At 41.8% G+C, this 144179-nt stretch overlaps 1 pseudogene; it reads right to left on the bottom strand.

The window, feature by feature from the left end:
* Positions 1–31529: 31529 nt before the first annotated feature.
* On the bottom strand, positions 31530–32017 carry LOC145350187 (large ribosomal subunit protein uL24 pseudogene; annotated as a pseudogene).
* Between the last annotated feature and the right edge of the window lie 112162 nt (positions 32018–144179).

Genomic DNA, 144179 nt, shown 5'->3' with positions numbered 1-144179 from the left:
TGCATAAAAGCACATTTCCCATGTAGGTGCAGTAGTTGGCATTCTCTTTGGGATACAGCATGATTTGGTGAATGAATATAGACCATGCAGAACGGGAAGAGGAGCTAGGAAGGGTCACTCAGTGGGAGACCATTGGTTGGATTTTCTGGTCGCTTGCACCCCAAGAGAGTGGCATGGTGGCACAGTTGTTAGCAGTGCTGCCTCATAGCACCAGAGACCTGGGTTCAATTCTGACCTTGAGTCACTGTGTGGAATTTGCACGTTCTCTCCGTGACTACATGGGTTTCCGCTCCGGTTTTCCCCAGTGTCCAAAGATGTACGGGTTAAGTTGATTGGCCATCCCGTTGTATCAGGTGGATTAGCCAGGAAATAAATGGGGCTACAGGAATAGTACCTGTGTGGGATTATTGTCTGTGAAGGTTTGTTGGTCAGAATGGCCTTCTACATTGTCGGGATTCTAAGATTCTATGAAGAATCCCCTCCAAGGTCAACGGACCTTTAAATGTCCATAAAATTTTCTGTCCCATCTGCAATAATTCCCTGGGCAGGATGGGAAAAATCTGCCCCATATCTATTCAGGATGTCAAGGAGCCACAACAAAAAAAAAGCATAGTTGAAAAAGAATTAACTTAAAAAGAAGGAAATACGTAAGGGCTGTGTAATTTTATTAATAAAGGTAGGAGCTTTAGATTTTTTAAAAATACTGATTTTAGTCTGAAGAATGATAACCTCCCTTGTAACACTTGGGAAACTCAGCTCCCATTGCTTCCTGCCCCCAAGGTAAGGTTCAACCCCCTGTACAGGACACTGACTGGGAATGAACAGAGACTTGCTCAAAGGCCTTGCAGCATAAGACAGTTGCAGATGTGTGAAAATCTAGATACTGTTCCTCGCCTACACCCTTTATTGTATATATGCATATGGTTACAAGTAATTAATAAAGGCTTGCTGTTAACATACAGAAGACTACAAAGACTTATTTAACAGACACCGGCGACATGGTGGCACAGTGGTTAGCACTGCTGCCTCGCAGCACCAGGGATCCGGTTTGATTCCTGGCTTGGGTCACTGTCTATATGGAGTTTGCACTTTGCCCCCATGTCTGCGTGGGTTTTCTCTGGGTGCTCCGGTTTCCTCGCAGAGTCCAAAGATTTGCAGGTTAGGCGAATTGGCCATACTAAATTCACCCTCATGTACCCAAGCAGGTGCAGGTGTGTGGTGACTAGAGGATTTTCATTGTAACTTCATTGAAGTGTTAATGTGGCTAATAAATATACTTTACTTTTACTTTTTTCCATAACCAACACTACCCAACATGTGCCAAACTAAGGAAAATAGGAATCAGATAAATTCTTGCTCCATTTCACTTTCTCATATTGCCTCTCTCTTTGCATGCTTCATATGGAAGCCAAGGCAATGAATATCAGCAATTTGACAATGGTAGATAGCACAATTGAGTTTGACTCTGACCTTACTTTGATTTTAAATTCTCATTCATGTTCTCCAATTCCTTTATGGTCTCACCCATCCCTATTTCTGTAACCTCCTCCAACTTTGCAATCCCTTTAAAGCTCTCCAGTCTTTATGGCCTCTTGAATTTCTATGATTTTGTTCCACTGTACCAATGTTAACTGTGCTTTCAGTGTTAAGGCTGTAAAACCTGAAATTGCGACTCCTCCTTACCATCTCTCCCTCTTCTTTCAAGTTACTCCTTAAAACTTATCTCTCACCTGTCCTACAATCTCTTCGAATGGCTTCCTGTCAATTTTTTTCTTGATAATGCTGCTGAGAAGCGCGTAAGGATGTTTTACCATGTAAAATGCACTGCACAGATTTAAATTAACTGAGAGACAACTTACGTAAGAGGTACATAATGGTGACTTTTGTGTGACTTCACTTCTAATAGAATATCTTACGTGGATTACCAAAATGGCCATAAAATATAAGTGTGCTGTTCTCCAATCGATTCTCTGTTGAACAAAATGCTGGAAGCAGTGTCCTGCAGCATTTAGCCAAGAAAAACACAGATGCAAACTGGTTGTGTATCTCCAGCATTTTATATGAAGACATGCATCAGTGCTTTGAAAGGAAGTCTGATCTCTTGTGTGACAGAAAACATATTGGAAGCTAAAGCAGGACTGAAGCCAGGGGATCATTTAACACAACAGCACTCATATTATGTATACATGCCAAATTTATTGAATTTATTGGTTGGAAGTAGTTTTTGCTGTACAGATATTATGTGTGTACACACAATATGATTGATCCTAAGTCAAAGAGTATAGACCTTTTCAATAGTCCACACAATTTGTTCGTAGTAATCTCATAGTTCCTCTATACTAACATTTAAATTCTCAGCTATGACCTCCAAGTCCTCAGAAATCCACAGATTAAATAAAGAAATGACATGACAGTTGTGAAATGCTGTTTTTGGACCTTCAGCAATTTAACATCAGCACACTGTGCTGACAATCATGTGGATAAGCAGATAAATCTTCTCATCATAATAAAATTAAGTTGGATTTTCTCCAGCCACGTCCTTGTTTGCTCAGCCCATGATGCAATGCTGATTCACAGAGGTTGCGTGTGCACTCGTATGATGGATAACCAAAGCCTGTTTATTTCACTGAAATGTATGGATCGCCCGTAGTTTGGTTATAACTACGAGTCACAACGTAGACTAAACTGAGCCATAAGATTTCTGACTGTCTCACTGTGTCGTTGGAAGCCATGCATTTCAAAGGACATCAATAGTTACATGAAAACATGTTAAAGTTGCTTGAATTAGTGTGCTGAGCTTCACAATCCTGAGCACAACTTGTGTGCACATACAGTGGAGAAAAGTGAGAGGCAGAGTAAGTCTCCCTGGCCACTCATGGCAGCACAGCTCTTGTTCAGTGTTTGCTGTTCTCACATGGTAAGCTGGCAAAGAGGAATCACAAGCTGCCTGTGGAATGGGTAGCCCTTATCATGAACAGCTTCCATCTGATTTGTCATGTTGGCTCAAATATTGCAATAACAGTTGACTGCTGGTGCAGGATAGAAGCATCATGGCTGCTGCCAGGAAAGCAAGAATTCACCAATATAATGTTGTTCATTGGTTGCAGACTGACTGTATGATGAGGGAATGGTATTATTCGCAGCTTCAGTACACCTTCCATTTTTACCACTCGCAGGCCCCAATGTGTATAGTTGATTGCTCTTTGCACAATTGAGAACGCCACTACCCTGACAACGACAGATGCCTAATCCTCCTACCTCTGTCTCTGATTAGAGAGAAAGTTAATGAAGCATCCTGCTGCTTGTGTATGGGGTCTCCTTGCCATCCCTGATGCAGCAATGCATGATGATATATGCAATAGTGATATATTGTCAAAATTGCTAACTCCAGCCTGGAAGGATCAGCAGTGTTGGAAATTGAGAGCCCAGTGAGCATGACAACTATTGGCAGCTACATCCTTGGCCTGATCTGTAGCTGCAGGTCTTCTTAGAGGAAGTGGAAGTATCCAATCACTACCTGTCTGGTGATATCGCAGCCTCAGACACTGCTCCTGACTGAGGTGTGAGTGTTTTCATCTAACTATTAATATGCTTTGAAATGCATGGCTTCCAACTGCACAGTGAGACAGTCAGAAATCTTATGGCTCAGTTTAGTCCACATTGTGACTCCTAGTTATAACCAATCTACGGGCGATTCATACATTTAGGTGAAATGAACAGGCTTTGGTTATCCATCATGCACATGCACCCGCAACCTCTGTGAATCAGCATTGCATCACGGGCTGAGTAAACAAGGACGTGGCTGGAGAAAATCCAACTTAATTTTATTATGATGAGAAGATTTAGCTGCTTATCCACATGATTGTCGTCACAGTGTGCTGATGTTAAATTGCTAAAGGTCCAAAAACAGCATTTCACAACTGTCATGTCATTCCTTTATTTAATCTTTTGGTTTGATTTGATTTATTATTGTCACATGTATTAACATACAGTATTGTTTCTTGTGCATTATACAGACAAAGCATACCGTTCAAAGAGAAGGAAACGAGAGAGTGTGGAATGTAGTGTTACAGTCATAGCTAGGGTGTAGAGAAAGATCAGCTTGATGCAAGGGTAAGTCCATTTACAAATCAGACAGCAGCAGGGAAGAAGCTGTTCTTGAATTGGTTGGTACGTGATCTCAGACTTTTGTATCTTTTTCCCGATGGAAGATGATGGAAGAGAGAATGTCCATGGTGCATGGGGTCCTTAATTATGCTGGCTGCTTTGTCAAGGCAGTGGGAATTGTAGACAGATTCAGTGATGGGAGGCTGGTTTGTGTGATGGATTGGGCTACGTTCACGACTTTTGTAGTTCCTTGTGGTGTTGTGCAGAGCAGGAGCCATACCAAGCTGTGATACAACCAGAAAGAATGCTTTCTATGGCGCATCTGCAAAAGTTGGTGAGAGTCATAGCTGACATGCCAAATTTCCTTAATCTTCTCAAATCGGTCAAGACGCTCAAATCGGCCTCGCAGGTGGAGGATGTGGTCAAGAAGGCGTATGGTGTACTGGCCTTCATTATTCGAGCGATTGAGTTTAGGAGTCAGGAGGTAATGCTGCAACTTTATAAGACCCTTGTCAGACCCTACTTGGAGTACTGTGCGCAGTTCTGGTCGCCTCACTACAGGAAGGATGTGGAGGCCACTGAGAGGGTACAGAGGAAATTTACAAGGATGTTGCCAGGATTGGGAGGCATGCCTTATGAAGATAGGTTGAGGGAGCTAGGTCTCTCCCTGGAGAGTCGAAGGTTGAGAGGTGACCTGATAGAGGTTTATAAAATGTTGAGAGGAATAGATAGGGTGGATTCTCGGAGGCTATTTCCCAGGACTGAAATGGTCGCTACGAGAGGACACAGATTTAAGGTGCTGGGAAGCAAGTACAGAGGAGACGTTAGGGGTATTTTTTTCACTCAGAGGGTGATGAGTGAGTGGAATTGGCTGCCGTCAGTGGTGGTAGAGGCAAACTCACTGGGATCTTTTAAAAGACTTCTGAATGAGTATATGGGATTTAATGGGATTGGGAGTTACAGATAGTTCTATGGATTGGTAGGTATGGATGTGATTGGGGCAACTTGTGGGCCAAAGGGCCTGTTTGTGCTGTAGTGTTCTATGTTCTATGTTCTGAGAAAGTAGAGGCATTGGTGGGCTTCTTAGCTATAGCATTGGGATGGGGGAACCAAGACAGGTTGTGGTGACCTGGACATCTTAAAAATTGAATATTTTGACCCTTTCTAGTTCGTCCCTGTTGATATACTCAGGGCCGTGTTCTCCTTTATGCTCCCTGAAGTCAATGACAATCTCCTTCATTTTGCTGACATTGAGGGACAGATTATTGTTGCTGCACCAGATTCTCTATCTCATTCCTGTACTCTGTCTCATCATTGGACCTGAAACAATGCACAACAGCGGTGTCGTCTGCAAACTTGAAAATCGAATTGGAGGGGAATTTGGCCACACAGTCATAGGTGTACATGGAGTGTAGTAGGGGGCTGAGAACAAAGCTTTATGGGGCACTAGTGTTGAGGATGATTGTGGAAGAGGTGTTGTTGCCTATCCTTACTGATTGTGGACTGTGAGTTAGGCAGAAGGAGGTGTTGAGGCCTGGGCCACAGAGTTTGGAGGTGAGTTTTGTGGGAATAATGGTGTTGAAAGCTGAGCTGCAGTCAAGAAATAGGAGTCTGACATAGATGTCCTTGTTATCTAGGTGTTCTAGGGTTGAGTTCAGGGCCAAGGAGATGGTGTCTGCTATGGATCTGTTGTGGTGGTAGGCAAACTATAGTGGATCCAGATAGTCCAGAAAGCTGGAATTGATTAATGCCATGACTAACCTTTTGAAGCACTTCAATGATGATGGATATCAGAGCCACCAGCCGATAATCATTAAGGCATGCTGCTTGGTTTTTCTTAGGTACCAGGATAAAGGTCATCTTCTTGAAGCAGTTGGGACCTCAGATTATTGTAAAGAGAGGTTGAAGATGTCTGTGAATATCTCCGCCAGCAGATCCACGCAGGATCTGAGTGCTCGTCTGGATACCCCATCCGGGCCAGTCGCTTTCTGTGGATTGCCCTTCAAGAAAGCTACTCTGACATCTGCACTGGTGACCCCAGATATAGATTCATCCAGGAGTTCCAAAGTGGAGGGCATGCCCTCGCTGACCTCTTGCTCAAAACGGGTGTAGAATGCACTGAACCCATCAGGAAGGAGTGCGTTTGTGCCAGCAATTTTACATGCCTTCTTCTTGTAGCCTGTTGTGCCTTGCAAACCTTACCGTAGTCGGATGGGGTCAGTGTGGCTAGCCTAGGACTCTAACTTGGTCCAGTACTGTCTTTTAGCATCTTTGATGGATCTCCTTAGATCGTATCTGGCTCTCTTGTATCGGTCAGGGTCACCTGACTTGAATGCCTCAGACCTGGACTTCAGCAAGCAGTGGATCTCCTTATTCATTCACGTTTTCCGGTTGGGAAACATATGGATTTGTTTCTTTGGCACATGGTCTTCTACACAGTTAGTAAAGAAGTCAGTTACTGTAATGGCATACTTGTTCAGGCTTCTTGCAGAGTTTTTAAATACTGATCAGTCCAATGACTTCAAGCAGCCCCGGTAGGAGTTTATCCAATTCTTAAGACCAACATTGCGCAACTTTCTTTGATGGATTCTCCCACTTCAGTTTTTGCGTGTGAGCTGGGAGCAGGAACACAGCCTTGTGGTCTGATTTGCCACAGTGTGGGTGGATGATAGAGCGGTAGGCATGTTTGATATTTGTGTAGCTGTGGTCTAGGACATTTGGGCCTCTGGTGGAATAGAGAACATGTTGATGGTAACTTGGTAGTATGGCCTTGAGCTTGGCCTGATTGAAGTCCCCAGCCACAATAAACAAGGCCTCAGGATGTTTCAACTCAAGGCTATTTGTAGTGGTGTACATTTTGTCCAGCGCGATCTTCACATCCACATGGGGTGGGATATAAACTGTCAACAGGATAACGGAGGAGAACTCCCATGGAAGGTTGTCAGATAGGAGGCAGAGAGTGGGGGTTAATGGGTGCTATTCGGATTGGCAGTTGGTGACTAGTGGAGTGCCCCAGGGGTCGGTGCTGGGGCCTCAGCTACTTACCATTTATATAGATGATCTGGAGGAGGGAACCGAGTGTATGGTGTCGAAATTTGCTGATGACACCAAGATTGGTGGAACGGCAAATTGCGCGGAGGGTGTGGAGAGTCTGCAGAAGGATCTAGATAGGCTGGGCGAATGGGCCAGGAAATGGCAAATGGAATTTAATGTTGGCAAGTGCGAGGTGGTCCACTTTGGTAGGAATAATGGTAGGAAGGACTATGACTTACGTGGCGAAAAACTGCAGCAGGCGACGGTGCAGAGGGACCTCGGGGTCCTTGTGCATGAGTCGCAAAACCCCAGCCTGCAGGTGCAGCAGGTGGTCAGGAAGGCGAATGGGATGCTGGCCTTCATAGCGAGGGGGATTGAATATAAAAGTAGGGAGGTCTTGCTGCGGCTGTATAGGGCATTGGTGAGGCCGCAGCTGGAGTACTGTGTGCAGTTTTGGTCGCCGTACTTACGCAAGGATATTTTGGCCTTGGAGGGAGTGCAGAGGAGGTTTACTCGGCTGAAACCAGAGTTGAGGGGGTTGAGCTATGAGAAGAGGCTGAATAAACTAGGCTTGTACTCGTTAGAGTTTAGAAGAATGAGGGGAGATCTCATTGAGACATATAAGATGATGAATGGGATGGATAGAATAGAGGTGGAGAGACTCTTCCCGCTCAGAAAGGACAGTAGGACTAGGGGGCACAGCCTCAAGATAAAAGGGGGGCGGTTTAGAATGGAGTTGAGGAGGAACTTCTTCACTCAAAGGGCAGTGAATCTCTGGAATTCTCTGCCCGTTGAGGTGGTGGAGGCTGCCTCGCTAAATATTTTTAAGACGCGGGTTGATGGGTTTTTGATAAGAGAGGGGATTAAGGGTTATGGGGAGAGGGCAGGAATGTGGAACTGAGCCATGACAGATCAGCCATGATCTTATTGAATGGCGGGGCAGGCTCGAAGGGCTAGATGGCCTACTCCTGCTCCTATTTCTTATGTTCTTATGTTCTTTATGTTCTAAAGGGGTAACTTTTTAGCATCAGGTATTCTAGGCCTGGGGAGCAGAAAGTTGCCAGTGTTGCTATGTCTAGGCACCAAGAGGTGTTGATTAGGAATCAGGTCCCACCTCCCCTAGCCTTGCCTGAAGCCGCTGTATGGTCCATTCGATGGATTGAGAAGCTCTCTGGTTGTAGGGCACTGTTTGGTGAAGTAGGAGTGAGCCACGTCTCTGTGAAACAGAGCACGCAGCAGTCCCTCAGTTCTCTTTGGAAAGTGAGCCTGGCTCGAAGTTTGTCTAGCTTGTTTTCCAGAGATTGGACATTTGCAAGGAGTAAGCTGGGGAGGAGGGCCTTGGGACCACATTGTTTCACTCTCACCTGCAGGCTTGCACGTTTTCCACACTTCTAAGGACTTGGAGGTCATATTTGAAAAGTGAGGGCCCTCTATTGAGTGATCTCCTCTTATCTCTGCACACAGCTTCCCCCGTTACCTGCTACAAAACCTTGTTGTGCTGCAACTCCAAATGGACTGTAACTATCATTTAGAGGACGTAAATCCACTGAATGACTTGAAAACTCCAAGACTACTTCCTCTTGAATCTCACAACTATAGTGGCACAGTGGTTAGCATTGTTGCCTCACAGTGCCAGGGACCTGGTTCAATTCCAGCCTCGGGTCACTGTGTGGAGTTTGCACATCCTCCCCATGTCTGCGTGGGGTTTCCTCCGGGTGCTCTGGTTTCCTCCCCCACTCCAAAGATGTGCGAGTTAGGTTGATTGACATGCTAAATTGATCCTGGTGTCAGAGGAATTAGCAGGGAAATATGAGGAGTTATGGGAATAGAGACTGGGTGGAATTGTGTTCAGTGTAGACTTGATGGCCCAATGGCCTCCTTCTGCACTGCAGGGATTCTGTGATTCTCCCGATAACACAATCAATGACACTGCATACAATTCTTCACTAACTCTGCAGCAGCAAAGGAAAGTGGACAAACAGGTTGCTCTCAGCTTTTCCTTTCCAGTAGCAAGTGTATCCCCCTGCTTGTTCCCTCAACTGCCCCTCCCCAGGAATGTGGATCTCACTGAGGGTAGCAATGTCATTTGGAGACTTGATAATTCACATGATACGACTCTAGTTCTTTCAGAATGGGTCACTCCGTCAGATTATTCTCAAGTGCTCAACATTTCAACTTGTAAAATTTGAAGTTTTCTATCTTCGACCACTAAATTGGTGATCCTGCAGGATCTGGTTCCCCAGCCAGGAGGAAGTGGGAGAGCCTGTTTCTAGGCCATATTTTCTGTCCCCCCTCTCCATGTTGTGAGCAAAAGGGTATTCTGAAGAGCTCTGTTCAATCACAGATGCTGCTGCCCCTACAAAATGTTCAATGGCTTTCATGCATCTGTCAACTGATCGCAGGTACTTGACGTGGGACTCTCAGGTTCCCAATTCTGTTTGCATTACCAGATCTCCCTAATCACTGGTAAATGGACCCTGGTAGAATGCCGCATGTGACTGTTTGATGTGGAGACCTTGGGCTACCATCACTACCCACAATTTTGACGGGTCGGTAACCATTATTTTGGGAACATATCAAGACATGATGACCAGGACTATCTTTCCTCTGCAACATTCTTCACAGCTAGTGAAACACACAGTTTTCCTTCATGCCATTAAGAACCCTTTGGACCAGAGTTTGCCTGGTATCTCCCCTGGACCTTGCCACCATGGGAGTGCTATAGCTGGAGAAGGGAACTCCCAATAGTGCACCCAATGAAGTACATAAGATTCTTCTCCTCATCAAGGTGGTGATCCACAAAGAAATACAGCATGTATAACAGGCAGCTGATAAAATACTCTCAGTACACACACACACACAAACACTCACTAAGATTTAATTTTACTTCAAGTCAAAGGTAAAATATTGCAGATGCTGGACATGTGAAACAAAAACAGAACAATCAGCAGGTTAACATTTCAAGCTGCTGATCTTCCATCATAACTGTAGTCTGTTTCTCTTTCCACAAATGTTACCAGACCTGCTGAATGTTTCTAGCTGTTCCTGTTTTGATTTTATAAATGTTACCTCCACAGTTTTTCCAGTTTTTATTCATAAGTCTGACCTTTTACCACTAGGAATCAATATTGAAATCAATATTAATCAGCTATTTGCACTATATCCAACAGCTGACTGCCTTCCTTGTGAGAGGAAGTACTGATCAAACTGTTCACTTCACAATGTCCTGTTGTCTGTGTTGATTGCTGCTTGACTGCACTTTGTGAGGATGGACAGGGTATGTGTGTGGGCAAAAGATTAAGATCAAAGGGAAGTATTATAACTAGCAAGGTGGGGGGAACCAGGTTTTAGTTGAGAGTTCTGGCTTGGATTTCCTAAGCTGTGTGGAATTCACCAGGTATAACAAGGAGTGTGTACTGTGTATTCTCAGTGAAACTGGCAAGCTGGGAATCCTTTAAACAGTGAAGCTGAAGAGCTTTAGCCATGCCTAGGTGTGAGTATGCTGCTCTCTCTACTTCATCTGAGTGTTTTCACTGGAATTCAGTTCACCTGTCTTGTATTTCACTCACTTTGATCTGTTCTTCCTTGCTATCAGCCTTCACCATGCTATGAGAGTAGCAATTTCAGTTCTATCTTCAGCCTCTGATGAAGGGGGCTAGACTGGGACTTTTTTCTCTGGGGTGTAGGAAGCTGAGGGGCAATCTTATAGAAGTCTGTAAAATAATCAGGAGCATAGATCAGCTAGATAGTCAGTATCTTTTCCCAAGGATAGGGGAGTCTAAAACTGGAGGGCATAGGTTTAGGGTGAGAGGAGAGAGATACAAAAGGGTCCAGAGGGGCAATTTTTTCTCACAAATGGTTGCAAGTGCCTGTAACAAGCTGCCAGAGGTAGTAGGAGAGGCGGATACAATTTTGTCTTTTAAAAAGCATTTAGACAGTTACATGGGTAAGATGGGTATAGAGAGATATGAACAATTGGAACGAGCTTAGAGGTTAAAAAAAAGGGTGGCATGGATGAGTTGGGCTGAAGGACCTGATTCCAAGCTGTAAACTTCAATGACTCTATGAGGCAAAAGAGGAGCAATGGCACCAGCAGATGCAGCAGGATGAATACAAGCATAAGTAGTAGTTTTCTTATCTGGCAACTGCAGTTTCTGCCAAAGTCCCAACCTATTTTCAGCAAAATGTTCTGGGCACAATTCGGTCTTAACACTCACCTACATATCTGCCAGAACCTATCAATTGTCCCAGACGATGAACAGGGTCGTCTTCACCTCAAAGAATGGATAAGATTAGGCTTCATGTTTTTAGTCATTGCCTGGTAATTGATGAACGGTTTACGGAGTTACAAATATTTATTTGTGATTCTGGAACTCGAGCAATAACCCAAGTTTGTGGTATTTGTTCTGTGTGGCATTCTGATTGTGGCACGTGTTCTGCATGTTATTGTTTGATGGAAAATTGCGGTAATATTAAATCACACATACACTGCAAAGAGTAATTAGAGAAAAGATAATAACATAGCCTATAGTTTGAATTTGTGGAAACCTGGGACTAAGTGTCATAAACATAGTTGTTCTATTTATGTCATCCAAGAATTTGCTTCTTATTACAATGCCTTTGATCAAAGACTTAACTGTGCAAATTTTCTTAAATGAAGGTCTTCACGCAAAAACTGAAATTAGCCAATTACCGATGGTATATCTGTTATTAACTATGTGCTATATTGCATTGATGATCAGTCTAAGTTACAATGGATCTCAAGGATCTCACTTTATCTTGCCCAATCAGTATAAAAATACATTATTCATGATTAACAGGCATCTTGAATTGATTATTAAAGAACCACTTTTTCATCCAAATAGATTTACTACTACAGTACCATAAATTACAGCATTTGTGGACTATAACTCACAGAAATCTTTTTCAAATGCGAAGCAAAATGCCAGAGTTAAATATATCCTGCACTTTTAGAAACTGGTGGAAATAAAAACATCTGTACACTTTGATAGTGATCAGATACTTATTGATTAAATATTTATTTTATTCACTGTAATAATATCTTCCTTGAATAATAGTCTTGGCTGAATTAATTTTAACTTCTGCATTCTAGTAACTTTTTAATGAACAGTCGATTAGATCTTGATTGTTGCTGAAGTTTTTCATCATGTACTCATCAGGACAAACACAAGAATGCTAAATTCCAAAAAGTCATGACAATTTACACTACAGAAAAAAAGGATGCTGACTGATTGGTGAGTCAACTCTAGCTGAGGTGTAGCCATGGACAGAGCAACAGCAAACTATGGGCTCCCCCTTATTTTTGATTACCTGCAAGTATGTGGAGTCTTTCGTTTCCCATTGATTTTTCCATGGCAACATTACTTCTTCCATGGCTACTGTACACAAATAATGGCATGGGCTGCTGCCCCCATTCTTCATTCATTTCCATTCCATCAACTCGTATTACTATAAACTCTTGAAGCTACCATGGGTAAGGGGAATAGTAGGCCGTTTGAAAGTACTGTCAAATCATTTTAATAGGAAAGGACTTTATGGCAGCCTCCATAACTGCAGAGGGCCACAGACTCAGCCATGTCTTTCACCTGTTATTTTCACACCTGTCCTTTTAATAGCATTGCCACTTACACCATCTGAACATTCCGCAAACATACCCAACTTGAATGTAGATGTTTAGAGAGAAGAAGTTTGATTATTTCTGCTCCTTAAGCATTCAGATCTCTAACTTTAAGGAGACAGTGTATGTGTGTATTGAGGTGGGTCCCGGAGCTGCACTTCTGAAACAAGATGGTTCTAACCAATCAGGAACTGAGTAATGTAAGCAGGGGCAGTATATATGAAACAGTATACCATAAGTAACTGGAAATGAGGGTACTTTTTATTTCAGGGTTTACAAAGGTATGATAGATTTTACGTACTGGCCAAGACTGTCTGCCATGGGGAAAATAGGGCAAAAATGAAGTGAAAAAAAGACCAGTGCGGAAACATGGATTCAAGTTTGCGAGCAAGTAACAAAGTGACAAGATTACAACCCACCCCCCACTACCATTTGATATCTGGTGAAGTAGATCTTTTGCTGTAAAATTTTATTGCAGGGGTTTTGACGTTCTATGACCCCTCGCAGGAGATCATTGCACCCTTGCCGCACAAGAGAATGGAATCAGGATCAACAGCCTATGAATTACATAGGTGCCATCTACAATGCTCGACACTCCTGGGAACCTTACCACCTAGCAAATATTCTGTGACCTGCCAAGCTGATGCTTCCTTTGCACAAGAAAGGTGATGTGCGCTTTTTCCCTTGTTTAAAAGAAACACTCACTCCACTGATGGATATGTGAGCAATCACTGATTATTTGGCAAATAGCATTGGTGGTAGTCTTGGAGTATCTGATAACATTAACCTTTAATGCAGCCATGATCTTCAGGCTAATGGGAGAGATATTCATGTGGTGCAAGTTATCTGTGGTGGCTTTCTTTAGAAAGCAGATTTCTTAGCCATGTGCAGGAAGCACTGTGTGTGATAAATAGGTATGCACACAAGTGTTTAGAGCCCGGGTGTCCCTGAAGAGGGGGCCTGAGGTGTCTGCCAATGCACTTAAGGCCTTCATGACTGGTGGGTGCCACACAGGCTGGAGTTCAACATCAGCTCCAGTGCATACACTGTCTCCTTAAAGTTAGAAATCTGAATGCTTCAGATTATTATTTAATTTGATTTGATAAATTTCTGGCGAACTTTTTTCTTTGTTACAGTGCTCCTTTAAGGGTGGTTCTTTAGGTTTCCTTAGTTAATTAATTATTTAGTTTTATTGGTTATGCTGAAAAGAATATGACGTGTGACATGCCCCGTGAAGGCAGGCTGTTAATTAGAGTGTTAATTAGAATATTAATGGATTAGTTTATTTGTTTCACTGTTGTACTCAAGAAGTATAATGTATGTCATACAATCTTGGCGGCTCACCACCACTTTCTCAAAGACAATTTTGAATGGGCAAACAAGTGCTGGCCTCGTGAACAACAACCACACCCTAAGAAACAAAACAAAATCACAGCTGCCTTTCTTGTCCCCTCAAGATGTGACCATTCCCCTCCAAATCCAAAAGAGACATTGAACTTTCAGGAGTGCGCAGGGGGAGAATTCTGCATCAGCAGGCAACGGGATCTGGAGCCGCATTTTGATTTGACTTATTATTGTCACATGTATTAGTCTACAGTGAAAAGTATTGTTTCTTGCACGCTATACAGACAAAGCGTACCAAAAACAGAGTAGGAAAGGAGAGAGTGCAGAATGTAGTGTTATAGTTAGGGTGCAGAGAAAGATCAACTTAATAATGGTGCATTGTTAGAGAGTTTTAAAGAGTTAGAATACAGTTTCAGAAGCACAGAATGACAGTAAGAGATGAAATTAGAGGTTGTGCTGGGCACAGCTCGCAAGAAATCGCTCCGGTGCCACCTTGGCTGATGCAGAAAATTAACTGTGGTCAACAGGACTGCCAAACTTATTAAGGATGGTGGTCCACCCCAAGAGTTACCGGCACAGTCATGGGGCTGACAGCTCTGGAGGACTACTGTGCCCTTGTAGACCTGCTAAGTGTGGTGTGGAGACATCGAAACCAATCAGGTAGACCAAGTAAGATAGATGCTGAGGACAGATAGTGCCATGAGGCAGTCATTACTTCCCTGGGGCCCCCGTGGGACAAAGTGTGTCCAAAAAGAGATTCCTTCAGCCAAGAGCCCACTAAGAAGCCAAGTAAATTCACTGGACCATCTCCCGACATAGCAACAGGCCCGCTAGCAAATGGTAATTTACTAGCAGAGGGGAAGAGGCCCCTAATTGGCAACTTAAGTGGATCAGTTGGATTCCAATTATGCAAGTCATCTGCCACCTTTCTTATCAGTGGAAAATTTCTGTGGCACCGGGAAGATGATGGACACTCGTGCCACTCATTGTCTTCCAGTGCCATTTTGCCTGCCTCAGGCCTCTCAGCCTGTTGACAAAGGCTTGGTAAAATTAGGTCCAAGTTAACAGCTGCAAGATTTCAGGAAAAGGAGCTCGAAATAATTGTTTTGCGCAGTGCACTCAGTTTTGTAGCCTCTTTCTTCGCCCAGCAATGCTCCTCCACACTAATTACATACACTTCACAGAACTGAGGGTGAATGAGTGTAATGAAAGCAACAGTATTGCTTCCAGAACTATGAGAAACAAAGATAATGACGGATAAACACACCAAGAAAACTTGATGTGTTACCGATTCTTTTGAGAGCATGTTCTTTTTGGCATTGATGCCATATTCCGATGAATTAAATACATAACTGAAAAATACAGAAGAGGCCTGAAGCAGAGAAAATGCAGCACAAACGTAATGTTACCAAGCCGTCAGGTGACTGGTCTGTTCAGAGAACTGTCTTTCAGATTTGTTCAATAGATTATGTGAATGTGATGAAATTACCCAGTTAACTTTCCTTTGCCCTGCTCTTCTCAAATCTGATTCTCATCAGAAATTGCAATAAATATTCACCTCTGTAACCATGCTTTCTGTATTCCGGTTATGAAGTGGCACTCACTATTCTCAAAAGAAAAATCAACAGCTAGATTATCCTGCCCTCCACAGTGCCAGAAGGAGAAACTGTTGGATTGGAAAGTCAACTGCGGGCAGAAGGCAAATGAAAATAATAGCAGGGGAGGGGGAAGAGGAGAAAAAGAGATGGACACTTTTGCTCTATCACATGTTGTTTGTTATCTTTAGCAATGTAATCATTAGAAATCAGTCAACAATAAATTATCAAACCAAATGTTATACCAGACATTATGAGCTGGACTTCTTCTCTTGCTTCCACGTCAGACTTTGAAGGGCAAAACACATAGACGCAGAGGTCTACAGCACAGAAAAAGGCCCTTCAGCCCATCTCATCTGCACAGTTCAAAGACAAACCAATCAACTGTTCTAATCCCATTTTTGAGCACTTGCTCCATAGCCTTGTATGCCTGAGCATCGCAAGTGCGCATCTAAGTACTACTCAAGTGTCATGACAGTCTCTGCCTCCATCATCCTTTCAGGCAGAGAGTTTCAGACTCCCATCACCCTCTAGTTGAAAAACATTTTCCTCACACCTCCTCTAAACCACCTGCCTCTTACCTTAAATTTATGTCCCCCAGCTAATGATCCCTCCACCAAGGGGAATGTTTCTTCCTGTCTATCTGTGCCCCTCATAATTTTATACATCTCAATCATACTCCCCTCAGTCTCCTCTGCTCCAAGGAAAACAACTCCAGTTCGTCCAAACTCTCATCATATTTAAACCCCTCTAGCCCAGGCAATATCCTGGCAAATCTCCTCTGCATCCTTTCCAGTGCCATCAAGTACTTCCTATAATGTGGATTCCAGACTTGCACACTACAACTGTAGCCTAACTACCATTTTATATAGTTCCAGCATAACCTCCCTGCTCTTAAACTCTCTGCTTTGACTAATAAAGGGAAGTATACCAAATGCCTTCTTAATTGCTTTATCCAGCTGTCCAGTTATCTCTAGGGACCAGTGCACATGCACACCAAGGTCCTTCTGATGCTCGGTGCTTCCCAGGGTCCTGCCATTCACCGTGTATTCCCTTGTCTTTCTTGTCCTGCCCAAGTGCATCACCTCACACTTATCCAGATTGAATTCCATTTGTCACTGATCAGCCCATCTGACCAGCCTCCCTATATCCTCCTGCAGTCTAAGGCTTTGCTCCTCATGATTTACCACACAACAAATTTTCGTATCATCTGCAAATTTACTGATCAACCCTCCTGTATTCAAGTCTGTATCATTTATATTAACCACAAACACAAGGGCCTCCAACAGTGATTGCTGTGGGACCCCACTGGTTACAGTCTTCCAGATGGAAAATCACCCCTCCACCATCACTCTTTGCTTCCTGCCATTCAGCCAATTCTGCATTCAATATGCCAAATTTCCTTGGATCCCATGGGCTTAACCTTTATTATCAGTCTCCCATGTGGGACCTTTTCAGAAGCCATGCTGAAGTCAAAGAAGACTACATCAAATGCATTGTCTTCACCTCCCCACCTGGTTACCTCTTCGAAAAATTCAATCAAGTTGCTTAGACTTTACTTCCCCTTAAGAAAACCATGCTGACTGGTGCTGATTACTGCCTGCATCTCCAAATGCAGATTTCTTCTCTTTCTCAGAAGTGCTTCCAATAGTTTCCCCACCACTGAGGTTGGACTGATTGCTATAGTTTCCAGGTTTATCCCTTCTTCCCTTCATGAGGCTGGTTGGCCATTTGGAGTGGAGAGGAAACCCCTCTCAGTGAATCACTGGGACATGATCCCTCCAGCTCCAATGGACCCCCGGCTTCAACAGGAAAGTTCCTCACAGGATCCTATCGTACAAAAGGAGGATATTTGGCCCATTGAGTCTGCACCAACCATCCCACACAGGCCCCACCCTCACAACCCTATGCATTCACCCTAGCTAGTCCCCCTGTCACCAAGGGGCAATTTAGCATGGCCAATCCATCTAACGCACACATCTTTGGAGTGTGGAACAAAACCAGAGCACCCCATGTAGTCACGGGGAGAATGTGCAAACTCCACACAGACAATGACCCAAGCTGGGAATCAAACTCGGGTCCCTGGTGCTGTGAGGCAGCAGTGCTAACTATTGTGCCACTGTGCCATCTGCTATTGAATTGGCATCTCGTATGCAGTAAAATGCTGGTGATGCTGCAAAATGGTCCCTAATTGGAGCTTCAAACAATGGAATTGGTGATAGACAGCTGATCTAATTCACAGCTTGCTTTGGGAAGCCTTTCCAGTGGTAGGAGTATATTAGCAGCCATCCTAACAGAGCCCTTATTTTCCCCCTAGTGCCAGCCACCCAACCAACCCCACCCCCCACCTTCCTCCCCCCAAAGAAGTCTATCAGCAGGGAGTTGGAAAATTTCCACCCAATGCATCTGAAAGTTCTCAGCATCTCCCAGAGTGATGTACCCGAAGTGGAAATGATGCTTACTCTAGCAAAAAGTCTTAAATTAAAGTTTTAGAGAAGTACAGCTGTCCTAGAGTGGTGTCCAACTGGATCGTCACATTATAGCAAAGCAAAAAGAATGAGAAGGTTTCTGTCAAACCTGTGGGGCTAACAGCAGCCTTCTGTGGTTTATGTTTAGTAAATGTAGAAATGAGGAATGTCTGGAATCTCTTAACTCTACACTGCTAATGATTCACTTAATAGCTGATACGGCGACCTTCACGTGGCACTGATGAATCACACCTTCCCGCCTGGACCAAACTTTATATAAACAGATCAATTAGAACAACCCCTGCATGAGATTATCACTATGGCTTTTATATTGTTAAGGGATTAGTACTTTTTAGACTCTTGCCAAATGCATCCATACGCATAGCTGTTAGCATGTTCGATAGTTTGTTATTGTAGTATAAATGGTATTTCATTCATGCTCATATCACAGAATCAGATTACTTTAGTTGACTTTAAGATTAGAGGCTTACTTGCAGATCTCTGTTTATAGCCGCTGTTAGTAGCTGGCGATTGGAGGCTGAAGTAGGAGTAAACACTCTGTAATCATCAAGCTAATATTGGGCCTCTTATTCAGTCACTCCTCACCTACTGATGTCAAGATAAGAAATGCTAACATTGTTATAATTCATTCTTAAAGCAGGCAACATGATGGAAGATGGAAAGGCATGTGATAAATGAAACATAAAAATGTTTGCAAAGAGCAGAGGAGTTGCCACTCTGCTAATCAGCGTGTCAGTCACACCGTGACTCACCCAGTGATAGCAGGCGCTAGTGATTTGTTACAACAAGTGATTTGTTATCACTGAGAAACTGCCATTTTCACTGCCACTGGGACTTGATATATAAAATTGCAATGCTGAGGCAGGAAATGTAGAAGTTCTTACAGGATTTGTTTTAGGATGTCGTGCAACCCAAGTCACTTGCCTTTAATTGACAAAACTTTAGGCAGTCTCCTTTATGAACATAGCATCCTCCTATCAGAGTTTCCTGTGTGTGTGAAACCCAGAATTAAACCATTATTACTTAACGCTACACTCTAGTGATGCAATGCACATGTACATATAAAAATACAGAAAGCATAGCTTCAATTGTGTTATTCTCAAAGCAAGCTAAAAAGAATTCCTCCTTTAGAATGTCCAAAATTTGTATTTTAATCCTGAAAGGAATAAAGATGAAAGACTGCAAATGCTTATATCTCTGGACAATAAAGGTGTTGTTAAATATTGAACACAACATCAAGATACATACCTACTTTAGGTGTAATTATACTAGAAATACAGGTCTCAAACTGGCAAATGTGATTTACACTGTCAGTAACATGCTGTTAAAGTCATAGTGTCAGAGAGCAATGGAAACAAACCCTTCGGCCCAACCAGTCCATGCCAACCATGGTGCCCTCCCAGATAGTCCCAGTTGCTTATATTTGGTCCATATCCCTCTAATCCTTTCCTATCCAAATGCATTTGTTCAAATGCTTTTTAAACGTTGCTACTGAACCTGCCTCAACCACTTTCTCTGGCAGCTCATTCCATGTACTGGCATTCCACATTACTGTTGTCGCATAGAAACAGAGTTTACAAGAATAGATTTCCACTCAATGGCACCTATATTGTGAAAACACCACCATTAAAAATATCAAAATTCAACTTTAAAGAACAGAATCAATGTACAGCCCCAGAGTTTTAAAAAAATGGCTTCCTGTTTGTCTATTATGGCAGGTTCTATGTGCTAGGTGTGTGTGTGCATGTGTCTGTGTATTTACATTTCCACCTCACTGTTAGGCACTTAACCATCATAAAAATAATATGAAATTAAATCTAAGAGATTCCTTAATAGTTTAGCCACTTACTGGAATTTTTTAAAGTTGCTTTGCGCTGGATGAAATTATACTGCAACTGGTATAAAGCTGAAACAGTATGAGACTCCAGTCTGGTTTTAACCCAATTTGATGTATCAGATTGGAGCCAGTGAAGTAAGCCACAGGTGATAGGTGAAGCTCAGATATCTTTTTTTTAACTTCTGAACATTATTAACATTGACTGGGTTCAATATCCTCTTAAACTGAACAGAGAGGATAGGGACACAAGTAACAGAGACCTGTGCTAAGGACCATTGAGAATAGTCACTGGCAATTAGGTAAAGAGATTGGTGGGATGGGGAGGGATCTTAGTCAGAGGGTGTGTGTGTGTGTGTGTGTGTGTGTGTGTGTGGGGTTGGGGGGGGGGGGAGGGTGGGGTGGAGGGGGCAGGGGGGGAGGGCCTGTGGACCCAGGATTTTTACCAACTGGACAAAAGTAATTCTTAACATTAACTCTAAATTTTTTTTCTGATATACAAGTTCTCCCTAATACTTAAATTACATATAACAAAAAAGTTTGGTGTTAAAAATACAATACTTGCAATTTTGTTTTTGTTTGAGGTAGTGACCATATCCAACTTTCATGTTGGGAATTAAGGTAGGGGTGTCTGAAGTTACAGGAATGTTTCTGTACATTGGAAAAAATTCACATTTCCTAGTATTTAATTTTATACAAAGCATGTTACAGCATTCCACTTATAAACTTCCACATGCTGCAAAGGAAAGAATTGGGTCTGCGATAGCACAGAGGTTGTTACATCCATCCCCCCTCCCCAACCCCCACAACCCTGTGTTTCATTCTTTCTCGTTTCTCTGATGCTTTTGATCTTTGGTGACTCTTTTTGCAGTTCTAATCCTCCCCAAACCCCTGTTGATAGCAATTCTATTGTGTTTTTGGACGTAATTACCCGTTGTTAGACTTTAAATCACGACTTGGCAAATAAAAAACAATTTAGGAGGTTATATTATTTTGAAAGTCCTATTTGCTTAGTGAAGGAGTTAAGAATAAAGGGAAAGGTAAATGTTCTAGCACTGATTAAGAGGTTATTGATGCTTAGGTTTTCATGATTCTCAAAGGATATTTTGCTTCAAAGGGCTAAATGGCAGCAAGTTTGTCCACAATCCAATAAAGGTTCAATATTGCAATGCAAGTCAGTGACCATCTTTAAACATGGTCTTACTATCCTGCTTTTGTGAATTGCACTTAGGATCTTGTAAAGATGTGTCCTGACCTCAGAGTTATTCTAGGGTGTAATATGTGCATAAATTCGTGCAATACTCTGCAGACGAATGTGTGATAATAATTGTTAATCAGCAGGAAAATGTAAATTGAGTTAGTTTTAATGAAGATACTGAATCTCAACTACTGCAACATGGTTTATACTAGAATAATGGAGTTAAAACTAGCACCCAAATCTAAAATTGAAGGTTTGCTAACAAGTTATTGTCGGAAATTTGATGTGTGGGAACTATACTTTCAAGGAAAGTGTTCTGGCATAAAGTGCAGCAACACTGCAAAATTAGTTCCTGGTCCCGAAATCTCAGTGACGTAGCAGTGCAAATATTGAAGGTGTGTTACATTGTCAAACATACCATCTTTCAGATGAGACATGGACATAAAAGATTTCAGGGCACTATTTCGAAGCAGCACCTAGTTTCTTGACCAATAATCATTCCTCAATCAACATCACAAAAGCAGATTATTTTGTCATACAAAACAACACAAGGGCTGGGAGTTAAGCAGAGAATTTCAAAGGTTCACAACAAAGTACAAAGAGTAGTACAGCACAGGAACAGTTCTCTGGCCCTCCAAGTCTGTGCCAATCACGTTTACCTATCTAAATCAACTGTTTATATCCCTCTATTCCCTGTTTGCTCATATGCCTATCAAGATAAGTCTTAAATGTGGTTAATGTGTCTGCCTCAACCACCTCACTTGGCAGTGAATTCCAGGCCCCCCACCTGCCTCTGTGTAAAAAAACTTCCCCCTCACATCTCCACTGAACCTTTCCCCCCTTATCTTGAACTTGTGCCCCCTTGTAATTGTCATTTCTGCCCTGGGAAAAAGCTTCCAACTGTTCACCCCTCATAATTTTATAGACTTCTATCAGGTTGGCCCCTCAGCCTCTGTATTTCTAGGAAGAACAATCCCAGTTTATTCAATGTCTCCTCATAGCTAATACCCTCCATACCAGGCAACATCCTAGTAAATCTTTTCTGCACTCTCTCTACAGCCTCCACATCCTTCTGGCAGTGTGGTGACCAGAATTGGACCCAGTATTTCAAAGGTGGCCTAACTAATTTTCTATACAACTGTAGCATATTTGACCAATTTTATACTCAAAGCCCTGTCTGATGAAGGCAAGCATGCCACATGCTTTCTTAACCACCTTTTCCACCTGTGCTGCCACTTTTAAGGATCTGAGGACCTGTATTCCCAGATTTCTCTGTGTGTCTACGCTCCTGCTTGTTCTACCATTTATTTTATAGCTCCCACTGAATTGAATCTACTGGATTAAATTCCATCTGCCATGTCTCCGCTCTAATTTCCAGTCTATCTATATGTTGCTGTACAACATTTTGAATAAATTAGTTTTCCCTGATCTCAGTCCTAAATGAGCAACCCCTTATTTTGAAACTGTACCTCACTGTAAACTGCTTTATAATGGCTTGCGATTGTTAAAAAGAATATATAAATACAAGTCATTCTTTACCCTGTTGAGGGGAGATAAATCCAGAGTTGGGTGATGAGGTGTAGTCAAAGAGGAGAATCCATCCCAAAACATTATAGGAAAAAGATTGGCTTCTCACTCAAGCTGAACAATATTGTGTCAAAACCTGGCATCCTATTCAAACGGCACATCAAGAGCATTATCTACATCCAAACCTGCTTCAGCCCCTCCATCACTAAAACCATTATCCACTGCCTTGTTCCCCCTCAAGCTCAATAGGCTGAACTTTTCTAGGTCTGAAATGGATCATGGGAAGGGTAGGATATCACTGAACTACTCCCATTCTCCCAAGAACAGTCAAACATTGTTATTACTCTTGTATTGTGAGCTAGAAAATGAGCAGTATTCTCCAGCCTCTCCTGCAGCTAGTGCAGGGGGTTATAAAAGTCTCCCCACCAGATTTTGGTTTTTTTAAACTCTCAGATGCCCAACATTGTAGGGAATGCGAAGGAACCCAAAAGTGAGGCACGGTGGCACAGTGGTTAGCACTGTTGCCTCACAGCTTCAGGGACCTGGGCTCAATTCTGACCTAGGCTCAGTGTGTGTGGAGTTTGCACATTCTCTCCGTGCCTGCGTAGGTTTCCTCCAAGTGCTTCGGTTTTCTCTCACACTCCAAAGATGTGTGGGTTAAGTTGTTGGCCATACTAAATTGACCCTAGTGTCACAGTATTAGCAGGGTAAATATGTGAGGCTACAAGAATAGGACCTGGGTGGGATTGTGGTCGGTGCAGACGCGATGGGCTGAATGGCCTTCTTCTGAACTGCTTCAAAAATGCTCTCTGAAGCTCCCCCTGAAGTGCAACAGTATTGCAGTGAACAGAATTTGGTTGAGTGCCAAATTCTCCAGTCTCAGTGGCAGCGGTTGCAGTGAGTGAACAGCTGCAGAATTCCAGCCAATATTTCAGCTTTGGCACCAGTGGGACTCCTGGAAATAAAGCTCAATGCCCCTACAATCAAGAATACACCATTACTGTTGAATAATTAGTTAAACAGTTTTATGACCTGAGATGGTAACATGTAACCCTTACTTGAGTAATGGCAGTTGTGATCAAGCACATGTCATCATGTGCTTTCTCCAGGTTTTATAGAAGGCAGACGGAGTACAATTTTCACAATGACATACAACAATTTACCATCACTCCTTGTTGCACAGGCAACTCTGCAACATTACTTACTCCTAGTGAGCTAGCTCTGTATTTTCTGGTTACAAGCAGCTGAGATTCTTTCCAGCTTGCTCTTATCCATGACAGAGAAAGTTCTCAGCAGCCTGAAGTCTCTGCCTGTCCTTTAGGTATTTTATAATTGAAATAACCCACAATGCATTTTTCATAAACATTGATTGAAAAGAAAGGAAGTTTATTTTATTAATGGTCCAAGTGTTCCAAGAGGCTCCTTGATCATACAGTCTTAGCTAACTGACCTCTGGCAGTATTAGTTTCTACCTCTGTTTAAATAACAGAGGAATTTGATATGAATGTCTATAAATTGTTTCATCTCAACATCACTTACAATGCCTTTATTCACAGTTTAACTTAAAGAGGATAAAGAAATTGAAAGGGCAAAAATCTTTTAGTGGATCACAGCAAAGACTTCCTTTTTTATCGCGCAAAAATTATATCCTCACCAATTATTGCTTCAATGTTTTCCTGAAAGGATCTATTTCATTGAGGCTCTTGTAACCCAGCTAAGCCATTGCAGTGACAAGATGTAAAATTTACATTCCCACTACTGGTGTAGTTCCCAAGAATAGCTCAAGAGTGGCTCAATGGCTACTAAAGTTGGAGCTTGTGAGATTTCAGATTTGCTCCATACCTTCCCTAAATTTTGCAAGGCACCAGAGTGCTCTAGAAGGGGGAGACCAGGGGTAGAATTTTATGCAAGTGGTATTTGCGTTCCCCAATAATTAGCTCAAGCTAGTTCTTTGTTACCTCATAGTTAATGATTATCACCAAGTTGCACTCATGCTGACAAATCACTATCTGCATGAGTAATTAATAGGAAGTCTATCATTTTCAATTTGATAGCAAGTCAATGTAAAATAATAGTTTTTTTTAAATTATAAACTCTGAATATAACTATCTACCTTATTCTGTTCTTTAGCTAAATTGTTGAGTGGAGTCTTTAGATTCTAATCCTAAAATGGTCAGCAAGAAATTTGTCTCCTTCACACATTATCTTCTTCAGTGCCACTTAGCACCCGAACACGACTAGATCATGAATGGCAGGTGCATGAATTGTAGCTGTTAAAGCTTAGCCTACAGTCTGTGCACTTAACAAGGTTTATGAAGCATCTGCTAAAGGAATCAGAAAAACTGTTTATCTAAGTACAGTGAACAGTTCTAAGGTTATAGTGCATCAGGGTAAGAAGTTCACAGATATAATACCAGACATATTTTCAAAAGAAGACAAAGGTGATTGTAGATTTGTTTTCAATATATGATGCATATGCATCACAATCTGCAAATGCTATTATTTTCAAACAAGTAATAATAATATTGTGGATCATGCCTCCTGCTCTTCCTGGAACAGATTATGAGGAATGCATTAGTTTTCAGATCTTGTTCATTTTACATCTTGCATCTTGAGTACTCACGATCACAGAGCCTAATTCCAACCTTCAAAGGAATATATATATTCCTTTTATGTTTGCTGTGATCCTCAGGATTAAAACCATTGTTTTAAAATAAGATTAATTTGTCACATTCTGAATAAAAGAGCAAATGTTGACTTTTAGAGATATAACTAAAATACTTTTCTGATTTATTTCTGCATACTTCCCATGTTTAGCCACAATTTAAACAGATTTTGTGTTTCTGCCTGATATAATTCTAATCTAAAATACTGTTGCTCTTTTATCTTCTTGTGTGGTTTGCAGTTTAGCATTCTCAACTCATTGATGTCAGATTATAAAATTAATATGGGCATCAATGGAAAAGTAATTGAAAAAACTCATAGACTAAGATTGCCCTCTGAGATCCTGCTGCCCTGCACTGTAACTTCCACAGGTTTGCTGTGGAAACTCTATTTTACACATGCAGCCAGCTTTCTGCTGCACTTTCAATGAGATAATGATAATGGAGCAGGGGCAATTTTGAGGCAACTCCCACAATAGGAGTAATTTTGACTGTGGAGAACACTGTAAAATGGACAATATCAAATCAATGGCCCATTTTACATTTCAACCAAATTTTATTCCTAATGGAAATTAAAAGAGATCCATCACAGAAAGCTGAATCAAGATCATCCATTTTACACATCGCCCAAACTCAGATTTAGCCCCAATCAATTATAGATTGTAATAATAAATTTCTAATTTCTCAGCAGTTCTTTCATACTCGGGTTGCCCTCACTTTCTTCCATTCTGAGAAAAGTTGGTGGTACTAGGAAGTTATTAATAATCTATAATGTTACAAAGAACAAAGAACAAAATCAGCCCGGGAAACAGGCCCTTCAGCCCAACGAGCCCGCGCCGCCATCTCAACACCACCAGTCCCCCTCTCCACCCACGAGCCCTGTCTAACGTTTTATGGCCATCCAGATTGAGGGAAATTGATTTAGGGACAATTTATTCCTGCCAATCAGCCTAACAGCACATCTTTGGGGTGTGGGAGGAAACCGGAGCACCCGGAGAAAACCCACGCAAGCACGGGGAGAATGCGCAAACTCCCACAGACACCAGCCGAAATCCAATTGTCTGCACAGCAATCAGCGATAGTCACTGAGCTGTCGTCTTGCCCAGTATCTTGTCCAATTTAGGCACACACTAACGACATGAAGCACTAGGCCAATCTCGAACAACCAAGAGCAGCCCCAGTACGATCCATCGCATGTATGCCCCTCGTTGGACACGAGGTGGACCGACTTAAAACCTGTGAATGAAAAGAGGAAAAAACATTATTATCATACTATACCCATTTACATTACCAGGGACGCCCCAATGCTAATGACCCTTATTTAAAACAATCTCCTCTATCCACCCATCTCCAACCCAGTCATGTGCCTGTCTAAGTTACTCTTAAATGACTCTAGCGTGTTTGCCTCCACCACCTTACTTGGCAGAGCATTCCGTATCCCCACTACCCTCTGTGTGAAAAACCTCCCTCTAATATCTGTGTTGTACCTCTCCCTAAGTCCATGGCCCCTTGTCCTACGTATCTCTATCATAGGAAATAGCTTACCTCTGTTTATCTATACCCTTCATAATCTTATATACCTCTATTAGATCCCCCCCTCAGTCGGCGTCTTTCAAGGGAAAAGAGCCCCAATTTCTTCAATCTTTCCTCATACCCCAGCCCTTCCAAAACAGGCAACATCCTGGTAAACCTCCTCTGCACTCTCTCCAGAGTCTCCACGTCCTTCCGGTAGTAAGGCAACCAGAACTGGACGCAGTACTCCAAATGCGGCCTAACCAACGTTCTGTATAACTGCAACATTAGACTCCAGCTCTTATATTCTATACCCCTTCCTATAAAGGCTAACATACCATAGGCTTTCTTCACCACACTCTCCACTTTCCACTTATACTTAATATAGTTAATAGGATAAAATAATATGACAAATAATCAAGACTTATAATGTAGAATCACATTCAACATGGCATTACACTTAAATTCCCTGCAGTTTTTTCTAACAGTGTTCCTCTCAGTTTTACCTTTTACTACATATTATGCATTTATAATAAAATGATTTGTTTTTAAAATAAAGCAATGTATGATAGTCACGTAAAAATGCCAAGTATCATTACAACACAAATGAAAGAGATAAATGTCATGCTCTTGCAATATGGACTTATGGAGTGTATATTCTGAATGGACATTTTACTTTAAAGTAAAATGGAGTTTAGATGTCAGATGGCCTTTTCTTTCCATCCAATACACATAGAACCACAAGACCCTCTGAATACTCCTTGCAGAACTTTTGACTTCAGAGTTGAAATCTAGAGAATGGGTATGAAAAAATCCCCTATTTGGTCATGATGGGACAATGGTTGAAATTCAGATCCTGTCACTTGACAAAGGCCTAGATAACAGAAAGCATGGGTGGAATTTTCCCAAAACATTTCTAAGTGTCATAACGGTGAGAATAGCAGAGTGATCCACATTGGCCTCTCAGGTGTGCTCTGCACCACAATGCTCCCATGTTGAGTCACTTTTTTGGAGAGTTGTGAGCTATACACCAGTACCAGGTAAGGGTTGGACAAGACCAAACACACTGGTGAGTCTGGCTTCAGAGTGCCCAGGCACCATTTTGCAAGGTCACCCCAATTTCACTGCACAGGGAGACACCCCTCCCTCTCCCCACGGACAACGGGGACATCCTCATCAGCTGTACATTTCCCCATCCTGTCCCCTACACATTTCACCAGCACTGGGGTCTTCCCGATGAGTCTCCCTGCCTGACCCTGACATACACCCTCCCTCAATCATGATCACCTTCATAATCCACCTTTATATGACCCAGCCCCCATCAGACTCCCCCCATACAACCCACTTGTTATGTCCCCCACTCAGGCTGCACCCCCATCGGCAATGCTCCTGGCACACTGGTGGTGCCCAATTGACACACTGACAGTGCCAAACCGGCACTGCTGGTGTGTCTGGTGGATACTGCTGGGGTGGGCATTGCCAGTATGCCAGGTGGGCACTGCCCGATGGGCACTGTCCCAGCCATGCCCCCAACCACCCAGGACTTCAATGGCCTTTGAGACCCACCGGCATGACCATCATGCTAGGTCTCCACTCATGGGCATTAAGTACTGATTCGCGCCCATATGACCTCTAGAGTGGTGGGAACATTACGGGAGGGGGGAGGATTGCCCGCTGAACGAGCTATGCATATTTAAATGTAATTTTGAATATGTCCATTTCCCTTGTGCCGTTTTGGGGCACGATCCAATTTGTGCCATTAGAAAGGGGCTAGGAGAATCACAAACTGTTTGGCGCCGGGCGTAAAACTGATTTGTATGCTTGCGCGTTATTCTTTGGGATCAGCACAATCTGCACCAGACATGGTGAGGTCGGAACATTGCCCCACGTATGTGAGGGTCAATCTGGTCGCATGACAGAAACTAGGGGTGGGATTTTCCAGCTGCGCTTGCCCAAGGTTGGAAAATCCCACCCGAGGTCAACAGACTTTTGCATGGTCCATGTTCTATCCGCTCTGATTCCCATGATAGGCAGGAAAATTCCAACCTAGGTTTCTGATAAGGTTATTTAATAACGCACAATTTTGGAGCAGTAAAAGGGAAACAAGCAGATCAGATAAGGAACAAGACTCTGTCTGGGAAACATCAGCAGGTAGAGACATCGGGCTCTACTCCACCTCCCTATTTGAGCAACTGGGACAGAAACTCTCTACAGAGTTTCATTTGCACTCCAATTGAAGTCAAGCAAGATAAATCTATCACTGCAAGCAGTAAGCCATGATGAATCTGTCTGCTGAAACCTCCAGACTCTTCTTCAATGGACCTGAAGGATGACAGGCCTTTTTGAGGCTTCACCACAAGGAAAAGCAAGTTTGACATGAAGTTGCAAACTTTTATGACCTAAATGCTTACTACTTTTCCTGTTTCCCGGGCTGTTTGTGTTCTTTGTTCTTTGTTCATGTGTCTTTCTGTATGATTGCGCGAGAGGGTATGGTCATGTTTATCTTGGGAGTTGAATAATAAACATCTTTTTGGCAGAACAATGTGTCAAATGTCTGTTCTTGACACTTATAGCATTCAGGGAGTCAAATCACTTCTAAAACACATTTGTCTTCAGTCATTTGTGAGGTGGGAAAAGGGGGGATCATCCTTATCATCTTTCCCCTGTTAGTAACCGATTAGAGGCTCAGTTCTAAGATTTGACCCACTTAATTAAACAAGTCAGTTGGGAATGGGAGGTAAATAGATTGCTGAAATTGTTGAAGAAATAAACTGGCAGGTTCTCTTGTATTTTTACTATCGCAACAATGTAAGATGTAAGTGTGTTCAACACCAAAGCATTAGCAGAATAGGAAGCCGCATTAAATTCATTAAATTTTGAGGAATTGAAGGCTGCGGCTAACCAGGTCAGCATAACTTTTGAGGCAGGAGCAACAAAACCCAAGATCCTTAATATTCTAACGAGTCAATTTTATACTGATCTAGAAGCAGAAGTAAGAGGTACAGAACCAGAGATTGGTAAAGCTGCATCAGCCAGAATTCAAACGTTTAGAAATTTCTCTGTTCAAGGTCCACTGGAAACAGTCCAGCTAATAGTTCAGACAGATGGTCCAGATGTCTGGCTGGTCTAAACCGTTTTTTTGAGAGGAATTTAAATGATTAGAGGGAGGTGTTCGGTAGATCTTCCCTTATTGAGACTCAAGGGCTGACACCTTGTTCTCGGGCAGAAGCAGAAGAAGCACTCAAAAGCTATTGCTTGAAAAATGGGGTTTTGAGGAAGAGGAGACCTCCTCGATGACTTGCAGAGTTGGAGTGGACAGTGCTCCATGAAGTTGGAGTTCCTCCCAGTTATCAAAAGGACATATTGAGACTTGCCCATGAAAAGCAGAAGCAACAAAACCCAAGATCCGGCACAGTGGTTAGCACTGCTGCCTCGCAGCACCAGGGACTCAGGTTCGATTCCAACCTTGGGCCAGTATCTGTATGGAGTTTGCGCATTCTCCCCAGGTCTGCATGGGTTTTTCTCTGGGTGCTTCGATTTCCTCCAACAGTCCAAAGATGTGCGGGTTAGGTTGATTGGCCATGCTAAATTGCCCTTCAGTGTCGGGGGACTAGCTAGGGTAAATGCATGGGATTATGGGGATAGGGCTGGGTGGGATTGTGGCTGGTGCAGACTCAATGGGCTAAATGGCCTCGTTCTGTACTGTCAGGATTCTATGTCCTAATGGTTAGGCAAGTAGGTATTCAAAAGTCCCAGGTCCGGGTAAGCCGACATTTTATTGGCCTCACTTCCAAAAAGATGCAATTGAATTTTGAGGGACCTGCCAGACCTGTTGAGTTGTCAGGAAACCACACTCTGTAATCAAGCCTGCTATTACTAATATTTATACCTGCTTCTGAAGAACCCTTTCTGGAGTTCTGGTAAATTGTATGAAACACTTACTGGGATGGGTGTTCAAAACCTTGTAAACATCATCCACAAAGTCAACTGATTCCCAGATGTCATATCCCAATGGAAAATCACAGTAAAAGCTGGTTAAAGAGCTGATCCAGTTTTGCACCCATTACTGACTAGTTAAAGAAATCCAATTGGATCAAGGACCAAATTTTATTTCCTATGTATTCCACAATAGTTCAAATTCTTGACATATCACTCACAATCATAGCGGGCTCTGGAACAGTATCATTGAACCCTAAAAACCATGATCAGAGCCTATTCGTCTGAGTGCCCCCATGATTGGGAAAAGGGGTTAGTTTTTCTGTTGATCATGAATAGAGTCTCACCCAATGAATCAATGGACTCCAGTCCATTTGAACTTGTCTATGGGCATGAAGTAAGAGTTCAACTGATCAAAGAAGTTTCTAGATCAAAGAGAGGAAATTCATTATTAAACTATGTGTCTGCCTTCAGCAAACAACTCTCCTTGAGTAGTTGTAGCACTGTTACACAGTTGGAGAACATAGTGTCATAGAGGTTTTTTTTTTAATGTCGATTTCTCACATTTATTTTAGAGGTTTGAAAGATATAATCCATAACTGTACAAGAAAGTAAGAACTGAAAAATAAAGTTCTGGTAAAAAATAAACCAGGTTGCAATTTTTGAATCTTTATTGAAAGTAGTATAAAGTTCCAATATTCAATTACTCCTGCATTTTTTCAACAGATTCTTCCTTATATTTGCCCTTATCTTTGCCAACTTGGCGAGATTTGGCCTTGCGTTCCAGGATCTTCTTGCGATCCTTGTCCAGCTTTAGCCTAGTAATCACCACCTTGCTGGGGTGAATGCCAACATGAACTGTAGTGCCAATGGGTTTTTCACGTTGCACACACTCAATATAGATTACATATTTCTTTCTGTACACTTGTACAACTTTACCGATCTGCTGACCCTTGTAATGTCCTCTGACAACCTGAATCTCATCATCCTTGCGTATGGGCATTGAGCGAACATTGTACTTCTGCCTCAGCTCCTTAGAGAGTGGAGAGGACATAATTTTCCTGCGGATGTGGGATGGAGCATTGAAGTGCCTCTTGCGGTTCTTCCTCCGTGAAGATGTTACATAAGAACATAAGAACATAAGAAATAGGAGCAGGAGTAGGCCATCTAGCCCTTCGAGCCTGCCCCGCCATTCAATAAGATCATGGCTGATCTGTCGTGGCTCAGTTCCACTTTCCCGCCCTCTCCCCATAACCCTTAATCCCCTCTCCTATCAAAAACCCATCAACCCGCGTCTTAAAAATATTTAGCGAGGCAGCCTCCACCACTTCAACAGGCAGACAATTCCAGAGATTCACCACCCTTTGAGTGAAGAAGTTCCTCCTCAACTCCGTTCTAAACCGCTCCCCTTTTATCTTGAGGCTGTGCCCCCTAGTCCTACTGTCTTTTTTGAGCGGGAAGAGTTTTTCCACCTCTATCCTATCCATCCCATTCATCATCTTATACGTCTCAATGAGATCTCCCCTCATTCTTCTAAACTCTAACGAGTACAAGCCCAGTTTATTCAGCCTCTCCTCATAGCTCAACCCCCTCAACTCCGGTATCAGCCTAGTAAACCTCCTCTGCACTCCCTCCAAGGCCAAAATATCTTTGCGCAGGTGTGGCACCCAAAACTGCACACAGTACTCCAGCTGCGGCCTCACCAATGCCCTATACAGCTGCAGCAAGACCTCCCTACTTTTATATTCAATCCCCCTCGCTATGAAGGCCAGCATCCCATTCGCCTTCCTGACCACCTGCTGCACCTGCAAGCTGGGTTTTTGCGACTCATGCACAAGGACCCCGAGGTCCCTCTGCACCGTCGCCTGCTGCAGTTTTTCGCCCCGTAAGTAATAGTCCTTCCTACCATTCTTCCTACCAAAGTGGACCACCTCACACTTGCCAACATTAAATTCCATTTGCCATTTCCTGGCCCATTCGCCCAGCCTATCTAGATCCTTCTGCAGACTCTCCACACCCTCCGCACAATTTGCCGTTCCCCCAATCTTGGTGTCATCAGCAAATTTCGACACTCTACACTCGGTTCCCTCCTCCAGATCATCTATATAAATGGTAAAAAGCTGAGGCCCCAGCACCGACCCCTGGGGCACTCCACTAGTCACCATCCGCCAATCCGAATAGCACCCGTTGACCCCCACTCTCTGCCTCCTATTTGACAACCAATCCTCTATCCACGCTAACACCCTACCCCCAACTCCATGTCCCTCGACCTTCTGCAATAACCTCTTGTGAGGCACTTTGTCAAACGCCTTCTGAAAATCTAGAAAGACCACATCCACCGGCTCTCCTCTATCCACCGCCCTAGACACATCCTCATAGAACTCCAGTAAATTTGTCAGACACGACTTCCCTTTAATGAAACCGTGCTGCGTCTGCTCTATCAAGCAATTCCCTTCAAGATGCCTCGCTATTTCCTCCTTAATGACAGATTCTAACATTTTACTGGCCTCCTTCTACAGCTTCAATGGCCACCACCGAAAAAAGCTAGTGTCATAGAGGTTTACAGCATGGAAACAGGCCCTTCAGCCCAACTTGTCCATGCGACTTTTTTTTTGTAACCACTCAGCTAGTTCCAATTGCGTGTGTTTTACCCATATCCCTCTGTACCTATCTTACCCATATAACTGTCTAAATGCTTTTTATAAGACAAAATTGTACTCACCTCTACTACTACCTCTGGCAGCTTGTTCCAGACACTCACCGATCTCTGTGTGAAAACATTGCTCCTCTGGACACTTTTGTATCTCCCCCCTCTCACCTTAAACATATGCCTTCTAGTTTTAGACTCCCCTACTATGTACAGATGGCTGAGCTTGTAGCTCCCTCTGAACAAATTGAGGCTGAAGCACATGATGCATTGCATCATATCCTCTCCAGTGAAGAATGCAGAAAACTTAAGGACACACACTTAAAGGAGAGCCACCATGGCCCCCTTATAAAGAAAGGTCACATCCTCCACAATGTTGGTTGTGTTCTTCAGATCAGCACTGAAGTATGGATTTGTCACACAGCATGAGGTCTATCATACCTCCTTTCACCTAACTTCTACGCTGCCAAATAGATCTAAGGCCAGGCACAGCAACGTTCCAGCCTACGAGTTCTGCTCCCTGAGCCACACCTTCACTGATGCAAAGGGGCCATGTTGAGGACAAACAATGTTGCTGCAATGTGGAAATTAGCAGCAGGGTCTGACTTCCAGCTTCATTTGTTTTTCTATTTTCCATCTTCCATCCAACTGATGAAGGGAAAACAGCAAAAGGGGCCAGAGCGTTTTTGAAAGATGCACATTAATAAATCTAAAAAGTTGTTCCCTTTTTAAGGGATGAGCAGATAATACTAGTCTAACAAGTGACACCCATCCCATGAATGAATAAATTAAAAAAACATTTTGCCTATACTGCTTGATGTATTCCCTTTTTAGATTTTCTTTGGCATGATATGTGAAATATTCTATTAGCATTAGACCATCAGTTGGAGCTTTAGTTGAAGAAAAACTGATTTCATTGATTTTTTTTCAGCACTTGAGTAGTAAGGACAGATAATTATCCACTCTGCACCCCAAAGTGCCACTAATATAACCTTAATGGTTGATTAAAGGGTAATTCCATCTTTTTGTTCGCTCCAGGGACCTGAATAATAAATTAAGATGTTGGTTTAGGCTCCCAGTGCAATAGCTGCTGTCTAATTTATATTGGAAGAAGGGAGGATAAATTTTCTTTATGAGCTTGTTAAAAATTTGTTTGAGCATGTGCTTTGATGTTGTAAAGTTAGTTTTACGCTTGAAATTTTGGCTTTCAGCAAGCGATTTTGTCCTTGATTTGCTTTTAATCTTGAGCAAAAGTTTTATCTTATCATCTGTTAAAGAAATTAAACATTGTTACCTGTTGGTGAAGTGTGATCACATATAAAATCTGTTGAATTCTCCTGACCCAATTTTACTGGCACACTTGTCCCGGAATTGGGATGGACAAGGTTTGCAGAACAGAATTCTCTATTGGCCTCGGGCGGGATTCTATGAGCCTCACCCGAGCGAGGTCGTAAAATACTGGCCAATGTCCACAAAATTATCAATACTTTAGAACTTTATTGTTGGTGCACTCAATTCAGAAAGGTATTACAAAGCATTTGCTTCTTGCAGTAACCTTATAATTTTCATACTTACATATTTCCAAAGCCAAGTTTGTACTATTTTAATCAAAGTACAAGAAAGTGATTAGACAGTGCAGCAACCAGCTGCCATTACTGGAGGGGATTTTACAGCCTCCCTCGAGCAAGACCAGAAATTCTTGCCCGAGACCAACGTAGAATGCTGTTGTCAGACCCTCGTTCACTCTGATTCCATGATGGAAGAGGTGGTAGAGTTCTGGCGATAATGTCACTTAAAAGGAGCAACCTCAACATGATTGTGTGTTATTATTGCCAGACAGGCTATAATGTAAAATTCTGCACTTTCTCAATATTATGAAGGAACATTAAATTAAAAATTGGAAAGCGTACAGTCAATCTTGTATATTAATTGAAATGAATATTTTTGTCTTTTTAACTCAATAAGGTGATTAACTAGAATCATTCCCCAGTTAAAAAAACGCATGCAGCAGGATTATTGCAAGAAGCAAATCTTTCCTATCACCTATTTGAAATCAGTACACAGAAAAAGGCTAAAGTTCTAGGGAGGTAATTTTGTAGTCATTCACACTGGGCTGGAGTTGTTAGATTTCAAATGTGATAGCATTTTATGTTTCCACTATGAATAGGTCAACTGAATTTATGTAATAGCTTATATTATCTCATTTTGGAAAAGCCTGAAGATGAAATTGAGATAAAGATGCAAATCCATTTGATATTTATTAGCAAAATTCAATGAAAATCCAGAAGACAAAATTCTAATCTCCTCAACAATTATCCAGATTTCCAAGAGTTTGAAGAAGCTAAGCTGCTTTTCAAGCTCTCAACAGAATGAAAGAGGAAAAGTTTTTTTTTAATAAGGAGTACAATAAATTATCTTATCAGGACTACATTCTAGACCATCCCATTGTGTTCTGACAGTCTTCCATTCCTCCCTATGGTTCCTTTTTTACTTCCCCCTGCCCTCCCCCCACCCCTCCAACAGCAGATACTAAATTGCACACGATGCCTTCTAACTTTAAAATAAAGAGAGTTAGAAGAGGAGCAGGCTTTTTATTACATTACTCATGTGGAGGGCTCAACTGGGTTTAAAGCATATCCAAGCATGTCGTGCTCATGCAAGTTATCATTTTCCTTGGCAGCATTTTAAGCTCTTAAATCAGATTGGATGATGTGCCTAGAATCACAACAAAGTAGACTTGCATGTCGACTGAAAAGTGAGTATTTTTGTGGTGTTGAATGTACCTTTAACAAGTATGCTACAATCAATTCTAAATTTGCAGTTTTCAGCCAGCATGTATTTTCCACGTCATTGAATCAAGTTAAAAGTTTTTGCAGTGATTGTTTGAAAGGATTAAGCTGTATCTGTGTGACTAGTTTATTTGCCAGTTCTGATGTGCTTATCATTTGCTGTTGTGCCTATCAGTCAGTAGCTGCGAGGTACAAATCTCTAGTTCTTAAGATGGTGTATGAAGCAGATTTTACAGCTCTTGTCCTGATTAGTGCAGTTAGCCTATAAAGACCAGAGATGTTTACAGGGGATGTTTTAAGGGAAGTAGGGGTTAATTCCCCAGGTCTCTCTTTCTTTCCCAAGGGTCTAGCCTGGCAGCCTGCTTTGCACACACAGGAGGTCTGACAGGTAGCTGGATTTGTGTAAGCAGTTTGCATGAGAGCCAACAAGAAAACTGAACGTTGTGGATTAGTTTTGGATTATCCTGTCAAAGTGAAGCCTGATGGACAAACTGCAGGAGAAATAATGCAATCTGTTAAGGGAGACTACTGCCGCGTATCCCGCAACAGAAAGCTGTCATTTTGCAGAAAATTGACAAGTAAAGTCATTAATAATTTATGAGCATTTTTATTCATTAAACTTTCACTTTTGTTCTTTCGAACAATAAAATACCTCTGTGCTTTGTACCCCTTCACTGAGAGTTTGTGCTCTTGATGATTGCATCGGTAGATTTGAAAAGGATGGACAAATTTAAAATTGAAATATTAGACTTCAGCTAGAAAAACAGCGAGCATTTTATTATGATGGAAGCAAATTACTGTGGATAGTGGAATCTGAAACAAAAACCAAAGATGCTGGAATCTGAAACAAATGCTGTCAGACCTGCTGAGATCCTCCAGCATTTTCTGTTCTTGAAGCATTAATTTCATTTGTCACTAGGATGGCAAAATGATATGCTGTTAAAACAAATAATTAAGCAATCAACAATTAGGGAATAATTGCATCCAATGTCTAAAAATAGAACAAACTTGTTTTTTGTTTAACATGGTAGTATTTAAAATAAGATTTTCGACTCGAAATTTCATGTTGCAAAAATAGACCTGATTGCACATTGTTCAGCCACTCATTTAATACAGTGCATCAAAGTTAGCACTGCTTCCTCATAGCAGCAGGGACCCAAGTTCGATTCGCAGCTAGGGTCACTGTCTGTGCAGATCCTGCACATTCTCCCCGTGTCTGTGTGGGTTTCTGCCGGGTGCTCCGGTTTCCCCCCACAGTTTGAAAGATATGTTGTTTAGGTGCAATGGCCATGCTAAATTCTCTCTCTGTGTACCCAAACAGGTGCCAGAGTGTGGTGACTAGGAGATTTTCAGAGTAGCTTCATTGTACTGTTAATGTAAGCCTACTTGTGACACTATTAAATAAGCCTACTTATGACATTAATAAATAAGCTTACTTGTGACACTGATAAATAAACTTTAACTTTACATAACTACTGCCTTTAGCTTCAAACAAAATTTAATTGCTTGAATTTAATTAATTATATTTTATAACATTCACAGGCAGTCCTGTATAAAATATATTTTCATTGAGTTAGGACCAGCTCTAAAATAATCAGAAGAATTTTCAGGTCCTTGGCTGTGGCACTCAAAACAATTTAATAATTCAAAAAATAGAACTATTCAAATGAAATTTAAATGAGAAGTTTCGCAAGTTCCATGTTAAATGTTCATTGTTGCAACTTTACCATCTTGAGTTAAATAACACCAGTACTTACTTTTGTACGAAGCTGTTTGGCAAAAGGTGAAAGGATACCAGAATGATATGCAGACCAAGAGCTCGATCCAGCAGTGGGAAGGTGAAAGGGAGATGAAGCATTTGGAGTGTCCATCACATCCTTTGTGTTTCTCCAGTCAGTAGGGAACTACAAGTTGCTTTGCTGAGGTGGGGGTGGGGGATGGAAGGTGCTGGGAGTGGTGGGGGTGGGGGGGGGGGTGCATGCGGGCAGAGAGAGAGTGTCTGCTTTCCATGTGTAGGATTCCATTCAGAGTGTTCAGAGTGTGAACAGCAGCCCCTCAAACCATCCGCTTTATCACTGGTGCATTGAGTAGCAGCATTAACAGAAGGAGGACCCTATGGACCTCCAGGCTTGAGACAGCCAGATTATGGTTGCCAAGGTCACCCCAGGCCATGGGGCAGGAAGGTCAGAAGAAGCACCTCACAGGAGCATACAAGAAATTTAAGAAGGCCACATAATTTCACTTGGCATTCACAGGTGAATGGCGTGTATAGATACTAAACCTCACAATGTCTGTGTCCTTCAACAAAGGGCTCACATGTTGACTTAAATTTTAGCACCTTGTTTGTTGCCCTTTGGGCCTGTATCTACATTCTTTCTCCCTCAAAGAGCAAGAGGCAATGGACTAAGCCGAGTGCCATAAATGCTTCATTCTTGTCACTGCGCACTTGGGCAGTCTCAGATGTTATATAAAAAAAAGGTGACAGCAGGGCTGAAAAGAAGTAAAGCTTTATTGGGATGGGTCCAAAAGGGGTCATAAGAGACACTTGTGTGACAGTACCTCCCCAGCCTCCATTGTGTGTATATGCTATTATAACCTTGCCTCCAGTCCTCCATCATGCATTGCTTGAGCAGCAGCCTCCTTCACAACATCATTGTTTGAGGATGCTTTACAATCCACAATATCCTTACTGTTCATCGCCTACGCCTTCTACAATGTCAGATTGTGCAGTGTCATAGCAGACCACCATGACACTCAAGACCCTCGATGGAAAATACTGAGGACCCCACTGGATCAAACAAGGCACCTGAATAACGTTGATTGATTCACCAGGGTCCTTAAGTATGTAGAATAGCTTTAGCAGAGCTATGGTCAGCTCTGTGTTTGCTGGGCATGACGTGGCAGTTATTGTATTTCTCCCCTGCTTTGTCTGTGGGTTCCTCAATAACATGAGCAGCCAAGTCCTCAGTGGATATCTTTTGTCTCCCAGTATCCATTCCTGAGAGCCTGCAGGGGACCAGAGAAGCTGTGACACCTGGGACTATGGAAGTATGTATGTTTAATGGCTTCTTCTCAGGAACCATGCAAACAACAGTAGTTACAAAGCTGTTGAACATCGAGTCAGTGAAAGCCCTTCCTGTCAATGAAAGCTGCTGACTGGTCAATGAGAGTTTTGATAGCCACATCATGCAGTTGATGTCACCTTGCACCTCAGATAATCCAAAAATGGCCCATACCAATGCCCTGTCAGCCTAAATCAGTCATGTAGCCCACATAGTCACCTGCCCTCTTAGACATGACATTGGTCACCTCCTTGATGTACTGGATGGCCACAGTGTCCTACATGTGTCTCCATTGAGTACCTGGACGAACCAGGAGGCATAGACATTGAGAGCAATGGTGATCTTCAGTGTCACTGACATTAGATGTCCACCAACTCCCATGGGTCTCAGCTTTTGTTCCAGAATGTGCAGAGAACAGGGACTACCTGCCTGGAGATATGATTTCTTTGCTGACAAAACCATTAGGACATATGGGGATATTTCAGCCTCAGATTGTAGACCCTCTCTCAGGGATAGCCTCATTTGTGCTTGCAGGCAACTGTTGACATGTTCCTCAGCGCCTTTCTCAGACATGCACATCCTGAATGATCCTGAGATTGATGATGTGACTCAGCTGGGCCTCCCTCTATCTGAAATGCTTCTGATCCTCAACAGGAACCCCAAACCCTGAGTGAATGAGGCCCATGACAAGTCTCTCTTTTAGTCCCAAGATTTTCTATCAAGATGCCCACCTCTTCATTTCTGTAAGTAGTTCCCTTTGCAGCAAGTGCTACCATCCCGATGGCAGCCTCACAGCACATTCCCTTCCCTTTTCCCAATTTCTGTAGTCATTTGGTAATATGCTCTGTGGAACACCCTGCCTGGTGCAGCATGCTGACTCTCATGATGATTATGATGTGGAGATGCCGGCGTTGGACTGGGGTAAACACAGTAAGAAGTCTGACAACACCAAGTTTAAGTCCAACCGATTCATCTCCATCCACCTGACAGAGGGAAACCTCGAAAGCTTGTGAGTTTACTATCAAATAAATTGGTTGGACTTAAACCTGGTGTTGTCAGACTTCTTATTGTGTTCTCATGATGATTGTCAGAGAAAGCCAACACTGAGCTCCCACTTGCTTGCTGCCTCCTTTAACCAGGTGAGGCTCTGAAGCCCCCCAATTCCTGCCCATCATTCAAATCAGCAATATAACATAAATGTGCATAATCATTCTCCTTGTTGGCTGCCATTGGTAAAAATGCAGAAACGAAGTGAAGACGTCAGATTTACGGATAAAAATGTTCTGTTTATAGCTCCTCCCCTCTCTCCACTTCTAAGGACATTCAAAGCAGCCCTGTAAAATTCAGCCCAGTATTTCAGGTAGCCTGAACTGAAACTGCAAGGTCACACTTTGGCTGTCAATTTTGAATCTGTACTTGAATCCAAATGTTAAATCAGACAGGGCCAAAGTAGGATCCAACCAGGCTGAAGGGTAATTAACAGATTTTTTTTTTAAAACCCACCTTATTGATTTAAATATGATTGCTAGTTTGGGGAATTACAGTGTCTGGAAGGTGCACTGTGATTTTACATCACTTCATTATGTTGATATTTTATAATGCAATTATGTTTTCGATATAAATTATATAATAGTTTTGAATATTTGCAAAACATTTCAAAAAGCTTTCCATGCTTCTTTTCTGAGCAAATAAATCTCTTCCAGATTAGAATTATCTTCACCAATATATCAGCTATGAGCCACACGCGTCTCATTTGAAATTGAGTTCAGTAAATAAAAATAAAATGGATAATAGACACTGTTGTTGGATGTGTGAGATCTTTACTCATATATGCACAGTTAATGCATGTATACTTTGACCTTTCTGTGCAATTGTTGGTGAAATAACAAGATGAAAAGCAGAGTACGCTAGTGTTTTCTGATCATTGTGAGTGCTTTATTTCATTGGTGAATGAATGGTGGTAGATATTTGTTAAGTAAATATGTATATGTGAATTAAGATTACCTGCATTGTGTGAATATATCCAAGGCGTTTCCATTAAAAGGAATGGATGCGGCTAAAATAGTGTTGCCATAGCTACACCTGCGGCTGGTCAGCAATTTGGATTGGACAACACAAAACTGGGACATTGGCATTTTGAACAATCTCTGTAATGGGTTTTTTGATTGTTAAATGAGTTTAACATCAACACTATTCTTTTCTCATACCGGTTTTCAGTTTTATAAAATTACATGTTGTTTGCCCAACTGAAATGAAAAGAAGCAAACCACGTCCCCTACTGTCTATTGTACGTGTATGTTTGTGATTAATTCATATTTGAAATTTGACTGCATATTTGTTTATTTTTGATTGAAAGTTTCTGGTGCATATTCTTAAAGTATATTCTGCAAGAATAATCATAAGTGATTTAATCAGAATAGTGATTTAATCAGAATATGTCACTGAAATCCATATTGTTACAAACAGGAGGGGGGGGAGTTAATTTAAACAGCTTGAATTTCTTCTTTCATGACCCATCCGTAAACAGAAAGGTGATTTTGATATCCTACTTTTAAATATGGTGGCATGTTTCCCCAGCTTTTAAATTTGGGGCTTCCAATTCTCTATGAATAACTTGCACAGTAAAATCAAGGTAAGATGCAATTAAGGGGTTGGCTTTGTCACAGCCTGCGACTTCTCGAATAAAATATAATCATTAAAAGGAACCAACTACAACAACCATCAAGCCAGAAGTATAAGCACAGCAACTGAAATAAAAACAGGGCACACAAATTGGCCAAAAAACAAGGTGTGCTTTAAACACCTCAGTCCAAGACATACAAACACACAGCGACAATCTTGTTACTAGTCTAGCGTTTTATTTTCATCTAAAGTTCAACAGTTAACCTTGTTAACTTCCCAAATTCCTAACATGGTCCATCATCTATGGGCAACATGATTTTAAATAAGTAAAAATAACATTAAAAACTATAAAGAATCATTTACTCATTTAATTGCTGTGCAGTAGTCAGTTTCTTAGTAAATTTAAAGAGTATTTAAAAACCTTAAAGAGGAGATCTTGGGGCATAATGCTGACAACCCTAACTCTGAGTCAGAAGCTCTCAGGTTCAAATTCCACTTCCAAACTTGATGGCCATGGAAGATGTATGCATACCATGGCTAAACGGTTGTTTATCAGCCTGTAAATCCTTCCAATACACCTCATGGCAGGTAAGAGTGGGAGGGTTTCCTGTTCAGTAATACTGCAAGAGGCAAGTATAAACCACCACAGCACGTTGTAGTCATGGACCAATCCAATGGAAATCCCTGGATATCAGTGCCGTCTTAGGGCATGATAGCTGAATGAGTGGAATGAAAAGCCAATGAAATGTGCTTTGCACTTAAAAAAAGTTAACAATTAAGATCTGCTTCGAAGGCCTGCAGATAGTGATTAATTTGATCAGGGGCGTGGCAAGGTTCATGGATGGAGCCAATTTCTATTGTGATTTTTTTTAACTAAATTAGAAGATTATGAGAAGAAATTCTTCAATTCTGCAGTGTTTCACCTGATTGTGGTCCAGGCCAATACATTTTTAAGGAAATTAAAACTAATCCAATAGATATAGTTTATTATTAACTTAAAAGCCACGGTGTCTACTTTTAATACAGAGCAGATTAGAGGAACAGAACATCTACCCACAACTGCTTTTATAGGCTTAAATGATTTCTGTGTGTATTTTCCCCATTCATTAAACACCTTATAAATAAACTAGAAACCATTTAAAGTTAAGTTTATTTATTAGTCACAAGTAGGTTTACATTAACGCTGCAATTAAGTTACTGTGAAATTCCCCTAGTCACCACGGTCCGGTGCCTGTTTGGGTCAATGCAAAAACTAGCATGTCTTTCAGAATGTGGGAGGAACCTGGAGCACCCGGAGGAAACCCATATTGCAGCAGGCCCAAATAATTTAAGGTGACCTTGGAATTTTGGTAAAGTTGATTAATAAAGTTTTAAAGGCCAGTAATAGTAAGTTTATTTTCTCTTATAGATAAAAGATAGTAGATTATTTTGTCACACTGGGGGATGAGCACTTGAGAACTTGCTGATTACATGCAGTACAATCTCTCCGGTGCAGTTTCATGAGTTTGCTCATTTTTAAATGTGAACACTTAGCTTTACACAGCCACTAAAAATGAAAAAGAAGCAGAATTTGTAAATGTGACAGGATTCCTCAAAAGCTCACTAGATAAGTACACTGGAATGTAATACTGAGCCAGAAAGCACTCAGATGCTCAAAGAACAATATTTGCATTGTTCCCATCAAAATGTGCTATGGTTGCTTTCATTGTTCTTGGCTCTTAACGTAAAATAATCCAGTTGAGTTTCTTGCTCCTGATTGCAATCTAGTTATCATTGCTGGAACATGGACTTCTGTGGTGACTCAGATACAGTAGTGATCAGCTAGCTTGCTGACTCTATCCTAGGTGAGTAACAGCATTTGCATTTATAGAATGCTAATAATGTAGAAAAAGATTCCAAGATATTTAGAACAATAGAGACAAAGATGGATGTTGAGTTAAAAAAGACATGAAGACAGTTGACCAAAAGTCGGATATCCAGTGCCAGTAAGATCACGAGGCTGAGAAATCAGGCGCAAAACTCTCTAGCAACCTTACCGGCTTGCTCCACTCATTGATCAGTGGGACAAGATGTTAGGATCGTCCCTTCAGTTCTTTAACATCTCTCAACTATTCACACAGATTGCCAGGTTTTGGAATTTTTAGTGAGGTTGTTCAGCATCTACACGAGCTCCAGCCTCCTTTTCTGCCAAACAACAAAAGTGAACTCTTCCTGAGAGTAATTTTTTTCTTCTCCTCAGAATGAATTCTCTGTCTCTTACTGCTTCCTTTTTGGTCTATATCTGTGCATTGATCACCTTAACCCTCCAGCTCCTCTGATTGTGATTCTCCTTTGTATCTGCAACTCTCTTTTGTATCTACCAGCAACACAGCTTCTTTCTTAATCTTCTTTGTGTTGGCACTGCTTCCAGTTAAGGGTCACTAGTTTTTACATGGACCATTATTTCTTATTATCCAAGGAAATTGCAATTGATCCCTTTATAACTGATTCAAACTCTGAAAAATCCTTTTTAAACATTCTTAAAAACTACAGATTGCACAGAATCTTGAAAGAAATTACAACTGTTCTTTATCAGACTACCTCCAGATCACTTGTCATCACATTAGTCTAATCTTAATTCTGAGGTCTAAGGTATATTGTAGTATACACAAAGATGTACAGCTTGTTCTTAGTAGCAACTGTCACTTGACTATTGGATTCTCACCATTAGTGCTTAGGTATGTAGTGAAGAATTCCTCACTGATGTTTTTTATTAGCTGGAGCAAAAGTCAAATGGGTGAGCTAATCAGCACTAATTAATCATAACACTAGATTAACTTGAGAAAGGTGTTGAACTGGATTGGGATTAAAAGATTACCCCTAACATTTTGACTGATACCTCACAATCAACACAGCTCATAATAGACGCACACAACTGTGTCACTGATTTAGTGATATCGTCATCGCCTGTTAGTTTTCCTGAGATTGTTATTTAGGCCCACTGCGGTTCATTTTCTTGTTCATTCTCTAGCTTCACAATTCTCTTTCTCCCCAAATAAAACTAATTGCATCAGATGTGACAGTATTATTTTATGATTCTGTGTCACACTTCCCCAAAAGACCCGCTGGTTAGGTGCATTGGCCATGCTAAATCTCCCTCAGTGTACCCGAACAGGCACTGAAGTATGGCGACTAAGGCATTTTCACAGTAGCTTCATTGCAGTGTTAATGTAGATCATAGATCATAGAACGCTACAGTGCAGCAAGAGACCCTTTCAGCCCATCAAGTCTGCACCGAACACAATCCCACCCAGGCCCTACCCCCATATCCCTACATATTTTACCCATTAATCCCTCTAACCTATGCATCTCAGGACACTAAGGGGCAATTTTAGCATGGCCAATCAACCTAACCCACACATCTTTGGACTGTGGGAGGAAACCGGAGGAAACCCACACAGACACGAGGAGAATGTGTAAACCCCACACAGACAGTGACCCGAGCCAAGAATTGAACCCAGGGCCCTGGAGCTGTGAAGCAGCAGTGCTAACCACTGTGCTACCATGCCACCCACTTGTAAGCCTACTTGTGATACTAATAAACAAACTTAAAAAGAACTTCAAATATTTGAATAGGTTTGAATAAGTATTCTGCCCAATGCTGTCAGAAAAGTAGTAATGTTTATTTTAATAGAGTATTTGCTTGAAATAAAACTAAAGGTGGTAAGTGCATTGAAGAATAATTAGAAATGTCATGGGGTGGGAGGGGTGGCTCTTCATAAAACTGCAGTTGTATCTGTAGAGATTATGGTCCTAATCTTCTGAGGAGCAACCATCATCATCGGATTGCTGCTTCACTCAAATTTTTCCCCACCTTAATGGAATTCTACCTTTTTTCCTGCAGTCGTCAGATCCCAGCTTTCCCAGAAACACAGAGTGCAGCACTCCTTTGGGAGTTCCATCCCAGTACTACAGAATTCAGGGGAAGATAGGATATGCCCCCCTTTTCCAGCACCAGTTGTTATTATGGTGAGTTTTAAGGTCCTGTATGAATGCTAGTAAATGGATGACTGAGAGGATGGGTAAAGTGACAGAGTGGGTGGGTGGGTGAGGTTATCAGATAGGGTGAGATTGAGATGAGAAGTGAGTGAGTTGGGTAGATGGGTGAATAGGGAGGTGGGTACATGGGTAAGTTAGTGGAAAGGGTAGTCGTAGACTGAGGAGAATATTGTGTGGTTAGTGATGTAGTCGTGTTGGATTGGAGGTAATCAGGGTGTGGGGGTCGACAGGGTAGTCGGGTGATCGAGAAGGGATGTTGGGGGGGTCAAGGGGGAGTCGGAGCTCAGGGATAATTGGAGTTCGGGGGGTAGTTAGGTGATTGGAGACATAGCTGGGTGGTCAACCCAGAGACGGGGTCACTGAATGATTGGTGGGTCAATTGTGTTGGGCTAGGTTTAATTTGACTAAATCTGGATAACTATCCAGGTAAGTTCTGCTCAGAGTTGAAGAGTTTTCAGAGAGTCCCAAGGAACAGGTGATTTGCCCATTGGAAGTTGAAATTTGTCAGGATGTCTGCAGAGTCCCAACATGCATCTTGGATCATGTATACAGTCTCCAATGAACCTGAAACCAGAAGATTTGGGCTTATGTTTATTCTGAAAATTAATGATCATTCTAAATCAGCGCTACCACCTCTTTCCATCGATTTTTCCATCCAATTCTTACCCCATTGGTTTAAGTCAAGTGTTAAATGAATAGCAAGAAATGTAAACCTAACTGTATTAACCTTAATTGGTCTCAGTCCCTATCCCAAATATAAATATTCCTTGAGCATGAGCATTGCTGACAAAGCTAATACTTATTGCCTGTTCTTCACTGTTCCAAGAAGATGGCGTTGGGCCTGCTTCCTGAAGTGTCTGTATTGGTTTGATACAACTAATTGGCTTACTAGGCCACTTCAGAGGCTAGTTAAGAGCTACTCACTTTGCTGTGAAACTGAAATGTCTTTTAGGCTGGACAAGGATGGAATGTTTCCTTCCCCCAAAGGAAATTAGTTGTTTTATTTTGCAACAATCTGGCAATTTCATGTTACCAGCTTTGTACTTCCAGATTTTTCTTTTAAATTGAATTTGATTTCTCAGTCTGCTGCGTGACAGAGAATGAAAACGATCAGCATTCAACTATGAAAACTCCAGGGGTTAAAGTGGCTGTAAAGAACAATAGCTCAAACACAGATTTTGAAATCAATGGAAATGAAAATTGGGCTGTTGGTATCATGAGTAGCCACCCTGAATTGTCAGTATTAAACGTGCATATTGGGTTGAAATTCTAGCCCTGAAAAGCGACTATCATTTTTGTTTTTTGGTCAGCATAGGCTCTTGTGACTCAACTTTAACCCATTTAAAACTTACCCACAGGAACAAGTGTTAACAATGGGCCCTTGCTTTCAGTTGTTGCAGGAACCAACTTCACACCAGAACTAAACACCAGAAATGAAACTTTCAGCCCTTCCAGAGCAGCTAGTAAGATGTTGATGTATAACATTTAACATTCATTTCCTATATCTTTTCTTACTTTTGACTAGTTAAAAAACTCGTGTAGATTAAAGCCAAGAATGTCTGGAAAATTGTTTGGAGTGATACTTGTCACCAGTATGAGTGATGTAGCACACAGACCAATCTCATGCTAATAATGGAGACTGATGCTCATCATAAAATGTATTGATTAGGAATAAAAGAAAGTATTGGGTCCTATGATGAGGATACTATTGGTTTCTTCTGAATGGATGAACTAGGTTAGGAAATCCCCTTCTTTACGCTTCATACTGTGATTATATCGTTATCTGTTGTAACAAGTGACACTTTACAGATATAAGCTAGGGTACTGCAGTGATGTTATAGCAGATTATAATGCCAGAATATTATAAGAGAAAGCTTTACACTGAGACAATGTTAGCTTAATTTCTCACCTCATCTGAATCTTGAATTCAGTTGTTCCTACTGGCTAAGTATTGCTACTATTTGAACAGATGGGCTAAGTGGAGGCCATTTTAAAGGAGGAAATGTGGTTAGTTATTACAACAGTGAGGAAAAAGGCAAGAAAAGTGAACACCAGTCAGCAGGAATAACCACCAGAATGACCTTGGAGTATTTATTCTCAAACAGGATAAAGACCATTGCTAGAAGTGCTGATTATGCCAAGATGGGAAAACATAAGGATAAATTAATTCTGACAAAGTAACACTAGAAATATTTTCAATGACCGATAACAGAATTGGCTGATGATTACTGATGAACTAGAAATGATGGTAAGTGCTTGGAATCAAGAATTGGTGCACATGAAAAGCCCACAGCTGATTATCAGCAGTGACCTGAGTTTCCAGTCATCTGCTTTTCAGTTTCAGACCAGTCCAACAAATTTACGGTTCACCAACTTACAATCTCTGGACCCTCCCATTCACTCAGAGACTAGGTTCTTAAGATAATTGATCAGTTGCAGAAAATCAGAAAAAGACAGAACATACTTTTTGTATCTTCACATTTTGGATAAAGGTCCAACCAAATAGAGATGCTGCAATTTATTTTCCACTTGATTCTTTCTTGTTCCTGAAAGTGCCATTCTACTACGTACACCATCAGCTCTCCAGCGCTTAACAAGAGTAAACCAACAGACAGTGAGTCCCTATCAGCTTTTCAACTCTAGAGAGCATTACAACTAAGCCTAATCTAGCCATTGCCTAATGCCCACAAAACCTGTTTCCATGAAGGGCTATTCGATGATAATTACATGTGGAATCCCTTGTTGATTTTTCTTTTCCTAATCCGGATATGCTGAGGCAATTTGCAGCACCCTGTTTAGTAGTACCTAACAGTCAGTAGCTCAATGCAGACTGAGAATCAAAACTTCAGAACTACCACACTTTTACAAGAATCTGAAATAGTTATGTTTGTGAGGTTGCGTGAAGCTCTTTTTTATATATATGTAGCTAAGGATCATGCTAGGAATTTTTCAAGGAATATATTCCCATTGAGGAAACAAACTGTACACTCTGTAAAATGGTCCACAGAATGTCCATGCTGGTGCTATTTGTTACTTTAATTTGTTTTGACAAATGCAAACAATTTTCTCCCTGGTAAACAAGCCTTGAAAAGGCCAGTCCTTAGCTGTCAAATCAGAGAGCTTGCTAAGTAAAGGCAAGCTGACAGCCCATTTGTGTCCTGTCACTGCTGCTTGACATCCAGGACAAGGTTTTACTGATTGTTTTCTGAAATTTGCATTCTGTCACTTGAGAAGGAGTGTGCAAAATTTTGTTTTTACTTTTATTTTATGATGTTCCATTGAATCAAAGCAGTTTAAAATGATGCGTACAATGCATTAGCATGTTGAAAGCTAAGGCAGGAATTTTCCAGTTTGCTACAGGGACTGGCGAGCCATTGAAATCTCTGTTCGCATCAGCGGGACCGGAAGATCCCATTGGTGTGTAGGGCAGGAAATTTCCGACCAATAAGCCAAACAGATTCCAGTGGGGGTCCTGGCATTATTTCAATATAGTCAGATAAGTTGCTTATATTATGTGGTACCTTGTATTGTAGTTACACAGAGGAAGAGATTCTGTAATTTATTCTAGAATATGCAAGTACGGTATTTGTTATTTTTATTTTCATGGGTTTGCAATGCAACAGAAATCTCTGCTTTATCCAGATTTCCTAGTGTCCTGGGTAAGAAAATCTACCAGTGACTATTTTCATAATCTGCTAACCATCCATCTCTTTGAGGGAATCCTTCAATAATCCTGAACTACAACTCCCGTTTTTGAAACACCTAGAGCATCTACTGTACAGTTTTCTTTTCAATGCAGCAGGCAGTATGTTGCTTCTTGGGCAATGACCGTCATATATTGGCTTGGGAAGGAATCATATGCTCAATGCATTAACTTTCCAACATGTCCCATTTTGTTATTCATCTCCAGCTCTTACAATATCAAGCTGAACAACCTTTCTGCATGTCTTTAGCAGCATAAAACACTGAAGTTCCAACTTCTCAACGTGCACTAAATGGTATTGTGAGCTGCACTGCACTAAAGTGCCAGTTGTGTTTCTTTTTATATAAAGTGGAATATTAATTATGCTTTCCTTTTCTCTAATGGAAGAAATTTCAGGGCTTATCTTATGAAATAATACCACCGGCTTGGAATTTCAGTGGATGGGAACAGAAATGAGAAAATGATGGGAATTGTGTCCAGAATTTACCTGAAGCGCACTCTCAGTCAGTGAGACCTCACACCACCACCCCCCACCCAACTTTTCCCCACTCCTCCTCCCAACTAGCACTTCCCAACTCCACTTTCCTCTGTTTCTCCTCCCCACTTCCCTTCCACCCACCTTGTCCATTCATGCCCTCCGTCCTGGTTGCCCATCCCCTCTCCCTCACTGCGTCATGCCATTCCAGCCCTGGTGAGGCTCCAAATTTAGTTTATAGCCCAGACTCCATCACTGATCTCCTTCTCCAGGAATGATTGCAGTTCCAGCAATGAGCAACACTCTGAATGATGCTGATTGGACCTGAGAGTTGCCAGCTCTATGATTAGCCAAAGAGCTGGGGCTTGCTGCCCATATTTGGCCAAGAAAGCAGAGGTGTGCTGGCCTCTGACTTTTACCTTGACCCCCATCTCCCCCCATAAAATGCAGCCCAGTGGGTAACATTGAAGCTGAAGGCACTGTGAGCTAAAGAGAGAAAAAGTCAGCCAAGATTTTCTCCTAATTGGTTTTCACTGGAACTGCTAAAGTGTATGCCAGGAACCATATACAAATGAAAATCTAACTCTAAAAATGCAGAGTACTGTATATTTCACAATAATACATCTAATGGTTTCATTGGTGAAGAATGGTGCGAAACAAGGCTGTGTCCTTGTCCCCACATTTTTTCATATCTTCTTCTCCATGCCCTTGATTACCTTCACTGCAGGCAAGGGAGAAGTTTACCTGTACACCAGACAAGCTCACCAATCTGTCCAGATTGAAAGTGAAGACAAAAACAAAACACGTCTTAAAATCATAGAACCCTACAGTACAGAAGGAGGCCATTCAACCCATCGAGTCTGCACTGACCAAAATTCCATCCAGGCGCTATTCTCATAACCCCACGCATTTACCCTAGCTAGTCCCCTGACACAAAGGGGCGATTTTGCATGGCCAATCCACCTACCCTGCACATCTTTGGACTGTAGGAGGAAACCGGAGCACCCAGACGAAACCCACGCAAATACAGGGAGAATGTGCAAATTTCACTCAAACAATGACCCAAGGCCAGAATTAAACCCAGGTCCCTGACACTGTGAGGCAGCAGTGCTAGCCACTCTGCCACCCTTTGATCAGAGGACTTATCTACACTGATGGTGCTACCATTCTAGTCACTCAACCAGAAATTTGGCTACAAAGACACATGGATTATCTCTCCCATGCCTGTAACTTGTTCTCACTGTATGCATCAAGAAAACCACAGCCATAGAACAGGGTGTCACATCTCCACAGGCATAGATGACATGTTGATTTGGATATGTTTTCAGGTTGGAAACTGGACACATTCCCAAGAATATTGTTTGTAGATGAGAGAGGTGGCCAGAGCCAGAAGATCAGTATGATGTCCAAAGCTCCACTTCTAAAATGCTTGCAAGTGTAACACAAAGAGCCCTCAACATCAATTTTCACACTTGGGAGAATTAATCTAACAATACAGAGAAGTGGCAATATTGTCACAGTGGCACTTGCTTGTCCACAGGTAGTTCAGTGGCTACAGCAGCTTGACAGCAGGCACCAATGGCAAAACCAGCACCTCATAATGACATCTAAAAACCTCACATGTGGCACTTGTGGCAGAACCTGCCATTCATGGATGGGTCTTTTCAATCTTCAGCAAAAGAGCACCATGTGAAAGTATCACATTGCTGATAGATTTTCTGCACGTCCATCACCTCTAGCAGATGGAAAGATAAACATAAGAACATAAGAACATAAGAAATAGGAGCAGGAGTAAGCCATCTAGCCCCTCGAGCCTGCCCCGCCATTCAATAAGATCATGGCTGATCTGTCGTGGCTCAGTTCCACATTCCCGCCCTCTCCCCATAACCCTTAATCCCCTTGCCTATCAAAAATCTATCAACCCGCGTCTTAAAAATATTGAGTGAGGCAGCCTCCATCACTTCAACGGGCAGAGAATTCCAGAGATAAGATGGTGATGACAAGCCCCATTTAACAACTTCCTAACAGCACTGTGGGTGCACCTACAGCTAATGGACTGCAGCAGTTCAAGACTTGAGCTCACCACCACTTTCTCAAGGGCAACTAGAGATAAGCAACAAATGCTGGCCCTTGCTAAATGATGCTCTCTTCTCACAAAAAAAAGTAAATCTTATTTTAGGATGTTAATTTTGAAGTCTTATCAAGATTAAAAGAAGGAGAACATATAATGTGACATAGCCATACAGTAGTAAGTGTCGTCTGCTTAATTGAAAAAGATGAACAAGATAAAATGGCAATAGCAAAATCAAAAATTCCACATGAATTCATTAACATTTTTGCAAAGAATGTGTGATTACTAATGTCAGCTATGAGAAAACAAGAAAGAATCTGAGGATGTTTACACAAGGGACAAAACTAGGAGGCGGGGGGAATGTATTGATGTTTCAAGGCTTAAAGTAGTATGGATAAACTGAAAACTAATAACTGGTTTGACATGGCTATGAACTCTGTCACAAACTCAAGCTCAGCTTATCGAAAGTGAACAGTTCATTTCATTTTAGCTACTTGACACTGAGTGTGGTAATTACGTGAAACAGATAACACAGACCCACAGTTGGCAATCAGTAAGAATAGGCAACAACACCTCCTCCACGATCAGCCTTAACATTGGTGCCCCACATGGCTGTGTTCTTAGCCTCTTACTATACTCTTTATACACCTATAACTGTGCGGCCAAATTCCCCACTAACTCGATTTTCAAATTTGTTAATGACATCACCATAGTGGGTCAGATCTCAAACAATGACAAGACAGAATACAGGAATGAGATAGAGAATCTGGAGAACTGGTGCAGCACAACAATCTCTCCCTCAATGTCAACAAAATAAAAGAGATAGTCATCGACTTCAGGAAGCATAAAGGAGAACATGCCCCTTTCTACATCAATAGGGATGAAGTAGTAATGGTTGAGAGCTTCAAGTTTTTAGGCATCCAGATTACCAGCAACCTGTCCTGGCTCTCCCCATGACGAGACTATAGTTAAGAAAGCCCACCAATGCCTCTACTTTCTCAGAAGACTAAGGAAATTTGACCTGATCGCTACGACTCTCACCAACTTTTACAGATGCACCATAGAAAGCATCCTTTCTGGCTGTATCACTGCTTGGTATGGCTCCTGCCCTGCCCAAGACCGCAATGAACTATAAAGGGTCATGAATGAAGCGCAGTCCATCAGGCAAACCAGCCTCCCATCCATTGACTCTGTCTACATTTCCTGCTGCCTCAGAAAAGCAGCCAGCATAATTATGATGCCATTCATCCCAGATGTACTCTGTTCCACTTTCTTCCTTCGGGAAAAAGATACAAAAGTCTGAGGTCACATACCAACCGACTCAAGAACAACTTCTTCCTTGCTGCCATCAAATGGAACTATCTAGCATTAAATCAATCTTTCTCTGCACCCTAGCTATGATTCTAACACTACATTCTGCACTCTCTCCTTTACTTCTCTATGTATGATGTGCATTGTCTGTGTAGCACGCAAGAAACAATTCCTTTCACTGTATACTAATACATGTGACAGTAATAAATCAACTTAAATCAAATCAGATTGCCCAGGGAGTCAGGGGAGGTAGATAGCATCAGTTAATGGGTGGGGGGAGGGGGTGCAAAAGAACAGGTTGACAGATACAAGATAAAGCTGACACAATTTTCTCTTTACTTTGGAATGGACAGATGGACTGCAATGGCCTTTTCAAGACCAGCATATCTATACATCAACACACATGCAGGAACCCATTCACTGTTCGTATAAGTCTCCAAAGCAAACCGCTGAGAAATCCATACAGGTCGAGTTTTAATATGGATTACATTGTCTCTCCCTGTCGAGACTTACTTAAGTCCAGATGCTTCTACCCATAAGCAAAGGCCTAAAAAGACCTAGTTATGCACAGAGTTAAACCAGAAACACTTTACAGCTTACCAACACACAATACTTCCTGGCATTAGTACAATCAAGGTTATCTAGCAGCAAGGAGAAATCTCAGCTTCCATTGTTAAGTCCACCTTTCCAGGTTTGGTAAATCTACCTCACCAGGTTTTGATAACAAGACAGATCGGCATGTAAATTATCAACAGTACTCAAGGGTACAACAGGCCTTCCCTGGTTCAGAAACAGCGTTATCAATTTACCTCAGAGGATCAATTTTGTTCCAAGCTCTTTCTGGCATATCATTTCAAAGCCAACTTCATCCTTGTAAGTACACCTGTATGCCTGAAGAAAGGCACTCGTTACTAATGGGACGCAGATGTCACTGATGGTGGCATGGTGGCAATGTCATTCACAAGAAGCCCAGGTTGATGGTGGAATTTAAATTCAATAAATATAATGAAAGTTAGTCTCAGTAATGGCCACAAAACTCTCACTGATTATCATAAAAAAAAGCCAACTCGTTCACTAATGTCCTTTAGTGAAGAAAACCCACCAAATCTGGACTACATGTGGCTCCAAACCCATAACAATGTGGGTTGACTCTTAACTGCACTCTGAAATGACCTGACAAATCATTGAGTTCAAGAACAATTTGCAATGGGAAACAAATGCTGTACTTAGCAGCAACTTTCAAATTCCGTGTAGGAATAAAAAGAAAGACAACTAATAAGTCGAAACACCAGGATAAGAACATAAGAACATAAGAACATAAGAAATAGGAGCAGGAGTAGGCCATCTAGCCCTTCGAGCCTGCCCCGCCATTCAATAAGATCATGGCTGATCTGTCGTGGCTCAGTTCCACTTTCCCGCCCTCTCCCCATAACCCTTAATCCCTTCTCTTATCAAAAACCCATCAACCCGCTTCTTAAAAATATTTAGCGAGGCAGCCTCCACCACTTCAACGGGCAGAGAATTCCAGAGATTCACCACCCTTTGAGTGAAGAAGTTCCTCCTCAACTCCGTTCTAAACCGCCTCCCCTTTATCTTGAGGCTGTGCCCCCTAGTCCTACTGTCTTTTTTGAGCGGGAAGAGTCTCTCCACCTCTATCCTATCCATCCCATTCATCATCTTATACGTCTCAATGAGATCTCCCCTCATTCTTCTAAACTCTAACGAGTACAAGCCTAGTTTATTCAGCCTCTCCTCATAGCTCAATCCCCTCAACTCCGGTATCAGCCTAGTAAACCTCCTCTGCACTCCCTAAGTTCAATTTTATTACTGATACTTTTAAATTTCAGGCAGTATCTGCAGATATTTTAGCCAAACATTCAAAACGTAACTTGTACTGAAGTGCAGGAACTGAAAAGAATGGTGATTAAAAGAAACAGAAGGAATAGATCACAATAGATTCCAGCATCTGCAGCATTTTGCATTTATCGAAGGAATAGATCATGTCTTTCTAATGTTTCGTGTGCTCAAGTTACATCTATTACTCCCATTAAACACAACACAGCTGCAGTCAGGGATGAGGAGACAAAAAAGAAAACAACTGTTCTATAAGTTCCGGACTGTGGGTTGGTGCAGACAATTTTCAGCTTGATTTACAAAATTGAATTGAGCAATATCTAAGTAAACTGGAAAAGACAGACCATAAACGTTGAGACGGAGTAAAGCTGTCCCAAGTCTTAGGGAATCTGGGCAGTCCTGAAAATAGCCCACTCAGAAATATTTAATAATGTCAATGTGTTATGTTATTCTTTGTTTTGAGTATTTCACCTTAGAATTCCATTCTATCCTCCTGTAATTGAAAATGATCACATTCATTTAGCCGCTGGGCTTTTGATATGTAGACTGGGAATTTCCTTTGCCATTTGACTTCCAAAAGAACTCTGTGGGACTTTGCCATAATGAAGAATTGGGATTGGAAGCTAAGGTTAGAGAACAAGAAGTCATCTTTCCTTCCGTAGTGCCTTTGTTGTCCAGGGTTGCTAATGATCGCTCAGTTATGCCACAATAACATAATAGAGAATGTAGAAAGGAGCAGGCCCCAAGAACTATTTCAGCTGGTACAGGGACTGAATCTAGCTACTGGTATTATTAAGCACCACACAGTAACCATCTGAACTAACTGGCCCTAGTCAAAAGAGTCATCAAAAATATTGACAGGCATCTGAAATTATTTGATTTTCTGCCGTATAAATCATTTTACCATTTTTGTTTCTATTTCAAATATATAATCCATTTTAGGTAGGTCACGAGTACTCTAGGCAAAAGCAGGGATGGGGTTCTCTCAAAAAAATTCGAAGTGTTAAATTCACACAAAAACTGGAATAAATCACACTGTTTCTTTCAGCAGAAATTTCAAAATGAATCTCCCACACTCTGTGCACTGCTGAGTGCCCTAGTGTGAATATCATTAAAAATCAGGGGGCAGGGCCTATTCCCACTGGAGAGCCGGAAGCATTGCACTGAGTGGGCCACTGCGCATACGCTGATCTGTCACTGCTGAGATCAGCACATGCACGGTGGCCCCTTCCTGCCCGACTCCTGATCACTGGCCAGCCACGTGAACCCTGTGCATCGCCAGCCGTGTGGCTCCTCCCATGCACTAGTTGCTAGCCACCCCCCGGACATGTCTGGGCCAGCCTCAACCACCCGTTCCCCCTGCCACAGCCTGATCTCCCAATCCTTCCCCCATTGGCCAGCCCCATCGCTGGCCTCACCCCCTCTGTCACTCAGCCCAAAGTGCAGAGTGGCAAAAGGAACCCCCATTCCCACAGATCGTCCCTCCCATCAGGCTCCACCTCCATTAGGCCCCACTCCCTTGGAACTGCCCTATGGCCACTGAGCTGTCCAGAGATATCCCCTGGGCATTGACATTTTGCCCCTTGGGCACTGCCAAGAGCCCAGGCTGGCACTGCCAAGGCCCAATGCCCAGAGGGCAACCCCCAACCCTGAGCCTCAATTGCCCCTCCTTCACTCAAGTGAGGTCGGGCTGCTAGCTCCTCACACATGAGGAGCTATACTAAATCCCGCTGGAGTGAACCACTCCTGGCAGGTGGAGGGATGCACATGGGCCAGGAGACTTCAGTCCCAGGCCTGCTAATGCATTTAAACTATATATAAATCAAATTGTGAATTAGCTCCTAGCTAATTTCTGGCACAGAGCTGATGACGCCAGAAATCCGGCACTAGGGGACGCGCAGAGTTCATGGCGCCCAGTGGGGAGCCCGCAAAACGGCCTCCACTTGATTCTTCCAGCCCACTGCACTACGAAAGCAGCTAGCAGACTGGAAGATTCCTCCTCCCCCCACCCCTGCCAACAGCCCTCACCCCACCCTCCACCAGATCTTTGGCTCATAAATTGCTAGAGTATCGTCCTGAGCTATTTGCTATTGCCTTTCACTTTCAGGTGTCAGGAGAGCTGTCAGGTTCCAAGTCTGCTTTAGTTAGAACAGATATCAAACCCACATTGTTGGCACTGTTCTAAACCACACACTAACCTACTAACTAACTGAACTACCTAATATCCACTAAATATTGTCTTTCAATATGATGCATACATTTCACTTTCTGGTCCACTGTGCAATGTATGTAGTTAATAATATAGTGCATCTGTTCATATATATAATATATAAATACATTTTGTATATATGTGTGTATATAGCTAATGCCAAAGATGTGCTCTGCAGATAAACAAGATAGAAAAGGGAAAAATAAAAGAAAGAGGGAAGTTGCTTTTAAGTATTCAAATAAATGACTTCTTGATTGCTAGTAAATGTCCATGAGGTAAGACAAACAAAAGGAAGTTCAGAAAAACAAAACTTGGCCAAATTAAATGTAGACTGCTGGCAAAGGTGCTAGATAAACATTCATCCTACCCTAGAAGAATTTACATTCTGCAATAACGTCCATTTGTCAAACTGTATAATAATACAGTGGATGGGATTTTATGTTCTCGTTCATCCCAAAACTGTAAAATCCCACCCGAGGTCAACAAGCCTTTCGATTGTTCGCCCTTCGCCCACTCCAATTCCCGTGGGGTGGGCGGGATGGAAAAAAATCAGTGAAATTTGGAACAGCGGTGGAACTGACGAAATACTCACAAGAGAAAAAGGCCAGTTCATTCATGAGTGATGTGAGTGGATTATGTTCAGCTCACAATATTAATTATAGTGCTACTCACTATGATCTACCCTAACTTCTATTATTTACTTTAATTAAAAATTTTATTGGTTCTATAAGTTAATGACAGGTAGACTTTTTGAAAAAGACATACAGCCTACCAGTTGGAGCACACATTCAGTGTTGAAATAGGATCCTATATTATACTTTAATGAACCCCGTGTATTAATTATTAAGACAGACTGTCAAAAGGCATCCTAGCCCCTTGGCCAGGTTTATAACTATCCTTAAAATATATTAAAATAAAATATATTCTTAAAATATAACTATCCTTAAAATATATTGGAGCTCCTCAAAATTGCAGCCATTGGCACATCATTTAACATACACCAAACCAAGTGCAAACTGTATCCTTCCTAACTGACCTGATAGCACCAGGTTAGTCTACCCCAACCAAAGGAAGGATTTCTTTTATAAATGTTTGCACAACCTTCACAGAAGATGAAGGCTCCTCACCTCATCCTCACACCATGAAAATAGGGACAAATAAACCATTGAATATAAGATAAACCCTGTTCTGTTATCAGCCACAAAAAGAGAAGCCAGGCTTTACACATCACTCCTAGAAGCAGTCCAGTTAAATGCTTCTACCTATCAGAATTATCCTCATGTACAAAGGTCATAGATCTGGCTTTCATTGACATTTTATTCATTTGGCTAACTCTAACAATGCAACTTTTTCCAATGAATTTGAGACCCCCTCTTTTCTCAGCTTCCAAAATTCCCAGCATTTTTTGTTTTTACCTCGGATTTCCAATATCTTAAAATGTGGCAAAAAATTCATTTTTGTAGCTCATGTGCAAGATTCTTACCAATGTGTGTTTTTATGTGGAATCATTTTTTTAAATGATTTGCCTTGGGCCATCCCCTTGCCAATAGAAGGTTGCTTTTCATAGAATTATCAGATCTACAGTGCAGAAGGAAGCCATTCAGCCCATCAAGTCTGCACCGTATTACTTACGTGGCGAAAAACTGCAGCAGGCGGCGGTGCAGAGGGACCTCGGGGTCCTTGTGCATGAGTCGCAAAAACCCAGCTTGCAGGTGCAGCAGGTGGTCAGGAAGGCGAATGGGATGCTGGCCTTCATAGCGAAGGGGATTGAGTATAAAAGTAGGGAGGTCTTGCTGCAGCTGTATAGGGCATTGGTGAGGCCGCAGCTGGAGTACTGTGTGCAGTTTTGGGCGCCGCACCTGCGCAAGGATATTTTGGCCTTGGAGGGAGTGCAGAGGAGGTTTACTAGGCTGATACCGGAGTTGAGGGGGTTGAGCTATGAGGAGAGGCTGAATAAACTAGGCTTGTACTCGTTAGAGTTTAGAAGAATGTGGGGAGATCTCATTGAGACGTATAAGATGATGAATGGGATGGATAGGATAGAGGTGGAGAGACTCTTCCCGCTCAAAAAAGACAGTAGGACTAGGGGGCACAGCCTCAAGATAAAAGGGGGGCGGTTTAGAACGGAGTTGAGGAGGAACTTCTTCACTCAAAGGGTGGTGAATCTCTGGAATTCTCTGCCCGTTGAAGTGGTGGAGGCTGCCTCGCTAAATATTTTTAAGACGCGGGTTGATGGGTTTTTGATAAGAGAGGGGATTAAGGGTTATGGGGAGAGGGCGGGAAAGTGGAACTGAGCAGCGACAGATCAGTCATGATCTTATTGAATGGTGGGGCAGGCTCGAAGGGCTGGATGGCCTACTCCTGCTCCTATTTCTTGTGTTCTTATGTTCTTATGACCACAATCCCACCCATCTATTCCCATAAAACTCATATTTACCCTGCTAATCCCCCTGATACTGAGGGAGAATTTAGCATGGCCAATCAACATAACCTGCACATCTTTGGACTTTTAGGATGCAAATGTCCAATATTCCACATAGACTTTTTTCCCTCAGTCCAAGAGAGGCAAAGACCAGCTGTATACAGTATAGTGAATCAAACTGGATTCGGGATTGACTCAGCTTGGTTAGGGATACATTTTATGCTTTGAAAAATAACTGGATAAGACCACAAGTATTGGAAATCTGCAGTAAAAGCAGAAATTGTTGGAAACATGCAACAGGTTATTGGCATCTAAGAAAGAAAACTAAGAATCATTTTCAGTCTTCAGCACCAGAGCTTCGCACTTGCAACATTTTTTAATCGGGCAAGTTTTCAGCTATTTCCAAAGTGAGTATTTATATTTCTGAATAAGAAATCAGCTGAAATTGTTCTGTGGAGTCAGTATGTGTGGAATTCTCCACGGATATTTTTCAAAACAAAAGCAATACTTTTGTTTCAGCTGTTGTAGCTTAGAGTATTTAATAATCCAGTAAAGATACTGTCACTATATTCCATTGCGTCATGATGCCACAATGTAAAATCTGTTTCAGGCTCTGGGATACAATCATCAGATATGTTTTAATTGTTAAAAATAGACGATTCAATAAATAGTTCACAGACTGCTATGTGTCAAAATTAGGCCTTGATTTTTGCATTTCTTGGGTACAAAATGGAGGCAAAAAAGATCCATCTTATTTTCAATAGCCTTTGTAAGCTGTGCTTGAAATGTATTCTGTGTCATATTGCCTTGAACTAAGTTCAGGAGTCCCAGACATCACCTTTAGCAGACATAATGCTACTTGTAAAAGGGGTGCCTCAGGATTCTGCTGGTAAATTGGTCAAAAACAAATCCAACTAGCTTTTCAGGCTTTACCACAGCCCAACCAATAATTAGTAAAGAAACCTTTAGAGGCTGCTGAAGACACAGTCTGTAAAATTTTGTCAGTTCCTTCATGCAGAGGAAACATGTTTCTCTTGATTCCACAACAACACATTTGCATTGACAATGTCAGCATGCCCACTTGTTCCACCTACCCCCACTGTGGCCACCACACTCCCCGCCCCACCACCATCACCACCACAACCACTGCACCCTTCACCCCACCACCACAGCCCCATTGCTCCTATTGTTATCATCACCAGCTGCCACTTAAGGGCCAACAGTCAATTCCCAAGCTGGCCAATCATGCTCTACACCTAATGACAAGCTACAGTGGGAAGTGTGATTGGCTCCCACTGCTCACAGTTTGGTGGCAACGATGCCCAAGGACCAAATTTGGTTGACTCTTGGATCAACCTCTTCAGAAATGCCTGGTAATCTCCTATTACTTTGCTCAGCTCAAGTGTTAACTAGTTCCTCTTCATTGGAGTCAAACCACCACTCATTGTATTTAGTTTTTTTTCAGTGTTTCATCTATATTTGCAAAATTTCAATATGTGACTTGCTGCTGGGGTATTGTTCCTTGGAGTACTAAGCCGTGTAACCCTGGAAGGTGTAGCTTCAATTCCCAGCCTAAGTGGGTGAACTCAGCCAGAATATCGGGAATACTACAAGCCAGTGTCCATTGGCAATAAATGGCAGGGTCAGGTCTGACTGTGTTGCACCTACTGTCAATTAACCTGCCCACACTTACCACTTAGACTTAAACATTTAAAATGACTTTCAGCGGATCATCTTGCCTGCAGAAATGCACAGAAGTCACAAGTCAAGTCCTACAGCAAAAGAAATGAGTGAAAAACAATGAAATGGGAATGGCGTCAACTCCGGATAATGTTCTGGAAAAGAATGTCCTTCACTCAGAAAGTGAACATGGTACCCACTGTTAAACAGATGCCTGCTGTACAGCATAGCTGGCATCCTGCATTCAGTGTGTCATTAAAATCCAGGTATGTTAAAACTGACATCATATGTATTCAGTGGTGTGTATGTTTGACATTGTTTTGACAGACAATTTAGGCAGGCATCCAGGCCTGTTTAACATTAGCTGATGTGAACTGCAGAAACATTTTGAGTGCATTCCAAACGAAATCCAGCCTTCCCTTGTTATAGCTCACCCATAATGCACAATACTTGCCTGTTGGGAAAAGAAAATAGTTGAAATGGATTTCCTTGACATTTTATTTCTTTCGTATTAATACCACCCTTGCTAAGCAGCTATCTGAAAACAGATGGGCAAAACTAATAGTAATTTCTCCATTTATTTTCCTCTTGTTTTAATCTTGCTGAATGTCACTGAGCTTCAGTGCTATGGCAATAAATTGATGCACTCTGCAGACTTTATTTAATCCTTGCTGTTCAAAATACAAAGCAGAAAAAAACCCAACACCAACAATTGGTATTAATATAGAGCTTGTGCCAGAGTAAAATATTCACAGTTAACGCATTTCACAGATGCGTTAACAAGCAAAACTTTGACACCAAGTTACATAAAGAGATATTAGAGCAGAGGACCAAAAACATGAATCCATTATCACAGTGGAGTGCCTGCCATTTCACAGATCAATTTAGATACAAGTGGTTGCAGACTAGTTAAATTGGGAGTATGAATTCCAATGCTTGGTGTTATCAGGAATTGTGCATTTGAATTAAATGTTTGTCATTATAATGCTTTGTGTAGTAAATGTGTTTTAATGAATGAGTATGTCTGCAATAGACACTCAGAACTTTATTTTATGTAGTCTCTACACAGTCCTGAGGTCTGCCCATGGTGAGTACCAGGTGAGTTGGCATGGTAGGTGTGAGGGAACAAGATGGTGGATGGGAGGTATGAGTTGGTATGTGTTATCATTAGGTTGGCATAGGAGTCATAATGGGCCATTGGAAGTTGGAACGGGGCATGGATTAGATTGGAGGGTATGAGGGGCCGTAGAGATGAGCACAGGGGCATAGATTGACACTTGTAGGGTATGAGGATTATATTGAATACAGCTTGATGTGTCTTTGGTTGACATGGATGTGGCAAGGTGTGTGAGTGGGGGATGAGAGGGTTTGAGGGTTGGACGCATGTTTTACTCTTAATGTTGGAGTCCTGAGGCAGGCATACCACCCAGCCCACCTCTGCACTTGGTATCCTCCTCACTACTCTGGAGTTGGCCACACTGATTTTTATTATAGCCGTTCTTCAGCATTACCCCATCCCCCTCCCCCACCATCAACACCAATACCACCACCCTGAAAATCTGTCAGGTTTGCAGATCTAGGAATTCTCCCAACTGTGCATACCCAACTGCTGGACAAGGCCTGTATTTTTGGGTGTGATGTTGAGAATCAATATGTGAATGAGAAATAGGAGGAGTGTCAAGGATAAATGTGTGGGGAAACAATACCAGAAGTAATGGTATGAGAGTGGAGAGAGAAACTGTTGCAAGTTAATCTGGGACTGCAAGTGGACAGATAAGAGTGGAACCAGATGAGAGACATTGTGATCAACTCTGTCACAATTCACAATGTTCCATTTATTTGACCAATATTCCTAATTTTATATGAAGAAACATTCAAAAGAAGAGTCATATTGATCTTGTTTCTTTGGGCATTGGAGAAGTCAAGAAGGAAAAGGAGGGCTAGATTTCCTTTGTCACAGCCACATTCAATGCTAACTTGGCAGGAGCATAAACTCTATTGCTGGAATTTAAATATGGAAATATAGGCATAGATTTGGGAAATGACAACATGTTTAAAAACCTTTGAGGGGAAAGGAAGGTGAGAGATGGGGTGATAAGCACAGAAAGATTATGGGTTGCTTTTCTGTGGTAAGTATTATGATGGTAGTTTTGAAGGAGAGCAAGAGGGAGACATTATCTGAGGAGAGGGAGCCTTTAACATTATCAACTAACATGGGGACAAAAGAGGGAAGTTTTGTGGTCAGCAGTTCAGTGGGAATTGAGTGAGGTAATTGGACTTGGGTCTCATGGACAAGTTGAGCTCGGAGAGTATAAGAGAGGAGATATGAGGGAAACTAGAGGAAAATGCGTGTTGAAGACTGGGGGAGAAGCTGAACTGAAGTTTGGTGCAATGGGTTAGTGAAAGAGAAGGAAATAACAAGAGGCAGCTAAATGGATGGTTTCAATCTTACTGACTAAGGCGAGGGGTGGGATGGGGGGAAAGGAGGAGGATGTTTGGAGGAGGAAGAAGAGGAGGAGGAGGAGGAGGGCATGGGGGGCTGGTATGGGGTCATCATTCCTTAGTGATATTTATGTCAAGGTCATGATGTCAACACATTCATCCATAATCAGCTTGTGATTGATGAGAGCAAACAGTCATTTTGAAAGGAGATGCAGAGAGGGGTGGTGAGAACTGATCCAAATTGCATGTATTTTTTCCACTGCGTTCTACCATGTGACCACTGCCTGCTGGCTCCTGCCACATCCTCAGTAGCCACCACTGCTGTACCCTCTCATTTCACCAGTGAATCTACTCCTTTCCAAGGTTGAGAATCAATGTAAAACTATTCAATTATCATTAGACACCCTTCTTAGCTGATTATTAAGGCCAACTGAGGAGCCTTCATATTCTGTTCAATTTGGGTATAGCAGAAAGTCTTCGTCACAGGTAGATCAGTTGTATATTTTTTGAACCAATGCTACATTCAGCCACAGTAATGAAAACAGCAGTTGTAGGATGCAGTATGTTCTGAAGGACTGGAAAGAAGTCTGTGTTCCTCCTCTTGTGGGGAAGGCCTAGTTTAGGATTCCAAGAGGCTGAGAGAAGAGAGAGAAGATATATTTGTTAATGGTTAGGTAATGTTAAACTTTGTGGTTATAAAGCTTTGGTGTGGGTTTGCTAAAACATTTGACTTTAAAAATCATTGCAATATTCAAATTAATGTCATCTGTGGTGAGGTTATTTCATAATATCACAATTTCAACAGGGATCTTCACCTGCTGGGAATGTAGATCAAAGCTTTAGGCCTGAGCTCCGCACAGTTCTCTGACTATTCATCTAAATAGTTGGAAAACAATATAACATACATAGAAAAAATTATAAAACATTTCTCACTGATGGTGCAACAGCATAAAATTGCTCCTTAAAATAATTTTTTTCCCAATGTTCCTAGATCATGCTCTGAATAGGGATCATTTGAAGTTATTCAGTCCTCAACAAATTAAAATCTCTAAACATTTATTTGAGTGGATGCTGTCTTGTAACATGTGCTGCTCCTGGAGAGCTTAAGTTTGGGAGAGACCGCTGCCTCCAAGTGTTTCATGCCAACTTCATTTATATTCTGACAATATATTATCAGTCCCCTGATTGCTCAGCACACATTCTGTTTATACACTGCAACAAAATGAATAAATAAATGCTGGCTATGTAGTCTATAGTCCTTCCCTTTGTGATTTAAGTCAATATTTGTTTACCCCCCATATGTCTACTTTGATTTAATTCCTGAAAGTACTGAAAGCTCTTTGATTTGCAGTGAGGACCACTTGCTTCCTATTATAGTAATATTATAGCATTCACATGATGGCAAGTTATAATTATATGACATACAGCTAGCAATAGTAACTGCCCGCCGAGTGCAGAATGGATCACACTTATTGGATTGCATGTCCTTGCTTGCCGTTCAGTTTAGAAGCCTATGATTACACAGCTGCAGTTTGGACTAGTCTATGTTACCTCGGATTACCAACTACCTCGATACTGTTTGTACACAGTCCGTACAACACATATACGATTTTACATTACACATTCACTCCTGGTTCAGATCAATAGAAATCGGCTTTCCTATACAAACTAGAATTGAAAGGCATTGCATCCTTTCGCAGTTGGGCTTTTCATGATTTAATTGGAATTAGTTCTTCGGTACACAAGCACAGAGATAGGTGTATTATGAGTCAATCATTTCCAAACTGATTAGAGACAGTATTTATTTTGAGCGCTGAACGAGCGTGTCTGTGATTGTCAAAGATAATTATCAGACTTGCATTTAAATTTATCTGTTCTATAATTCAATATCATTTCTTTGAGCTTTAATCAAATTTAATCAGTGACAGTAACTGTGCTGCAGAAACATGGGGGCGACAAACCTATGGCAGCTGTTTGATGAGCTGAAGGACGCCAGGCACACAATCCCCATACTCCTAGCTGCAGAAAGCCAAGAACCTGGCTCAGATGATCCGCACGTTGGAGCAGAGGGAGCTGGGAGGCCACAATTAAGTTGTGTTTTCAAAGGGTTCTTGAAAATATTCCAATGAGGGACCTTTCATTGATGTGGCTGAACTGAAGCTGCACAGTGCTCATTTGGAAATGAGCATTGAAAGGGAAGCCACCCTACTCTTTACCCATGCCCCAGGCACCCATCCATTTCTCCTGCCTCAATATAGCTAGACACCATTACTGATTCTTGCCATCTAAGCACTGTTTCTACTGCTACTGGCCTATCATGAGAAACCTACCGGATGGCCCAGAAGATCAAGTATGGGAGTTACATAAGATGACTTTTCTTGTTCACAGGTGCACACAATACACGAGCCGAAATTGAATAGGAGTCACACTGCCAGCTCCACACTGGCTACAATCTCTGTCCTTAAAATGAGACTTTCCAATATTAGCATATTCCTTATAGGAATGACAACCTACTTTCTCTGTACCAGAATCATTATAAGAATGCTAAGCTAATGTTAGTTTACACTGGCACTTATTCCATATGTGGTGTGGCACATATTCTCGGTCACATAGGCAAATGCATATTCTTTCACGTTCTCTCACAGACAATCTGATGCTGCTTCTAAATGGCATTAATGTTAGTGGTTTGGTTTCTAACCAGTGGGAATCATGTAGCCAGCTGCAAGCAGAAAGCAGATTTACTAAGATTCACTAAGGCCAGCAGCAAGGAAGGTTAACTCCACAGGGTCATTCCTGGTCACCTGCCTGATTTTAAACTCTGCTTATATCTGATAAGAAGTGTAAGAAGTGAACGCCTTTAACACAGAACTGGAAAGATATAAAAGCACTTGCAGTCTTGTACAAATGTGCAAACATATGTAATTCTCTCATTCTTAGACAAATTGTCAAAGTAAGCCCAAGCTCACCTAATATTACACACATTCACGCACATAATTGTGCTCTCATACTTTCAAATACTCATGGTGTGGAATTTCTACAGTAAATCTGAGAATGATTTAGTAAATTAACACAACAGCAGGTTTGAATGCTAATTCTAATAGTAAATAAATTGTAATCACATCACAATATTATACTGCATTTACACTGCTGCTGTTAATTAATTTCACTCAGTATTCCATTAATGATAGAAAACTATTTTTGGTTTTCAACAAGTAGAAGATATACAAAGGGATTATGTACTTTCTTGGATCATGGCACATTTCTAGATACATGCTATGTTGCAAATTGCACAATACTTATATCTGGCTTGACACAGATTAGTTCTTTGCCCTATTGCTCCAGCCTTGTGGTACACAACCCAATCTGTACCATATACCGTGACCCAATTAAGATAAATTATTGTTAACAAGAGTGACAGGTTGTTGCTGTCAGAAACAATGACTGGAACCAGAGCATGGTTCTGCATTTTAAGTTCAGATGAAGGCCTCAGCAAGCCGGCCTCAGTAGTAGGAAAATTGTCACGATATTCAAGAAAAAAATACTTTCATTCAGAGTACACAGAAATGAATCCCCTGTGAAAACTATCCTTCAGATGCATTTTTCACAGTTTATTGTTAGTTCCCAGTATTAACTACATTTTATTTAAAAATATTACACGAACATGGAGTGCTTTTACTGCCCATGTTATTAAATATGACTATGTCTCAGAAGTTGCACTTTAAGGGAATGATTTTGATACTGAATGATGGAATGAAACAGGCAATATCAGGTCAGCCACTGTATATACTTCTGTAATATTGAGAGATGTAAAACCTGTGATTGAACTGATATTGCCTATTCAACATTAAAATCCAAAGTCAAAATTAATCCCTAGGATACTAGCATACAAACTGATTCCCTTTCTCCACTTTTTCTCTCGTAAAAGGCTGACACATTTAAATTAACCCAATATATGTTGTAATTTTACAAGCCTGCATTCTACATTAATATATTATTCTCCCATGACGTACAACATTAGTGAGTCATATCTAATATTTCTGACGTCTGCACATTTGCATTTGTTCATTCACACCTGTTCATATCCGGCAGCACGGTGGCACAATGATTAGCAATGCTGCCTCACAGCACCAGGGATCTGGGTTCAATTCCCTGCTTGGGTCACTACCTATGTAGAGTTTGCATATTCTCCCCGTGTATGCGTGGGTTTCCTCCCACAGTCCAAAGGTGTGCGGGTTAAGTGGATTGGCCATGCTAAATTCTCCCTCAGTGTACCTGAACAGGTGCCGGAGTGTGGCGACTAGGGGAATTTCACAGTAACTCCACTGCAGTGTTAATGTAAGCCTACTTGTGACACTAATAAATAAATTTTATTTCATTTGAAATTGCCGACCATCCTGGGTCAATCAGATAAGTAGAGAAAACATCCAACACAGTAATTTACGTTTAGGGCAGTAAATGTTTTATAAGATAGCACTGATGGTATAGGATTTCACTCGATGGGAGAGCAAATTGGACAATCACAGAGGGCAGTAAACCAACTTGAGGCTTTCCCAATTTTCCAGTTATTCAGTTAAATGACTAGAAAATCAGAAGGATGGCAAATGCGGCCTGCTGACCATTGTACCCAACTGTCTCATGTACCGTCTAATTTATAAACTCCAGCAACACTAATGAGGAAAACGTTCTTCCATTTTTTCATAAATCTTACAGATAAGTGAATGAAAATGTACAATAAATTGGTAACAGGGGAAAAATGCTTGCCCAGATTTTCACTCCTGAGACAGATGGCTTGAGTCAGGAAATTTCCTGACCAACCTTGTGAAAATGTGCCGGGAATTATAATTTTCACTCCTGGAAAGTTGGGGTGCGGGGTCTGCAGAATGAAGTTAGGCCCACCTCAGTTCTCTGGCACTGTGTCCCACTTGTTTTCTTTGACATTAGACCTTCTAGATCTCACACTCCCTTGATCACACCTCCTTATATCCCCGTGCCAATTTGGTGCCAACTCATACTAACCCATGCCCCCACCTAATCCCTTTACTCCTTTTAGCCCCTATGGCTGTTCACCTAATACCCACCATGGGCAGACCCCACGAACCAGGCTAATATCTATAACAGACTTCATCATCTAAAAAAAAACTCTCGTCCATGAAGGGTCAATTGAATACATTTTAACACAATTTACGTGCCTACAAGTACTTAATCCCTCATAAACCAAACATCTGTATCCATAACCCCATGTCAAACACAGCTAATCCTTTAATAATCTCTTTGATGCATCAAATAAACTGCATTTACAACCTCCCACTGTGATAATGATAGGTTGTATAAATCAGTCAAGAATTAATAATGCATCATTAATAGGCTTGCACACTGAGCACTCTTTTAAGAACATAAGAACATAAAAAATAGGAGCAGGAGTAGGCCATCTAGCCCTTCGAGCCTGCCCCACCATTCAATAAGATCATGGCTGATCTGTCGTGGCTCAGTTCCACTTTCCCGCCCTCTCCCCACAACCCTTAATCCCCTTGCCTATCAAAAACCTATCAACCCGCGTCTTAAATATATTTAGCGAGGCAGCCTCCACCACTTCAACGGGCAGAGAATTCCAGAGATTCGCCACCCTTTGAGTGAAGAAGTTCCTCCTCAACTCCGTTCTAAACTGCCCCCCCCCTTATCTTGAGGCTGTGCCTCAAGAAACCAGCAGTGAAAAGTAAAAGCAAGAGGTCACAAGCAGACCGACCACTACACATCACACTCCACACTAAAAGATTTGAAACATCATACCAACCAGACACATAATACTGGTTTTATGCTTTCCTGTGGACAATACTGCCAATGCCATGAAAGGGGCACTGTTGCTCAAGAAACTCAGTATCTCTATACTATTTAGAACATAAGAAATAGGAGCAGGAGTAGGCCATCTAGCCCTTCGAGCCTGCCCCGCCATTCAATAAGATCATGACTGATCTGTTGTGGCTCAGTTCCACATTCCCGCCCTCTCCCCATAACCCTTAATCCCCTTGCCTATCAAAAACCTATCAACCCGCGTCTTAAAAATACTGAGTGAGGCAGCCTCCACCACTTCAACGGGCAGAGAATTCCAGAGATTCACCACCCTTTGAGTGAAGAAGTTCCTCCTCAACTCCATTCTAAACCGCCCCCCCTTTATCCTGAGGCTGTGCCCTCTAGTCCTACTGTCCTTTCTGAGCAGGAAGAGCCTCTCCACCTCTATCCTATCCATCCCATTCAACATCTTATACGTCTCAATGAGATCTCCCCTCATTCTTCTAAACTCTAACGAGTACAAGCCTAGTTTGTTCAGCCTCTCCTCATAGTTCAACCCCCTCAACTCCGGAATCAGCCTAGTAAACCTCCTCTGCACTCCCTCCAAGGCCAAAATATCCTTGCGTAAGTGCGGCGACCAAAACTGCACACAGTACTCCAGCTGCGGCCTCACCAGTGCCCTATACAGCCGCAGCAAGACCGCCCTACTTTTATATTCAATCCCCCTCACTATGAAGGCCAGCATCCCATTCGCCTTCTTGGCCACCTGCTACACCTGCAGGCTGGGTTTTTGCGACTCATGCACAAGGACCCCGAGGTCCCGCTGCACCGTCGCATGCTGCAGTTTTTCGCCACGTAAGTAATAGTCCTTCCTACCATTATTCCTACCAAAGTGGACAACCTCACATTTGCCAACATTAAATTCCATTTGCCAGTTCCTGGCCCATTCGCCCAGCCTATCTAGATCCTTCTGCAGACTCTCCACACCCTCGGCACAATTTGCCTTTCCACCAATCTTGGTGTCATCAGCAAATTTCGACACCCTACACTCGGTTCCCTCCTCCAGATCATCTATATAAATGGTAAATAGTTTGTCCAGATCTGTGCCCTGGAGAGGGCAACTTTGTAGTTTATGTTGGCACTGCACAGAAAGAAACATTATAAACTCTCGCTTGATTGGCATATAACACAACCCTCAGAGATTACTTCTAATGGTGGAAGAGACCATCATATCTTATTGAGTAGCTATCACCTGCCACAAGCTAGGCAATACCAGTCAGTTTGGCGCTGTCCTACTACAGCCTGCTTGCTTCAATGGGTACCTAGAGCCTAGAGGGTCATCTCTTGATAGACAAGTTGCTAATCTCTGTGCCAAGCAAAGCAGACAATAGTCTTCTGCAACCCCAAATGGAATGTAAGGACCATGCATCATGGCCTTACTGACCACCTTCTGCATGTTGATGATACAAGCAAGACAGCAGTGATCAACAAAGATCTTACAATCTCGCTGTGGGCATTGTTGCACTGCAAGAAATTGACACAAACAAAGCTGATAACATAAATAGAAATTTTACACATTCTTCTAGCAGACGAAAACTCAAGAGTCACAAGTGCAGGCTCGGTTAAACTCTTGTATAACCAAGCTTCAACACATTCCCGCTTATTCCATCCACATATCAAGGGTTTCTTCTCTGAGGCACATGATGTTGCCATCAGCAGAATTTCCTGTATTTGAGGGATCATACTTTATCAGGGACTTCAATGCAAGGGTGGCTACTAACCATATAGGTTGGTCAATGTGCTTAGAGAACTAAACGAATGGCAAGATAAACAAAAATGGACACAAGTGTCTGGAACCATGCTGTTACCATCAACTCTGTGTCACAAACGGCTACTTCCAAACTGAGCCACACCACAAGGTGTACTGGAGACATCCAAAATTATACCAGCTAGATCATGTCATTACCAGGCATGCCACCTTCAACAGTGTCCTTGTCCCTTGCAGCAATCATAGCACTGACTGTGAAACAGACCGTTCCCGGTGTTTAGCAAGGTCAGACTTCAGCCAAGGAAACTATACCATTCCAAGGAGAAAAGTATAGTTTATTTGGTATACCTCAGATCAACACTTGAGGTATCACTGACCCAGAAATGATCCATGAGTTTCTTGATATCCTTGATCAAGCTCTTTCAGACAACAACATCCAAGGCCCAAGCATGGTGTCAAATTGGGATCACTTGCACAACGCTATCTATAGCTCTGCCCTCACTCCATACAGGTCCACTATAGTAAAACTCAACAAAGCCATTAACCATCTCACCAGAAGTAAAGCTCCAGGAAATTATAGCATTCTACCTGAAATCATCAAAAGTAGAAAACCAGCATGGATGCAGTATCTCCATGAACCTTTGTGTCACTGCTGGGAGGGAAGATCCGTGCCTCATAAGATGGTTGTTGAAAAAATAGTCACCTTGTCCAGAAACAATAGGGATATCAGTGAATGTAATAATTACGGAGACATCCCCTTGCTAAATATTGTAAGAAAGGTTTTTGCTCGCATTGCTGTTACCAGATTGCAAATCCCGCCCAGAATTACTCATCTACTGAGTGTCTCAGTGTGGCTTCAGAGAGGGCAGATCAATAGTTGATAGTTATGATTTTCTCATTTTGGCAGCTGCAGATCAAATGTCATGAACAGTGCAAACAGTGAACCTCGCTGGATTCCGATTGGAAAATGGCTAATGTTACGCCATTGTTTAAGAAGGGTAGCAGGCAAAAGGCAGGGAATTATAGGCCGGTTAGTTTAACGTCTGTTGTAGGTAAAATGCTCGAATCCGTGATCAAGGAGAAAATAGCGAGGCATCTTGAGGAGAATTGTTTGATAGAGCAGACGCAGCACGGTTTCATTAAGGGGAAGTCGTGTCTGACAAATTTATTGGAGTTCTATGAGGATGTGTCTAGGGCGGTGGATAGAGGAGAGCCGGTAGATGTGGTGTTTCTTGATTTTCAGAAGGCATTTGATAAGGTGCTGCACAAGAGATTATTACAGAAGGTTAGGGGGCATGGAGTTGGGGGTAGGGTGTTAGCGTGGATAGAGGATTGGTTGTCAAATAGGAGGCAGAGAGTGGGGGTCAATGGGTGCTATTTGGATTGGCGGTTGGTGACTAGTGGAGTGCCCCAGGGATCAGTGCTGGGGCCTCAGCTATTTACCATTTATATAGATGATCTGGAGGAGGGAACCGAGTGTATGGTGTCGAAATTTGTGATGACACCAAGACTGGTGGTACGGCAAATTGTGCAGAGGGTGTGGAAAGTCTGCAGAAGGATCTAGATAGGCTGGGCGAATGGGCCAGGAACTGGCAAATGGAATTTAATGTTGGCAAGTGTGAAGTTGTCCACTTTGGTAGGAATAATGGTAGGAAGGACTATTACTTACATGGCGAAAAACTGCAGCATGCAACAGTGCAGAGGGACCTCGGGGTCCTTGTGCATGAGTCGCAAAAACCCAGCCTGCAGGTGCAGCAGGTGGTCAGGAAGGCAAATGGGATGCTGGCCTTCATAGCGAGATGGATTGAATATAAAAGTAGGGAGGTCTTGCTGCAACTGTACAGGGCACTGGTGAGGCCGCAGCTGGAGTACTGTGTGCAGTCTTGGTCGCCGCACTTACGCAAGGATATTTTGGCCTTGGAGGGAGTGCAGAGGAGGTTTACTGGGCTGATACCGGAGTTGAGGGGGTTGAACTATGAGGAGAGGCTGAATAAACTAGGCTTGTACTCGTTAGAGTTTAGAAGAATGAGGGGAGATCTCATTGAGACATATAAGATGATGAATGGGATGGGTAGGATAGAGGTAGAGAGGCTCTTCCCGCTCAGGAAGGACAGTAGGACTAGGGGGCACAGCCTCAAGATAAGGGGGGTGCAGTTTAGAACGGAGTTGAGGAGGAACTTCTTCACTCAAAGGGTGGTGAATCTCTGGAATTCTCTGCCCATTGAAGTGGCGGAGGCTGCCTCGCTAAATATATTTAAGACGAGGGTAGATAGGTTTTTGATAGGCAAGGGGATTAAGGGTTATGGGGAGAAGGTGGGAAAGTGGAACTGAGCCACGACAGATCAGCCATGATCTTATTGAATGGTGGGGCAGGCTCGAAGGGCTAGATGGCCTACTCCTGCTCCTATTTCTTATGTTCTTATGTTCTTAATTTATTTTATAGATCCCATCAGGGCTTTCAATCTTGTCAACACAGACTGTCTCTTTAAACTGCTGTGGAGAATATGCTGTCCACCTGCAATCCTGGCTTTCATTTCATTTCTTCCACAAGAACATACACACCCTTTCCAATTACATTGGAAAAACATCCAGAAACTTTCAAAGTCAGCAGTGAGGTAAAGCACAAATGTATCTTGGCACCAACTCTGGCATATTTTTCACCATGCTGCTGTTGTGTGCTTTCATGCTCAAATGACACTGTTGCCTATATGCCAGCCCAATGGCAAGCTCTTCAACTTGGTAAGACTGCACACCAAGACCAAGGTGGGTAATGTACCACTCATGAGTATCTGTTTGCTGATAACTGGGCTGGCATCCGACACAGAAGTTCATCCCCAACAACGTGTAGCTCAGTTTTCTGGAACCTACAAGAAACTTGGACTAGTAATTGGTATCAGGTAAACCAAAGGTATGGGTCAGAGCCTTCCACCAACATATTTTTTCTGAATCTCAGACACAGGCAGGCTTTATTTTTCAAATCTTAAGGAGAGGGGGATTTACATAATTTATCTGTCCTAGACAAGCCTTTAGGCCTCCACTATAAAGTCATAGAACACACACTAAGGGATGAGGTCATTCCTGGGATGAAAATCAGGCCTGCTCCTTTTGTGTACTGAGTTTAAATTGCCCAGCAGATTCATAATTTGTGAGCCTGTAAGCTTCGTACCCCATCCCCTTTCACCTAGCAACGAAAATGGTATCTGCCAGAAATGGGTGAATGCACTTATTGATCAGGGACCCGTTTGCCATTTTAAAGATCTAGGAGATCTTCGCAACTCCATGAAAATCCAGCCAATTAATCCAATAAAAATGAGAAAATTTGATGTAATTTGTTAGTAATACAATCATTGCCTACAACCTGATTGCCTACCTGGTGGAATCTGAGTGGGTAAATGGTTAACAATGAGAGGATGTTATTTAGCCGATTCATAGATAAATAAACAGGCGATAGTGGATAAAAGAAGTGAGTTTATAGCAATTCAACAGAATTTAAAAAAAAGTTTTTGGATTCCATTCTATTTGCGAAGTTAAAAAATTTTAGAGGAAAAATATGTTCCACTCATATTCCACACACATGTTTCAAACACATTAAATTTTTAAACACCTTTGTCAACTTTCATAAAACTTGTTCCTATTTAGATATGCTGTCACTAGGAAAGCCAAATCTAGTCGAATGTATTCCTTTAAGTAGCATCAAAAGACTCCCTGCCCCCTAACCATCCTACCCCATGTATTGCCCAACATGTCCATTCTCAAAATGCATTGCTTTAATTATGGCAATAATTCCCCATTGATATCCCATTGGATGACCCTTGATTATCAAACAGCCTGCCTTTTTCTTCCATCTCCAATGTGGTTCTTGCCAGTAAGCAAAAGTATTCAATTAGAAAAAAGTGAATGTACCTCTGATTTTTCTCCATGGTTGGCCCATGAAAGCATTGTCTTGGGGATTAAACTTTAATTCCTGGAGATGCCACACTTGAAGTTCACAACCTGAGCCACATCTCTAGTCATTACCAGGGTTCAGGCTATCTTTGATAAAGCAGTTTGTTCCTCTGAATATACTCCACACATATACATATGAATGACATTTTCACTCATTCACAATCCATCCAGTCCCACTGAGTTAAAATCAGACTTACAGTATAAATAGGTATTGGTGCCAGATGGATATCTGTGAGAAGTGACTGACATATTGTTATGTCAACAAAACCTGTATATCGCTGGATATTATTTATTTACCTTACTGGTTTTCCTGTGAAAGAAGAATAAAGGCTTTTCAAAATTGATATAAGCATGTGACTTAATAATGTTAACTCCAGAAGTATATCCAATGAAGGCTTTATTAAACATTGAACCAACATTTGGAATCAAAAGACCATATTGATGACATCTCTACTGGAGGATTGGAGAGAAAAGTTAAAGACTGCCATCTAGAGAGGAAACTTTGTACTTTATCTCAGTTACTGGAATGTTCTTGAAATCTGGTTTGAATCTGTGAAGTTAAAACTTTCTGGGTAAGGGTAATTTGCCCTGCAGTTGAACTTTGAGTCATCAGAATAACTGACGAGCCTTTCTAGATGACCTTGTACTGTATATATTTACATTATATAACCAGAGCATTATGTAGTCATTCAGAGACATCACACCATGCACAGAAACTCAACAATGCTTTTATACACTGTGAGGTTGCCCTGAACATTTTAATTACTCGAGTATTAACTAATGTGGTTCTATCTTTTTGCTTTAATTGCATCTATATTAATTCAGCAAGTATTTTATAAAGAGCTTCTATCAAATCAGATTCAAACATTTGCCTTTTTTCATTTTCAAAAACTATCCAGTTTACTTTGCAGCAATTTTAAAAAATAATGGCCAGTAAAAACTAAATACTTGTCTATCTTTTGTTATAATATGAGGGTTTGGCTCATCCCTCAAGTCCTGATGTTGAAAATCTGCACAATTGACATTCTGGTCGATATAAATAGTAAATATACTTGTTTAAATGCAGGTCATCGATTTTTTAAAATATTATTTGTGTCACAAGTTGGGTTACATTCACACTGCAATGAAGTTATAGTGAAAGTCCTCTAACCGCCACACTCCGGCACCTGTTCGAGTACACTGAGGGAGAATTTAGCATTGGCTAATGCACCTAACCTGCACGTCTTGTGGACTGCGGGAAGAAACCAGAGAACCCAAAGGAAATCCACGCAGACGTGGGGGAAACATGCAGACTCTGCACAGACAGTGATCCAAGCTAGGAATCAAACACGGGTTCCTGGCACTGTGAGGCAGCAGTGCTAACTACTGTGCCACCATGCCATCCAATTGCATTGTTAAATGAAGCTCCCTTTCATACACCTTACGTTAGTCAGTTTACATGCCAATTTGATTAACTCCCTATGGAACCAGAGACCACTGAAAAAAAAATCTATCTTTCTCAGTAATTCACTTTTTTTTATTAAGGCGTTGTGTCCTTCATTGGACAACAATCATCCTCTGGTACAGTGGAGGCCATTTTATCCGTGTCAGTTTCGGTAGTGAATGGCAGCAAGCTATTCAATTGCAAGGTGATCAGCTAGATGAAGTCTCACAGCTGGATCTGATCCTTCCCTCATCTGACATCCCCATAAATACTTAGAGCAGAGGGAAACTAGATTCTTGTACAATCTTCTCCTTCCAATACCGGAGATGCAAGGGTCAGTTGTGGTGGTCTTACTGCCATGATTGAAATCAACTAACAGAATACAGGGATCAAGCTTGAGTCCTTTCTGATACTCGTGGCTCAAGTATTCATTACCCATATTAAGCTATTGAGGGATTATGAGGAAAGACATGGGTAACCAACTTAGACTGAGTAGGGTAATTCGAAGGAAATTCTAAAAAAATAGTCTGCCTCTGCAAGTGCATTTACTTTCTTACTTGGTTTCTGTTTATCTTTGCTATCTTTCATCTGTGTTTCTTGTTCTCTCAGCAATCTGTTACTCTTTCACATAATCCATCATTTTGCTTCCTGGTATTTACTGTTTCTCTCTCGAATGCAAAACGATATTTTATTTTTCTTATCTCAGTGAATTTGCCCTTTTCTTGTGTCCTTTCATTGCCCCTCTCATCTTCATTCTTTCTAGTTGTATCACCGGCTGCTGCTTTGCCCAAGACTGCAAGGAACTACAAAAGGTTGTGAATGAAGCCCAGTCAACACACAAACCAGCCTCCCATCCATTAACTCTGTCTACATTTCCCACTGCCTTGGCAAAGCAGTCAGCATAATTAAGGACCCCACTCACCCCGGACGTACTCTCTTCCATCTTCTTCCGTTGGGAAAAAGATACAAAAGTCTGAGGTAACGTACCAACCTATGCAAGAACAACTTCTTCTCTGCTCTTGTCAAACTTTTGAATGGACCTACCTTGCGTTAAGTTGATCTTTCTCTACATCCTATCTATGACTGTAGTGCTACGTTCTGCACTCTCTCATTTCCTTCTCTTTGAATGGTATGCTTTGTATAGTACGCAAGAAACAATACTTTTCACTGTATGTTTATATATGTGACAATAATAAATCAAATCAGATCAAAGCAAAACTAAAAATCTACTCATCTAATACGCTATTTGATGACCAGCAACTACTTCATCTCAGTAACTGTAACTTGATACTCTCCTGATACCAGCATGATCTAATGTGGAGTCAAACCTTCAAGTATTAGCCAGAACCACGAGTTGCCAAAATAAGCACCACATGTTGGGCAAAATGACTGTGAGTTTGATGGGGGAATTCCATCAGGTTGGAGGCTGGCCGGTTGAAAAACCGGTGCCTTCCCACTTCCACCCTGATTAAATCTGTGGTGGGTCAGCCCCTGGATAAACTTCCAACAATTCAGGCCCTATTCTTGTTTCAGATACTCCATACATGACTTATTGATCATAATAATTGTTATCTGTTTTTGTGACAGTACTGAGGTATACAGTCCCCACTCAGACACAGGCACACCGCTTTTTATTGGCCTTCTCCATACAGTGAGTTCTACCCACTTTTACAATGCACTTAGAAATTGTTAAAATTCCTACAGATTAGTAACTTTAGGAATTGCAGGATGAGTATTTATCGCAACAGCCACATTATCCACTGGCACTTTCTACCAGCCTCCACGGGATTCTGTGAAAGGTGATGAGCTCTCCACTGCCTGACTGGCTCACAATGTGGCAGGAACTCCCAGGAGGAGGCAGCACGGGTGCATCACTGGCTCTCTAGCCAGTGGCTTAGATCCTGAAACCTCCCTACAACAGACCCCTGGAAATCCTAGTACAGGAGGAAGTCTTTCAGTCCTTCTTCCCGTTCGCATGGTCATCATTTTATGGAATAGCCATCTAACTTAAGTTCTTTTCTGAGCAATGTGTCAAAAATCTAAAATGAACAATAACAAAAAGCGCATTCACTATCTGAAAGGGAAATGTAATGAAGAGACCAGCTTATATGCGAACCTATCATTTCCAAGCGTTCTGTTGTGTCTTTGTACCACTTTTTGGTTTTGTTTCATGGATTCAGTTATTGGAACTTTCAATTTATTTACAGACAAAATGCATTTTACCATTATTGTTCATCTTATAAGTTATAAAAGTATTACATAACATACAATAGTTTTTTTTTGCTGAAATATATTTATTTTCCATTTAAATTGTATCTCTGATTTTAAAACAATGTACAAGTAAATGAAGTTAGCCACAGAAAAGCATCACTTCTAATCTACTTCCAATATATCTAAACCCTGAACACTATGACAGTTAAGTAAGTAGATTTAACATGGCAAACAATCAATATTTGTTATATTTATGGTTAATATGTGGATTGGTTCTGTACAAGCATGCACTATTCAATAATAAAACTGCAATGGGAGAGAAAAGAATAATATAAACTCCAGCAATCTTAAAAGCTTCATTTTAAGTGATTCTAGTAGCTTAACAGATTTAGGAAAAATAGCTGTCATAGAAAAAGATCTGGTTTGATTTCTAGTGTGTGTTGAATTCACTGATCTCCAAGGTGTCGATTGTGGAAATAATATTGGCTCTAAGTCATGGAAAAGAGAAAGCAGTCAGTGTTCTTGCTCCCAGTTTTTACAAATCAGCCCTTGCTGATAGTACGGATGCTGATGTTCTCTTTTCCTTCCAGTACTTCTGTCTTCTGATCATGATGTAAATTCAGTTCCACAAGCAGATTGAGTATTTTATTTCCCAAAACCTTTGAGGAGGAATAGCATGTCCAGAATTTATTATTGCTTATTAATTAGAGCACATAAAGCATTATTGGAACAAATGAAATGCCACCTTTCTTTCTTTCACAAACCAATAAATGTCATGCCATCAGACGACTATATACAGGCAAAAACTAATAGTTAATTCACAGGGTGAACTCCACCAAAAAAACTGCAGATTTTTTATTCCAGCGCAAAAAACAGAGTGATTCCCCCTGATGATGCCCATGTGTTTTTGGACTGAATCTTATGCCTCATCAGAAATAATTTTAATGCCCAAGAGTATCATGCCGCTTTTGTAGTGTATTATCTCTGATTCACCCGCTCTGAAACGACTTAACTCCAGCCTCAGAGGATATTGGAGCCTCTGGATCTCACTCCAGCAGTCCCTCCATCCCCAAAACCTCCATCCCATGGAGGAGCACAGAGGCCCTCCAAGAATCCAAAGGGGAGAGGATTAGCAGGGGTATGGTCCGGGGCCGTCCAGCCAGGGGACCTTGGGCATCTCCAGCCCATCTGACACTGCTCTTCCCATGAGCGACACGCCTTCAGCCCCTGAGGGAGGAGGGAACCAGTCAATCACCCGTGCTGCCCAAAAGCAGGCCTCAATGCTCTGCTAAGGTCATCTCAGGCAAAAGGGCATGGAAGTCAGCAGGATGCCTCAACCTCAGCTGTAGATCCTGGGGATACACCTAGACATTGTGGGAGGGTCAGGAAGATTAAAAAGACATCAGCATTTAGTGGGAACGGGTGAATATAGGCACTACTGTAGATAGACCACCATTTTGTTTTGAACGTTAGGCAATAAATTTCACTTTGTTCATCCACAGAGCCTCACCCTGTTTATTCATGCCACCAAGTTGGAGAGAATCAATATGCTCACCTGGTACCTCATCCCTGTGGAGTGGTATAGCTGTCTGCATACCAGCCTTCCCAACCCTTTTGGTAAGACCTGTGGACCCCTCTCCATGAAATGGTGTTTGCGAGGCCTCCACACTAAGTTGAACTTATCTGCATGTCCCGAGTCCTTTCTGGTACTCCCTGAGCAGTGCACACCACAGAGGGTGCTGGCTGCTTGAGCGCTCACCTCCAAAACCCCTCAGAGGTGGAGGTGCCAGGTTCACGCTTCTGTAGAGCTGTTGTAAATGGTGCCAGTTTGATGCCGCACTGGTTGCCAATAAGGTGGATGAAGCTCCAGAGAGAGTGCTTGCCAATGACATGCTGATGTATTAAATTAACTTTCTGTAGTACTGTGGCATGTTTCATGCCATTCCACCGGCAAGGAGCAGGGCAGATCGGAACTAGGAAACTCAGCAGCGCAAACTGTGCTGTCCAGATTTTCAGTGCAGGTTGTCATTCCCATAGATGGAGATTGCATGCTCAGTATTGTCCCCGCCCCATTAAAGTAGTGAAAACAAGGTAGAAAATAAAATGCATAGAAGCAATAAAAGTAAAATGGGTCCATAACTGTTTCCTTGAACAGCATGGATCAGAGTAGAACTGCCTCATATAACAGATTTTCATGAAACAATATCCTACCTGAATGAAACACATTTCCAGTACATTCACAGGGTTAAGAAAATAATTTTTTTCCCCATCTGGGAAATCTCTGACGACAGGGAGAAAGGAAAATTTCCCTCAGATCTCTCATCACAACTAAAAACAAGAGGAATTTGAGTCAATTGGGACTTTTTTCATGTGCAACTGATTGTTTGACGACAAGAAAGAAAACTTGGAGTACAACATTCCTTAGTTTGTGAGATGAATATTAGTGTGGGGGAATCCTTCGGCCTCCCAGCCGTGTGTCTCTCGATGGAGACAGATGGTATAATGTTCATTGGCAGTGGGATTCACCGGTGCTGCCACCGCAATGGAATTTCCCATGCCACCACGAAACCCGTGGGAGGAGATAAACCCCACTGGCATGAACAGCCAGAGAAATCCCCCCCATGATTAACTTTTTCACCTCTTCCTGCAAACCATTTTCTTTCATGCTTTTCACGATCTGGCAATCTGCAGATATTAACACTGCAAATAACTTGTTCTCAATAACTGGCAGTAATGTAATCACTACATAACTAACTTATTGGCATCAATATAAAATACCAATCCCGAAATAGAGTCATATCCAACTCAAATGTTTTTAGTTGGTTCAAAAGAAGTTTATTAGATTAATAGTTGGAATGAGTTGGATAAGTTGAAGAGGTCGGGTTTGTTTCCACCGGAGTTTAGAAGAGTGAGGGGTGGATATGGAAGGATGTTTCCACTTGTGGGCAAATCCAGAACTAGGGGGCACTGTTTTAAAATCAGGGGTTGCCCGTTTCAGACGGAGATGAAGAAAATTTGGAAGGCTGTGCCTCAGAAGTGGTAGAGGCAGGGTCATTGAATATTTGTAAGGCTGAGGTAAATAGATTCTTGATAAGCAAGTTAATCAAAGGACAGATGGAACGTGGAACTTAAAACACAAACAGGTCAACCATGGTCTTACTGAATGGTGGAGCAGGTGTGAGGGGCCGAATGGCTAACTTCTGCTCCTATTTTGTACGCTCGAATGTTTCTTTCCCCACAGATGCTACCAGACCTGCTGAGGTACTTCTGGAACTTTCTGTTTTTATTTCAGATTTCACCATCTACAGTTTGTTGCATTTATTTCAGTGTAAAATATCCATTGTATTCCAAAGGTCCAATCTTTTCAGTAGATTTGGTTCAAAGGCTATTGAGAGTTTGGCCTGTGATTAAACTTGGTAAGGGAAAAAAATTAACAATTTTTTAAAAATTGCCTGAAGCAAAGTCATGATTTGACACAGGATGAAAAATTGCTTTCATAATTTGGTAAAGAAACAATCAGGATCATGTAGGTTTCTCTGCAATCACCCAGTGTTAAGACTCATATTAACATAATGGTCACTGGGATGAGGTACTGAGTGTGACAGAATGCTATGGAACAGCACTCCAGCAAGGTGTCAATGTCCTAATGACAGGAAAAGACAAAAACAATCTGCTTTTGGATGCAGTGTCAAATGTAATCTGCTCTTTCTCCATTAACATAGATAAACCATCCAGTGCCAAATACTTTCTGCTTGATAATCTAAAATTAAAACAATCTAATGGAGAACTTGAAAAAGTCAAGGAATTACTCAACATTTCTTGACAAAGCCTCTCTGCTTTATGTTTAATGGTTTTGAAAATCAGTCTTCGGATTCTCACAAGACATTGCAGCTGGTCCTTAGGGAATTTGTGAGAAATGTTCCAGATGTAAATATCTTGAGTGTTTGAAAATGGAACCTGGATAGCAGTTTCATGACTATTTCAGCAGAAGAAACAAAAGTTTGTCCAGTACATCAAAAACAAATTTTAAACATGTAATTCCACCCAGGGATTAAACTGTTAGTTTTACTTCCACTGGCTGAGTGATGGAGAATGTTAACAGTCTAAAGACTTTAAGCCTCAGTGCAAGACTTTACATCAGACCCTTAACATATGGAAAGTCTTTTAATCCTCTCAGACTATATGGTAGCTGTTCAGCTTTATCAGTAGACTTGATAAAGCATGCTACGCTATACTATGGGGGCTAAATTGAACAGCCCTCTCAAAGTGGGTGTAGGAAATGCACAGTTAACCTGCGCCTGTTGATCACAATGCAGGCAATTGCAAGAGAATCTGAGTGGGAAAGGTTGAGGAATGGCACAAGAGGGGAAAGAATGTGGGCTTTACGGTTTCTGGACCCTTTGCTGGGGGCCTTGGGAATTGAAGTGGATGAGGTATGTCCTGTGTGGAAGGAGACCCTTCATACAAACAGTTAAAAGGCACTGGGACAAGATAGCCAAATGGCTGATGCCAGGAATCAAGCCCTAAAGATCTGGATGCAGTGCAGGAAGAAGTTGAAAGATCTCACATGAATGGCCAAGGTCAGTGAATGCTGTTTCAGATGCAATATCCTATCAACTGAATATCTAATCCCAGCCACTGCTTAAATTACCAAACTCAATTACTCATCTATCAACAATCTTGACCAATCAGGACTTATACCAGACATGTATATGCTTCGGCCCATCCTTACACAATTCACACTGTAACAAGCTTCAGTCCCAATACTCACAACTCATATGCGCCATTCAAGCAGGATCGGCACGGCAGTTAAATAGATTGCAAGACATTCATTGGTACAATTCCTTTTCTCCTACTGAGCAAGGTGTCATACAACAGGAGGGACCAGCTGCTAACCAGAATTTCTCATTTGTTTTCATTAATTTACAGAATGTGGTGTTGTTGGCCAGGCCAGCATTTATTGCCCATCACAAATTGTCCTTGAGAAGGTGGTGGTGAGTTGGCCTCTTGAACTGCTGCAGTGGAGGTACATCCACAGTGCTGTAACAGAGAGAGTTCCAGGTTTTCGACTTAGCGACAGTGAAGCAATGGCAATATATCTCCCAGTCAGGATGTAGCATGTCTCGGAGGGAAACTTGCAAGTGGAGTATTCCATCACACTCCTGGCTTGTGGATGGCGGACAGTATTTGAGAAGTCAGGAAATGAGTTACTTTCTTGAGGTGGCATGGTACCACAGTGGTTAGCACAGCTACCTCACAGCGCCAGGGACCCAGGTTCAATTCCGGCCTCAGATCACTGTCTGTGAGCAGCCTGCACGTTCTCCCCATATCTGCATGGGTTTCCTCCAAGCGCTCCAGTTTCCTCCCACAGTCTGAAAGATTTACTAGTTAGGTGCATTGACCTGAACAGGCGCCAGAATGTTGCAACTAAGGGAATTTCACAGTAACTTTATTGCAAAGTTAATGTCAGCCTTGTTTGTGACTAATAAATAAACCTTAAAATAACTCACTACAAAAAAACTCTGCAGAATTTTCAGCCACAGGCCTCCCATTGTAGCCACAGTATTTATATGGGTGGCCCAGTTCAGGTTCTGGTCAATGGTGGTCTCCAGGATGTCGATAGTGCCTGTAATGGAAACAGTGCTGGTCAATATTCAAATCCCCATAGCTGAGGCTGTGGTCAGCAATGGAGCTGAAACTGTTGATGGTGAGGATATCCTCATACCGAGTCCTCCTCCTCCTCACATCCTACTACCCTCTCATCCCACATCCTCTTGCAATTACAAACTTCCGTTGGTGTAACCACTTACTGTCACCCTGCATCACATCTTATCCTTGTGCTTTTTTTCCTTTCAGGAACCCAAGAGATGCAAGCAAGGCCAAGCAGTGGAGGAAGACCAAGCAGAGAGTGATGACGAAGATATAGCACAGTTGCAGCCACCAGCTCAGGGGCGGCACAATGGTTAGCACTGCCTCCTCACAGCACCAGGGACCTGGGTTCAATTTTGGCCTTGGGTCACCGTCTGTGTGGAGCCTGCACATTTTCCCCTCTGTCTGCATGGATTTCCTTCGGCTGCTGCGGTTTCCTCCACACTCCAAAGATGTGTGGGTTACATTGATTTGCCATGGTAAGGTGCCCTTTAGTGTCAGGGAAAATAGCAGGATAAATAGGTGACATTACAGGATAGGGCCTGGGTGGGATTGTTGGCAGTGCAGGATTGATGGGCTGAATGGCCCATGTATGGATTCTATGATTCTCAGATACTGACGGTATGTTACCTTAGACATCAATTGATGGAGAGATTGTCATGTGGTGAGATGTAATTGAGCACAAGGGCACTGCAGCCAGTTCGGAGGCAAGGATAGCATAGTACCAGAGGACAAAGTCATACTCAATTTTGACTTCAGAGGATACAGTTGTAGACTTTGGGAAAATCTAAATCCTATTTACCAGTACTTGGACATGGTCTCTTATGCCTTGGCATAGTGCTCATTTAAGTGCTCACCCAGATGCTTCTTAAATATTGCAAGAGTACCTGCCTCCACCTCCCTCTCAGGCAGCACGTTCCATACTTCCACCATCCTCTGAGTGAGAACATTTTTCCTCAGATCCCCTATAAACCATTTACTTCTTGCCTTAAATCTTTGCCCTCTGGTCTTCAACACCTCTGTCAACGGGAAAATTCAAGATCAAGAACAGAAGGGCGTAGATTGAGGAAAAGGTTTCTCCCGCAGTGAATGGTTAGGATCTGGAATGCACTGTGTAAATGGGTGGTGGAGGCAGGGTCAACTGAAGCATTCAAGAGGGAATTGAATTATTACCTGAAAAGGAAGAATGTGAAGTCCTCGGAAGAGAAGGAGGGAGAAGATGAGATGAGTTGCCCCTACAAATGCCTCTTTCTATGATTCTGTACCACACTCAGATTATTTCTACACCAACTGGTCAGGCAGAAAGGCTGTCAAGTTCGCTGCCCTCATTCCTCTAATTATTCTTCCTTCTCCTCCTCATCATACTCCTCCTGCTCCTTTCCATACTCCTACATCTCAGCTCACCCCATATAGCTGATGACAAGGACCTGTCTCCTCATGATGGTGAGGTTGTGTAGCTGGCTGCCGACAACCACCACAAATACTGGCACCAGCTCTGCTGAGCACCGCAAGACTCCTCCAGCATTTTCCAGGCAGTGGAAATGTTTCAGCACCACAGCACACCGTGCACTATCACATTTTGCGTGTTGGCATGGCTTTCCTTGAATGTACACTACAGACATGTGTGTATGGATTGCTCACTGAAGTCATCAGCCATATTGTGGGCAGATAGCCTTTGTCACCCAGTAGCCACCCTCTGCTGTGCTGTGCTGGCTCAAATGCAACTGCTGCCAAAGACTGCTGCAGAATAAAGGCATCAAGACTGTTGTCAGGTATGAGGCAGCATGATTCATTGCCTATAGTCACACACCAAAAGGGTGTTGACAGAATGGAATCTCTTTAGATTCACATATAGGGCAGAGTTGACATGCAGTGCTCACAAACTGATATGCACAGTCATGACAGCCTGCACCAGGGGGAAAACTAGGATCCAGGCAAAGCTGCATGCTCACTCTGCCCACTCATCTCTGGCAAGAGGGAATGAAATGTAATTAACGCTCTGAAGAGAGAGCCACAATGACCTCCCTTGGACAATAGCGCTTGAAAAACATTGGCAAACATCTCCAGCTTCAGCCTGGAAGGAGCAAGATGCGTAAAAGCTCAATGCCACAAACACCTTCACGGCCATTGCCAAAGCAGTTCTTACCTTGCTCTGGGGTTGTAGTTGTAGGTGGCAGATCACAGGAAGATTATCCTTACTTCCCCAGACCAAACAAATATGAAAATGGTGAAAGAAAAACTTTTCAATACACAGGTACCCCATCAATATTTATCAATCTTTAATATTTCTCTGATAGTATCATGTCCAAGCATAAGATTAGGATTCATCCAGTTGTTGCGTGAAATGTTGTAATTTTTAAACTTAATTTATTTTAGGACCAATATTAACGTGTTTGTCTATTGGCCCAAATAACATGAGCAAAAAAAAATCTGGGCTGGAATTCTCCACCCTTATCTGCAGCTGGGATCCTATGCCTCCGCAACTGGAATTCTCCAGTCCTGCGGCTGAGATTCCCTGGTCCCATGGCTGGTATCCTCCAGTCCCACAACTGGGATTCTATGCTCCCACAGCTGGGATTCTCTGCTCCCATGACTGGGATTCTCCAGTCCCACTGCAGTGAATGGAATTTTGGCTAAGCGCCAAATTCTCCATTCTCTTTGGTAGGGTGTACGAGATGGGAGAATCTCAGCTCTGATATGGGAAAAAGTAACAATTGATCAACAGTTAATAATTGCCCTCTTCCTTTTCTCAAGCAGTTGGTCTAAGAATTCTCTTGTGGAGTATTTATCAGCCAACATTGGAAATAAGCCGTAATGTTTTCACACAGACAACCATGAGTTCTGAGTATATCAAGCATGAATCTTTCTTGCACAATGGACGGTGAGTGTCTGGAATGAGTTGCTTGAGTTAATAGTAGAGGCGGATACAATTTTGTCTTTTAAAAAACATTTAGATAGATACATGGATAAGATGGGTATAGAAGGATATTGGCCGAGTATGGGCAATTGGGACTGGCTTAGTGATAAAAACTGGATGGTATGGACAAGTTGGGGCAAAGGGCCTGTTTCCGTGCTGTAAATGTCTATGATGCAATCTGTTATGATCCCAGATGAGATTCCCAATTTTGTCATGACCCAGTAAGGAGGATTTCTTCCAACCTTGTCAGTTAGTTGCAATAAAAGTTTGTTTAAAATCCTTTCCTTATGAGTACCTTTTCACGATACACAAGTATTTACTTTTCACGAATCAAAGACAGGGTAAATTTAATAGTTACTGAAACTCAAAGAATTATAATAAATATGTGGCATGCACACACAAAAGAAGTGAGGAGCCCAAATAAAAATTCACCATAAATATGTAGATCAGTCCTTGGCTTGACATGTGGATGATGACCATTAGGTTGGCTGGTTTCAGTTGAGCTGACTGGCGGATTTGCAAGCAGTTGGAGATACTTATTGGCTTGTACCAGAGAGAGAAAGATGATCTGCTTCTCTCTGCAGGGTTAACCAAAAAGGCTGTCTTGTCTCTTTCTGCATGCGCCTGTTAGACAACTTGCCTACAACAAGCAAGAGATCATTCTTGCTTCTTTGCCCTTCTGATTCTCATTGGTCATCAGCCAGTTTTTAACTCATTTTCCCTGTTCATTTCTGGGTCGTGCATTCATCTCAGAAGTTTTTACACATTCCAAGAGATAAATCAGCGGGTAATGGATGTTTTTGGATGTCTGATGAGATGTATGAAGCAGTCTCCATTGGCCTCACAAATCCAGCAGATTAGTCTAGACTTTTGTGTTTTCCATACCTTTCTTTCCAAGTGTCTGTGTTTAAAATTGGCTTTGACACCTCTTCAGTTGTAAAATACCAGGTCTGCCCAGGAAGGTCTGTCAGTATAATCCAAATAGGAGTTTTCCAGAAAGTTGTAATTTTGCAGTCTCAAATTCTTATTTTTTTAACAAAATACAGGTCTTCCGTAAAAAGTTCAATACGTCCAGAAGTAGTTGGGAATGCTACAGTGCACTTTCATGACAAATGACAAAATCTTGCATCTAATTTCCATATTTGTATTACTATATGGGAATTCATAGAATTTCTAAATCAGGCCATTGAGTAATAATTGCAATGCTTAACAACGAAAAATTCATCAACATCGACTGGAAAACTCAAATAAAATTGTTATTGCTATTTGTAATAAACTTACTAATTTGAGGATAAGGAATATTGGGTGGAATTTTGTGAGAATGATTCTAAGGGCCCGATTTAGCCATTTTGAGTCTAAGCGCTGAATCTGGGCATGATTCAGATCCGTCTTGTAAACCTGTTCTCAAGGGCAGCCATAGGCATTCAGCCTGAAAAAAAACTTGTGGATCTGAAACGTGCTGTGGGTGGAACTTAATGCACCTGAAACGCTGCTGATCTGATCGGACCCTTCAAGCTGACGTGCAATAAAAAAATTTGAAAAACGCTCCCCTGACACATCACTCCCAAGCCACATAAAGCGGCCTGGGAGCGATGGCCCCCACAGACAGCTCTCCACTCCAACAACAGAAGTGACCCCCTTATCCACCCACCCCCTGTTACCCAGACCAATCCCGAACCCCTGCCCCACTTCGCCCCCACTGATTGCCCGCAGAGCGGTAGCAGATACCCCCTGCCCCTTCCTTTCCCCACCAGAGATACATCTGACCCACCTCCTCCCCCACACCAGAGAACAATTTAGTCTCCCCCCCCCCCACCAGAGAATGATCTGGCCTCCCACCTCCTCTCCCACACCACCAATCTGAGTTAGAGAACCGCCAGGAGCTCTGAACTTATCTCTTTAGAAGCTGGAGAGCCCAAAACAGACTTTTGCCAAGCATGCCTGTTCCATGCCGAATCTGGATGGGTGAACGCAATGGTAAAGGGGGAAGTACATTTAAATTGACATCACACCTGTATCAGGCCTGATCTCGATCGCGCCCATTTTCAGGCCTTGGTAAAGGGGCAATTGATGCGGGTGCAGGCGTGGACCGCACTATTCGCCTCACACCCAACTTTATCAGGATTTCACGCAACGGTAAAATCGGGTCCTAAGTATCTAGCTAAAGTGAAAATGGGAGAGTGCCTGATCTGTTTTTTTGGGCACATTTCACCCCCAGTCTTTTGGACTTAGGCATTGAAAATATGGGCTCAACAGTTTCTAGATGCTACAGACAGACGATCAGGCTGCTGCGGCCTGGCCCTGCCCTCTCTAAGCCCCATCACCTTCCTGTATCACTGTTGGCCCCTACCCCCGTAGGCCACACCCCCTACTAACTCCCCTAGAGGCCCGCCCCATGGCACAGGCTGGAGGTCATTACCAAGGAGCTTCAATGACACCCCCCCTTGCCCTCGGCCTCCCTAGGGGGATGCCAGTGAGGCTCCACTGGCGAGGCCAACAGGACTGTTCCCCATTCATGGGGAGCAGATGTTTTCCTTGCTGGGGAGAACATCTCCTGGCAAGGCCATAAAGGCAAGTCAGCACCGGGCTCACTAAAGACATGCAAATTAATACTTAAATGAATTACCATAACTTATTCAGCACCTCACCCATTTCCAGCAAGTGGCTGGCCAAACAGGAAATCCAGCTGTCGTAAGGTTGTGAGGGGTGAGAATTTGGGCGTGATCCTAATCTCTGGGCTGTCACGCGATTTTACCAACTGACTCCGCCCATCGATGGACAGGACGAGCCAGTAAAATCCCGGCCATTATCTCTGCAATTAACAAATATCCTACAGCTTTTTTCTGAATAACTCAAGAATTAAAACTAACCTATCAATATAACGTAATTAAATATGTATGTGTGTCTGCTCCAACCTAAGGCGAGTGAGTTCTGTTCCAACCTGAGTGAGTCACCTGACGAAGGGGCAAACCCCAACAGCTTGTGGGTTTACTATCAAATAAACTGATTGGACTTTAACCTGGTGTTGTGAGACTTCTTACTGTATTTACCCCAGTCCAACGCCAGCATCTCCACATCACGATGGCCATTCATGCCAGCGGGATATTCCCAGCCCTCTGCAGTTGACGGAGATTTGGCTGGGTGCCCAATTCTCCAGCTGTGCTGCGGCAGGAGTGTGGCGTGAGAGGGCGGTAAGCCCTGTGTATTTCATAATTGCAAAGTTGGCATTATAATTAGTCGTAAGTTTTATTGACTCAATATTTTTACGTAAGCAGTCTAAACTCGGCTTAATTGTGTCTTAAAACCCCTAAAACAAAGCTGTGCATTTTCAGATTTGAATGATTGACAGCCAATGATATTCACTCCTGAGAAGCTTTGGGTATCCGTACCCTTTAGTGATATCTGAAAGGGATGCCAGTGAAATCAGCGCTGACCGCTGAAGTGAAAAGGTCGGAAAAGCTAATGGGTAGTCGCTGCAAATGACAAGTCTGAACTATAGCAAGCTGATTGTAGAAACCATCTTCTGCTTGTCAAGAGTTAACACCTTTCACTTTCATCAGATATGCTTTGTGAAGCCCAGTTAACTTAGCTTTTTTTTAATGGTGCGTGTACAGAATTAATCATTTGGACTCAGCCAGACACCGTATACCTCGCAGACTTTGCAGATGGGCACATATTGAGCTGTATGCAGATTCTCCTGTTGCTCTCGAGTTGATTGATATGTCACTGCTGTAAGCAATACTCCTGTGAGGGAGTTCTCGCTTACTGTTGAATTTAGTTCTTATTAAAAACAGGACATTCAATCCATTGGATAAATAATTTGGAGTTCATTCTCAAAGCGTTTTGTTTGTTCATTTTCAGTGTTGTAAGGCCCACAGTTTAGCTCAGGATTTGTGGGTATCCAGTTGGAGTGGCTCAGAGATGTTCTGTGACAAGCTTAAACCTGCCACAAGATTAGCTGGCTTGACCAGGTGACCTTGGGGGCTCCCTGTGATTGGAAGGCTCAGCTGTGGCAGTGTTTTCGCTGCATGTTTTGTGACTGAAGGTTTTATCAACACCCTGAGATGAGCACTTTCTGAACCTGCACTGATGAGAATTCTACTAATCAGCCAGGGATTATCTGCAGCTCAAACCATACAGCTTCTAATTCCTCTTTCATGAATGGAGTTTAAGGATCCAAAACGGAGCCACATGCAGTGCAATACAAACAAGAACTGAGTGGCTTCAGCATCTCTTAATTAGCTTTGCGCTGTGCTTATGACGGAGCTGTGAAATTAAAATTTACCACAAGATATGTGGAAAAGGTATAACACTAAAAAGGAACAAGTTTAAAGAGTGATTTTGTCAGTGCGTGAAACCAGCTCTCTGTGTCACAGCATGCAAATGCAAACTTTAAACAAAGGAACACAAATCCCAGTGAAATACTAGGCACTAGACAGAGCATGCAAGCAACTGCCAAGGTAATGGAGTTTGATTTAGTTTATGCTGGCCTAACCCAAGAATTAAATTTGCTCCACTAAATAATAATAATGTCCTGCAATCTCCATCGGAATATCGTGAAGTTGTGAAAGGCATCAAATCAATCCAAGTTCTTTCTATTTTTAGTTTTCCTACTTGTAAATGCTGTTATTAATGTATTTACATGGTGTGTATTGGGGGTGGTGGTGGGGAGGGGTGGATCTTGTTTTTAAAGAGATTGGCTTCTTTGGCCTCCAGCATTAGCCTGGTGTGGCCTGGAATCCTGATTTACCAAAGCCTGACCCGAAGGCAAGTTTATCTTGTCCGAGGTAATCCTCAAACAGGCAACATGGCCCACCCTCCTGGCTGGGGATTCATCATGATGTTGAAAGGGGGAAGAAGAGAAGGATTACTGACATGCCAGTGAAAACGAGCAGAACTTTTCAACAGCAAGAGCAAGTAGCCCTTTAACACTTTCTATCCTTTAATTCTTACAAATCTTTATCCATCTGTATTGGTCTGTCTTCTGCCAGTATAGCAGTCAAGCGGATTTTTGTACCTGAAAACTTCAGCCTTACTTATCCCTTAAGTTACCACTTAAGCAACATGCAGAGACGTTAGTTGTAACTGAAGGGGAAGTTACTTTCCTGCTCCTAAGTGAATTTTCAATACGTTTGGTGAACTTATAAACTTATGCTGTGTCATTATGCTTGAAATGTAAGAACATCTTTTAAGTTTTACCTTTGCATAGGATTGATTAATTTTGACATGTCCATCAAATTATTTACCTGATAACAGGTTTACTAATAATAATTTAGAAATTAAACACACTTTCCTCTTTTTTAATCTAAAACACAAGATTAAAAACTCATTTTATCATTTTACTTTGAACTTTACTCTTCATTAACTAAACTGAGGAACACAGAGTTCTGCAATACATCTTCCCTGAGTGTGGGACTTCACAAAATGTTCATGGCTAATCATAATAATTATAGTTTAAAGTTTATTGAGCAACTTGAAAAAATATAACAACAAATCATACATTCAGCAAAGCAAAAAGGCCCCTAGGCATTTCAACAAGTGGTAGAACACATCTAGACTAGGAATTAGGAGAAAAATTGTGTGTGTGTGTGTGTGTGTGTGTGTGGGGGGGGGGGGGGGGGGAGAGGAGGGGGGGGGGGAGGAGGGGAGGGAGGGAGGGAGGGAGGGATGTAATTAAGTGGAGTGTTTTGGGAAGAGAATTCCAGAGCAGTGAGATTACAGCAGTTGAAGACGGAGTTAGTGGGAGGCTATGCTGTTACTCCTGCTCCATCACTGTAATATTGTCAGAAATGTGACAGAAAGCAGGTTTATGCACACCTTAATCCCCAGTGGTCTTATGCGTTCAAAGGAAACCCTGACACAAGTGACACAGCTTAACTCATGTAGTAGCATGTTTGCCTGTGCTTTAGGAGGGTGTGTGTTTGACTCCCACTCTCAGCCTTGAGAACAGAAGATAGGCTAATACTGCATACTGATGGGGAGCTGTGTTGTTTGAGATTTTGAAGTTAATCTACTGTAATGACCTCAACAAGATCCATGAGGTTGATGGCTTGGAGTATGAGCTTGCTGATTGAGATAATGATTGCCTAACCAATCCGGGAGTCTCACCAGCATATATATTGAGGTGTGTCAGGGCTAATAAACTCTGGATTCTGCCTTTGTACCAGAAACACTCTTCAGAGTGGAGATAAGTTTGTAAATAAAGGGAATCTGGTGAAGGGACACTGACCTTTGAGAAGTTATTTCAACTACAGTCCTATTTTCCTAATTGTTGGAAAAACACTTGGCACTATTTTCAGGAATAGCTACAGCTTTTACTATTCCCCGAGCATTTCTTCTTAAACAAACACCAACAACTGGGTCATTGAAATCATTTTCTATTTTGGGATCTTGGCAATGTGCAATTTGACTGCTGTTTGGGAACAGGGAGTGCACTTTGGAAGTATCTCATTGGTTGGGAATGATTTTGAATGCTCTGAGGTTGTGGTAAACCAGTTAATAACAATATTAACAATTTGATTTATAAAGTTCAATGATCACAGGACAAAATATCCTCAAATATGTGTAACAGAGCTCCCAGCAAAAAACAAAACATTGGACGTAGAACCAAAGAATGAAATATTCAGAAAGATTTAGTCAAAAAGATTACTATGAAAGTCAGAGGAAGAGAGACAGGTAGCTTTTAGGAGAGAATTCCAGATCTTGAAAACATCATGGCCACCAATGGTGTAGCAAAGGAATAGGGTGTAGAGTAGGGTTACCAGCCCTCCAGGATTGGTCAGGAGTCTCCAAGAATTGGAGACCAATCTCCAGGGGTATTTCCATGTGCAACTCTGGAAAAAGAATCATCAGAATGTTAAAAAAAGATTCATTTGTTGTCACTTTATTTGACCATTTCTCTTTACTCTATATAAAAACATTGAAAAGGGGGAATGGTCAGTCATTTGACTGATAGTCAAACATTATCTAATTGTGTAATGAGACTTTCTGCTTTCCAGTTGGCATAGGAAGGCAATGTGACACACGAACAGGTGTTTTGGCTGAATGATGGGAAGAGCATGAGGGCAAGTCACCTGATGAAACCTCCAAGGATCTTTTTCGTCATAGTTGATTTCCCCTTGTACAAAAGGCCAATGTCAGAGGAATGGAAAGCAAGGGAAAATATTGCAACACTGAAGAAGAACATAGAGATGGCTGAGCTTGTGAAAGGATTTCAACACATGGATGAGACTGTTAAACTGTAGAAATTGGATAATGGGATTTGATGTGGGATAGAATACAGGCAGCAGGGACCAAACTATAGAGAATGGAAGATGGAAAGTCAAGACAACAAGTTAAATCTAGTACCAAAGTTTAGAATCTGGACAATCCTGAGATTTTCCAGCATTTTCTGTTTTTATTTCAGATTCCAGTAATGCAGTATTTTGCCTTTAAGTTAAATGTAGAGATGACAAAATCATTGAAAGATAGGGAGAGGTAAGAGTAGGTGATGTTATGTAGCTGGAAGCAGTCATTTGTTGTGAAGAAATGAATGTAGGATGGGAAGCTCAGCTAAAGTTTAAAGTTTATTTATTAGTGTCACGAATAGGCTTACATTAACACTGCTATGTAAAAATCCCTCAGTTGCCACATTCTGGAGCATGTTCAGGTGCTCTGAGGGAGAATTTCACATGGCCAACACACCTAACCAGCACGTCTTTCGGACTGTGGGAGGAAACCCAAGCACCCGGAGAAGACCCATGCAGACATAAGGAGAATGTGCAGATTCCGCATAGACAATGATGCAAGCCAAGAATTGAACCTGGGTCCTTGGCGCTATGAGGCAGCAGTGCCAACCATTGTGCCACCGTGCTGCCTCGGGGTCAAATAGAATGCTGAAGTCATTAGCAGTCTGAGATGGTGGTTGGGAATAGATATTGAGTAAAGGTGCAGAGACTGTGATTGGGCCTGAATATAATGACTTTGGTCTTCCCAAGCTGCAGCTGGTCAGGATTTGTGCAAACGCAGATCATGGAGGCAGCCATAGAAATTAACAGCTGAGAAAAACAGCTGTAAAAAGTGTCACAATAAACTGTCAAGATAAGCTGTGAGGAACAACTGTCAAGATGAACTGTCAAAGAGAGTTGTCAAGTTGTCAAGGCATTTAAAATTCCTGGCCTATTTGGGAAAAATAGGCGGGACTTCTGGGTTCAGACCTCTCTCACCGTACATGCTCAGATGTCAGGCAAGTACTTTGACAGCACAAATACAATGAAGTGGCCAAAAGACGGAGTCAACAGCTTGAGAAAGGATAATGCACCATTTTCACAATCATAGGCCATTCTTCACAATGTAATATGGACAATAGCTTAGGTAACATGAAAACACTCTTAACAGTTTGGGGAAGACAATTGAATTATTGAGGAAATATGAAAGAGGCTGCTTAAACCAGTCAAAATGTAAAGCAACATATTCTTACTTCAGATATTCAATAGTTTGCATGTATATTGTATCAAAATATCCACATTCAGTGTGCAAATAATTTTCGATAATGGGAATATGCAACATAAAAACAAGCTAATGTAAATTTTGGTAATGGCTTTAAGTCATTAATAATTATTTTATCAGAAAGAGCTTTAAAATATTTGTCAAGAAAAAGAATTTGGTAAGTTATCAAAAAAATTTGGCAAACAATTAAAAAATCAGAATGAAAGCATTTTAGATGCAACAAAAAAGGAAACCGGAGCACCCAGAGGAAACCCACACAGACACGAGGAGAACATGCAGACTCCACACAGACAGTGATCCAGGCTAGGGTTTGAGCCCGGGTCCCTGGCTCTGTGAGGTATCAGTGCTAACCACTGTGCCACCGTGCCACCCTTTAGTATAGTTAAATGTCCCAAGGTACTTCACAGAAACATCAACCAAAAATGAACATTGAGGGCTATAGAAGAAGATGGGGCGGCACGGTAGCACAGTGGTTAGCACTGCTGCTTCACAGCTCCAGGGACCTGGGTTCGATTCCCGCCTCGGGTCACTGTCTGTGTGGAGTTTGCACGTTCTCCTTGTGCCTGCGTGGGTTCCCTCCGGGTGCTCCGGTTTCCTCCCACAGTCCAAAGATGTGCGGGTTAAGTTGATTGGCCATGCTAAAATTGCCCCTTAGTGTCCTGGGATGTATAGGTTAGAGGGATTAGTGGGTAAATATATAGGGGTATGGGAATAGGGCCTGGGTGGGATTGTGGTCGGTGCAGACTCAATGGGCTGAAGGGCCTCTTTCTGCACTGTAGGGTTCTATGTTCTAAGATAGGTAACCAAAAACTTGGGATAGGGATAGGCTTAAAGAATGAGAGAGAGGTGCAGAGAGCAAATAAGTAAAGAAACAAAAGGCAAGAGGAGGAAGACATTGCATTTTAAAGCATGATTGTTATGTACTTAAAGTGGTTGCATCTCTGCTGGCATAACGTGACCTTTAATAACATAAACAAAGGGATTTGGGGGCTTTTGAGGCTCTTCCAGCTTGGATCTGGACCTAGTAACATCTCCCAAATAAACCTGCGTTACATTTGACTTAAACCCACAAGTATGGCACCTCATTACTTCTCTCTTTGCTGCAATTCCCAGTCAGTATGTAACAATGACTATTCATTTTAACACCATCGTTTCTTAAGGATGTCTTTGGCAAACATCTTTAAGAGGGGAAGGAGAGTCATATATCATATTTATTAGGTCCAATAATGTAAAGATATATTTAAAGCAAAAATCTGCTAAATCCCAAACCTCGTTTTGCTCTTTTTGTTTCAACAAAACCAAAAGCTTTTACATTCTGCCCATTCACTTGTTGTATTGATTTTATTAATTCTCAGGACATGTTCATCAATAACAAGGCCATTATTTTACTGCCCTTCTCTCATTGCCCTTGAGAAAATAATGGTATATACCATCTTCTTGTACAGCTTGAAGTTGTGTGGCAACCATTGATATATGTCCAAGTTGGAATGATGTGTGACCCAGACCTTGGAGGTGGTGTTTCCATGCACCTGCTACCCTTGGCCTTCTTAGTGAAAGAAGTAGTGGGAGCTGCTGCCAAAGCAGCCTTAGCAGGTTGCCACCAGGCAATGTAATATGCCTCTTTCTGCTCTCTTTTGAATTAATGTGATGCATTTAATAAAGAACTCTCAATGAATATTAACAGAATTTTTTTAGATAGATAAAATCAGAGGGGTTGAAGAAAAAAGGAACAGGATGGGTAATTGTGATTAAATGTATGTATTCACGTGGAGGGCAAACACCAGTGTGGACTGGTGGGGTCAAAGATCTGATTCTGTGTTGTGATCACTATATAGATATGATCATTTCCTGTAGAATTTGAATTGAAATTCTGAATACATCTACAAGTGAAAAATGATTTTGATTATTATCAGCACCCTAAGTAAAATGAACTCAGCAAAGGGAGAGTGGATGCAAGTCAAGAGCACAAAGCAAGCATCATGCGGAAAGAAAGCATTGAAGGCCCTCATGGTCTTTTCTTGTTTATGCTTCCTTAGGTTTCTGGGTTTTATAGAATGACAAGATTAGCTACTTGTTGGACAAAAGTATGTCACGTTGCTGTGATTGGTTATTATTGCTTCAACAAGGAGCCTAATTTGTGGATAACTGAGAAATAAATTCACAATGTCAAGTAAAACTGCAAAAAGGTCATTAAAATATAGATACATCGATATGTAAGGAGACCAAATGGCCTTCTTCTGCACTGTAAGGGTTCTGTGATTCTATAAAAATGTTCTGCTTCTGAACACTAACATCCCTGACTTTAAGAAGTGCAAAAGTCTATTTTTAATGGATTTTGAATTGTTAATTAAATAATTTAATCTAGTTGCTTACCTGAAACTTGTGGGAGAGCTTGCTGCAGTATAAAACGTGTAAGTTTGGTGTCTCGATAACCAACAAACCGTAAGCAAAATATTTCATTTGGTGGTGAGATATCTTTTAGCATGTCCTTATCTGCAAACTATTCCTAAGGGGTGGCACATTTATGTTGTTTTGTGCTGTAAAAGAAACTTTCTCACACGTTGTAAATTCTGAATCTTGTAGCCGTCTCATACCATTCCTTTTCCCCACAAAGGTTGCAGTGTCTGACATTGTGACCTGGCAATTTTCTCAGTAACCTTCACTGCACACATTGTCAATGTGACATAGAACAAGATATCGTTAATTCCCTGACACATTTCTTTAGATCAGTGCACTGGATGGCCACCCACAGAGAGGGTGGTTTTCTCTTTTTGCCCTTCCAGTTTTAACCCTTCCAGTTGTTTCGGTATCCCAAACAAATTGTCGTGCCAAATTATTTTTGTTGGGTCTTTGTGTTTGAATTTGTTTATTATTTCACTGGTTAAATCTTGTGAGGCTGTTTATGATTTTCATTAATCTTGGAAGATATTTTAGTTAAACCATGGATAAATGTGATGACATCATCAGTGTGCGGTAATACTGCAGAATAACCTTGTCTCGATGTATTTACTTTATCAGAGGAATTAATAACATTTGGCAAAAATTACATGTCAGAAGTCGGTTGGCATGTCAACTTTAGGGTAGGCTGTTCCAAAAACATGTCAGTCATCAACAATGCCCCTTTTCTAAAATAAGAAGTTGAAATCTTTATTGATTCTTGGCCTGTTTTAATGAGTTTAATTCACAAGTCACTGGACACAAATGAAATGTTGTTGCTAAGAACTGCTGTACAAGCCCCATGCAGCTTTATATTTCCTTGAGAGCCCTTTGTTTAGATCTGAAAATTGGTTTATGATGGTGGAGGAGGTCTTACTCACTTCTATCCCTGGTATTTCTCACTTAAACTTTTAACTTCATGAGGTTGTCTATAATTTGCATTAACTTAATTACTGTAAATGATATTACATACCTGTGTGAAGGAAAAGTGATTGAACAATGGCCTAATTTTCAGTTAAAAAAAGGGATAGGCCTCTATTCTATTCTTTTATGCAAGTAACTAACACCTATTTCAAAAGCAACTATGACTTTGTTAACCTTTTTTCTAACTACGTTCCCAGTACTTAACATTGGTATTTAGCCAGAACTTATAAATATTTGTAAATTGGTTTTGGATATAGAAAATACAGAGCAAGATATGTAAAGTTCCCATATTTGAAAATGGATTCTGGTTGAGTATTGTTAAGAATTATTATGGGGGCAGAGCCCAAAGCATAAAGTTTCGCTTTGGAGAAATGACAAAATAATAAGCAGCAAATAAAGGTCCTTATTTTCCTAATAAAAGCAAAATGTAGGGTTGCTGGAAATCTGAAATTAAAGAAGAAAATGCTGGACAAACTCAGCAGACAGCATTTGTGGACAGAATTGACATTTCGAATCTATGTGAATCATCTACAGAACTCAAGTCCTAGGGTGGGATTTTACGCCCTCTCTTCTCCCGAAACCATAAAATCCTGCCCGATGGACCTTTCCATCGTTCACCCTCAACTGCTCTGATTCTTGTGGCAGGTGAGAAGGTAGAATTCCAGTGTTACTCTTCCTTCCCATTTTGCCCAGGCATCTGAGATGAGTATTAGAAGTGTGCTTGCAATGATCAGATCAAATTTGACTTTGCTGGGGCATGGCATTTGAATGGCTTTGTTACAGTTCTGTCTCCAGCAAATTTGTGCAGTTAGAAGTTGGAACAGGAATAACGATGCTGTTGTGGGCATGGCTCTAAGACTCAGGTCTTTTGGTTGCTATCAGAAAGTAATGGTCAAAAGATGTCTAGTCCCAACAATTCATGGGGAGGAGTGAAATGATGGCTTCTTTTGACTTGTTGCCCATCTCTTTCAGATCCTGTAATTTGATGGGATGTTCAAATGCAAGGCCTGGAAGCAAACTCTTCAGCTATTCCTGTGTCTAGACGTCCTTTCAACAATCCTTCACTGAAACAAAGGGCTGGATTTGTCTTGTCCCTTTTCACTTAAATAAGCAGAGAGTGTTCCAGGCAAACACACTTCACATCGTCTCGCTCCTTGGGGAAAGCCCTGGACAGCAAGGAGTATCAAGATAAGGCAGGAATCCAAGGTAATATGTCTTCTCCTAATATGTCTTCTCTCCTATTTCCCGTGCTTTGTACCTGAGGAATAAATGTTTCTTGGTACAAAACAAGCCCTAGGAGGAATCTGAAATGGACTGAAACCTAATAATTCACTAAATAATATTTTTTATAAATGCTGAATGTACAATATTACACTCAGCAGATGTAGGCACCCTTGCTCCTGGGGGTTCTACTGCACCCATCCACTTCATCCCCTCGAATGTCATCTTGTCTTTCAAGTGAGAGAACAAAATGTCTGTGATTGTGTCACTGTGTTTGGATGACATGGCTCTGCTACATCTGAATAACTACAGGCAGTGAGGCGGGGTGTGAGGCTGGCAGCAGTGGCCAGTGTGTGACAAAGATGTGGAATAACTGGATGCTGGGTATGAGTCCTGAGTGTCAGGGATTGCTGCTGGGTGATTGATGAAGGTGTGGCACATTGAACAAGGTGAGAGGTTGGTGGGCAGGAGATGTCGTGTGAAGATGCATTCGCTGACATTCACCGCCTGCTGAGTTTATCAAGCGTTTTCTGTTTTTATTTTACATTCCCAGCATCTGCTGTATTCAGCTATTGTTAGATAAATAAGTACCTCTGTCTGCTTCTCATTACTTTGTCACATTTCTCCAATGCCAAACTTTGTGCTTTGGGACTTATCCATGGAATAGTCCTTTACCAAGACTGAATCAGAATTTATGCTCAAGTCTGAAGTCATTAAACTTCTGGTGTTAGTGCTGCCTGGTCCTCTGGACAAGGCTCCAGGAGATGGCCTTCTTGGTCATCTGTTACTACTCCCTTCTGAGGAGTAGGATCTTGAGTGTTACCTGGCCCTCGCAAAACCATGGCACCTCTGTGACCTCACCACTTATAGGTCCAGTTGAGCATCCACCATATTGGAATCCCTTCCATGCCCTGGGACTCCATTTTCCATCTTTTGAATTGCAGTAATATTATTCAATGCAGCTTCCTTTTAAGGCGGACAATTTGCCATTAAGAGCATAATGCTGTTCAGCCCCTAGCTTAGTACAGAGGCAGCCACCAGCATGCAGTTCAATTCTCCCAATGTTACAATCGTAATAACAATATGCTTATTCTAAATTTACGTGCTATCAACCTCCAATGAAAATGGTATGGCCAGTTCACAAATCGCAACCCTCTGACCTGGAGAATCAGTGGAGGTCAGCTTTTAGCCCTGGGAATACTGAGTTTGTGACAGGCTGCTATTTCATTGTATCACAGAACCCCTATAGTGCAAAAGGGGGCCATTCAGCCCATTGATTCTGCACTAACAACAATCCCACCCAGGCCCTATCCCCAGAACCCTACTTATTTACCCTGCTGGTCCCCTAAGGAGCAATTTAGCATGGCTGATCAACTTGACCTGCACATCTTTGGAGTGTGGGAGGAAACCGAAACACCCGGAGGAAACCCATGCAGACACTGGGAGAACATGCAGACTCCACACAGACAGTGGACCAGAGGTCGGAATTGAACCCAGATCTCTTGCTGCGTGAGGCAGGAATGCTAACCACTGTGCCACCGTGCCACCCATTTATGTAATTCAAGCTTCACTGAGCATGAACAAAATTTAAACTGGAAATTTGAGTTTGTGACTAAAGTATCTATAAGGTATCCAAAAACACCATACAGATCAGGAAAATGTTCTTTTACACAAATTCCAATGGCATTTTCATGATCTGCCATACGGCTTCCAATCAAACTCTTGGTAAGCAGGTCTGGAACCTGAGATTCAGCATTGCAAATTGACTTACTTTTAAAATAATGTATGTTCCAATTTACAGAATTGATGGTCAATTGTGGGGGCTGAATTCTGATGTCAGGTACGGAATCATCTGATCCAAGTGGTCAACGTAGGTAGGTACGTAAGTCATCATCAGTTTGATATTGGATATTTCTTATTCCCGCGTTAGTCCAGCAGTAAACATCCAGATCCATCAAAAGTGCAGGAGTGAAAGATGGGAGAATGTACACAATCTATCCAAACTATGGGAGTGAGAGGTCAGGGAATGTGTCTATGATGATTTGCAGTGTGGGAGGATTGTACTGACCTGTGTTATCGTGGCCTTTGGCTCTGGAAATGCCTGAAATTTCAGATCTCATTAGCTGAAGCTACAAATAAAAAGCCAGAATGTTTATCTTTAATCTGTTTACAAATTTCTCTCAAGTCTCTCAAAGCAATCAATATTACAAAGTGCTTTTCTGAATCCCCAATGAAAGAAGATGATATGTAGCTGGAATTCTCCCAACTTTTGGATTTGTTTAAACATTATCACATCAATTTACCCAGCCTTAAAAAAAATCTTTTGCCGCCTTTAAGCATACGGTTATCTAAAAAGAAAATGCCCATTTGTCAAGATACTTGCCTTGCTTTTCACATAAGATGCATTATTTTTTCCACTCTTGGAAAAATTTGGAATTGCTTGTTCAATTGAGCAAAGAATAAAATGAATGTTGGGAAAAATATGAACGATATCAAGGCACACAAGTGCAACGTAATGGGGAGGAAGATTTCCCATAGCAATCAGATCTTCAAACCAAGGATTAATGAAGCTCATTCTTATGCATAGTGTCTTCCATCCAGCCAAAGCGTTGTGATGTCAGATCATTTGGATCATCTATCAAGTATTTCTGTTGCTTTCCCTGCAGTGCGATTACAGGTAGACATCATACTCACAGTTTGTGTTAGCGCTTTCCAGAGCGCTCACTCCCTGAAGATAAATGAGGTTCTCATTATAAACAAACAAGCACTTCAGAGGGGAACATTTGACAGCTTTGGTAATCCCAAGAGCCACTTTTATCAGCTGGTGAGTCTAGCTCAAGGCCTGCATATTTTCCCAGCTGCTTTTGTTACTGAATAAATTAATCTGTTTTCCACCAATAAGCAGAAAACTCGCGGGCCTAAGTATTTCAATTATCTTGGTACGTCATAACTGGGGAACATGTACACAACTAATTGCTATTCAGAGCTAGCCTACATTTATATTTGGTCAAAATTCAATGACACAAATGATTTTTAGGATGATTCTAACCTACACATCAACCACAGCAAAGGTCCCACTGTTACTTCAGTTAATGCAAAACTGTAAGTTATATTAAAATAGCCAGGATTAATATTTCCAATTTAAAATCAAACGGAAAAGACCAATGAGCTTATTTTTTTGCAGTCATCAGTGAAGCAAGGGTATTGTCCACAAAGGTCAAACATGTAGCATGGTTTCCTCCTTTGCTGACAGCTATGTAAATTTAATGTTAAATCAATCAGATGTCTTGGTGTCTAGCAGCACTAACGTCAGCAACCATATAGACAACCAATCAAATTGAAGTATTCACAGACAGCAAACCAAGAAGTTAAAAACACTTACAATCCTTTACTTTTAATTTGGATTTTCAGATACAAGATAAACGTATGACTATATTAAGACTGAAGCTAAAATAAAGCTAAACTGACTTTTAAAAAGTTGATGGCATGATAGAACAGTGGTTAATACTGCTGCCTCACAGTGCCAGGATACCAGGTTCGATTCCAGCCTGAGGTGACTGTGTGGAGTTTACATGTTCTCCCACTGTCTGTGGGGGTTTTTGCCGGGTACTGCGGTTTCATTTCACGCTCCAAAAAGTGCAGGTTAGGTGGATTGTCCATGGTAAATTCCCACCCCCTCCCCTCCGCTAGTATGTGAGTGTGTGCCCTGTGATGGACTGGCGTCTCATTCTGGGCGTTCCCTGCCCAATACCCAGGATGTCTGTTGGGATAGGCTTCTCACATGCCTAAATTCAACATGTTAAGTGAAAGTGCAGTGAAGAAGGTGTTTTGCCATTGTGGGTAAATATAGCATCTCACTTATATAAATTGACATATCAGGGTGAGTGAGGATGTTTTACAGCAATTCTGAATTGAATTTTAATGGTGAACTCTGTTAAAAACCTAATTATATCACTTTCAACAAGATGTAGAAAGGCCACTGATTAAAGCCTTGCCACCACAGCATGCTTTGGGCAGAAATTTTGACTTGATGTTAATATTGTAAGTGTAGTGAGGCACATCAGAAGATCACATTCTATACAGAAGAAACAGAACTGTATTGTACTTTATGTCATGTTAAATTTGAACTGTGGTATGAAGCAGAATTTTCCAGCCCCATCTACCGCCAGATTTGTCCTGACTTGCCGTAAGCCAAAGGACATCTCCTGCAGCAGGTCCCACCACGACAGGGCGAGAAAATTCCAATTATAATGTGCTGTTATAAAACCTACCAAAAATACATTTTTAGGAAAGAAAAACAAAAAGATGTAATTTTTTTAAGGGTTTATTCAGTGAAGCTGAAGTAGAAGTTTTTGCTAAATAATGATTGTAAGGACTTTGCAGCCTGTGGGAGTCTCTACAATGGACTCTCTATAGAATAAACTCACTGATAGCATCTTCTGGACTTCCATGTTATTCTGTGCATGTTCAAACTGCCACGATTGGGCCTGAACCTTTGCAAAGGCAGAAGGATTCTACGCCAGAATTATTCCGGAGTCCCAAATCTTGAAGACCCATCCATATCCAGCACCCATCATTTTTGCCAAAGGGGTAGCCGGGTGGAGAATATATCTCACATGTGTGTGTTGTTCATGGAGGCAGTGAAACATTTACAAGTGCAGCTACCTTTACTCAGAAGGAATTTTCATCACCCAGGTTTCTGAAACATGACTCATAGGCTCTACCAATTTGAAAGTGGTCTAAACTTGCTGGAGCTTTTTGGAAAAGTCAGATACCCTTTTGGAGAGCACACCCCTTTGGAACTGTTATGAGTAGATATTAGTGGGAGGTGGTGTTGTGGTGGTAATATCGCTGGTCTAGTAGGGTTAGCTCAGTTGGCTGGTCAGCTAGTCCATGATGCAGAGTGATGCTGAACTCCCAGCCACCTGATGAAGGGGCAGCCTGTTCCAAAAGCTTGCGGCTTTTGCTACAAATAAACTTGTTGGACTTTAAGCTGTTGTTGTGGGATTTCTTTCTGTTTCACCCCAGTCCAACACCGGCATCTCCACATCATGACAGAGTGATGCCAACAGCCTGGGTTCAAATCCTATACTGGCTGAGGTTATTTATGAAGGCCTGCCTTCTCAACCTTGCCCCTTCCTGAGGTATGGTGATCCAGTGATGGTGAAATCAACACCAGTCAACTCTTCCCCCTCAAAGGGGAGAGCAGCCAATGGTCATCTGAGACTATGGTGACTTTACCTTTAACTTTAACCCAGAGGTCCACGTGAATGATCCAGAGACATAAATTGTACCAACAACAATTCCACCCAGGCCCTATCCCCATCCTCATATTTAGCCCACTGACCCATGCACCCCAGGACACTAAGGGGCAATTTAGCATGGCCAATCAACCTAACCCACACATCTTTGGACTGTGGGAGGAAGCCGGAGCACCCAGAGGAAACCCATGTAGAATGGGGAGAATATGCAAAGTCTGCACAGATAGCAACCTAGGTCTGAATTGAACCCGGATCCCTGGCACTGAGAGGCAGCAGTGCTAATTACTGTGCCACTGTGCCGCCCTAAGCTGCAGCTTTCCACAGGCTGCACAAATAATCCATGCTTTCACATCATTCATCCTTTGAAGACTGGACACCTGGGATTGGGTTCCCCATACCTTATAATAAGGGGACTGACTGACCCCAAGCCCCATCAAGAATGGGACGCTCCCCTTCTTTCACTCCCGGGTCCTCTCATTCACTAGTATTCAATTCCTCACCCAGTGCAAATTCTTCTAACTACCAAGCCTTCCAAGCAATCTTAACTGGGCTCGGTCTGGATTAGATGCAATGCCACAATGGAGTTGCTGAGCTTGGAGAAATAGTGATGATTGTAATGAGGCTAAATATTTACTGAGTTTTTAAAAAAGAGTTTGAAATTCATGATTGACTTTGTTACAACTCAGGATGTCTTCCACTTAGCAATGGGTCAATTTTTAACTTTCTTACAGAATATGTTGGATAAGTCTTGTATAAACCTGCCTCCTTTGATCATTTTGGCACCTTCAGGTCCTTTGCTGCATTTGATTCGTTAGCTTCCCACCAGAGCATCCATTGAACCACTGCATGTATTTTTAAGGGTATTAGGGCAATTCAACATTCCCAGTAGGGAGTAGAAATTACAGAGAATGGACCGTAGCAAATTATAAGGCCACAACCCATAATTTGACATTCATTTCACAGATTGGGCATAGATGATTCTCTGTGATGTTTCTTGTGGGCACTGCTTCCTGCAGAGTGTGTGTCAGGGCAATGCCAATGGGGTGAGGCCTGAGGGGGTTTTATAACAGAAGGGCTATGATGGGGGAGACCATCATAGATGGGTGGGTGGGCTATTATGGGGGTGGGGTCATGCAGTGGAGGGCCATGCAGGGATGGAGCACAAAGTGGGAGGGCATGTCAGGGGTCAGGGAATTAATTGGGAGGGCCCCAGATGCCAGCAATCCATGTTGGGGGGGGTGGGGGGTGGTGTGGAAATGACATGCCAGGGAAGGTGGGGGTCCATGGGGGGGAGGGAGGGGCCTGCCAGTGCACTGTGATATTAGGGCACCCTTGCAAAATGGTGCCCGACCACTCTGCAGTCAGGCTCACTGGCATGTTTAGGTCCTTCCCCCTCATTAACAGGGCACAACACACCACTCTTCCAAAAAGTGGCTAAGTGTGGGATGATTGAGGTCTGGAGTGCACCCGACTGACTGGGGCAGATTGCTCTGGTATTCCCACTGTTACGACACATAGTCATTTTGGGAAAATTATGCCAATAATTGTTCTTTGTCTTCCTGTTAAAATGTTTTCCTTGATACATTTAAGAATGGTGATCTGGTGTGGTAGTATTGAAAAGATTTAAAGTGAGTTGCAAAATAAGCAAATGTGATGCGAGAAAATCTTTCTCACACAGCGAGTGGTTTGGGCCTGGAATGCACTGTCTGGAAGCTAGGTTCAATCGAGGCATTCAAGAGGGTATTTGATGATTACTTGAATAGAAACAAAGTGCAGGGGTACAGGGAAAAGGCAGGAGAATGGCACAAAGTCATGATACTCATTTGGCGAGCTAGTGCAGATATGATGGACCAAATGGTCTAATGCACCATAATAATTCTGTATTATGTGAAAATGGGGTTATCACCAAGCTAGACATTTCTAATGTCCAGCATCCACCAATAAGTGACTGGATTTAAAATCACTGAAAACAACTTTAAAATGCTATCCTGAACATTTTAATACTTTCATTTATATATGCCAACCATTTGCTAAGTAATTTAAATTCATTTATTAAGTTTATTTATTACAAGTAGGTTTACATTAACACTGCAATAAAGTTATTGTGAAAATCCCTAGTTGCCACACTCTGGCACCTGTTCTGGCATACTGAGGGAGAATTTAGCATGGCCAACCCACCGAACCTGCACATCTTTGGAGTGTGGGAGGAAACTGGAGCACCCAGAGGAAACCCACATAGACATGGGGATAACGTGCAGACTCCACACAGACAGTGACCTAAGCCAGGAATTGAACCCAGTCCCTGGCACTGTGAGGCTGCAGTGCTAACCACTGTGCCGCCCATAATATTTCTGACAAGAATAAAACCTTTAAACTTCCCAACTAATTCCTGCTTGCTGAGTAAAATGAATCCAATTCAAAAAACCTTTCCGTATCAGCACAATGGGTTGAATCTCATGCTTTCAACCTAAGGATGTGACTAGTTTTGTGATAGGGCTGACTCGGGTGAATTAGATCTTGGACTAGCAGAAATAATTGCAGGAAACTGAAAATAAGAAGCATTGTGTGTAACTCCCATATCTTAAAATTCTGATGCTTTGTGCTGGTTTAATCAATTCCACCTATTTGCTCTGATATAATTAGTGTAAATAAGTGGAAACTCGACTTTGCCATGTTTACTATTAGTAATGACAATGTTAAGGAGTTAATCCATCAGCACATTAACTTAAATAGATTGATGTCTTTGTTAAACAGCAGACAATGGAATTTCATAAAAAGCATTTATGTATCCATTACTCGTGTCAAAAGGTGGTTTTAGCCCCATTATCTCAAGGTAGTTTTTTTCACAAAATGATTTGAGTGTTTCTGAGGCAAGTAGTTCAGTTTTATGGTTGTTATTTGTTTCTTGCTACCTTCTTGGCTGACAAGTAATGTGGAGACATGTCACCAGTGTGTTTTCTTTATGATCTGATTAAATGAGAAGTCAGGGAATTGAAACAATTTGGAGTTTAGTGGCAGAACCAATAGTGGGATTGTTTCTGAAGGAAATCACAATGTTAGGAGAGGAAGATAAAAGTGCGCAGATGGTAGTGTCATTTCCAAAAGATAGCAGACTTGTGTTACAAATTGCCGTGCAGACAGAATGTTATGGCACTGCAGCTTTAGCGTGCTTTTTGGGCTGCACTCCCAAGTTACGGAACTATAGCTTTCGTCATACACCAGCTTTTTAACTGAATTCATTCATTTATGCAAATAAACTTGTTAAAAACAGAGTTATTGACTCTGCTATCTTTAAAATAAAAGCTATTTTACTAGGTGCAAACTGAAAGATGATAATCAGCAAACTATGTTACAATTCCACAGCAAAAATGCTGCAATTATTTTAAAATGACCTCATTTTCACCATTTATAAATAAGCACTTCCTGTAATTAAATGTCATTAAACTATCTGCTGCCAATTGCTATTTTGCAGATAGTGACTTTTTTTTTAAATCAACTAAAACTCCAATAATTTGCATAGTAAAATCACTTTCTGTATGCTAATTAGAAATAATTAGGGCATTAATAAAATCTGACATTAAGTTCCATTCTTTGGTTTCACGAACGACTGGGAGAAGAGAAGTTAATTTTGAAAAGCTGCAAATAGATAAATGACAGCCTGATTCACTGTCATTTGAATGGTATGTGAATACTTAGATACATTAATGAGGAATACTGATTATTGCCATTTATCAATTCAATACAAGACAACAAGAATATAAATCTCGAGCCCAATTTTAAGTCTGAGCAAGTGGATAGGTTTGATTAAGTTCAAACCTTACAGTTGTTTCTTTTAAACTTGAATATAACAGCAGAGTATACACGATCTGTTCCATTGTTTAAAAAATGCAAGTAGCGTTTTGTTTTAAGAATTGTATCGGAAATCTGGGTATTCTAAGAATAAGCATTCCTACTGAGGACATTTTCAGGACCTTTCACCATGTTATCCCACATATGTCATGATATATCTTGATGGCAGGGTATGAACAGTATGGCGCCACACATCTTTGTTATCCATTAGCTGTTCCTGCTTTGTGATCATGTTCAACTTTCCCCATCCTATCTCTTACTGATTTCTAGACAGGAGAGAGGATGAGGGGGAGGGAGAGAGGTGCTTAGCGTTCTACAGACCAAGTCTGGCATGGATTACATGATTTGTGCATTATGTATCAATGGTAAGAGTTTCAACATTCACGTCTGTATATAATTCATCTCTAGCCCCTCAGAAGTAAGAGAAGTGGATAGTGCATCTGTGAAATGATGGCCTGATATGAAAAATGCTGCGTGAGAACACATGGATCTCATCAAACACAGCCTCATTCTCCACAGCCACTTCAGTGAATCTTGGTTACTGCTCAAGATATTGCACAACATGTCATAAATGGTTATGATCTATCCAATCTCATGATTGAAAGACAACCATGAAAATTAACTCTGGTTACAGGCTTGCTTTATTTTGGATCTTTTTTTAAGGTATGTCAAAGTCAGAAGTTTGAATAAAGTTCCACTTTAAATAATAAGAAGGCACAGTTCTTTCTAAATTATCCATATTGATGCTGCAGGAATCGATTAATTCAGCAGGTGACATTCACTTCACTGTCAATCTTGCCTTTGGCACATTCACGTTGGATGCCCATTATAATTTGTTTCGAACAACACAAACTCATATTCAAACAGCACATTAATGTATTAAAACATCCCAAGTCAATGAATAGGAATGCTATTAAGGTGTTAAAAGCAACAGTACTTAAAAATTCACAGGGAAGAGGTGGGTAATTTAGTTCTCTTGAAGGTAAGTGGCTAAAATGGTTTGATTTATTATTGTCATATGTATTGGTATATAGTGAAAAGTATTGTTTCTTGCGTGCTATATAGACAAAGCATACCGTTCACTGAGAAGAAAATGAGAAAATGCAGAATGCAGTGTTACAGTCATAGCTAGGGTATAGAGAAAGATCAACTTAATACAAGGTAGGCCCATTCAAAAGTCTGATGGCAGCAGGGTAGAAGCTGTTCTTGAGTCGGTTGGTACATTACCTCAGACTTTTGTATCTTTTTCCTGATGGAAGAAGGTGGAAGAGAGAATATCTGAGGTGCGAGGGGTCCTTAATTATGCTGGCTGCTTTCCCAAGGCAGCAAGAACTGTAGACAGAGTCAGTGGACGGGAAGATGGTCTGCGTGGGAGATTTACCCAATCTCAGCCAATGGACTTGGACTGCTAGCCAAGCACCAGATTGCTTTACGACAACAACAGCTGTGGTCACTGACACGACTGGTGCACAGCTGGGTGATATCCAAAAACATTTTTTCTCCCTTTTCCAAATTAATTTGTTTTCCACTCAAAAAAAAGGGAGTCAAATTCATAAGGAATGTTTTTTGAAAAATCTGCCTATTAAGACCTTATTATCGAGTTTTCAGCGAAAGATAATCACACAAATTATTCACAACTTGCCCCAGGGCATTACACAGCTGTTGAATCACAAGATATGTCAGGGAAGAATGGCAAGTACAAAGGAGGCCTGAAGCAACCCAAGAAATGCTTTCAATATCATTTCCAATGTGGATTATACAAAATGACTTTCTGCATATTTTTAAAACTTTAATCATCACTGCTGAATGAGTGAATGTGCAGCCCGTGAGTGCACTCATGCATTTTGCAAGCGCTTCAATGCTGAATGAATGATATGTGGTCATCTGTACAAACTCCAGGAGTGCAACAACCCCAACAACATAAGAGAACCACAGCAATATTGTATAGGCACTGTAAGCATATTGCTTACGACAAATTGCAGCATGTAAGTCAGCCCGACGTTTAGTGCGATACCAGCTCCAAATATCCTGGTTTTGCATACATCAGTGCATAAGTCAGCCTTTTCAACTGCAACTTGCTATGTTCACATTAGTAATCAGCCTCAAATTTCACCCCGCAAATGCATGTTTACGAAACCAAAAGAGAAAATGCTGGAAAATCTCAGCAGGTCTGGCAACATCTGTAAGGAGAGAAAAGAGCTGACGTTTCAAGTCCAGGTGACCCTTTGTCAAGCACAAAAGGTGAGGCAGCAGTGTTCACCACTATACCACCATGCTCAACTTCCAATTTTGGAAAAATTATTCATGACTTCAAAGGTCGACTTACAAGCTGACATCTATGGGATTTCTGGCTTCAAAGGACAAAAAAAACTGAAATACATAAAGCAAAATACTTTGATTTTAAAGTCATTGATGTATTGATTGATATTTCGATATCCAGAAATAACCATGCAAGTGAACTGGACTAGGGTTTGCTGCTGTATTTCATTTTCAGAGCTGGACCAATGTTCTGAGTTAACAGGTCGTGAAGCTACTTAAAAGATACAAATTGGGCATTTTGATTGATGTAAGGTTAGATTCATGATTAACATCTGACTGAAATCCAATCAAAGTAATTAATCTAAACAACTAATTAGAATTTTCACTTGCTGCTGTTAAAATTTTATAAATTAGATTGTTTAACACTCAGGACAGAACTTTTCCAGTGTTCAACAACGGCTGATAGCAGGAGAGTAAAGCTCCATTGATACCACAAATAGTAACAGCTTTCTCCAATGTGTAATGCCAGACTTAGAAAAAAATACCTGAAGGGGCAGGACACATGATGTAGCACTCGCATGGCACTGGCAACTTAGCCCCTCGAATATTGGAGCACCATTTTTAAAATCCTTCCCCACACAGAGCTGTACCTGAAACCCCATAGCCCCTCCCTATGTGGATCGCCTCCCCCCCCCAGCATTGTCCAAGCACTCACCTAAGCTTCCCGAAAAGGCCTGTAGTTTAAAGTTTATTTATTAGTGTCACAAGTAGGCTTACATTCACATTGCAATAAAGGTACTGTGAAAATCCCCTAGTCACCACACACTCCAGCTTTGGTTTGGGTACACTGAGGGAAAATTGCATGGCCCAATGCACCTAACCAACATGTCATTCAGACCGTGGTAGGAAACCGGAACAAACCTGCACAGATATGGAAAGAATATGCAAACTGGACATATTTACCATTTATATAGATATCTGGAGGAGGGAACCGAGTGTACGGTGTCGAAATTCGCTGATGACACCAAGATTGGTGGAACGGCAAATTGTGCGGAGGGTGTGGAGAGTCTGCAGAAGGATCTAGATAGGCTGGGCGAATGGGCCAGGGACTGGCAAATGGAATTTAATGTTGGCAAGTGTGAAGTTGTCCACTTTGGTAGGAATAATGGTAGGAAGGACTATTACTTACATGGCGAAAAACTGCAGCACACGACGGTGCAGAGGGACCTCGGGGTCCTTGTGCATGAGTCGCAAAAACCCAGCTTGCAGGTGCAGCAGGTGGTCAGGAAGGCTAATGGGATGCTGGCCTTCATAGCGAGATGGATTGAATATAAAAGTAGGGAGGTCTTGCTGCAACTGTACAGGGCACTGGTGAGGCCGCAGCTGGAGTACTGTGTGCAGTTTTGGGCGCCATACTTACGCAAGGATATTTTGGCCTTGGAGGGAGTGCAGAGGAGGTTTACTAGGCTGATACCAGAGTTGAGGGGGTTGAGCTATGAGGAGAGGCTGAATAAACTGGGCTTGTACTCGTTGGAGTTTAGAAGAATGAGGGGAGATCTCATTGAGACATATAAGATGATGAATGAGATGGATAGGATAGAGCTGGAGAGGCTCTTCCCACTCAGAAAAGACAGTAGGACTAGAGGGCACAGCCTCAAGATAAAGGGGGGGGGGCGGTTTAGAATGGAGTTGAGGAGGAACTTCTTCAGTCAAAGGGTGGTGAATCTCTGGAATTCTCTGCCTGTTGAAGTGGTGGAGGCTGCCTCGCTAAATATATTTAAGACGCGGGTTGATAGGTTTTTGATAGGCAAGGGGATTAAGGGTTATGGGGAGAGGGCAGGAATGTGGAACTGAGACACGACAGATCAGCCATGATCTTATTGAATGGCGGGGCAGGCTCGAAGGGCTAGATGGCCTACTCCTGCTCCTATTTCTTATGTTCTTATGTTCATAGATAATGACCCAAACTCAGGATCGAAACCTGGTCCCTGATGCTATGAGGCAGCAGTGCTAAGCACTGTTCTACCGTGCCGCCCCATCTGTGTACATAATGTGCACACCTTGGGATGAATGGACCTTTTCATAGGGGATGATTCAGTCATAGAGGCCTGACAATTAGATGTTAATATATTCAAATGATGTTCCCATGTTGAACGTCACTGGCAATTGTGTTGTGCATTTACATTGGTGTGACATGCAAGTTGGGAGTTTTCACAAGGTTTCCCACTCCCATCACCAAACCGCCCAACAAAAAGTAGAAATTCCAAAAACTATTTCCGACAGTAAGTTTGGTTCTAAACAGCAATTCCTGTAAACAGTAGAGATTATTTGATTATTTATATTAATTTCAATCACAATATAATTTCCCTACTGGTTATCATTTTGATGTGTTTAGGATATATCTCAACATGGAGTCGAAGAAGCTATTGGATGACAGAGAAGATTATTTCCCTTAGGGTTTAATTTTGGATGGCCAGTTAATGAAAAAACTTCCTTTAGCATACCCAGTGGCATAACTGGTGGAAGCATGCCTATTCTGAACTGGGCAATTTACTGGGCCACATTCGGAACCCTAACGCTGCCAAGTTTGGTACTGAATTGTTAAGACCAGGTAATTGACAGCCATGCTACAATTGGCCTTAGAATCCCCACATTAGCAAATGGAAAATACAGCTGGGTTTTCTCTTTTTGATTGCTATCTAGTGATCCTTGCCTTGGCATAAGGTGTATATTTTGTGAGTCTGTGTGAAATATTAGCTATGACTTAGTTTATTGCTTTATATGGGTGTACTTTGTATTTTATATATTTTATTTATTGGCAATGAAACTCCTTGCTTTATTCTCCTTAACCTTCTTTTCTATACATTTTGACTTTTTGTGGATGAAAGCTAATGGAATTTTTAAAATAAATCCTTGGATCAAACATAAGCTCTTTCTGTAACTTTGTATAAAATGAGATCACTTTGTTTCTTCTTTCGAAGGTATTGTCAAAATGTTTCCTACTTTTATGTTTTGTTTTTGCAAGAAAGATTATTTTGCTCCCTTCTAACTTGTTGCAACAAGAGGGCATTACAAAACTACAGATCTTATGTGGCTTTGATGTGACTGTTGCACTGATTCACTGACTACCCAGCATATCATGAAAATAACCCATTTTCTGTTTGATTTTGCCGACAAACTGAACCTAATCCAAACTGAGTTGGTGTGTAAGCAATGGACTAGAACAACCAATGGCCTTATGAAGGCTCAAGTTTAAAGCAACTTTTAATACTAAATTAAAGCAAGTGGGGTTGAAATTTAGATTCATAGTGCCATTAGGAAGAACGCTCTCACACACATTCTCTGTATATGCTGGAAAGATCTCACTTAGTGCCACCATAACGTCATTGAGTCCCACCAACTAATTAAATACTCCATTCATGGACTTATAAATAAAAAATATAAAAATCAGTCCAAGATCATTTTCACCCGTGTGTAGCTATTAGGAATTTAATTCAACCAAGTTAACATGGAGTGCCTTTTTCTGGTGCTATGAATGTCCACAGTGTTCAGTATGAGAACAATACTGCTTCTGACAGTTGCTGGGTTTGTGACTGTCATGTATGAAGTAATCCATTTGTTGCTGACTGCACCTGCCATTTTCATCATACACAGGCCACTTGAGTGTAGGCTATAAATCTGTCAGCTAGGGTAGCACTGACTGGCACTAATGTAATACACAGACTTGCTCAGAACAAACCCTGTCATCCACTTTCAAATACAAAGATACATAAATTTTATACTTGGTGAATAATGCTTATAACCTACATTTTTAGAAAGCATGACAAATGAAGATGGCTTTATCTTTATGGTGGAAGTATGATTTTGTTGGCTGGTCATAAATTATGTAACATTCCACAGAACTTGTCCGCATACTTTCAAATAACCTTGTGTTTCCACACATAAAAATGAACAGAATAGATAGTAGCATTTTTATTTAGGCTTTTTCATTTTTAAAGTGAAGATTCAAATTAGTTAACAATAAATGGCTAAAAAAAAACTGAAGGATGAATATTTGATTTGAATAATCAGAAGAGTAGCAATAATTCACTCAGTCCTGAAGATTTCCTGTTTTTTTTTATTCGTTCATGGGACATTGACGTAGCTGGCTGGGCCAGTGTTTATTGCCAATCACTAATTGCCCTTGTGGGGGCAGTTAAGAGGCAACCAGATTACTGTGGAGCTAGATTCACATGTAGGCCATGAATTGGCGGATAGCGAGAATGATTGTCAGGTGACACAGCAGGATATAGATAGGCTGGTATATTGGGCAGATAGATGGCAGATGGAATTTAATCCAGATAAATGCGAGGTGATGCATTTTGGAAGGAATAATGCAAGGAGGAGTTACATGATAAAGGGTAGACTAATTAAGAGTATAGAAATGCAGAGGGACCTGGGAGTGCAAGTGCACAAGTCTCTGAAGGTGGCAACCCAGGTGAAGAAGGTTGCGAAGAAAGCTTACGGAATGCAAGCCTTTATAGGAAGGAGTATAGCTTATAAGAGCTGACATCTAATGCTACATTTGTACAGAACGTTGGTTAGGCCGCATTTGGAGTACTGCGTCCAGTTCTGGTCACCTTACTACCGGAAGGACGTGGAGACCCTGGAGAGAGTGCAGAGGAGGTTTACCAGGATGCTGCCTGGTATGGAAGAACTGGGTTTTGAGGAAAGATTGGGTAAACTGGGGCTCTTTTCCTTAGAAAGACGGAGATTAAGGGGGGATCTGATAGAGGTGTATAAAATAATGAAGGGTATAGATAGAGTAAACAGAGCCAGGCTTTTTCCTAGATTGGAGTCAAATATCACGAGGGGTCACGAGCTAAGGGTGAGGGGGGAGAAGTATAATTTGGATACTAGAGGGAGGTTTTCCACACAGAGGGCCGTGGGGGTATGGAATGCACTACCAAGTAAGGTGGTGGAGGCAGGCATGCTGGACTTGTTTAAGGTTTACTTAGATAGGCACATGAGTGAAACAGGGGTGGAGGGTGATAGGAGACGGTTTCAAAAAGGGTCAGAGCCTCGGGACGTTACTGGAAATCTAATGCTACATGTTGATGTTTTGTCTCTTTTACTCTGCAGGTGTGTCAGTCCACCTTGTTGTCTAACGAGGGGCATGCACACGGTGGGTCGTGTGTGGGCTGTTCTTGGATGTTTCGAGAGTGGCCTAGTACTTCGCATCGTTGTGTGTGCTTAAAACTGGGCCAGCAGATGGGCACCACAACAGCTCAGTGACTATCCCTGTTTGCTGTGCAGATACATGGATTTGGGCCGGTGTCTGTGGGAGTTTGCTCATTCTCCCTGTAGCTGCGTGGGTTTTCTCCGGGTGCTCCGGTTTCCTCCCACACCCCAAAGATGTGCTGTTAGGCTGATTGGCAGGAATAAATTGTCCCTAAATCAGTTTCCCTCAATCTGGATGGCCATAAAACATTAGATAGGGGTCATGGGTAGAGAGGTGGACTGGTGGTGTTGAGATGGCGGTGCAGGCTCGTTGGGCCGAAGGGCCTGTTTCCCAGGCTGATTTTGTTCTTTGACACTGTCTCCCTTATATTCTTAAAGTGGAGGTCCAAGACTTTGAACCTCAGACCCTGTGGTGTACAGCCAGCATACACCTGATCAATCGAAATGGGATCTGAGATCATATTTACAAGTCCGGTGTGAGCTGCTGTTAGTTCCTCACCCTAGTGAAGAAATCAATAACGGGCAATAACTTCTGGTAAGTCCCACAGGGGCCAGGCATTGGCGTGGTATAGAATTGAGGGGAAGCGGAAGAGCAACCTACAGCTTCCAACTGTTAATAATAGTAACAGTTCAACTTAACATCATTGGCAACATTTAGGGGTTCCTGGAGAATCCTGAGCACTGCAGGTCCATCTCTGCCATGAGCATTACATGCAATTTCTTGCTGTTGTTCTTCAACAGGCATTAGGCCCCTAGTTTACATACTTTTACAGAAAGAAAAGTGCCACAAAATTCAGCCAATACTGGGTAACCTGTGTTCATACTCAATATTTAAGATTAAGTTTATTTATTAGTGTCACATAAGAACATAAGAAATAGGAGCAGGAGTAGGCCATCTAGCCCTTCAAGCCTGCCCCGCCATTCAATAAGATCATGGCTGATCTGAAGTGGATCAGTTCCACTTTCCCGCTTTCTCCCCATAACCGTTAATTCCCTTGTCTGTCAAAAACCTATCTACCCATGTCTTAACTATATTTAGCGAGGTAGCCTCCACCACTTCAACGGGCAGAGAATTCCAGAGATTCACCACCCTTTGAGTGAAGAAGTACCTCCTCAACTCTGTTCTAAACTGCCCCCCCTTATCTTGAGGCTGTGCCCTCGAGTCCTGCTGTCCTTTCTGAGCAGGAAGAATCTCTCTACCTCTACCCTATCCATCCCTTTCATTATCTTATACGTCTCTATAAGATCCCCCCTCATCCTTCTAAACTCCAACGAGTACAAGCCCAGTCTATTTAGTCTCTCTTCATAGTCTAACCCCCTCATCTCTGGTATCAGCCTAGTGAACCTCCTCTGCACTCCCTCCAAGGCCAAAATATCCTTGCGCAAGTGCAGCGACCAAAACTGCACACAGTACTCCAGCTGTGGCCTCACCAGTGCCCTGTACAGTCGCAGCAAGACCTCCCTGCTTTTATATTCTGTCCCCCTCGCGATAAAGGCCAACATCCCATTCGCCTTCTTGATCACCTGCTGCACCTGCAGGCTGGGTTTTGGTGACTCATGCACAAGGACCCCCAGGTCCCTCTGCACCGTCGCATGCTGCAGCTTTTCACCCTTTAAATAGTAATCCCTCCTACTATTATTCCTGCCAAATTGGATAACCTCACACTTGCTAACATTGTACTCCATCTGCCAGGTCCTCGCCCACTAGCTGAGCCTATCCAGATCCCTCTGCAGACTTTCCACACCCTCCGCACAATTTGCTTTTCCACTCATCTTTGTGTCATCAGCAAATTTCGTCACCCTACACTCAGCCCCCTCCTCCAGATCATCTATATAAATGGTAAATAGCTGAGGCCCCAGCACCGATCCCTGCGGCACTCCACTAGTCACCAGTAGGCTTACATTAACACTGCAATGAAGTCACTGCAAAAATTCCCAAGTCACCACACTCTGGCGCCTGTTCAGACACACTGAGGGAGAATTTAGCATGGCCAATCCACCGAACCAGCACATCTTTTGGACTGTGGGAGGAAAGCGGAGAACCCGGTGGAAACTCACGCAGCATGGGTGGAATGTATAAACTCCACACAGACAATGACCCTAGCCAGGAATCAAGCCCTGGCACTGTGAGGCAGTGTTAACCACTGTGCCACCGTGCTGCACAATGATTAAATATATTAATTTTGAGAGTGAAACAGCTACTAAATGAATTTCTACTCTGGAATATTTTGTGTGTTGCTATTAATTTTCCACATGCCATCCTAAATGGTTAAGTCAACATCTGACATTTAGAAAAAAATCTCATACTTTGTGCCACTTCAGACTCTGTTTAGCATCAAATTTCCTTTAGTGGTGCCAAAAATGTTTTAGATCAACCTGAAATAAGAGTTTCCTTGCCACAATTCCAACAGCAGCATTATTTTGCTTTTGTTTTACAAACATAAGTTTATACGTACATTATGAGCCAGGAGTAGGCCATTCAGCCCCTCAAGCCTGCTCCACCATTCAATAAGATCATGGCTGATCTGATTGTGTCATCAACTTCACATTCCTGCCTATCCCCAATAACCTTTCACTCCCTTGCTTATCAATAATCTACCTACTTCTGCCTTGAAAATATTCAAACACTCTGCCTTTTGAGAAACAGAGTACCAAAAACTCGTAATCTTCAAAAAAATCTCTTCATCTGTCTTAAACGAGTGACCCTTTATTTTTAAAGTGACCCATTGTTCCAGATTCTCCCACAAGAGAAACATCCTCTCCACTTCAACCCTGTCAAGATCCCTCAATCAAGTTACCTCTTATTCAAAACTCCAGAAGATACAAACCTAACCTGCCCAACCTTTCCTCATAAGATAACTCACCGATTTCAAGTATTAGTTCAGTAAGTCTTCTCTGAACTGCTTCCACTGTATTCACATCCTTTGTCAAAGCCCAGCTTTGTCACAGGGTCATCTGGACTTGAAATGTCAGCTCCTTCCTCTCCTTACAGTGCTGCCAGATCTCAGAGATTTTCCAGCATTTTCTTTTCTCGACTTAATTTACTTAATTCTTAATGGTCATGTGCTACTTCAACTCATTTGAAGGTGCACCTGGAACTTCACAGAACCACAGACTGGTTATGGTGCAGAAGGAGGCCATTTGGCCTATGGCATCTGCAGATGTTCCCCAAACAAGCATCATGGTTTAGTGTCATTCCCTTGCCTTCTCCCTGTACCTCAGTGCCCCTGCACATTTTTTCTATTCAGCTAATCATCTAATGCCCTCCCAAGTGCCTCGATTAAACCTGCCCACAGCACATTTCCAAGCAGTGCATTCCAGACCCCAACTACCTAGTGTGTGAAAATGTTTTTTTCACTTAAGATTGAGCTTCAAGTGTTCAAGTCATTATATGAAATGTTTGGATTTAATATTGCTGCAATGCAACATTACTTTAACAAATGGTGAATCTATGGAATTGAACACATTCCACTCTGGTAGGCACCACTTGCAGCAAGGAGATGGATAAAAGTAGGCCAACATGACTTTCTGGCTCAATGGACAAAACACCTAACCTGTGTTCAGCTTCCCATCTGCAGAGTTCAGCCATGATGAGTAATTCACTGGGAATATTTTGACTTTGACAAGCACAATAAAATGGCCAGTACCAAATCAACTACGTGTTTGATATATACGGGAGGTAATGGCCTCGTGATATTATTGCTAGACTATTAATCCAGAATCTCAGCTAATGTTCCAATCCTGCCACAGCAGATAGTGAAATTTGAATTCAATAAAAATATCTGGAATTAAGAATCTACTGATGAGCATGAAATCATTGTCAATTGTCGGAAAATCTCAGCTGGTTCACTAACGTTCTTTAGGGAAGGAAATCTGCTGTCCTTATCTGGTCTGGTTTAGATATGACTCCAGAACCACAGCAATGTGGTTGACCCTCAGCTGCCCTTGGATAACTAAGGATGGGCAATAAACAGCCAGTAACACCCACGTCCCATGAATGAATAAAAAAAACTCTTGATTTCCAGACAGAAATATGTAAGATTCTTGTATAATCTAAACATGGTGGCTTCTTCAATATTATATTTTAAACTATCATTCAAAAACAAAATTACCCTCAGTGATAAGGAAAAGTAAATGAACTAACATTAATGAACCTTGGTGCCACCTTGTAATGTTAATACTTTTATTTGTAAAGCAATAACGCATTTAACTGTGGCCAAACAGGCCACCTAACACCATGATTTGTAAAGCACTCTGGAACAATTGGGCAAGAACTGAAACCTAAAAGACAGAGATAAGCAGGCTGCAGCTCAGACAACTGAATACACAGAATATGGGCCATCTCCAGGAGAAAAGGGTTTTCTGGTTAAACTGGGTTGTTTACCAGACATAGGGATGCTGTAACCCCTTATTTGGCAGGGAGGTGTGTGTCCTATGTGCCCCCAGCACCTACAGACATGGCCATTGGGGACACACCCAGAGATTGGTACAGCAACACCCAATTGGACTTTATCGATCATGATGATCAAGTCATGATCGATTGATTGGCAATGGCCAAAAGGGGCGCGAAACCCAATAGGGTATAAAAGGTGCTGCACAACCGAAGGAGCACCCTCTCATTCTCTGACTCCATGAACAAACTACAACAATGGTGACCATCGCCAGCAACAACCAGCACAAAGAGAACCACCACACCTGAGAAGGAAGGAAGACCAGAGCTAAAGTGCCAGACCAGACCAATGGACCAGACTACGCAGAGGACTACAGAGACCAGCGCACAGATAAAGGCCAATATCTGCTTGGGTACTTGCCAGTCACGCAAAGTTAAGTCAAGGTCTAGAATTGGACTTGAACTTTAGTATTTTCTGTAAGGTAACTTATTGTTGGTTGGGTGGGTGATTATTGATTGTGTGTTTTAAATAAATATTGATTGTACTAAGAAATCTACTCAATTCTTTGTCCATTGTTATAAGCATTAAAATGGACTGTGTCTCAAGCACAACATTACCTTGAAATGAAACATATGCAAATAGGATCAATCATTTAGGACTGAGGTGAGGAGAAATTTCTCCATTCAGAAGGATCTTTGGAATTCCTTATGTCATAGAGCACAGACATTGAGCATTCAAGACAAGCTGAATAGGATTTTGGATACTAAGGGAATTAATTGAGAAGGGGATAATGCAGAAAGATGGAATTTACATGGAAAATCAGCCATAATCATAATGAATGGTGGAGCAGGCTCAATGGGCCAAATGACCTATTCCTTGATCCTATTTATGTTCTTACAGTCTATCTCAACTTAAGTGGCTCCACTTCCAGAGCAAGCTGTTCCAGTGGTAGTTCAACGCCAGACACTCCATAATTTTGTACATGACCAGTACATCCTATTCTCCAGCTGACATGGGTAACATCTATTAGTTAGTAACTCTCATAACTCTCTGCTTTCTCTCCCGCAGGAGAATAGAGTGTATAATCTCAGGGAGTGACAAAGACCCATGGAGAAAAGAGGAGGGCAGTGTCCCTCCAGTGATAGGCATCTTGATAGCCTCTGACACTGCGTGTCCACGTCATCCATTTGGAAGGAAGTCTTATTCCTGGAGTCAGCAGATAACTGAGCCTTTTAGGACACTGCCGCTCACATATACCAAGAGAGCTGATCCGCCCTCTGCCTGAAGACTCTGTGATGGGGGTCTCACCTCAAGGGAGCTGGATCTCTGTGTCCATCCCCTTTGTCCGATGTAGCAGCATGTGGCTGAGAAATGAGCTGTAGCTGCTGTTGGTATTGCTGATCAGTGTGTTCCTCACAGAGGTGCATGGTAGAGTTGTATACGTGCTGAAGGCTGGCAGCAGCTGACAATGAGTGAATTGCAAGGCAGGTGAACTGACTTCCAAGAAATGGGCCATCCTCCAGAAAGCGTTGAAAATATTCTCGGGGAAGGGTGGCATGAGCCAATAACTCCTCACCTGGCCATGGCTGCAGCTCTTCAGTTTCACAGATCAAAACCAAATTTATTGTCAGTTTCACTGAAGAAGCTCTGTCTTCCACATTCCTGGTTGATTCAGGTGAGTTGTTGACAGCAGGGAAATAGGTGTACCGTCTTACAAATCCAGAATCCTTGGGGAGAACGCTGCTTACTTATCTATTCTAATATTTAAATACCTCACCTGATGGCTGGACAGAGCTTCCCTATCAAACCCCTGGATGGGAAGTTCAGAAGAGTTTGGGGTCAGCATCCTGACTCAACCTCATCTTTAATGGATTTAACTCCCTGCACATACCTGAACCCACCACCTCCTTATCTGGGACACTCCTGTCCATTGTTTAGTGGTTATTTTACTTTTATGATCAAGTTTTATCCAATCTCTGGGCAATCATGTTATCCTTATTCTTTCCTTTAGTTTGTCCCCACTTTCTTTCCCCGATTCTTTTGTAATTATTATTTTCAGTAGTTTCCTCTCCGCCATGTTAGCAGTTTAAGGCTTTATTTTCCAGTCAGACATTGGTCCCAATTCAGTTCTTGTTCCGCCCATCCCAAAAGTACAGCTCCTTTCTGTCTCAACACTGGTGCCAGTATTTCATGAAATAGAGCCCTTCTTTCTCACACCCCTCCTTTAGCCACATGTTAATCTTCTAAATATATATACTTTAATGCCAATTTGCATGCGACTCAGGCTATAATCATGGGATTATGTTCTGTTTTCAATTTAGTTCCTAACTCTTGACCCTCCCTTTGCAGGAGTTCTTCCCTATGCAGAACACAACAATTAGATCCTGTCCTTCCCTGCCCAGATTTTTTTTCCAGCAGTTTTGCGATGTCCCTTATCTGGCATCAGCTAGGCAACGCACCCTTTAAGAATCTTCTTGCCAAGAAATACACCATTATTCATCGTGACCTTTGCAAGAACTGGGTCACAGCTTGGCATCACATGTGCTTTGCAGTCTAGACTAGATAAATGGTCTTTGCGCAGTGACTGGGCATAAGTCTGCGGGAACCAAGAGAAGTTCACAGTGCTGGCTCACCAGAGGGTGAGCTCATCCTCCAGTTCAGCTACAGAGAACACATATGATGACTAGAGAGCCTATAATGGATGTGCTGGGCAGGAAACATGTGCACAATTGCTCAGAGCAGGAGGAGTCCAGATCCAGCAAGACAACTCTGCCATTGTGGCTTTGCATGCCAATATTAACAGGAGAGTATAGTCCAAGTACAGATCTCTCTTATTGACCATTTGAATGAAATAGCGTGCCAGTTTCAGAGTTGGCGCCTGCAAGAGTGCAGTAACGTAACAGTGGGTGCACAGGATTGCTGTCCTCCTCTTCCTGTATTGCAGTTAGACCCCTTCTGCACCTAGAAATGGGATAAGAGTAAGCATTTAGTGACCAGAGTAAGCACAGACAGGTGTCAGCTCAAAGCAGAACCACTTCATCATACAGCATGTATTTAGGAAGTATTTCAATAGAAGTAAGAAAGAAAACAAAGACAGCAAAGCACCAGATGGAATGTTTCCCCCAGTGTCAGTAATCATAATGATCCTGATGTGTTTCATGCTTACAGTCTCCAATTCTGCTTCCTCAAAAGGGGAAAGGATGTAGGTGGATGGTAACCCTCCTCATGACCCTTCACTGGTACTAGGAAGCACAGTGCGACACTCATTCCTGACCATTTCTTCAGCAGCTTCCAGCAGTTCTGTTAAGTATCACTTATTAAGCTACTGTAGAACACTTGAAGCTAGCTGGTACATACTCCAGCTTGCATTTTGCAGAAGAGTTTTGGAACAGTTGGAGGACTACCCTTTGCATATTTATGAACATGCAGCCATGATTTCAGGGGCCTGCTAGGGATGACTGAAAATAGTGAGGACCAACATGCTGGAGGCTATGCCCCCAGTGCTACTTCCGTGCAAGACGCTACACACAGAAATTGGTATTTGTTGCGGAAGATTACACAAAAAAGAGGCAAAAAATTCATATTAGGTTCTGCCCTAGTGTGGCTATATGTCTTGCTAAATGTAGTTCATGTGAAGTGCCAGAATGTGGAATATGACCCAAATTGAGTCTGGTACCACTACCTGAAAATTTGAATAGTGTTGGAAACAGAAGTGCAAACTCCACAATCATCGCAGTTGAATGTGTCTTTCATTCACTTCTATAATTAGCACAACTCAATTTAACTGAAAACTCCAGGTTCAGAAGGAACAACTTTCACATGCATGTTCCAATAGTAATTGGCCTCATGATAGAGTGGCATAAACAGTGACAAAGATGAAAACTATTAGATGCATTATACAAAGGGCTCCATAACTGGATGCAATGGACAATGGGCACAACCACCACCTTATCAAGGGTAATTAAGGATGGGAGCATGGTGGCACAGTGGTTAGCACTGCTGCTCCCAACACCAGGAACCCAGGTTTGATTCCAGGCTTGGGACATTATCTGTGTGGAATCTGCACATTTTCTTTGTGTCTGCGTGGTATTCCTCTGGGCACTCCGGTCTCCTCCAACAATCCAAAAGACTTGCTGGTTAGGTGCATTGACACGAACAGGTGCTGGAGTGTGCCGACTAGGGGATTTTCACACTAACTTCATTGTGGTGGTAAAATAAGCCAAAACATTATAAAGCTCCTTCACAATCTTTGTCACAGGAGTTGAGTGAAACTTTGTCTAAATGGAGTAAATTTCTCCCATGTTAGAAATTCAAGAAGTAAACATTAAGCTTTGTCTTATCTCCAGACAAAATCCTGCCGTACACACATTCTGTCCTATTTCTTATTGTACTGTACAATAACACCTTTCTGTCAAAAATTTCAAAATCTTTCCTCTTTGGCTCTGTACTCAAAAAATCAGACAGATCAATGTTTCTATTTTGTTGTTCAGTCCTCTATTCTCCGATCCACAAACTAATGTCTAACTCCAAACTATTTGCAATGAAATGATTTAGTATCATTTGTAACCAATGCTTAAAATAAACATGCACATAAAAGGATTTGCTTTCCAAAGTATTATTTGCTATGAAAAAAATTTATGCTGCCCCATACTGTGGCACGATAATTAAACACAAATTTAAATTTGTGCAATGATACAATTGTGGTGCAAAAGGTAGAGGAGTTTACTCTAAGCATACCATTAGTGATTCTTCATAACAAAGCAAATCCCATTCATGACTATGGGGTACAATGTACGATTACTGCTCTGGATAAAGAACCCTGCCAATATACACTCCAGTCTCACAATGCAGATCTGGATAGCTGTGCACTTTGCATAGTTTTTCACCTCATGTCATGTAAAGCTCTGTGCCGAGAATGCTAATTTATAAAATCTATCCTATATATAGAAGAATTACTTTCGCTCTTTAAACATGAAGTTGTCATATAGTAAAACATTTTACTCATTTAGGTTTCACACTTTAATGACTGGTGCTTTGAAATTAAGGTTAGCAGTATTAATATCTCGACACTTAACAGGCTTGTATGACATTCCCCTGCCTGCTATTTAACAGCGACATTAGCAATTCAAAAGTGGTAAAGCATCTATTAGCACAATGTTGTTCAGAGTAACAATGCATTTGTGCTCGAGTTGTAATCAGTCATTATTAGAGATAATTTCTTTAAATTTGAGAAGAGGAAACAGTGGTAGTTTGGTCACTATTTTGTCAATTAATTATAAAATCTGCTCAAAATTGTCAACAATTATAAAAAAGCCTGTATTTCCACATGAATAAACCATTTAATTTGATGGATGTGGTCAGAGGTCATAAATTCTAATAGTACCATAGCAAACTGTGAAATTCAATCAAAAACCATTTGGTTTGCTGTTTCACTAATGTCTTTCAGGAACACAAACCTGATTTAATTTGATTTGATTTGATTTATTATTGTCACCTGTATTGGTATACAGTGAAAAGTATTGTTTCTTGGGCACTATAGACAAAGCATACCCGTACATAGAGGAGAGAGTACAGGATATAGTGTTACAGTCATACCTAGGGTGAAGATAAAGATCAACTTGAAGCAAGGTAGGTCCATTCAAAAGTCTGATGGCAGCAGGGAAGAAGCTGTTCTTGAGTCAGTTGGTATAGGTCCTTAGACTTTTGTGTCTTTTCCTGGTGGGAAGTGGAAGCAAGTATGTCTGGGGAGCGTGGGGTCCTTAACTATACTGGTTGCTTTTCCAAGGCAGCGGGAAGTGTGAATGGAGCCAACTGAGGCTGGTTTGAGTGATGGACTGGGCTTCATTCACAACCCTTTGTAGTTTCTTGCAGTCTTGGACAGAGCAAGAGCCATACCAAGCTGTGCTACAACCTGCAAGAATGCTTTTTATGGTGCATCTGTAAAAGGTGGCAAGAATCATAGTGGACATGCCAAATTTCCTTAGTCTTCTGAGAAAGTAGAGGCATTGGTGGGCTTTCTTTACTAAAGTGTCAGCATGGAGGGTGACCTGAACACCTAAAAACCTGAAGCTTTCGACCATTTCTACTTTGTCCCCATTGATATAAACAGGGACATGTCTTCCACTCCGCTTCCTGAAGTCGGTGACTATCTCCTTTGTTTTGTTGATAGTGAGAGAGAGATTACTGTCGCTGCATCAGTTCACCAGATTCTCTATCTCATTCCTATGCTCCTTCTCGTCATTGTTTGAGATCCGACCCACTACAATGGTGTCATCAGCAAATTTGAAAATCAAGTTGGAGGGAAATTTGGCCGCACAGTCAGAGGTGTATCAGGGGTATCGCAATGGGCTGAGGACACAGCCTTATGAGGCACCGGTGTTGAGGATGATCGTAGAGGAGGTGCCTATCCTTACTGAATGTGGTCTGTGCGTTAGGAAGTTCAGGATCCAGTCGCAGAGGGAGGAGCCAAGACCAAGGCCACAAAGTTTGGAAATGGGTTTCGTAGGAATAATGGTGTTGAAGGCTGAGCTTTAGTTGATAAATAGGATTCTGACATTGGTGTCTTTGTTATCTAGGTGTTCCAGGGTTGAGTGCAGGGTCAGGGAGATGGCATCTGCGGTGGAGCTGTTGTGGCAATAGGTAAACTGTAGTGGATCTATGCAATCAGGAAGGCCAGAATTGATTGGTTTTTCCCTTCAAAACTAACCTTCTGAAGCACTTCATAATGATGGATGTCAGAGCCACCGGACGATAGTCAGTAAGGCACGCTGCTTGGCTTTTCTTTGGTACTGGGATGATGGCCGTCTTTTTGAAGCTGACAGGGACCCCAGATTGTTGTAAAGAGAGGCTAAAGGTGCCTGCAAATACCCCTGCCAGCTGATCCATGCAGGATTTGATTGTAGGGTGTGAGTGCTCGTCTGGTTACCCCATCAGAACAGTCATTTTCTGTGGGTTGACCTCCAAGAAGGCTGCTCTGACATCTGCAATGGTGACTTCAGATACAGGTTTGTCCAGGGCTTATCATAGAATCAAAGAATCTTACTGTGCAGAAAGAGGCCATTCGGCCCATTGAGTCCACACCAACCACAATCCCACCCAGGCCCTATCCCCATATCCCTACAAATTTACCCACTAATCCCTCTAACCTATGCATCCCAGGACATGAAGGGGCAATTTAGAATGGCCAATCAACCTAGCCCGCACATCTTTGGACTGCCCTCATTGATCTCTTGCTCAAAATGGGCATAGAATGCATTGAGCTCAACGTACCACCCATCCCTGGTTTATATGTGACTCCAGTCCCACATTATTTGACCCTTGATGGGCATCTAGAGACAGGTGGTCCTTCTCCAATCCACCCACCATATTGACTTGGAACTATGTGGCCATTCCTTCACTGTTGCTGGGTCAAAATCCTGCAATTCTGTCCCTAATAGCACTGTGGCTGTACCTAGAGCACATGGGCGGCAACGGCTCAAGAAGACAGCCCAGCACCTTCTCAAGGATAATTAGGGATGGGCAATAAATGCTGGCTGAGTCAGTAATACCCACATCCCAAGATTAAACTTAAAGAAAAACCTCATGACTGTATTTTCAGAAGCCACAACCCAAGATCTATTTGTTTCAGACAAAAGTTAAGCCTGTTTAATGGATAAAAGGAAATCACTGCTGATGTTGGAATCTGAAAAAGAGAAAATGCTGGAAAATCACAGCAGGTCTGGCAGCATCTGTAAAGAGAGAAAAGAGCTGATGTTTTGAGTCCAGATGACCCTTTGTCAAAGTTAAAAGGCATAGAAAGTGGAAGATATTTATACTGCAGGGGGAGAGAATGAAAGATGAATCGTAGCCACAAAAACCAGGGGAAAGGCTAAGAGGTGCTAAAAGCAGACTATAGAGAGAATAGAAAGTATGAATGGCCAAATGGCAGACAGGCTGAAATCAGAGGGCAAACTGTGACAGGTGAAGATGTGCGAGCTGGTTGGGAGAGGTAAAATTGAGAGAAAGTGAAGGGGAAAGTGAAGAAAAGAGGGAGAAAAGGTAAGAAAGGGGGAAAGAGTGGGGGGAAAGAAAAATAAAGAAAGACAATAAAGAAATAAAAGGTAAAGAACAGTTAAAAATGAAATAAAATGAAAAACAAAGGGATCGAGGTGGGATAGAGCTAATCATCTGGAGTTGTTGAATTTGATGTTGAGACCGGAAGGCTATAAAATGCCTAGCCGGAAGATGAGATGCTGTTCCTCCAGTTTCCATTGAGCTTCACTGGAACATTGCAGCAGGCCAAGGACAGACACATGGGCATGGGAGCAGGAGCATGTGTTTCCATGGCAAGCAACCACAGGGTCAGAGTCCTGATTATGCACAGTTCGAAGGTGCTCAGCAAAACAATCACCCAGTCTATGTTTGGTCTATCCAATATAGAGGAGACCACATTGGGAGCAGCAAGTGCAATAGACCAAATTGAAAGAGGTGCAAGTGAAATACTGCTTAACTTGGAATGGGTATTTTGGATGATAAGCATGGAAGAGGTAAGCCTGTTTATTGACCCGTTTCTCCACTAAACCTTAGAAAATCCCAACATCAGTCAATCGAAAGAATTGAAAAAAATATTAATTAGATGTGTCTTTTCAAATTATATTTACCATCTACGTTGAATCATACATCAAAGATCTATGAAGGCCATGAATGGTGAGCTGGCTACCTCAACACTGATCTCTTCATCTGGTGAGCTGCCTGTAGAAGAGTAACCAGAATCTGCAGATCTGGACATGGGCTCGAGGAGCTATTTTATCATTCCTCAAGTCTCATGCTTCAGACGTTGATGACACTGAACCAAATTTAGGCCTGCAAATGTGTGCAAACTATAACCTTTCTCGGATGGTAGCAGCTTTGGGTAAATGGTCATTTCCAGTGGAAATCTGGATGTGGCATTATGATGTCCTGTCAGGCATCCTCTTTCCCACTTATAATTCAGCAGCACAATCTGTCATAACACAACCTTTCACCTAAATGATTTTGGAGGTTAAATTTGCGCCCGAAAGCTGCTGGAAATAAATGCACAATGTCAGCTCCCATAATCCTCCTAACACTGAACTCTCTGGCTCACGGGGTCCTGTCAGTCGCCACTCATTAATTGAGTGACTGTATTTCCAAGTTTATCATCATCATTTTTCCATCTGCAGTAATTCACATTTACTAATGTTACTCCTAAAGGGTTTTTGGAGTGTTTAGTTTAAAAGCAAATATTATTACAGATAGCACTTTGAAAGGAGCCAAAGATAAAGCCTGCTTAGAATTGAAGGATTTCCTGACATGCTGGTCGTCATTCTGGGATTTAAATTAACCTGCTCAAGTGATCCAGAGAGGCAGCCCAGAACATTCATTTAAATTTAAATTTTAAATTAATACCTTGACGCGGGCTCAGATTTTAACAAGAGTCAAGGATACTCCTTGCCTTATCCAAAATGGCACAGGGATTCTGGAGCTGAAACTCCCACCTCCAATTCTGACCAATTCTACTTTCTCTAGTTGGAGAAAAGGGTGGGATTCAAACATGGGGGAAACTGTATGTCTCACAGCACCAGGGACCCGGGTTCAATTCCCAGCTTGGGTCACTGTCTGCGTGGAGTTTGCACATTCTCCCCGTGTCTACATGAGTTTCCTCTGAATGCTGCAGTTTTTTCCCACAGTCCAAAGATGTGTGGGTTAGGTGGATTGGCCATGCTAAATTAGCCCTTTGTGTCAGGGGGACTAGCTAGGGTAAATGCATGGGGCTATGGGGACAGGACCTGATTGGGACTGTGGTTGGTGCAGACTCGATGGGCCAAATGGCCTCCTTCTGCATTGTGGGATTCTATGATTCTATGAAACTCAAACCCAACAGGGCTATTTGAACTCAATGCGGAGTTCAAACAGATCCTATTTTCTATGGAACTGTTAGTTTCCCACAGTCTGTGACTAACAGTTTTTAAGGATAGACATGAATGCTCATAAAAGATGGATAAGTTCTGTGGAACTGTCAAGTGATCAAATTATTCAAATCTATTGCCTGTTAAACTTTGGGGAAAAAAACTGTCTTCTGGGTCACTGAGTTGAAAAAGATTAGTGCTTCAGTTTCAATAGCTGCTTGTTGACAAAACTCATTATAGAATTATTACTGCTTGTGTCCATAACCTATCATTATCAGTGGAGGCTATAAATTCACAGCTTGATTGACAGCTCCAAGAGATCATTAAGAGATTAGAGCTGGAATCTTACCTCCATTCATGCTGGTGGGATTTTCTGTCCCGCTACGGTGAACAGAGATTTGTCTGGCTGTCATATTTCAATCCTTACTGTGGGAGTGGGGCGTGGACAGATGGTAAGATCATATCCTAGGTGTCTTTGATGTGGACGTTATCAAGACAAACATTTGTTTACTGTACAGAATTAATTATTTGATGGGAATTAGATGAGCTTTTGCCAGTGAGAGTGTTATTTTATGTAATGAAGTCAGTCTTTTTTTTATTTGTTCATGGGATAGGCCACCGCTGGCTGGGCCAATATTTATTGTCCATCACTGAGGGCAGGTAAGTATCAAATACATTGTTGTGGCTCTGGAGCCACATGTAGGCCAGACTAGGTAAGGATGACAGATTTCCTTCCCTAAAGGGCATTAGTGAACCAGATGGGTTTTTTGAACAATTAAGAATTTTATTTCATTTAACTGAATTTTATTTTAGCTTCTATATCTTTAAATAACAATTGGTTTATACAACATTGCGTTTGCACTCACAGATTCTTAGACAATCATTCTTACAGCAAAATGTTTTAGAAGTTATTTATTTATCTGGAGAGCTGCTTTCCAATAATTATAAATCAAGTTGCTCCAGTCAGCCCTACTTCAGAACTGGCAACACCCAGTGTCCTCTTAGCAATAGCGTGAACATTTGAAACAATCAGTGTTCCAGCTGCTTACTGCACATAGCACAGCCATTAACTTACTGCTGCTGTAAGACATGGGTCTTCCTAGCAGCGATTCACAGAAGTTGCCATGTTCATCACTATAGTGATCTACACATCTGATGCCTCCTCTGATGTATCTGAAAGCTCCTTTTGAATAGTTAACTGATTTTAATTCAACTACCTGGATATTAATTGAGCAGACGAGGCTGGTAAAGCTGTAAGGGAATGGAATTCCCATGATCTGAATGGGATTTCTTTCTAATGCAATAGCTAAAAAGCCCAACGCTATTCGCTATTGGGTACAGTAGTGGGGAATGACCTAGAGCAAATAAGAAAGGGAACATTTAGGAAATAGTGACGATAATGCTCTTTGAGGTAATAGTAGAAGAGACACACGTTTGATGAAAACTGGGCTAATAGATCGGAGAGAAGCTGATTTTTAGGGACTGAAGATAGAACTTAGGAAAATAAAATAGGCAACAATATTGGCAAACAATAATATAGAATAACAGTGGGAAATGGTTAAAATGCTGTTCAATAGAGTGCATGGAATTCTGCAAAAAGACAGGAACAAACTTAGCACTAGTGAGATTCCGTAGATGAATAAAGACACAAGAGAACCATTGAGGGCTAGGAAAGAGACATATCTTAAATACATGGACAGGTGAGGAGTGCAGGATATGAGAGAAACCAAAGAGATTATTAGGAGAGTCAAAAACAAAATCAGAAGATAAAGAGACACTATGAAATTAAATTACCCAAATGCAAAAGAACCAACATTTTTACAGGTACGTCAATAACAAAGGAAGTTTGGAATGGGACAAGGTCAATTAATTATAGAATGATAGACAGGATAATACCACAGGTAACAATAGAGAGATGGTAGAAATCCTAAAAATTACTTTGCTTTGGCATTTGTCAGAAAGATATAACAGGTACACATGACTTGAATAATGAGCTGAGTAATGAGACTTGAAAGAGAAGATGGATGTATTGAATAAACTAATTAAAGTCAAAGAGGATAAAGTCTCTGTTCTGGATGGATTGCATCCATGCATTTTAAAGAACAGGAAAGAGATAGCAGAATCATTACTGTACATGGTTAGAAAAAGATGTATCAGCAGAGGATTTGTGGATGGCTAACAAAACCCAAAGGGGAACAGAACAGGCCTAAGGCTTCATAGATCACTCAGTTTAACATCTATAGCAGTAAAAGTAATGGAATCCATACTGAAAGGAGAGAATAGAATAATATGGAGAAACAAAAAAATATAATAATGAATAGTCAGCATCGATCACAAGAGAGAAAATCTTACTTCACCAACTCCATTTAATTTTTGACCATGCAACAGAGAAAGTAGATGATGGTTGTGTAGCAGATGTAACTTATCTGGACTTTCAAAAGGCCTTTGATAAAGCACCCTATATAGACTAATGAATAAAGTCATAGGGTGGGATTTTCCAGCTGTGCTTGCCCCAAAACCGGAAGATCCCGCCCAAGGTCAACAAACCTTTGCATGTCTGTCTCCATCCATTACGATTCCTATGGCAGGAGGGGTGGGAAAAGTGCCCCCAAAGAATGTGGACTGAGGGACATGTGGCAGAATGAATTGCTAGCTGTCTTCAAGACAGAAAGCAGAGAGTGAAAGTGAGAGGCAGTTATTCAGAATGATAGAAGGCAGGAAGCGGTGGTCCACAATCATCAATGCTGGGAACACTGCTCTTCACAATTTATGTTAACAAATTGAACTTGTAGAATAGGCAACTAATTGGCAAATGAAGCTCAACATGGATAACTGTAAGATAATACATTTTAAGAAGAATAGAGTATTATTTGGAAAATGTCAGTTTAAATGAGATAGAGGAATGAAGGGATGTTGAAGTACGAATATAGCAATCTCTAAAACTTGTACCACAGGTTAGAAAGGCCCATAAAGAAGACAAAGCAAGCAATAGGCTTCTGGATGTATAAAGGTGAAAATTATGAAATTTATGTTAAATCCACATTAAACCTTGTTTAGGTAACATTCTGAGATCTGGTCACCATATTTTCAAAATCATTTAGTAGCACATCATTACCTAGAAGTCACTCAGAAAAGGTTTTAATTCTTCTGACTTTTTCAGGGTAACCATTGATGTAACCCAGGTGGAACCATCAAAAGTTGATGATTTAAATTGCATTTTCAGATAGTTCCTAGGGCAGGGGCAATTGCCCAAGGGAAGTTTGCACTTCCTGGCAATTACTGTGCAAACCATTACCTGTAAACATCCAGGGGTGGAGAGTTTCTGGTGCATCTTTGGAGTATGTCCCCCCCCCACCCCCCCATCCCCCCACCCCATTCCCCTCCCCCCCACCCCCCACCCCACGCCCCCTCCCCCCGGCCTCCACACATATGACAGCCTGGAACTCAGAAGTTATGACCCAATAAAACCTCTTCAGGTGCTGCACTGGAATGTTGTAAAGTAACATTTGACACTGAAACACAAAAGCAAATATTAGAGCAGATGGGCAAAAGCTTAATCAGAGAAGTAGATTTTTAGGATGAAATATAGGTAGAGAGTCAAAGAGGTTAAGGAAAGAATTTGAGAGTTTAGGGCCTTGGCACCCGAAGGCCCCACCACCAATGGTGAACCAGTTAAAATTGTCGACCTCAAGAGGCCAGAATTAGATGAGCTCAAATATCTCAAAGGATTTTACAACGAGTAGAAATTACAGAAATGGGGAGGAAGGATTTGAAAACAGGGAAGAGAATTTTTAAAACAGAATGTTACTTGTCTGGGGGCTAGTGTAGGTCAGCGAGCACAGGGGTGATGGGTGAACGAGACTCGTGTGCCTCATTCATATTGAAATATGCAATGAGAGGGGTCAATGCTAATCCTGTGACTGAAGCCCACAAGCACGGCTGTGAATCTCAGAGTCAGTCTTTTGGACCACCACTTCAGAATAATGTTAGTTCCTGTGATTGGATTAACAGAAATAGAAAGAAAATGCCTTCTTTAATGCTTGTTTGGTGTGATAGTGTAATTCATTCAAGAGTGGAGCACAGAGTTTTAGGTAACCTTTGGTTTATGGAGGTGTGTGAGGAGGCTGGCCAGGGATGCAGTGGAATAATCAAGTCCAGAGACAACAAAGGCATGGATCAGAATTTCATCAGCAGTTTGACACAGTAAACTGAGATTGATTCTGCTAGTTTTAATGCCTTGAAATCACGCTTATGTTTTAGAAATTAGAATCAACTTTGAAGTTTTATTCTTGACATTGTTTGAAAAACGTAATCCATTTGGTTTTATTCCGATTCAAGTTAAATGTAACCAAACAAGGAGCATTTCGATAATTGCTGCCACAAGTGGTGATTCTTTAAATAACAATAAAGTATTGCATAAATTCTGGTTTCTAATCGTAGCTCAAAATAATCTTGCAATTTTCAGCTGTGATATCAGTTTGTTTCATCGTGCTAAACAATGCCAGATTGCTCCGAGAGAAATAGTGGGCTAGATGACTTTCTGTGGTGCCAATCTTGGCCCACCTGCCTAACATGGAACCATCTGCTCCATGTCCCGTTTCCTGCTTCGGGGCTTCCCTCCCTCTGTTCCTTGTTTAATATGAACATATGAACAAACAGAGCTGTGCCAGGTGGCGTTGGAAGGGGCATGTGACTGCACCAGTCTTTCTGAACAAACAGTGATGGCATCAAAGGTCTGGGGATTTATCGGCGTAAGGAAATCATGAGTTTGCTCTTCCTCGCTTCATTCATATTGAAATGTGCAATCAGAGGGGTCGATCCTAATCCGGCGACTGAAACCCACAAGCACAGCTGTGAATCTCAGAGTCAGCCTATTGGGCCATCACTTCATAATAATGTTAGTCCCTGTGATTGGATTAACAACAGTATAAAGAAAAGGCCTTCCTACTTTAACGCTTGTTTGGTGTGGTAGTTCAACTTATTCAAAAGTGGAGCTTAGAAAACAAAGGAAAATAATTTTCTATCACGAAGGAGAGCATCAAGCCCTTCTCTGGATGCAATTTGTTTCAATGGATGAACAGTATTCAGCATCAGGCAGTGTCTGCTGCAACCAACTCTCTGAGCCATGTTGCACACAAGGGAGTTCATTGTTGATTTTGAGACCTTCTCATCTTCCAGAAACACTGGCAATTATTCCATTTAAGTGAACGTTATGCTGCAGTATATAGTAAACCCAGTTACTTAAAAGGTGAATGGGTCAGATTTGTAATTGCTAAATATATTGAAAATTAAGTAGTTGGCAGGTCACACGATTATTTATTAGTTTCCTAGCTAAAGGCCCTGACTTCAGATTATTGCCTTGACTTGCTTCCCCACTGGAAGATATCTGTTAATAGTCAGGTCACTCAATAGAACACCACAGCAAAACAGAGATAACTCTCAGAGGGAATGTAAAGTTATAGGACCAGTTCGGCCTCAACAGTAGCTTACTGAACACATTGACATTGTCATTGAATGTCTAGAAATTGGTTGCAACCGTTCAGTCGGATCGAAGTTTGTAATTGAGATGCAGCAGAGGCAGAAAGGCAACTCACAAGGAGAAAAAGGGTTAATCTAGATAATCAATTTTTCTTAATAATATGTTAACCTTTCCAACAAAAGCCTTGTTTGATCAATAAAGTACCAAACCTCTGTGTTAGTAGATGCAGAGTTTGGTCACATCATCTGCCCCTTTGTCATATGCTTGAAGAACCTAGTAAAACAGGATGAGAAAAACATGGGACTTGAAAAAGCCTTTTGGTTCATTGAACCATTGATTTGGTTCAGGGGTGACATGGTGGTTAGCACTGCTGCCTCATAGTGCCAGGGACCCGAGTTCAATTCCCGCTTGGGAAGAGTAAGGAAAGGAGGTGGAATGCAGTATTAATCGGGGACTCTACAGTGAGGGGGTTGGATAGGCGATTTTGTGGAGGCAGATGGAAAACTTGGATGTAGTTTGCCTCCCTGGTGCTGGGATCCGGGATGTTTCTGGTCATGTCCCAGAAATCCTGAAGTGAGAGGGAGAGGAACCAGAGGTTGTGGTACATATTGGTACCGCTGATATAGGTAGGAAAAGGGAAGGGGTCATGAAAAGAGAATATAGGGAGTTAGGTAGACAGTTGAAAAGGAGGAACGCAAAGGTAGTAATCTCAGGATTGCTGCCTGTGCCACGAGAAAGTGAGAGTAGGAATGGAATGAGGTGGAGGATGAATGCGTGGCTGAGGGATTGGAGCAGGGGGTAGGGATTCAGGTTCCTGGATCATTGGGACCTCTTTAGGGGCAGGTGTGACCTGTACGAAAAGGACAGCGGCATTTGAATCCCGGGGGACCAATATCCTAGCGGGAAGCTTTGCTGAGGTTATTGGGGAGACTTAAACTAGAATGGTTGAGGGGAGGGAATCGAACTGAAGTAACTGGGAGAGAAAAGGTTAGCTCGCAATTAGGGAGAGATTGTCAACAGTGTCAGAGAGAAGATAGACGGGTGATGGAGAAGGGGAGCGCTCAGGCCAAAGGTTGAGATATGTCTATTTTAACACTAGGAGTGTGTGAACAAAGTGGGTGAGCTTAGGGCGTGGATCGCTGCTTGGAAATGTGATGCGGTGGCCATTGCAGAGACTTGGATGACTCAGGGACAGGACTGGATACTTCAAGTGCCGGGTTTCAGATGTTTCAGAAGGGACAGGGAGGGAGGCAAAAGAAGTGGAGGAATGGCACTGTTGATCAGGGACAGTGTCACGGCTGTAGAGAAGGTGGACACTGTGGAGGGATTGTCTACTGAGTCTCTGTGGGTGGAAGTTCAGAACAGGAAGGGGTCAATAACTTTACTGGGTGTTTTCTATAGGCCGCCCAATAGTAACTGGGGTGTTGAGGAGCAGATAGGGAAACAGATCCTGGAGAGATGTAGTAATAGCAGAGTTGTCATGATGAGAGACTTTTACTTCCCAAATATCGATTGGAATATCCCTTGGGTAAGGGGTTTGGATGGGGAGGAGTTTGTTAGGTGTGTTCAGGAGGGTTTCCTGACACAGTATGTGGATAAGCCTACAAGAGGAGAGGCTGTACTTGATCTGGTACTGGCTAATGAACCTGGACAGGTGTGTCAGATCTCTCAGTGGGAGAGCATTTTGGGGATAGTGATCATAACTCTATCTCCTTTACACTAGCATTGGAGAGAGATAGGATCAGGCAAGCTAGGAAAGTGTTTATCTGGAGTAAGGGGAAATATGAAGGCATCAGGCAGGAAATTAGACAAGTAAATTGGAAGGAGGTATTCTCGGGGAAATGTACCGAAGTAAGGTGGCAGATTTTCAAGGGATGTTTGTCTGGAGTTCTGCATGACAACGTTCTGAGACAGGGAGGTTTTGATAGTTTACAGGAACCGTGGTGCACGAAAGTTGTAACGAATCTAGTCAAAAAGAAAAGAAAAACGTACAAAAGATTCAGAGAGCTAAGTAATGTTAGGGATCTAGAGGAGTATACGACTAGTAAGAAGGAACTTAAGAAGTAAATTAGGAGAGCCAGAAGGGGTCATGAGAAGGCCTTGGCAGGTAAGATTAAGGAAAACCCTAAGGCGTTCTACAATTATGTGAAGAGCAAAAGGATGAGATATGAAGAATTAGGACCCATAAAATGTGATGGTGGGAAAGTTTGTGTAGAACCTGTAGAAATATCAGAGGTGCTCAATGATTACCTTACTTCAGTATTCACGGTGGAAAAGGATCTTGGTGGTTGTAGTGCAGGCTTGCGGCGGACTGAAAAGCTTGAGTATGTGGACATTAAGAAAGAGGATGTGTTGGAACTTTTGAATAGCATCAAGAAAGATAAGTCACTGGGACCGGATGGGATGTACCCCAGGTTACTGTGGGAGGCAAGGGAAGAGATTGCACTGCCTCTGGCGATGATCTTTGCGTCATCGATGGAGGCAGGAGAGGTTCCGGAGGATTGGAGGATTGCGGATGTGGTTCCCATATTCAAGAAAGGGAATAGAGATAGCCCAGGAAATTATCAGCCAGTGAGTCTAACCTCAGTGGTTGGTAAGTTGATGGAGAAAATCCTGAGAGACAGGATTTATGAATATTTAGAGAAGTATAATATAATCAAAAGTAGTCAGTATGGCTTTATCAAAGGCAGATCGTGCCTTACGAGCCTGGTTGAGTTTTTTGAAGGTGGGACTAAACATATTGACGAAGGAATATTGATAGATGTGGTTTATATGGACTTCAGCAAGGCATTCGATAAGGTCCCCCATGCAAGGCTTATTGAGAAAGTGAGGGGGCATGGGATCCAAGGGGACGTTGCTTTATGGATCCAGAACTGGCTTGCCCGCAGAAGGCAGAGAGTGGTTGTAGATGGGTCTTTTTCTGCATGGAGGTCAGTCACCAGTGGAGTGCCCCAGGGATCTTTTCTGGGACCCTTGCTGTTTGTGATTTTTATAAATGACCTGGATGAGGAAGTGGAAGGATGGGTTGGTAAGTTTACCAATGACACAAAGGTTGGAGGTGTTGTAGATAGTTTGGAGGGATGTCAGAAGTTGCAGCATGACATAGATAGAATGCAAGACTGGGCAGAGAAATGGCAGATGGACTTCAACCTGGATAAATGTGTGGTGGTTCATTTTGGCAGGTCAATTTGGATGAAGGAATATAATATTAAGGGTAAGACTCTTAGCAGCGTGGAAGATCAGAAGGATCTTGGGGTCCGGGTTCATAGGACTCTCAAATCGGCTTCACAGGTAGAGGATGTGGTTAAGAAGGCATATGGTGTACTTGCCTTCATCAATCAAGGAATTGAGTTTAGGAGTCGGGAGATAATGCTGCAGCTGTATAAGACCCTGGTCAGACCCCACTTGGAGTACTGTGCTTAGTCCTGGCCGCCTCATTACAGGAAGGATGTGGAAGCCATTGAAAGGATGCAGAGGAGATTTACAAGGATGTTGCCAGGATTGGGTGGCATGCCTTATGAGGATAGATTGAGAGAGCTCAGTCTTTTCTCCTTGGAGACGAAGGATGAGAGGTGACCTGATAGAAGTGTATAAGATGGTGAGAGGTATTAATCGAGTGGATTCTCAGAGGCTTTTTCCCGGGGCTGAAATGGCTGCCACAAGAGGACACAGGTTTAAGGTGCTGGGGAGTAGGTAAAGGGAGATGTCAGGGGTAAGTTTTTCACTCAGAGGGTGGTGGGAGAGTGAAATTGGCTGCCAGCGGTTGTGGTGGAGATACATTCTATAGGTTCTTTGAAGAGACTTCTGGATGAGTACATGAGACTTAGTAGGATTGAGGGTTATAGTTAAGCCTAGTAGGTAGAGATATGATCGGCACAACTTGTGGGCCGAAGGGCCTGTTTGTGCTGTAGTTTTTCTATGTTCTATGTTCTAATATGCTTATCCTACGAGCACACAAGACAAGATTCACCTTTCATCTTAAAGACAAAATGGGTCTAACTAAATTGATTGAGGTTTTTTAATGAATTAACGGAGAAGATTGTGGTCTAATCTTCATCTTCAATTTGATACCATCCTTAACTTCCTTAGTCAGCAAGGGATGGTGCATCCATCTCAGAATCTTTCTTTCTCAAAAGGATATATGAGATACGAGGGGTAATTAAATGTCTTTTGACAAAACTGTGGCATGTAAGTAGGGTGGATATGTTGGTTCACCAGAAACTGTCTATGAAAATGATTTTGGAAAGACTACAGTAAAAGAGGAGTTGGAAGTTCAGACAAGAAATTACTACGGGAGATCGTGTGGCAAAAACATCAACCTACTAAAAATTGATATGCCACCTGGTCCAAATGGAATTCATCTTAGGCTGCTGAAAGGACAATGGTATAAATAGGGAGGCATTAGCTGCAGTTTTTCAATCTTCATTTAACAGAGGATCTTTGTGGGAGAATGAAGAGTTACCAATGTTATAACACTATTCCTGAACAGGATAGAGGAACAAATCAAGAACCAAAAGCTAAGGCAGTCTAATATCAATTGCAAACAAGACAATGAAACTATTATCAGGGAAAAATATCAACTTGCATTTCTAAAGGTAAGGGTTGTTCAGTGTAGGTTTGTTAAGGGGAGATCACATCTAACTGCTGCTGCTTGTAGCTACTCCTATCCAGGAGATCAAACATGTCAGCCTGGCTTGCACAAGCCTCATGCATTCACTATAGTTTGTCGGCAATGACTCTGTAATGGCTGTCATATCTAATGAACCTAATCAAATTATTTGATGAGGCGATAGAGAAGATTGAACAAGGTAGTGCATCTATGGAATTTGGGAAGGTATGCGACACAGCGTGCCACGTAAGATTTGTTAAGAAGATAGAAGCCCATGTACTTAAGGAGAAAGTGAAATTTTGATATAGAATTGGTTCAGTGACAGGGAGCAAAGGATATTTTGTACACTGGGAGATGACTGCAGTACTGTTCACGAAGTATCAGTTTTGGGTCCATTACATTCCTTAACTTTAATAGTTTAAACTTTGATGATTGTTTGTTTAGGCTAATTGAACATTTTCAATAAGTGTAAATGGTGGACACTTGGTAGTTTGAGAATACTTTGTTGAGTATTTTATTAAATCGCTGAGTGAATTTGGTTTTGATGACAGGGCTACTCTTCAGGACACACATGAAACCAAACATAAGGGCCAGAATTCTCTGATCTTATGCACCCCATCACCACTGCCAGTGAGAATGGAGAATTTGGCACTCAGCCAAAACTCCATTCATTGCAGTGGGACAGGAGAATCCCAGCCACAGCGAGGTCATAGAATTCCAACCAAGGAAAGCACAAACATGATCTTATGGACCACCTTATCCATTAAGAGTTTGCAACGCAGTTAATAAATAATTCAGATATACTTTAATCTTAAGTGGTATTTGATTTGCCACGGTATTTTTTCAATGGTATCTATTAATTTGGTGCGCTCACAATAAAACTGAAAAACTACCTTTTCTAAATTGTTGAATGTCCAAAGAGAAAGGTTAACAGCGTTCTAATCTTGTCCAGTTTCACTACAAGTGAAAAGTCTGGTGAGCTTGATAATTCCAAATGGGTTTATTTCCTAGGGTTGTTGGAACAGCAACAATAGAGCTCTTTAGGCTTAGCATCTGCTCGTTGTCTGCTGTCATTCCTTTGTGCTCCTGCAGACAGTACCTTGCCACAGGAACTGTAGACATGTTTATTTTTAAATAGCATTTCTGCAAAAGCAGCAGGAGGATAAATGAACCGCAGTTTTAAGTTTATCTTTAATGTGTAAATAAATCATTGGACTTCTACATTACCTATTGTAATGACATGTTGACTGAACTTTGGTAATGTAATATATTTTACAGAAATATGTTGTAGAGTGCAGCATAATTCTTGTAAAGGATACACTCGAAAACCTTTCAAATTTCAAAATGTCTTATTGCTGTATAAAATTATTCCACACTACACTTACAGGCAATTGCATACAGTTTGCTTTTAGCAAACTTCAACTTACTTTAAAATATCGAGAAATTCAACCACTACCTTACTAGCAATGGTCACTTTGAAAGGCCCCTTGCCATTCTGAATTCAATTCCAATAATACAGTCTAATAACTGAAATTGTTACATTTTGCTTTTAAATGGGCCCAATATAGACTCAATACTTGAAGCTTACAGTGATCAACTTATGGGATAGTTTGTCACCTAGTGCTGTAAACATTGATTCCAGGTCAAACAGGAATTTTGTCAGATCTGGATTCAGCAAACAGTCAAGCAGAGTATGAGTTAGAATAGGAAAATGAACAAAAAGTGGTCACTCAGAAACTGAAGATGATCTCAACAACAGACTGAGCTAGACAAGCTCAATATGTCTTTTCTAATTTATCTGTTTTGTGTTTTTCTTTACATTTGGTACATTGAACGTAGATGTACTTGTACACGTACAGATCTGGGTAAATGTCCACATTAGCATCCTTTTCCACCCAAGACACTAAAAAGAAAGGCCTGATCAACAAGTGATAAATGTGGCCCAACCCAATGCTTCTGATCATGAGAAATACTTTGAATAACAAGAGTTGCTTAAAATAAATTTTGGCGGAGTGGACTTCTTTCTTTATTGGGCTATGAAGCCAATAAGGAATTATTTGGAAGAACGCTCACTTAAAAAAAAGACTAAACATCTTTTATATGTTTTCCCATAAAGACTAACTCTGGATGTGCATATTTATGCATTCTCACCTGAATAAAATTTCAAATTTATTTTTCCCTTCTGTTTCCTACCTCACCAAGGTGGAAATTAGTCCTTTAGCACCCTGAACTCTTTC

The sequence above is a fragment of the Carcharhinus amblyrhynchos genome, chromosome 1, assembly GCF_965287045.1.
Source record: "Carcharhinus amblyrhynchos chromosome 1, sCarAmb.v2.hapA, whole genome shotgun sequence".
Lineage (NCBI taxonomy): Eukaryota > Metazoa > Chordata > Chondrichthyes > Carcharhiniformes > Carcharhinidae > Carcharhinus > Carcharhinus amblyrhynchos.
This window is presented reverse-complemented; position numbering and strand designations above follow the sequence as displayed.